This window comes from Trichosurus vulpecula, chromosome 2 (assembly GCF_011100635.1).
Source record: "Trichosurus vulpecula isolate mTriVul1 chromosome 2, mTriVul1.pri, whole genome shotgun sequence".
Lineage (NCBI taxonomy): Eukaryota > Metazoa > Chordata > Mammalia > Diprotodontia > Phalangeridae > Trichosurus > Trichosurus vulpecula.
Window position 1 is genome coordinate 22,972,388 of NC_050574.1, and position 144,179 is coordinate 23,116,566.

General features: G+C 39.9%; 1 protein-coding gene across 3 annotated transcripts; it reads right to left on the reverse strand.

Annotated features, from left to right (window-relative positions):
- Window positions 1-6,810: 6,810 nt before the first annotated feature.
- Window positions 6,811-120,355, reverse strand: LOC118838122 (calmodulin-binding transcription activator 1-like). Of its 3 annotated transcripts, XM_036745335.1 has the most exons (7): window positions 120,212-120,316; window positions 118,628-118,652; window positions 111,019-111,057; window positions 73,090-73,116; window positions 72,367-72,512; window positions 24,054-24,137; window positions 7,625-8,228 (listed from the first exon to the last, which is right to left on the reverse strand). In XM_036745335.1, exons 1-6 carry the CDS (start codon window positions 120,254-120,256, stop codon window positions 24,129-24,131), a joined length of 291 nt encoding a protein of 96 aa, XP_036601230.1. In that variant the 5' UTR covers window positions 120,257-120,316; the 3' UTR covers window positions 7,625-8,228; window positions 24,054-24,128. The 3 variants fall into 3 exon arrangements, 1 of the variants encoding a protein (XP_036601230.1); XR_005009588.1 differs by lacking the exons at window positions 73,090-73,116; window positions 111,019-111,057; window positions 118,628-118,652 and adding an exon at window positions 6,811-6,998 and having other exon boundaries at window positions 8,151-8,228; window positions 72,367-72,485; window positions 120,212-120,355; XR_005009589.1 differs by lacking the exons at window positions 7,625-8,228; window positions 73,090-73,116; window positions 111,019-111,057; window positions 118,628-118,652 and adding an exon at window positions 6,811-6,998 and having other exon boundaries at window positions 72,367-72,485; window positions 120,212-120,333.
- Between the last annotated feature and the right edge of the window lie 23,824 nt (window positions 120,356-144,179).

The following is a 144,179-nucleotide window of genomic DNA, read 5'->3' on the forward strand; positions in this document are numbered from 1 at the left end:
CATTCCTAAGTCATTTATCTGCTCTTTTGCTTAATGAAAGTGTTTAGAGATTAAAAAAAAAGTTTCTCCTATACATTACACTTTTCAGAAGTTTGATGATGAAAAGAAAGATAAAGGCAAATTATAAGAGAGTAAGAAGAAATTTTAAATTTTTTTAAAGACAGATGAAATCTGAATGTGTTTAATATAAGGGGTAAGAAAATAGTGGTGAAGGAGATAATGACAGTGCAAAGAGTGAGAAAATGGATGGAGAAGAGTCCCCACAAGCTCAGGAGAATGAACAAAAGCAAAAGCAGTAGGGTTAGCTTTACAAAGACGGTAGGGGCAAAGAAGAATGAGATAAAGAGAAAATAGGTTGAAAGTGATCATGCTAGATGGCCCACCTACAGCGCGAGGTTATTCTGAGGAAATAACTCTGCCGACTGCTATATAAATGAGTTATTAAGACTGTCTCGATCTAACTAAAGTAGGCAAGAAGATCATGTGCTAAGAATAGGGAGGGCCAGCTCAGGAGCTTGAAGAGAACGAAGGTTTAAAAGAGACACTCTGGGAAATGTTAAGACCAAAGCCAACTACAGTTGATTAGAATACTTACAAACAGTATTAGGGGCCAGGATGGGGCTGAAGCATTGTGGACCAAGTTAGCATGGTTCCATGACTTTCTCAAGCAACAGTTAAAAGTACTATACTGCATCAAAAATGTAAGTAGTAGGAGTTTACCGTGTCAGAAGTTGCTAAGTCAGATATAGTAGAAGGCAAAAGGGGTGAGACTCCAGGTTGATAATGAAACATAACTTGGAATGGCAGACTACGGGGTCAAGGTTGAGTAGTATGACAAGGGAAGACAAAAGTTAAGTGATGGACAGAGAAAATAAAAGGAAAAGAACTAGAGGTCATAAGGATGAAGAACAAATTTAGTACGAGGGAATTTAAAAAGCAAAAGGGAAGGAGGCTGTGGTCAGAGAGGCTTTTGAAAATCTGAGATCTTGTCAGTGCCTTTCCAAGTGATGAAAAGGTTTTAGGTGCGGACGTGCAAGTGGGGAGGGATGAAATAAGCATTTAAACAGCCCTTACTGTGTGCCAAGCACTGTGCTAAGGGCTTCACAAAGAGTATCTCATTTGATTCTCACAGGATCAACTAAAACCAAATGAACTCATCTCCTCCTGACTACAGGACCGGCACTCTCCCCACTGCACTGCCCAGCTGCGCATTCTGAAGTGGGGGTGAAATGATCCCAACTAAAGAGCTCAAACAAAAGTGATTTTGGGGTCTTAGGAGGGCCGTCCCACATCAATGTAAAGTTATATAGCAGGGGCTGGGGCAGAAAAGAGAACTGTGGACCAGTACAGAAAACTTCATTTAAGAATTATCTACAATCAGCGGCAATCAGGGGGCACAGTGGCTACAGTGCCAGGTCTGGAGTCAGGAAGATCTGAGCTCAAATCCAGCCTTGTACTAGCTGTGTGACCTTGGGCAAGTCACAACCTTTGTTTGCTTCAGTTTTCCCATCTGTAAAATGGGGATGATGATAATAGCACCTACCTCCAAAGGTTTTGAGGATCAAATGCACCTGGCACCTAGAAGTGCTAAATGTTACTATTATTGACTTTTCACTCATTTCAACAGCTCTTTCCCCCATTGCCCAATCAAGTTATTGAGATTTTACTTATTTTTAGCTTCACTTTTTCATTGTGGTCGTGTCTCAATCATTATTATTAAAGGATATATTCATGTGTGTATACATATATACACACACAAACACATATAGTATGCATGTATGAATACACACACACACACACACACACACACACACACACACACACACACACACACACCAATTTCAACAATGTGACCTAACAGCCAAAAGGAAGCAAATGCAAGCTTAGGATTCATCAAGAGAGTGATAATGTCCCGGAACAAAAAAGAGATAGCACCACTATATTCTACCCGAGTCAAACCCTACCTGAACCATTGTGTCCTGATATGGGCACCATATTCTAAATACACTAATAAGCTGGAAGGCACTCAGAGGAATATGATCAAGATGATGAAGAGTCTCAAGGATCTGCCGAATAGACTGAGAATGTCTGACTTGGAGTCTTGGAGAAGGGGCATGAGAACTATCTTTAAATATCTTTAGGGCTATTATATAGAAGAGGGATGATAATTACTTGGGGGTGGGGAGGGAAAGGGATACAAAACTGGAACTAATCATTGGAAATCAGAGAGGGATTTTAGGCATGACACAAAGAAAAGTTCCCAATGGAGTAATTCCCAAGTGGAAAGGGCTGCTTTTGGGAAGTGGTACGTATGTTGTGCCTCCCCTTCCATCACTACCACCAAGATGTGGAGCACACATCTGACCTCTTCTGATATCCTTGGCCCAAACATCCATCTGCATTTCCTGTACCGTTAGGAAGAGGTGTGATGCGGGTAAGGGGGTGGGGCACTATACCTGGATTCAACAAACAGGCTTGAAGCCTAGATGACAAGTCACTGAGGTACCTCGGTTCTCTAAACCTGGAAAATGATGGGGTTGGAGTACATAATCTCTAAGGTCTCTTCTAACTCTCAACACTATGAGCCAGATGCAGAAGAAAAATGGAGGTTAGAGCTTAACTCTGCAAAGAAAAGCAGGGTGGGAAGCAAAGGCTTACCTGTGAGAGATCTTTGAAGAAGGTCTTGGCAGCTTCACAATTAAGCCCTCCAAAGTGATCAGAAAGACATCCATATAATAACAACATAACCATTATCACCTTTGAAGCTGGGCAAAGTTGAAGTAGGACACTTAAAAACACACGTCCTCAGTTGTCATCTCTGGCATAGCTTGGCTTCCATTCCATTTGCTAACCCATCAATTCTCTCAACCAAGATTTTCCTCGGTCTCATCAAATATAGTTTCAGGTTTCACTCTAGACCAGTAAGAAAGATTGATATGAGGCCTTTACCTGGTAGGCCTCAAGATGGCTATACCTTAATGAAGAAGCTAAGTGGGTATAAAAAACTTTGAGGGCCTTCAAATTGAGACCACTATGCAAGTAAAAGAATGTAAAATTGTAAGTGGGCATAAACCAACCGCCATATAACTTTACAAAACCAACCTAAAAGAAAAGCTGACTATCAAAAAGAACCAATTATAAAAGAGAAACTCTTTAAAAGAGCTATCTGAAGGGTAATAGGAGAGAGTGCCTTTCTTACTGATGCTATATATGTGCCACCAGAGGGCACTAATTCATGTAATAGCTCTTAAAACCTTATTTCATGCATTTTAAACTGCGGTAACAGGGAATCAAAAATAGATTTGAAAGCATTAAGGTCTTGAATATATAATTTTGACAATCGTTTTGAAGCATTGGCAAAACTTTCCATACAAGTTTCTCACCCAGGAACCTTAAAAGTAAACAAGTGTTTCCAACAAGAATAACCACCGTAATCAAATCTTCCAACATGAAACAGGTACATTTGAAATAAAGTTAAATACACAAAAAAAAAAAACAAAAAAAAACCCAAGTTGGTTTCTGATAATAGTTTATTCACAAAAGTATTTTGCTTTATTTTAGATTTTAAAACATCTGTTTAGATGTCTGTAGGGGCATTTTTACACGTATGGCCATACACACACCTAAGCATGAAAGACATAAGAACTAGACCCAGATAAAAATATCTTATTTCAATTCCTCCTCTGCTTACAAAAGAGCTATCTTTCCATGAATTCCAAGTGATCATTTCTTAATTACTTAGTGTAATTACAGTGGAACCAGTTCCTAATTCTTCTTTACATACTGCACATCGGGGAGGAGGGTGGAGAGGGAGAGAGGACTGACCGAGCTGACTTGTGACATCTCACAATTCTCCTATTAACTATATTCCTTCTAACAGAGTTCTACTTTAATGACATTTTCAACCTCCACTTTCTCCAACAGCATCAGGTATATTACTCTGGATCTGAGGCTGCTATTCATAACTTATTGCCCAAAACCCAATCTGGGAGTTTTCTTCCATTTGGTATTTTCTCGTTAGTGCTGATTTCAGTGTCATGCTTTCTAAACACACAAGGGGAAAAGAACAGCACAAAACAGATTCATGCCATAGAGAATCCTCATTGTGTTCTGCTGTGTGGAAATTCTTTTTGTGATGTGTAAGTTCTGAATAAAAAACAATTTTTAAAGTGGCAGGGCAGGAGGATTGTGTTCCCCAGAGCCTTTATGGCATATGGAAATCACGGGTTTGCTTCTCAGACCTTGTCTGAAACTTCTTGCAGTACATGGTTTGTGATGCCCAGAAATGCAGGTTATTTTTACCCGTTAAAGAAAATGTGAATATATTTGGAAATTTTTTTCCTGGTTTTCATCAACTCATTTAGTACATAGCAAAGAACTGGCCTTTGTGCAAAAATGAGAACTTAGTAAGAAATAGTTATTAAAGAGATAACAATTTGATGGTCTTCAAGCTCCTTTTCTTAATGCTATATACCATCCTGCCCTGAGCTATGAAAAAACAGCTCACATCATTGGTAATGGGCTATCACTGTTCTTTTTTGTTGGGAAAAAAAAAAATAGGCACTTCAAATGTCTTTAAAAATCCCACTGGTAAAAAAAATAAAATAAAAAATAAAAATAAAAAAAAATCCCACTGGTATTCCTAGACATATCAATACACACAGTACAGGACTGAAATAATTATGCAGGTAACTTGAACTCAAAGCAGTTTCACCTGAAACATCGGCAATCTGAACATCAGTGTTTTGCTTATCTAGATAACTGCCCCAAACCTCCTATCTTCACTAGTGTGGTCCTGATCTCTGCAGGAATTTTGTGAACAAATCCCAGTCACTTGATATTAAATTTAAAAACTAAACTATTCCAGAGACACGGCTCACATTTCTCTCACGTCTGCTTTTATCTCCAGTGAAATGGCTGTTTTTTATAGACATGATAAAGCATCAGTCACTTCAAGAGACAGGGATATCATAACACCGAATAAGTTTGCACTTCATAATTCCAAAGTCCTGCTAAACCCTGGCATCCCTGACCACCTCTGGTCCAACCAGGGCATTCCAGGCCACGCCCACCCCCAATCGCCTGCTGACCACTTCAGACACCCTGAGGATTTTAACGCTTACCCAAACTTCTTCACTATTTTATCACGTTTGCTTGAGGTGCCACACATAAAGAACAAAGGAGAAGAGGGGAAATGTGGGAAAGAACAAAACATGGGTGACCTAATTAAGACTTAAATTTGCTACATGAGTGTGGCTCAAGAGATTTTCTGTATATCAATTTGAAAGGAAAGGGGTGGGAGGGTCATTCTGGCCTATTTCTTTCTTGACAAAATTTGGTTTAAGTCCATTTAGCTTTTTGAGTATTAGTAATTCACTAATAGAATTGTCTTGAGCCAGACACAGAGCTGGCAGGACTGTGAAGATCTCCCCACAAGGCCTGCCAACTTCAATCCCAATTTGCCACCCCCTCACTACTTACTCCGGCTCTGGATCTCTCTGTTCATGCTGAAACCGTGAACAATTGTGTGATAATAGCCTAAAATAAATAAATGTAAAATAGGTCAAGACTATCATATCTATTTCTGTTTGTAACTGAAGAAAATTTGCCCCATTTCCAGAGGCAGAAAGAGTCAGGGACATTTGAACCTCAAAGTGAACTATAAGAACAGATAGCAAAAAACTGGCTCTAGTTCCCTCTTTGCCCTCTCTCTCCCACCCAGAATTTTAAGTTAAAATTGAGTTTTGTCATTCACTCTTTTTCCTACTTACAAAAAGTGCTTTCACATTGCTTTCAATATAATTTTTAGTTATTGGTTTATGTGAGGCCAAAGATGTGTTAAAAGAAAATAAATGTTAAAGAATTAAACTGGAAAAAGTCTACGTTTGAAGGAAACCAAGGCACAGATTCCATGAGTAATAATTTTGGAAAGATTTTTACTTACTGTGCATATTCAGTAAACGACTTAAGTTTTTGTTTTGTTTTCTCTAACCCAGGGTCCCGGGAGAGTCATTATGGGCAATCATCTCTCTAATTCAGATTAACGTTTCTAAGTACATGTTGATATAATAGAGCACAATGCCTGCAGACGCTCCCCTGCTATGGCCCATTAGCCGAGGCAGGGGACTAGCAAGTGGACTTCCTGGGTCTAATTCCTAGCTCTGCAACTGTTAGCTTCCCAGGGCTTGACTCTCCTGTATTCTAGAAGTAGAAATGTGAAGAAAACTCTGGGAGGTTCAATGAATAGTAACTTAAAGAAGAGAACATACTGTTATCCTACATCTAGTGTGTAACAGACTTCTAATATGCTACGTATTACTTATAGTAAATAGAAATAAAATTTGTATTAATGCTAAGTAACTAAATCAGGTATCTATACCAAACTTAGTGTCAGTCACCTCTCCACAGAGGATGGGTCGGAGCGGGGGAGTCTCAGGAAGCATTCTTAAGCTTGGTTTGGGGGACAGTGGTTTTGAATGACTTTAATTTGATGCCAGGGGGCGGGGGGAGGGGAGGGTGACTGTGTATGAAGTGAACATTTCCAAATGATTTTGAAAAATTTTATCTATTCTGGCTTATGAAAGATCCTCACCACTCTAATAACAGAGAAGGTCATTCACAACTCAAATGGACTCCTGAAAAGACTGCTTTCATTCATATGTCCAGTGCTCATAAGGCTGATACTTCTAACAATACTAGCATCAGATAATGAAACAGGCCTTTAGAACAGAAAACTGGGCTTCGTGTTCAAATGTATAGATGAAAAAACCTACAGGTTCGGTTGAGGAAAAGTCCCCTAAATGCATGCAGTATTATTCGAAAACTGTTTAATCAATTAAGGAATAGGAACAACAAATGGAAGATTTTGAAGCTACTAAATGAAAATCACAACTTTCATTAAAAAAAAGTGAAGGTCTCTGTAGGAATCAGACAGCAGCTTCTGACTTGTAATCCATCCTGCTCTGCACATCTGCTTTCTGCTACCAACATTTTAACACCTGTATAAACAAAAACACGGTTTATGCTCTTTCTCAAAAAGCAAACAACAACAAAAAAAAACCCAGTTACTGAATTTTACGTTTTCTATGTAGAAGCTGATTGAGAACACGGCACCAATTTCCCTTTTCCTAACCTAGACACCTGGACCCTACAATAGCAGGCCATTTCACCAACTATTTTATCAGCAGGGGCAGATTTAGACCACCCCAGGGAAAAGACAACAGCCCAAGTCCTTATTTCATTTCACTGAGGGGCCTCTGCTTACTAGGGCACCAAGAAGAGGCAGGGGCTACCAGACTCTTCTAGCAAATCTGTTGAGTCCATGTTCCTCTAGCCATGCTTGTTTAAAGTGGGACAATCAACTTTATCTTTAAAAAAAAAAGAATAAATTAACATCTTTAACGTTAATTTTTATTTTGGCAGGGGAGATTTATAGTAAGAAAAATGAAGCAGGCTAAAACTGCAATATTCTTCTAACTCCTTTTTAAGCTACATTAAATAGAAATTTGAATTCAACACTTTTCATAAACATTTATTAAACACATACTATGTGCCAGGGAATACAAAAGATTTTTTTTATATGTTCTCCCCTCAAGGATCTTACATTTTACTGGTGATTTAAGATTAACCACAAGTTCCAAAGAAAGATTACAAATCATTTTTATTATCAATACTAAGAAGGTAAAACATTCTATTTTTGATATACACTATACATGCAGAGTTAAGAGTCACACGTACAACTCGATTATAAAATTGCTCTTCTGCTAGGATGCTTTTCAGTCCATTTGTCAAAAAGATTTATGTGTAAAGGGTGACTTTCTAAGCCTAACTTCATTAAGGAGGAAAAAACTCTCAAAACAAATTGCAATAAAGCTATTAATGTCATTTTAATTTCTTGCTTAATTTCCAGTTTGTGTTACTCATACGCTTCCCATCAGATGAAAACATTTTAATTAGAATGAAGTGAGCTTAAAAAAACTTCTCTAATGAGTAAGCTTTCTTTATTATTAAATTTTGTTTATTGGGTTTCATATGAATACAATGGTGCAAAAAAGCAAAGCATTATATTTAAGCAGAATACTACAGTTAAAACACAGGCTCTCAGTGGTGAACCCTGAAGAGGCGATTAAAATTTTGGTGCTCACACATACAGCTGATTTATTTCTCCAGTCAGATCAGGCATTCCTCATAACACCAGCTAATCCAAAATGAACAGCTAATTGCTCCATCTACATGGGAATAATACAGAAAATGATCACAAACCTGTTTAAATGGGCTCTTGCTAGACGACAGTACACACTTTGTGGGGAGGAGGGAGGCTAAAATGAATTTAAAGCTAATGTGAATTTTACTGGGGTAAAAAGTTAGAAGCTTAAAACAACTTTTTTTAAAAATTCATGAATATACTCACATTTAAGAAAAATTGTCTTAGAAGGGTAAAAAACCTGGTCACTTGGAGCTCAACTTAGCAGCCCTTATTATCACTATAAAAAATAATATTTGTGCTGACTGAAGTTTCCATGTTCACCTTTAAAAATATTTTACCTTTTTCCTGGAATGGTGGCTAAAAAAGCTTTTCCCAGTTCATTAGTTTTATGATTCTTTAAATACATGGTGTGAATAAAAGCCCAAAGAAACACCAATTTAAACACAACATATGACCTAATGCAGACCTCAGCTCCCCAGTTTAAAGGTGTGCATCCTTCTTAAGCTACTAATATATGCCACAGTTTCATACCACTAAACTTGGGATTCCAGGCTGGATTCAAACCAAAGAAACAATAGACACTTCAGTTATGGGATTGGATGGACCTTGGAAACAGTCTGGTAGATAGCAAAAAGGTTAAGTATGATAGAGAGATATACCTTACTCACACAGGAACACCAATATCTTTGCTGTTTCTACATTAGTGAAACCAGCAGACAGAATCCACTGTCCCTCAAATACAAACCTTAATTAGGCTGAAGGCCCACCCTTGTCAAACTAAAAACATTCAGGGGAGAATGGCTGGCATGCCTGAAAGGTCCCTTTTAAGACTGCCTCCTTGCTTGAACATATAGCACACATATAGTGGCTGGTCAAACTGACTGACCAAGAGGGCTTGTCAAGGACACCCTGGGGTTCCTGTAATAAAGAAGTGGGTTCTCCTGAGCCAAGTGATCCTCAATGAATGGCAACAAAATGTATTTAAGCAGCTAAGACATACGTACGTGGCAGTTTTGTTAGATGCTATGGATACAAAGGGAAAATGAAAACTAGTCTTTGCCCTCAAGGAGCTTACATTCACATGGGGACCCAGCACTTAGAGATAAATATAACATACAATGTATGGAAGGAGAGAACAGTAAATAACTAGAGGGACCAGAAAAAGATTCCTCCTAGGTAGTCATTACCCAGAATCACTAAACTTCCAAAGTTCATTTTAAAATTACCTAAAAACCTTTTTGAAGTGGCTATGGGACAGCAAGGCACCCTTGCCTGGATGATTTCGAAAGGCTGAGCCCTTACCAGGTGAGGGGCAAGTCTATGTTCCAAAAGGAACTGCAGGGAACAAAGATCAGTATGTGAACCTAGAGAGAACGAGGAAAAAAGAGGCTTTTCCCTGAAACTGATACAAATGTAGAACACCAGCTGCCCTTGAAGATCTTTTACCCACTCATGGAGAAATTACTTTAGTACTCTTAGTCATAAATATACAAACTTCTATAAGGACTGCAAACACTTTGGGTTCCATGTGCATTTTCATTTCTCTTATAAATAAACCTGGTTTTCACGTAAGTCTTGTAACATTGTGATTGACTGTTGACAAAACACACTATTCTTTATTATTTTTTATCAGTTATGTTGCCTACAATGTAAGGGGGAAATCTCTTGGAATTCCAGAACAACATTCATATTCAAACCTAACACCATCAGACTGCTAACAGAAATTAAACAATGATTGTGTATACAAAGTCCCACTCAAATGTAACAATATGGGGGGTAGAGCCAAGATGGTGTAGTAAAGGCAGGGACTAGCCTGAGCTCTTCCCCAAACCCTTTCACACACCTTCGAATAATGACCCTAAACAAATTCTAGAGCAGCTAAACCCACAAAAAGACAACGTGAAACAATTTGGAAGGTAGGGCAAGAAAGGTCTGTTGCACCAGAAAGGGGCATAGTCTAGTGCAGGCCATGCTAGCACAAACCCAGCCCCGGCAAACCATGAGTAGGCCTTGGGGCGACTGAATCAGTAGTAGTTTCTAGACCTCTCAACCCACCAATGGTAAGAGGATCAGACAATGGATCAGAAGGAGATTTACATGGGTCCCTTGGCTGGCACCAGGGCATGGACTCTGTTGCATTGTCTATACTATGATCTGGGTTGTAGTCCTGGGTCTTAGTCCCAGGGTGAAAGGCACTAGTACAGCAGAACTTGTAGCCACAGGGGAGCAGGAACCCTGGTCACAGTTCCAGGGTGGAAAAGGATGCTTTTGGTCACTCACAAACCAGTGCACAGTACAAAAGAGTAGTAAACACACCTCTCCCTAGATCATACTACCTTGGAACAGCCAAAAACTTACATGTTCCCAGAATTACCTCTAAAAATAGCTGCACAAAAAAAAACCTAAAGCTTGGAGCAGTGTCCCCTCTATTTGAGAAGCAGAGCCCCACTTTAGCATGGAGTTATAAGTCAAGAAATAGGCTGGAAAAATGAGCAAACAAAAGAAAAAATTCTGACCACAGAAAGTTACTATGGTGACAAGATCAAAACACACACTCAGAAGAAAACAACGAAGTCAAAATTCCTGCTTCCAAAGCCTCAAAGAAAAATATATAAACTTTATATATAAAATATATAAACTCGTTAAGGCCATGGAAGAGCTCGAAAATGATTTTTAAAATCAAGTAAGAGAGGTGGAAGGAAAAATGGGAAGAGAAATGAGAATGATGCAAAGAAATGACAAAAAAAAATCAACAGCTTGATAAAGAAAGCACAAAAAAAATACTGAAGAAAATAACACCTTAAAAAACAGAACAAGCCAAACAGTTTAAAAAAAAAAAAGGCAGAAAAATCCAATGAAGAGAAGAATGCCTTTAAAAGCAGAATTGGCTAAATGGAAAAAGATATAAAAAATTCACTGAAGAAAAGAACTTCTTAAAAAGTAGCATCAGCCAAATGGAAGAGGAGGTAACAAAAGTTCACTGAAGAAAATAATTCCTTAAAAGTTAGAGTTGGGCGAGTGGAAGCTAACAAATCAAGAAACAGTCAAACAAAATCCAAAGAATGAAAAAATAGAAGGAAATGTGAAATATCTCATTGGAAAAACAATTGACCTGGATTAGCCTGGAAAATTGATCCAGGAGAGATAATTTTAAAATGATTAGACTGCCTGAAAACCATGATTTAAAAAAAAAAAAAAAGCATAGACATCATCCTCCAAGAAATTATCAAGGAAAACTTCCCTGATATTCTAGAACCAGAGAGTAAAACAGAAATTGAAAGAATCCACCAATCGCCTCCTGAAAGAGATCTCAAAATGAAAACTCCCAGGAACTTATAGACAAATTCCCAGATCAAGGAGAAAATACTGCAAGCAGCCAAAAGAAGAAACAATTCAAGTATCATGGAGCCACAGTCAGGATGACACATGATTTAGCAACTTCTATATTAAAGGATAAGAGAGCTTAGAATATGATGCTCCAGAGGGCAAAAGAGCTAGGATTACAACCAAGAATCATCTACCCAGAAAACTGGGTATAATCCTTCAGGGAAAAAAAAATGGGCATTCAATGAAATACAGGAGTTTCAAGCATTCCTGAAGAAAAGACCTGAGCTAAATAGAAAATGTTACTTTCAAATACTAGATGCAAAAGATGCATAAAAAAGAAACCAAGAAAGAGAAATCATAAAGGATTTTATAATTAAGTTGTTTATATTCCTACATGGAAAAATGATATTTATAACTCTTAAAAACTTTCTCATTACTAAGACAGAAGTATACATAGAAAGCAGAGGTATGAGTTAAATGTGATGGAATGATTATCTAAAAAAATAAAATACAGGCATGAGAAAGAAGAACGCACTGGGAGAAAGGGAAAGTGGGAGGTTGAATGGAATAAATTAACTGACATAAAAGAGATCTGAAAGAGATTGGAGGGGGGAACAGAGATAGGAGCATATGAATCTTACTCATGGGAATTGGCTCAAAGAGAAATAATATACACATTCAGTTGGGTGTAGAAATCCATTTTGCCATACAGGAATGTAGGAAGGGAAAGAGATAAGTGGAGGAGGGAGCTGATAGAGGGTAGGGCAGTTTGGGGGAGGTAAAAATCAGAAGCAAAATATTTTTGAGAATGGACAGGATAAAAGGAGAGAGAGAGTAGGATAAAGAGGGGAAATAGGATATAGGGAAATACATAGTAATCACTACTGTAGAAAAAAATTTACAGTGAGTTTCTCTGATAAAGCCTTCATTTCTCAAACATACAGAAACATACAGAAAATTGAGTCAAATTTATAGAAATAAGAGTTATTCCTCAACTGATAAATGAACAGGCAGTTTTCAGACAAAGTAATCAAAGCTATCTATACTCATCTTAAAAAATGCTCTAATTGATCAGAGAAATACAAATTAAAACAGCTCTGAGCTACTACCTCACTCCTGTCAGATGGGCTAATATGACAGAAAAGGAAAATGAACAAAAATGTTGGAGGGTGTGTGGGAAAATTAAAATACTAACGTACTATTGGCCAAATTGTATACTGATTCAACCATCCTGGAGAGCAATTTGGATCTAAGGGCTATAAAACCATGAGATACCACTACTAGGTCTGTATCCCAAAGAGATCATTAAAAAAAAGGAAAAGGACTCACATGTATAAAAATATTTATAGCAACTCTTTTAGTGGTGGCAAACAACTGGAAAATGAGGGGATGCCTGTCAAATGGGGAATGGCTGAACAGGTTGTTGTGTGTGATTATGATGGAATACTATTGCGCCTTAAAAAATGATGAGCAGGATGCTCTCAGAAAGACATGGAAAGACTTACCTGAACTGATGCAGAGTGAAATGAGCAGAACCAGGAGAACACTGTACACAGTAACAGCAATATTGTATGATGATCTACCATGAATAACTTAACTATTCTCAACAATACAATGATGCAAGACAATTTTAAAAGACCTGTGATGAGAAATGCTGAGTCCAGAGAGAGAACTGGTGAAGCCTGAATGCAGACAAAGATACTTTTTCATTACTTTATCTTTCTTGGGGTTATTTTGTCTGTTTTCTTTCATAGAACTTACATGGAAATGTGTTTTACATGACTACATATGTATAACCTATGCCAAATTGCTTGCCTTCTCAATGGGGGAAAGGGGAGGAGAGGAGAAAATTTGGAACTCGAAATGTGAAGAAAAAAAGAATATTAAAATTGTTTTTACATATAATTGGGAAAAATAAAATATTAAATAAGTTTTTTTAAATTTAACAATATCAGATATCCAACAGCCTTTGACCAAAGAGACTTTTGAAATCTTTATCCTACAAATTTACTATTTTCTGGAGACATCTTAAAAGACTGTTTACTGAACTCAGCTTAACTTAGAACTTACCTGTTCTAATGGTCAGAGCCCAGCACCAAGGGTTCTAAGTCTTCCCTAAGCCAGAAGATAAAATGTTTTCATCTATTTAGCTACTGTACAAGTTGCACTCCTAATTCCCTTCCATTTGGCACTTCCCCCTTTGCAGACTTCTCTTGGTTTTTCTTCCATCCTGACCCCCAAATTTTGATTTAACATTATCATCAGTGTAAACAGAAGTGTGTTTATCCTCTGTCATCAGATGATGACACCGTCCTTAAGATGAAAATAATTATGCTTCCCAACATGAAAACAAAATAAAATGTAATTTCTTCTTAGTGCAATTTTAAAACCCTGGCCTCTTTTAACATAAATGCATTGAGTTAGGCTGCATTTACTGAGCTGCTACATAAAAGCAGACACTGTTCTCCTGGTACCCTGAGTTAAAACATTTCACTTTGTAATAAGAAATGACCTAACTCCAAGAGGGCTGTATCCAAATGAAGATAAGATGAAAGCATCCAAATAGCCAAAACATACTATTTTAAACCATTGTGTGGGCCTCACTTTTGAAAACGATTCAACGGAAAACCTAAAAACAGCCCACAGGCAGACAAATGCATGGTTGGGTGGAAGGATAAGAAATTGGGAGGAAAATCCCAAGAGGTCAAGGTGAACAGCACTGGACACCACAGAGAAGATCCATAGTTATTACTCCCGCTAACACCCAAGGTTGCTATTGTTTTCTGCTCATGGTGGTAGAACTGGAATGAAAGGCTCTTACTCATGGTGAGGTCACCTGATTATTCCTAAGAAAGGACATTATAAGATTTAAGATGGGAATCCTTTTTTTCTTTATGTTTTTTTCTATCCCATGCCTGTAATACTTAAAGCTAAGGTGTCAAGAAACACCAAGTCCTCAGCCACAGTTAAGGGATGCATAAGTCACATCTTAATTTTGAATGCTAGAGTGGCGAGATCTGGAAATCCAGGCTGTTACAGTGTAGTCCAATATTGTACTCAGCTGATGTTCCTAAATAGTACTTTGTGGGCTCTTGTGATCTAACACAAAATGACATGTTTTAGCTTTCATTAGTTCACAGGACTTCTATGCCCAATAAACTATACTGATTCACCCAAAGAACTGTATCAGAATTTGATTATGGGAAGTCACATGCCTCACGTGGTACCCTCACCAAAAACCATGTCCACTAGGGAAAGCTAACAGAATCAAGGCCATGTATGAGGAAAAGCCCATCTACTATAGTCATGTCATTTTAAACTAAATGTTATGAATGTATATATGCATAAACATATGAACATACTTTCCCATTCTTAGTTATCCATGCTGATGGAAACAAGTAAAAGATAAACCAGATAAAAGAAATGCACAAACAAAAAATTACATTTGCAAAAATAGTTTCAACCTCCTGTTCCACCAACCTTTTGAACAATACTGCTAATAAATGGCTGGGGCAAGGGGCATGGGAGTAGCCTTGGCTTCCAGTTTGTCCTCAAAAGGAAACCAAGAGGGATTGGGGGGATGGGGAGGAGAGTGAGGAAAGGGATAACCAGCTCAGGCAATGGTTGTACATAATACGTATGCTTTTATTAAAAGAATTACTGCATAGTACATTTCTGAACATATTCAGAGATTTCCATGAAAGGTTGGTGGTCAGGTCTACATCCTAAGATTCTCAGATGTGCCATATAGATGCAGTGTAACCTCCCAGAGAAACAACAGTAATCACAAGCAAGAACACGTAACGCTGGCTGTTCATCCTGATCGCGCAACAACTCTGCTCTTATCGCCTCTATGTCATCTCCTCAGGAGTGTCTGTTCACTTGGCCGGGACGGATACTTGCATTCATAAAATCATTTTGGACATTTTAAGCGGTCTTCTGTACCTATCTCCTTTGTATCTTAAGGGCCTCAGAAAGCGTCCGTTACACTCAGAAATGATGTGTGGAGCAGGCTCTACTCAATACCTGGACCTGAAAAACATGTCAAAGGCTTTGTGAAAAGCCTTCCCAACTGCATAGGGTGATATTAAAATAGGGTCTTTTGCAAATTTCAGTGATCTTTTCTCCTTCAATTTTTTTTTATGTTTTTCCTCCTTTGTTTAAATATTGTAGCTTCCGCTTTGAGATGGGAGGTGTGATCTAACATCTATAATTCAGGACTTAATATGAGAGTCCTGTCTCCAAAACCACAATATAACTGTGTGCCACTATATTTATTAAACCCTATGCCTTCCCAACCTTTCTTGTTTCCTTGGTATTTTTAGGTGACCCTGGTTCACCAAGGAACAAAACTTGGTTGCTAGTTTCCATGTTGGTATGAAGTGTTTTCGAAGAGAAAGTTTTTCCTAAAATAACAAAGAGAGGGACAAGATTAAAGGAAGACCTAAAAGGTAGAAACATAAAGGCTATGAGCAGAGAAAAAGAGCAGATAAGAGGAAGAGAAGAAAGGAGAAGAGTGCCAAGAGAAGTAAGCAGGCATGAGCCTCTCTCCCCTCTGACTTTGTGTAACTAGGGCACACCTGGCTTCAGTGTACTACTGACAGTCACTAACAGACACCTTGATGTTTATTAAGCATCTACTGGGTGCCAGGCACTGTGTTAAGTGCTGGGAATACAAAGAAAAAGCCCCTACTCTCAAGGAGCTCACACAGTCAGTTTCAGAGGAAGGGGCTTGGGGGGGCGGGGAATACAATATGCAAATAACCATATGAAAACAAGCTACAGATGGGACAAAATGGAGACAACCTAAGAAAGCAGGCAGTGGGAAGGGCTTCCTGCAGAAGGTGAGATGGGAGCCAACCCCTGAAAGCAGCTGGAAGGCAGAGATGCAGGGAGAGAGCATTCCAGGCATGGGGAATAGCCATGGAAAAGGCCTAGAGCTGGAGGGCAGCCAGGAGGCCACGGTCACTGGATGGTGGAGACCAGAAAGACAGGCAGAGGGTCAGGCTACACGAAGGGATTTCAAAGACAACCTAGAAAAAGAATTCGTTCCAGAAGTTCACTTCTAAGTCAATTGTTTGACAATTAAATCCCCTTCACCCCCAAACAAGCAATGCTGTAAGCCAGGAGTTCTCTGGGTACTGCACAGGGACATGCCAAGACTCTTTCAGGGGATTCCAATGTGAAAACTATTTTCACCATAATACTAAGATGTTTTAATTTCTGGCATGATAAATATTGATAGACATAACACATATAAAACATCAACTCTTGGGGGTCCTCAGTAATTTTTCAGAGTGTGAAGGAGTCAGCACTGACAAGTGCCGCTATAAATGATGGTTAGATGTCTAGGCTAATCCACAAACATCTACTTAACCTGTGATCTAGCGGAATTCCAGAGCTAGCATGAGTTCTGGGTCCTGGAGGCTCCGGACCTGGCAGTAGAAGTGGGTGGGACGATTCCTGGATACAAGACTAGCCAGAGGCTGCTTCTGAAAGTGGTATCAACATCACTAGGCTGCTCTGTTCTCTTCCTATATGTCAGTGACCAAAAAGCTCCACAATCCTCCCCCAACCCAAACTTCCCCCATTCCAACAAAGTCTGGCCCACTTTAAATCTAACTCATTACTGGTTCTTTCTTTATAAAATAATGCTTAGGTTTCTCCACTCCTTTAAACAAAAGGGTTCCCTTGACCTTGCTAATCTCTAGCATTATCTCACATTTCTTCTGTTTCCTGCTAAATTTTTGGAAAAAGTATTCTATACTCTCTGCCTCGACTCCATCATACTCAATCCCTCTGAATGAGAGTTTAAATGTTTCCTAAGTGCTCAGGATGGTGCTTAGGGCTAGGAATAAAATATAAAAGCAAAGACAGTCCCTTGCCCTGAAGGATTTGCCAGGGAGGGGCATTTTGGTCAGGAAAGTTAAAGGAACAAACTAGGAACTACAACACTGTTAATCTGATCACAGTTCATGATTCAAGAGCTGGAAGGCGGGAACCAACAGAAGAAGGGGACACAGAGACAGGAAGAGTAAGTGGTGATGACGGAGAGAGGTAAAGCATGGCTGCCAGGGCTTTCCCGGCAGTGTTCTGGGAACACTGATTGATGCAATGACCAGAGGATGCAGGATGATAGAGAACCTGATGGAGAAGACCAGCCCTCTTGCCTCTGACCTCAGACACCAACAACCTCTTCAAGCCCAAACTCTCGCTCAGGACTTTCGCATCTGACAGTATTGAACGCTGTCTGCTACACACTCTCTTCTCTTGGTCTCTGTGATTCTGCCCTTTCCCGGCCCCTCCTTGTATCTGCATGACCAACCACACCTCCATCTTTCTTAGCTCCTTTATCTTCCAGACAAACAGCGAGGTAGAGCAGTGGATAGTGTTGGGCTTAAGAGTCAGGACAACCTGAGTTCAGATCCTGCCTCAGACACTCACTAGCTGTGTGACCCTGGGCCAACCATTAACCATTCCCTACCTATTGTGAAGATTAAAAAAAAAACACACATACCAAAGACTGCAAACCTCAAAGCCTCTTCTCTTCCCTTTGTCTTACTTTTTAGTCTCTACTTTTATGCTTTTTATACCCTCCTCCTTTTAGGTCTTTCCCTCAATCTTACCCCTGTTATTTTTATGAAACATTTAGCTTAGCAGGGACTCCATACTAACTGGCAAACCAGCAACTAAGTTTTGATCCTTAGGTTACTAAGGTAACCAAGAACTAGATGGCTGATTTCAAATCCTACCTCAAAAGAGTTGCCACAAGCTGAGAAAGCCATTTAACTACTTAGCCTACTGAAAGAATAAAACAAAATAACAGAAGTGAAGTGCTTTGCAAATCTCAAAGCACTACGTAATTGCTACCTGTCTCCAGTCCACTAAATGTGGGTGCACTCCAACCCAGTTTCCTCAGCCTTCTCTCCTCTACAACGACCTTCCCCTACAAGTCATCAACTTTCATAGTTCAATTATTATCTCTAAACAAGTGGCTACCAAATCTATCCATTCACCAAACTCCCCTTAAATATTTGAATATTTCCAACTGTATGTTGGACATCTTTACCTGGATAAAGATCCAGCAACCCAACATAACTAAAATGGGGCTCAGCATCTTCGATCCAAAAGCTATCCCTCCCCTCCCAACTCTTCATTTCAATTCAACTAACATCCAGGCTTAAAACTATAGACTTACTTCGTCTCTTCCCTCTCCTTCACCACACACTTAACCAGGGACCATGACCTAAAGAATCGACCTTAAAAAGATCTCCCAGATCAATTCCCCAACCACCACCTTGACTCATGCTTATCTCTTTCTAGTTCAGTCTCCATTATGTCACCTGGACTTACCCTATCCTCCTAATTGATCTCCTCTCTCCAAGCCACTCTTCATATAATCAACAGTTTTCCTGATGTAAATATCTATACATCTTTTGGCTCCCCAAAAACCTTCTCTAGATTTCCATGGTCGCTAAGGCAAAATATAAATACCACCAATGCCCACAGACTCCTAGGCCTTGCACCAGAACAGAAGTTCAATCTAATTTACTCTCCTTCAATCTCAATCTCAGCCAAGTCATTCTCCCCTCTCACTTTTCCCTTCTCTCATTCAGCAAGCAATTAAGGTACTGGGCTAGGTTTTGAGGTTACCAGAAAAAAATGAAAAATGGTGCCTGCCATCACAGAGCTTCCATTTTCCCAAAAGAATACAACATTTAAAGAGATAAATACAGTCTAATATGTGAAGCAAGAGAATACTAATAACTACAGGGATCAAGAAAGGCTTCCCACAGGAAGTGACATCTAAGTTCAGTCTTTAAGGAAGCTAAGAATTGTAAGAAGGTGAGGTAAGGTGAGTGGTCATTTTAATTTTAGTCACAGGAAGTAGCCCTTGAAAAGACAGAAGGCAGAGATGGACTGCTGAATTTGGGGAACATCAAGGAGGCCAGTCAAGCTGGTATCAAGAACATGTGAAAGGGAAATAAACGTGAAATAAGTTGGGAGAGGGCAGCTGGACCCAGGCTGAGAAGGACTTTAGGAATTGAGGGATCTGTATTTTATCCAAGAAGCAACAAGGAACCAATGTATTCTTGGGCAGCTGAGACCATGGACTGACCTATGCTTTATGAAAACTATTTTGAAAGCTGTATAGGGAATGGAACGCAGGAAGAAGAAGCAAAGAGCAGGGAAAAGAGTTAGAAGATCATTCAAACAGGCCAAGCAAAAGGAGGTAAGGGCCTGAACCAGGTTGGTGGCCATGTAAGTGGAGAAAAGATGGATTTGAGAGATGTTGTAGAGGAAGAATGGCCAAGATAAGGTTAACTGATGAGATGAGGGGTAGGGGAAGAGGGGGGCTGCAGAGTGAAGAGTCAGACAGGAGTCAGAGGTGGCAATCCTGGCTGCCTGAAAGGATAACAGCACCCTAGGACACACTCCTTGCTCACCTCCATCTGTTATAATCCTCTTTTTCCAAGTCACAGAACTCTTGGGCCATTTCCTCTATAGTGCCTTCCCTGATCCCAATAAGTCAAAACCCTTACAACATTGAAGCGTTTGTCATACATGTTTGTATTCTCCTCTAATATTCCCTACTAGATTGAAATCTCATTGAGGACCTAGGTTCCATTAGTTTTCATCCTTGTACTTCTCTCCCAGTATGCGGCAAAGAATAAATGCTTAATAAATGTTTGCTGAATTGAATTCACGTAAGAGTGACATAACAGGGGGCTGGACTAGAGAGGGAGGTTTCAGTGGACAAGACAGAGGCAGCTGTGACTTTACCAATGGGTTATCTGCAAATGAAGAACCGCCTGTACCAGAAGTGGATTTGACAACTGTAAGCTAGAGGTGATTAAAAATGTTCAAAAGAGCTTTCTTTCAGCTCAGATATAAAACTAATATTGTACTGTTTCTTCACAGTCGCCCAGCCAGAGCTGCATGAGGGAGCCTACTCACTTAGGAATAAAAACTGTAAAGTGAGTAGGTTGGACTGTGTCATCACAATCCCTGTGGAAGTCTAATGAACCATTTTTCAGAATAATGTTATTTTTTTTTCATTCACAAATGGAAGGAAATGCTAAATGTCAGTTAAAGGTTAGAGAAGATAGAGATGTAATTTTTCCCCCCTCTAAAAATACCCTGAAATATACCCAGCAACCCCTTTGGGGTTCATGGACCCCAGGTCAAGTAGCCCTGAACTAGATGATCTTTAAGGTTCCTTCTGGCCCAAAAATTCCATGGTTATAACCACTTTTCCTCTAAACATTATTATGGAGGAAAAGGGGAGGTGGGAGAAGAATGAAACTAAATGTAACCCAAAATTTAACCCAATTCAATTCAACAAGCATTTATTGAGTGTCTACTCTACGTCTCTGATCCTGTGCTACGCCCTCAGGATGTGAAGACAAAAATAAAAGAATCTCTGTTCTCAAGAAGCTTACTTTCTCCTGGAACAAAACAATATTTCTACAGATAAGTATATAGAATGCGCTAATAAGTATAGGGATCAGGAAAGGCCTCATGTAGCTACATTTTGAAGGAAGATGGGGATTCTACTCTGAAGTGGAGGTGAGGAAAGTGATCTGAAGACTATCTGGAGTTGTTTAAAATAAAACTTTCTAGGACGCTAAAATCCTTCTATCAAAAGCTAAACAAACTCAATGAAGATCAATTTGTTAAAAGATTAGAGAGACCAAGTGAGTGCAAGAAGACAGAGAGATGACACCTTTTTCTCCCCACACAGAGAGAAAGTGGGGAGGAACTATCAATAAAGGATTATGGAGCCTGACCTGAATTTTTTGAAGACATATAATTTAACTTTAAACAGCTGGACTAGCAGGCTTACTCAGTTCTAAAATCACTCCTTACACAAGGTCTTTGAGGCATATTTTTTCCTTTAAATTACAGCTAATTAATCCCAGTTCAGAGGCAACTTTTGGACTTCTTTTTGCAGTAATTCAGGGTATGGGGAAACCCAAGGAAAAATGCTACTAATAATAAAAGTTAAAGAAACAATCAGCACACATTGACTAGCTAAAACAGTGTTCCTTAAAGGTATTTTCAGGGCTTCATTTATTCTCATAATGCCCCCAAGAAAGAAGGGAAAAGCACATATAACTAAGCACATTTTGAACAAGGAGAAACTAAGACTTCATCAATGAATTATTTAATCAGTTCCTTGTTTAGTCTACATTATGCCAAACAACTTCGTGGACTGGTTTTGGGGTGGGAGGGTGTTTTACACTTAACAGTAAGGTTTTTTAACTAAACTAAGTGACTCAGCTAGTTGTTTTGGATCTGTGCGGACAGTTTAAGATATTTAAAGTATTTGATCAAAGTAACCCAGATAATCAGTGGCATGGCCAGAAGAGAACTTAAACCTCAGGACTCTGAGGTGAGTGCTTAAAATAAATGATGTCTGTGTAAGCTGTAGCCCACTCTAATTCTTCAAATATACTAAGCAGGGAGAGGAAGTGTGCCTTGAAATTAAATAGAAATGTTTCCACGCACTGGCTCCCTGGAACACCTAGCTATTATCTTAGAACCAATTTACAAAGCAGAAAATTTGGCTTTCAAAAATCAAATTCTCAAAATAAAATACTGCCATGCAAATTACTTTCTTTAATAGCCTATTAACGTTTCCAGCATTTGCTTAAAAACACAAAAAGGGAAAGGGGCATTTGAAGACATCATCTCAGAAATACTCTGATCTAACGGGCAAGGAGAAGCTCAATCCCCTATCCCACAGGCAGAGTTTGAGGACTGCCTCATTTCAATCAACAGTTCTGAGAGAAACTGTCAGATCTCCTTTCCTTTGGCTTTTTAGACAGTCCATCTCTCTGGGATGGAATGAGTACAGGACACACCTGGCACAGAGGAATTCACCAGAAGACCACTGAGGGTCCCTTCTATAAACAAAGTGCATCCCTCTTCTGCTGCTGCTGAAAAGATGACATCTCTGCTGTAGAATCAGAGGAGGACATAAGGGGAGGAGAAAAAGGTGAGGGGTGTGGAGGCAGAAATGTCCTTTGGGACCTGGACAGTTATTTCTGCTTTACCTCTGATCCCTAGGCTGAGATTCAGAAAAACCACTTTAAACAAAGGAAAAAAAGTTACATTAGGTAAGACTGAATGTCAACACCATTGTCACTTGACTATTACCCCATGCATCTCAAACTTTTCCTGGCTCTAAGAGCCATCTGTACTCTGGGCTATGATCTCTGCAGCTGTGTGAGCAGAACGCTAGCTAAGGCTCAAAGGCAGCCACTCAGGTCTTCACGCTTCATGGACAAACACAACAAGCCAGTGAGCTCTGAGGAGCTTCTTCGCCAGAGTTCAAATCTCGGATGAACAGCTCACTCCAACTCTAATTTTAATTTGTGGTTCTAATGAATGATATAAACTTTTATAGGTATCAACAAAGCTCAGAGAGGACCTAAATCCATTTCAGCGCTCATTTAGCAGCTTCAGCTGTGTGCAATTAAAACATCAGCATTAAATGTTAGAGAATAAAATAATGAGACACTTAAAAAATAATCTGTGCTTCACTGGGCCAAGCTCAACAGAGGTTTCATATGATCATTTATAAGAACACAGATTCCTACCAATATCTACAGCTTATTCCCAGAATTAATACCATCAATTCTCACACTCATTCTAAAAATAAGAATTTTTTAAAAGAGTATACAATAGACAATTTTATATCTATAATGTTCATGAAATATCAGAGAGCACAAATCAATTCCTGAATTAATTGACTCATGGTATCTGGGCAGCCTAACTGATTAAAAAGACAGCCCGGACTGATCAGGGGCCCCTACATGAAGAAGCTGCCTCCATACCAGTGAAAAAAGGAAGGGAAATTTCAGTCATCTCACAGAGTTACCTAGGCTTGTTCTACAACTTAAATAAAATAGAAATAAAGGGGGAGGGCACAAAAGGGGAGGGGGCACAAAAGGGGAAAGGAAGAAAGGAAAACAAACTTTAAAAATGGTATGAGCATTTTATTATCACATATCCCTTAAAATGGAACACAGTGCCCAAGTGTTTGCTCCCAATGATATCTGAAACTCAAAAAATGTAACATAAGAATGCAACAAGTGGCAGCTAAAGGGATAAATTATTACTGCTACCATTACAAAGAAAGTAAGCTAAACCTCATTGAGAAGTCCACCTGGAGGAGGCAGGTGAGGCTGGGGGGTTTGCTTGCTTGTTTTTTGAATGCCAAGTTAGTTTAGCTTACTAAAACATGGAGAGAAAAGGAAGTGTGCTTATAGGGAACATGCACTCTGTTAAACTTAAATTTGAAAAGGATGAAAACACAGATTATACTTTATTTTTAAAATTGAAATGAATTTTAATACAGAAAATGAAGACAGCATTCTATAAATTTATAGCTCAAAAGGGACATTTCTATTTGGGGGAAGTCAAATAGTGTTACATTTTAAGAGAGATGAAATGTTACAGCTTGTACACCAAAATTAAAAAATGAAATTAAATTAAAAAATGAAATGGTTACCAAGGTAATGCAGGTCAAGGGATCAAAGGTGAAGGGTCACACATTATTAAAAAGAAATCCAAAAGGACGTCTGCATCATGATCTCTGCAAAACAAAGGAGCTACAGTAAGTAAAACTAACATCTTTATGAATTTAAAATCAAGTCTCTTGAAAAGAATCCATTCTGATTGAATACAGTACATTTTGCCTATTTTTGTGTAGAGCCATTTTAGGTATAAAATTTAATTTCAATCACTTGACGTTGGTGAAATTCTTGCTATTATTTACCTGCTTTATCACGTTTTTATCCAAAACATCTTTACTTTGAAATGACTGAAAAGGGCTAACCTTTCAGAGGAACCCTTCTCTCCCCACTTCCACCATACCCTTCTGTGTAAATGGCAGTGTCTGATCTTTCAGACACTGCCAATATGTCAGAAATCAAATTTGGCCAAAGCATGGTAGGTCTTTTCTTCTCCTCATGGAATGGGTTCCAAAACAGAGGATTTTATTTTCTAATCTGTTTTGTTTGAAGGAGCTGCATAAAGTCCCCATTATTGAAACATTTAGCACAACAATGTTCCAGAAGTCAACAATAAAGTGATAAATGATAAAATAAATTTTAACTATATCAATTAAGATCAGTGATCTCATACTCAACTTTCAATGCATGAAGGAAAAAGATGTTTCTCAAGTAAAATGATTTTTCAATTCCCTTGGAATTATACAGCATTAATAAAACTTTAAAAATTATCTACAAAGAAAAATTTCTAATAGGTTATACTTCATCAAAAAATTTATAAATTTATTAATGTCACATTAATAAACTTTCATTTCTTAACAATACTAACTAGAAAGATCAAAAATTTCAGAATGTGCCAAATCAACAGCAAATATATAACTAACTTGACAACAGCAATAATAATAGAAAATGAAATATTTATTATTAAAAATTTCAACTACTTATTTCATTAGAAAATCAACCATAAAGTAACATTGTTAATGAAAAATAATCTTTAATTGTCATTTGAAGATTAAACGTAAGTCAACTAATTTTTTTTATTTCAGAGTTCAGTTTTATTAGACACATATAAAGAACATGATAACTTTTAAAAAGACAGTCTAAATTCATACTTGAAATAAAATCCACTTTCTTCCTCCTTCTAACTTTCCAAGTTTAGGTTCTATCTCACATAGATTCTTTGTTCAGAAATATTTCACATTTGAGTTTATTCAGTTAGAATGTGCGTCCAAAAGAACTTATACATTAAAATATAGACAAATGTCAAAATACATTTTACTGAATGGTCTAAAAGGAGATCTAGTAGCTTAGAGCAATCAATAAAGGAACAAACTCTATAAAAGTCAAACAGATTTTTTCTGAGATTAGATTTTGTTAAAATAACTTGAAGAATTTCATGCATTGGATACAAGTATGTTAGTGCCTTGAAGCTACATTTCTAAAAACATGACTTTTTGTTTTGCATAGCTACTGAAAAGTAAACTAGCATTTCATTGCTCTGGAGTGCTCATCTCACAGTGAAGCTGTCACACATGTATTCATTGCTGGGAGGCATGCAAGCAATTTTGAACACCATAGAAGGAATCAATACCCCATCAAAAGCAACATAGACACTATTTTAGAAGGAACATTATTTAGTCTATTTCAGTGTATTTGTAACAAGAGGCAAGAAATCAGTGATGTAAGCCTAGTGAAGTTTCTGATTTCAGTAAAATATTTGTTACTGAAGGGAAAAAACTATAATTCATTTCAGATGAAGCATCTGAACTGTACATTCCCCCACCAAAAATGAAATTATTTTGCATTTATACTATCTGTGTAATTTATGCTTCCCCAGGCAAAGACTATTTCCTTTGGTCTTTCCATCCCCAGCACTTAGTACCCAGCTTGGTCCATGGTAGGTAAGTAAGAAGCATTTGCTGATAATTGACTTTTAGATTGATTATAACCTTAGGCATCAAATACAAAGCTATTTTACTGATTGATATATAAATTAGAAAAAAAAAGCATCAATTTCCTCTAGACAATAAGATTATAGATAGTAGGTGCCTTAAAAGTCTCGAAAATGATTTTTAAAAATACTCACACCAGCCCATAAAAATGTGTACTAGCCCACATTTTCCACCAGCTTAGCTCTGCTTTGTTCCAAAGATAGATGATGCTTACTATATATACCTTTCAACCCATCTGCAGCCTACGAATAAGGAGTTGTTCTACAAACAGCTAAAGACATTATTAAAAAAAAAAAAATCCCCACAAAATAGTCTGTAGAAAAGTGATTTGTTTATTTTATTTTTTAAAAACAGAAATCACCTTTTTAGCTAAGCAAACTTTGTAGGTGCCCTGCAGCATGCTGCAGCATGCTTGATAAGACTGCACTAAAATGCCTACTGAGTCAAAGTTAAAGAGTGATTTTAGTTGATAAATGCCAACTAAGAGCTACTTTCCAGGCGAACTTTATGTTTACAATGCCCCAATTTCTTTGAGGCCCCTGAGCCTACCTCCCCCAGAAGACTCTACACTGCTTTAGGTCAAGGGCTGTCTTTGATTTCACTTTGTGCATCTGATGTCTCCCATAGTACCTATTATATAGCTATTGTCTAAAGAAAGTTTTATTTAATTTTGTTTAAAATGAGAGACCTAGAAGAACCCAGGCCCTAATTTAAATTAGGAAGAAGTTAGTAAAAGGATCCGGATCACCATTTACTGTTTTATCTGGAAAAAACAGCAGTGGCACGAGTAGAGCCAGGAGACCACTAGTAGTTCAAGTTTGATGTTGCTTTGAGAATGAACAAAGGTCTTCATGGCTCATTCAGCAGTTAACAAAAGGAGGTCTACTTAGCCACACAAGAAAAGGTATTCTTAAGAGCACTCTGGCATTTAGCTTGAGCAGATGTGGTCCCCCCTGGTCTCCATATGGAAACAGCCTGTTCAACAGGACAGGATAGAATATCTTTCCTGGTCTGGGACCCTACCCAACAAAAATAAGACTTCTATGCCCACAGATGACCAAGAAGCCACATCAACTAAGCCAGAAGTTGTGAGAAAGCTGCTTCAAGAGAGTTACAACTTATTCTTTCCCCATTAATCATGCCCTGAGATAGCTTTGTACTTTGTAGGCTATCAGATAAAACCTAGCCTAACCCATGGTGGGGAGATGGGAGAAGCAAGTGAGGGGAGGGAGGAGCCCTGGGAGACACTTGGTGCTTCCTATCACAACCTACTTCACAGGACTATTGTGAGAATCAAACGAGATAATCATACATGGAAAGCCCTTCATAAACCTCAAAGTATGATTACTTCACTATATATACATACATACACACACGAACAATGTGACATACAATACATACACATATATATGGGCAAACGATTTTTTAAAAGCACTATATAAATGGGAATTATAATAATATTCCTCCACTGAAGTCCCACTTCAGTGCCACATCATGAAGGTGATCTGGGTTTTTGCAGACTAGGCCCTACCAAGCCAGAAGGGACTGGCACGCAGGCCAGGTGGTAACGAACTGTATGCCAACTGTCAGAGGAGCACAAAAGGCAAAAATGAAGAGGCTCCTACCAGGGTGAGGAGTCTATCCAGCCACAGCAGCTCTTGAGACTGTTTACCAAGTCATAATAATGGCAGTAGGCTCTGTGACTTGGATAAGGGGGAAGGGGCTAAGGGAGAGGGATTTGTTGTTGCTTGGCTGTTCAGTCATTTAGTCGTGTCTGACTCTCCATGACCTCCTATGGGGCTTTCTTGGCAAATATTCTGGAGTAGGTTTGCCATCTCTTTCTCCAGCTCATTTTACAGATGGGGAAACTGAGGCAAGCAGGGCTAAATGACTTGCGCAGGATCACACAGCCAGTAAGTGTTTGAGGCTGGATTTGAATTCAGGAAGAGGAGTCTTCTACATTCCAGACTCAGCACTCTATCCACTGCACCACCTAGCTGCTTCAGGGAGAGGAACGGGGACCCACAAAAACCAACCATTGCTGAAGTACTGAAATAACACTTACTCATATCTAAGTTATATACGTGTACATATATATGTATATATATATACACGTGTGTATATCTATGTATACACACACACACACACACACACACACGTACACATACCCACAGAGCCGCTAAATAGCACAGTAGATAGTGTACCAGACCTGGTGTCAGGAAGACTCAACTTCCCAAATTCAAATCAGGCCTTCAACACTTACAGCTGTGTGACCCTGGGCAAGTCACTTATTCCTGTTTGCCTCAGTTTCCTCAATCATCAAATGAGCTGGAGAAAGAAATGGCAAACCACTCTAGTATCTTTGCTAAGAAAACCCCAAAACGGGGTGACAAATGGGACAACTGAAAACAACTGAACAACAGCATATAAACTATGTATCATATTTATTGATAAGTCAGTCACTTAGAATAAAAATACAATCTTTTACGGCTATTCTCTGGATGAGAAAATTCAAACCCCACAAGCAGTGGTTGCCTAACTTTACTTCAAAACTAGTAACTAGTTCAACTAAGAGGAAATGTTCAAGCAGGTCTCAGGTTCAAACTCATCATAAAACATTCTCCTTAACTGCACGAAGAATGAAAACTACAAGACTAGGTGAGTTTACTCATGAATTATCCAACCTAAACATAGGTTTTACTTACATCCCAATTAGCCCCAAGAGATGAAAAAAATAACTGTTTCATGGAAATTCTTTTATGCATAGATGCTTGGAAAGCTTCCCTAAGCTCTATCATCCTCCTCTAAGGTTCTGCTCCGATGTCTCATTGCAGCGCAGATAAGCCAGGGCTCTGTGTGCCAGGAGGACACAGATTTTGGCAGATCCAGTCATGCTGGAAAGGCTTCAAGTACAGATCTGGAAACGGGTTGTATATCTGATATCAGACAACCAACTGAGCTAAGCTCAGAAAGGTTCATCAACAGATGGCCACCAGACGATGAATTATTTTGCCCACAAAACTAAGGAAAATCACCTACTAAGGAATAAAGGGGCAAGAGATCTGCATCAGAAGATATGCCCATGCAAATAAAATTAGAAATCATTTTCTGATACCAAAGAATATTTTACAAATATATTTCTGATTAACTCAATTTGCTAAGAATCAGTATATCACTTGGTTCACTTTGTCCAATCAATAGACAACAAACCAAACACAAGGCAATTTCGGAGAAGTGTGAATCATGATAGAAATCCTGTCGTTTTAATTTCAAGTGAAGTACTTCCAAAACTAGTATTTCCTATGTCTCGGATAGGCCAGGGAGAAGGACCAGACTTGTGATTTTATTGGCATAGGAAATTCCCAAGAGAGGGAACTTCCTCTACCAATGCAGGACAAAACCTTCTCCACACCTTAGAGTCTTGTGAGTGTTGTCCAGAGAGCCCCAAGAGGTCAAGTGCTGCCCAGGGTTATAGGACCAGTTTGTGTCAGAGGCAGGGCTCGAATCCAAGTCCTCCTGGCTCCAAGGCTGGCTCACTCTCCATTATACTGTAACTGATTTGAATAAGAAAAATCTAAAATTAAAGTTTCAAGAGAAATAAAAGAGGAGATAGAAGGAGAGAGTTAAAGAAACCAAAGCAGGCAGCTTCTTTCATATTTTTCTAATGCATTACAAAATGACCATCAGGTAAAAGCTTTGATCTTGACTTTTGAAAAACTAACTGTTATGAGTAAACTCAGAACCTAAAAGCAAAAATGTCAAGTCAAAGGGCATTGCGATGGCAAGTATAAACAGATTTCCATTTGAATCACTAAAAGCATTTTACATTTATACAGCAGCGAAAACTGCATTTCACTAAACAAAAAGTACACGTTGATTGTACTTTATTAGTGTTTCTGTTTTCAAGCACATCAAAAGATCTGTGTATGTTGTTAATGTACTGTTTGTGAATTATCAAGTTAAAGTAAGGTTAGTAGAAATGGAAACACATTTATTAACCACTTTGTGTCAAACATCATGCTAAGCCCCAGGGATACAAACAGAAAATAAAGGCCTTTCCTGCTCTCATGGAGCTCTTGTTCTAACTAGAGGAGACAACACACATAGGAAGGTTCGTGGTTACGTTCTGTTCAGCACAAATGAAAAGACCCCAGCCCGAAAAGATCTTGGTGTGAATACGGCAGCAGAAATGAGAAGGTGTGGGGCAGCATCCACAGACAGCCAGGGGAACCAGGCAGTGTAACGAGGGGTCGGCTGAGAAGCTCCGCTCAGCGGCAGGCAGTGCATGTGGGGCTGGTCTGTCTGTCTCTGTCTCTGTCTCTGTCTCTCTCTCTCTCTCTCTCTATCTATCTCTCTCTCTACCAGACTTTGCCTACAATTTCTTTATACATAGCTGTTTGCATACTGTCTCCCCCATGAGATTCTGAGCTCCTAAAAGACAGGGACTATTTTCGCCTTGATTCACATGCTCAGCACGTCCCAGTGCCTGGCATACAGTAGACACTTAATAAATGCTTGCTGACTGGCTGTATGATTATGGGGTTTTTCCCCCAAAATAAAAACTTTCCACAAGTACACCTCTCCACCCACCTCTCATTCCTTCAAAAACAAACTCTGAAATGCATACATACTCATCCATGGTAAAGAACTGAAAGTACGACAAATTCAGTTTACCCTCCTCATTTCATGATTCCTGGTTTTTTACCAAACAAGGGCTCAAAGACCTCAGTTTCCAAACTATATGTGAAGCAGGTTGAAAGCACAGTGGATAGATACAGCATTGGACAGTCAGGAAGAACTGAGTTAAAATCCCACTTGTAACACTTGTTAGCTATGTAACCCCGAGCAAGTCACTTAATCAGTCTGCCTCGGTTTCCTGATCTGTAAAATGAGGATGATAATAATAGCACCTAACTCCCAGGATTGTTGTGAGGGTGAAATGAGATATTTGTAAAGCTCTTTGCAAATCTTAAAGCACTATATAAATGCTGGGTATTACTGTTATAGTGTCCTATATTTTATTTGTTGTTTACTATGACTTTAAACTTTGTTTGGGTCTATATTTGTGATTTCTTCAGCATGGGGAGGTCCCAGGCAGATGAGCAACCATCTGCATCTAATCAGTGCCTCAGGCATTTGCAGTCTTAGAGAACTGCCTGGGGCACTAAGATGGTAAGTGATTTGTCCAAGGTCACCCAGCCATCGAAGTATCAGAAAGAACCTAAGTCTCCCTGACTGCAAAGTTGGTTCTCTATCCATTACACCACACTACCTCTCATGGTGATTACTATGATTAATTATAGTAGCAAGCAAAAAGATAAATATAATTCAGAAACCATAAATATGAAAATGAAGATAATATAGCTATCATAAAAATATTAACTTTTCAAAAAGGAATGCACCTTAGAAATTCATCTAGTCCAACCCCGTCCTTTTACAGAAAAGGAGATTTGAAGCCCAAAGAGAAGTGATTTGTCCAAGGTCTCCCACGGAGAATTCATAGTGAACTATAACCAAAACCCTGTCTCCCCACCATCTTCCACTCAACACCCAGAAGTGATCTTCTTAAAGCAGTTTTGAACCCGTCACTTGGCCCACCCCTATTCAACAAAACCCAAAGGCTCCATGATCAACTATGAAATCCTCTTGTGGGCTTTTCAAGTCCTTCATATCCATCCTCTTACTAACTTTGCAGTCTTCTTCCACTTTATCCTCTCCAGGTACTCTATGATCCAGCAACACTGGCCTCCCTACTGTTCCTCCCACACAACACTCCAACACCCAATTTTCATTTTCAACTCTATTTTCAACTGACTGTCTCCCCAGGTCTAGAATTCTCTTCCCTCCTGGCTATTCAACTCCTGGCTTCCTTCCAATCTCAGCTAAAATTCCACTTTCTGCGAGATGCTTTTCCTCAGTTCCCCTTTAATGCCAGTCAAATCAAGTTAACAAGCTGAGCATTTAGGAGACAGGCACTACGATGTGTCAGGCACTGTGCTAAGTAATGAGGTTACAGAGACAGGCAAAAACAGTCCCAACCTTCCAAAAGCTCAGAATGTGGTGCCTTCCCCCTGAGATTACCAGGAGGTATATTGCGTGCACACAGGTATTTGCATGTGCCTCCTCCGTTAGACTGAGAGATCTTTGTGATCGTGGGCTTTGCCTGGCTTTGTATGCCCAGTAACTGGCACACTCCCAGACTGGCACTCTTCCTCCCAGCCACACTGCTTCCTATTACCCTAAGTGTTTCTTTAAGTGTCCCTAGATTAAGTTTCTAAAATTCCTGATCCTAATAATGGCTTCCCCATTGATAAGATTTTAATCCTAGATCTCCTACAATCTTTAACTCCACAATACTTTTGTTAGTTTTTTTAAATGTTAAGAACCTATTAAAAATGTTAAGTGAACTGTCATCACCTTTAGAAACATACTTTATTACTGCAATATGATGGGAAACTTCCTATCTAAAAGCTGCTACGGAGCTACCTTCAAAATACAATTAGCCTTCGTATACCAACATCATGTATTTTCCTAACATTAAGAACATTTTCCAGATGACCAAGAAAAGCAACTTTAGATTACCATACCATATAAAACAATGAACAGAGAAGCATGGGAAGAGACTCAAAAGTGAAAATAAGGAAAATGCACACAATAACTACAACAATGTACACGGGAAAGAAAAAACAACAAAAATGGTGTGCTGTGTCATCATAACCAAATATGGCCCCAAATAAGAGATGAGAAAAGATGCCCAGAGGAGGGAGATTGGGCATAGCCCACAAACTGTCAGACTTGATGGGGTATTGCGTAGTTCTGCTGAAACTCCTTTTGATTTCCTCTTTTTTGTTTTTTATTACAAGAGATGATTCTCTGAGGAAGTGATAGAGTATTTATATATTTGGAAATGAAGGTGATATAAAAATGAAAGATATCAATATTTTTAAAGCATATTCACATTCAGAAAACGACCTCATGACAAGTGTTTTACAAAAACTGACTTACTTTCAAAGCTATACTTTGATATATCCTTTCAAAGCTTGTTCAAATTTAAGAAATTAAAATACTGTGTACCCCAGTAATTGGATTACTAATTGTGAATATTTATTGTGTGTTTCCTATCAAACATATAAAAGAAATCTCCTATCAGAAAGCAAATGCTATTAAGTCAGAGGGCCTTCTATTAAGTCACTGAGAATCAATTCTCACTTGAACATGAGACTTCCCTTTTAAGGAGAATTTGTATTCAAGTTTGAAATTGATGACTGCATTATAAAACTGATCTAACTTTATTTCACTGTAATGATACCAATATCACTCAAGATAAAAATCAATCCACAAGTATTTACTAAACCCCTACTAGATTTCCAACCATATACTAGGCAAAATAGAAAAACACCCCTCACCAAAAGGTAGCTTGCCCTCTAGTAAAAGAGTAAATGCTAGACTGTATGTGAGAGATTAAAAGGGCAACCCAAGGTCATAGATGAATAAGACCTAAAGAGGACAGAACTTGCACTCCTGGTGAAGCAGAATGCACTATAAAATATACAAATCATGCCCAGGATTTGGGAAACCTCTACCCTGTGCCAGGCAGACCTTGCGCGAAGTCCTAAGGTTATAATGACAAAATAAACAATCTTCTGCTGCCAGGGCCTGACATTCTATAGGGGAAGATAAATGCATACATCTGGCAGTATGTACAGAGTATGTACAAAACTAGTACAAGAAGTGTGGGGCAGGAGGTCACTGGCAGCTAGAAGAACAGAGGAAATCAGCAACGGTTTCCTGGAGAAGATGGCACCTGAGCTGAGTCTTGGAGATGAGTCAATGGGGATCCCAAAAGGTGCAGGTGAGAAGGGACTGCATCTCATGTATGAGAGAGCTGATGCAAAGGCAAAGAATAGAGGGGCAAGGTATGGGTTCAGCAGGTGACAAAGAATTCTAAGTGTCAAACAGGGTTTATGATTGATCTTGGAGGGAACAGAGAACCACTGGAATGTGCAGAGCAGTGGGATAGATCAGACTTGTCCCTTATGAAGATCACTTTGGCAATGGTGTGGATTAGAGTATGGAGATCTGAGGTAGAGAACACACAGGAGGCTAATTCAAGAGTCTAGGTGAGAGAGAATTAAGGCCAGAAAGAGGGTGGGTGGCCCTTTAATTGACAAGAGAAAAATGAGTGAGGGGAGATAAATGAGATAAATGTTGTGGAGAGAAACAAGTATATACGGGTAAGTGAGTGGATATGTGGGATGGCAGAGAGTGAGGAGTGAAGAGTACAAACTAGAATAACTAGAAGGATGGTGGTACCCTTGACAGAAACAGCCATACAAAAGCACTTTAAGGAAGGAGAGACAAGTTCTGCTTTGAACACAATGACTTTGAGATGCCTACAGGACATTTGGCTCAAAATGTCTAGTAGGTGGTTCAGAACGTGAAACTGGAGCTCAACAGAGAAAGGAAAGCTAGTTATATAGATGTGCATATCCTCTGCCTGCAGATGATAAATGGACTCATGGAAGCTGAGAGGTCACCAACTAAAAGAGCAAAAAGCTCCAAAGAAGACCCAGGAAGAATAAAACCCTGGGCTACACCATCCCCACTCCACCCTCAGAGTTAGCGGGCAGGACACAATGAGAGAAAGAAAAAACAAAGTCTGGGACAAGAGAAAAGCCCTGAACTGGCCATTTTTAGGGCAAGGGTTTGAACATCACATCTTCCACATACTACTGACCTTGCAGAAGTAATTTAACCCTTTTGGGGCTTTGTATCTGCATCTATAAAATGAAAAAGTTTTAAGCAGGGAGGTACAGAAGGTTGAGCAGTAGACCTGGAGTCAATAAGACTGGAGTTTAAATCCAGCTGTGTGACAAGTCATTTAACTCTGTCTCAGTTTTCTCATCTGTAATAAACTTAGTGCCTACCTTCCAGGGTTACTATAAGGGTAAAAGGAGATATCTGTCCAGCCCTTTGCAAACCTTAAAGTGCTATGTAAATGTTAGCTATCATAGGCTCTGGAATCTCTGCTGGTTCTATATCTATGATCCTATCACTATAATCTGTCAATAAGGGAATGTGCTTAAGGTTGGAGCACAGAATGACCCATCAGTCTCCTCCCCAGCCCTGATCTCCCCAAGGAGGCTTACATTCTAGTACAGGAGATAAGACATAAGACTAATATTTGAAAAGATAACATGAAAATTCAGAGGGTTTTTTTTTTTAACTCAGAAGAGGGAGTACTATATATTAGCTCAGAGGGAAAGAAATCCTTGGCTTCATGGATATAACGGAACTTAACGGGGTCTTGGAACATTCCAAGTTCAAAATAGTGGTGCAAACAAAATGAAAACAATGCAAAAGCATGAATAAAGGAACTACATTAGGAATGAAGGAGGAGTAACCCAGAAACAATGAGAAGACAAAGCAGTCTGGAGCGAGAGCATTTTTGTTGGCTAAGCAAGACAGGATAATTATTGATCTGAGCTCTGCCATAGGTAGATGGAGAACCCCAAGTTGTTTGATTTCTCTAGGCCTCATCTGTGAAATTAAAAGAGTTGGACTCTAAAGTCTATTCCTTTCTAATATTTTATGAATCCTGAGGGGATATGATACAGGAGGCAGCTAGGTGGAACAATGACGATAAAGCTCTGGCCTGGACTCAGGGAGACCCAAGTTCAAGTTTGACCTCAAACACATATCAGCTATCTGATCCTGGCCAAGCAATTTCAGCCCTGTCTGCCTCAGTTTCCTCAAACATAAAATAAGAATAATAATAGGACCCACCACACAGGATTGTTGTGAAGACAGAATGAGGTAATATTTGTAAAGTCTTTATAGCAAAGTGCCTAGCACACAGTAGGTGCTTAATAAACGTTTTATTTTTCGTTTTTAAAGGAAGATGAAAAGAGCACCAATTATGGACTTCCTTGAATACTGAACCAGTAGAGTATCTGAGTAAGGAAGTAACATGAAGGAAGGGGAATGTTTCTATAAAATTAATCTGCCAACCATTACTGTACAAGAGGGACAGACTAGAGGCATGTACTTCTACAAATAAGTCTTGAATATATGCATGTAATTTTTTAACATATAAAACAAACTTTTAAATGAAAGTGTATCTCCTGGCTACATACACTTCAGTGAAATAGAGCTATGTGCCAACAAATTGAGAAAAAAATGCATTCAACATCTCAGCTTCTGAGTGTTAAAGACTGCATAAAAATGCATAATTCCCTGCAAATTATTTCTTCTATTTTCTAGCTTTCATACATTTGCCTGGAGAACACAGCTATAAACAGGGAAAACCTTATAAAATGTATTTATAAATCTTTCAACACATAAAAATACTTCAGTCAAAAAAAAAAAACCCATTACCCTCATTTTATATAAAAGTTGCAAAATTTGTTTATAAAGGTTTGACTATGGACTATATTTTGTCAAGATTATATATGTATTTTCTAAAATACCAAGAATGACTCAAGAAAATTGATGAAAGACACTCAGATATTATAGTTCTGTAAACTTGACAAACAGAATTCAAGAGATAACATGAAAAGCTGATCTAAGAAAAGAGCACTGGTTTTTACATTTTTCAACTATAGGAGTAGTTTGCAAACTTATTTAGAATCAAGCACTTATTCCTATAATGGTTAGACTTCTTAGAACATGCCATTCTCAAAACTTCAAAATGGGAAATCAAAAGGGACCAGCCAAAAGATGAAGAACCAACTGGTTACCCATTTGATTGTGAGCTCCTTGAGGGAAGGGGCTGTCTTCTGCCGCTTTCTGCATCCTCAGCACTTTGTACAGTGCCTGGCACATAGCAGGTGTTGAATAACTGTTCAGTGAATGACAATCTAATCCCACGAATACACACCAAAGTGGAATGACTGAAGGAAGAAATAGCCAAGACACCAGAGGTTATGAGATCTAACCCTTCAAGATCAATCAAGAAAATTTATCTAACACCTATAAGGTGTGTAGAGCGCTATGCTAGGGACAGGAAGAGGAGCAGAGTTTAAATAAGACACAATCCTAGTCCTTGTCGCATAAAAGGTAGATAAAATAACAACAGAGAAAGCTGTATTTCACAGAAGTGCATGACAGTGTACTGGAGAGGTGTAAAAGTGCTAATGTGTAGTCTCGGGGGAAATGACGAGGCATAACTGAACTCCATGAGGTAGTGGTGGTGATTATTTGAAACTAGGAGAAAGAATGGAAGAACTGAAAGCTTTGAAGAAATAATCCTGGGACATATGCATAGTTACTTTTTAGGGGGTGAGGAACTACTAAAAGTGAGACCATACAAGGTATCCCAAAAGTTTTAGCACCGTTTAAGCTATAATTGCTTTGGGATACCCTGGGTATAAAATTTTAGAAACAATGGAAGGCGAGTTATCAAATGTGTATTTTTACAAGTTATGATCCTAAAAAGTTTTTATAAATCAGCTATATCCCCGTTTTAACATACTATTTCCCCAAGTATTTTATCTTCAATTCTGATTCATTTCCAACTGGCCATGGCTCCTATCTCTTTACCTTAAGCCTCTTTTGTAGTTCAGAAACACATAACTATTTAATCAATGAATCCTCTGTACTGTGAATAATCTCCAAATTTTCTATTTTTTAAGAGCCAGATATCATAAAAGTAGATATAATTGTATATTTTCTTATATTTCCAATTTTGTCCAAACTGATACAGATAAACTAAGATAATTTTCACGATTTACTACAAAATTATTTTACTAAAATTGATGAACATGGTGTGACGTCCATTCACATACGAATAAGACATTTTTTTAGAAATGAAATTTCAAACTAAACTTACATTTCTGACTTTTAAAGTACAATTAGTAATAAATTCAAAGGAAAAAAGAAATTATAGTCGGCCTTTTTTCTTAACCTGTATCCCTTTAAAAGAGATCGTTTACATATTAATTTAGTTCTGATTATCAATTGTCATAAAGATGAATCAAGCTAAGGACTTATTTATATACTTGCTAAATCAAGAAGAGTGATTTGTTCCTCTTCTGCAGCTCAGCATTCATATTAAATTCAAATTTTAAAAAAGACTAAATGACTTTCCTTCTTAGAAAATTAAGCATAAAAAAGTCAGATTATGAGGGCCTATCACAAAGGTTAAAGTAGTCGAAGCTCTTTAGCTTGGTGAAATGAAGGTTAAGGGTTTACTTCATAATTGTCTTCAATTATAATAAGAACTACTTTGATTAGTTTTCTCCATCTCCATTCAAAGTCTGAAAAGATTAAACATGAACTCAGCTTATAGCAACAGAGCTTGGTCAGACATAAAGAAGAATTTTTCTATTAAAAAGCTTCGGTATTCTCCGTTCCTGGAGATTTCTTTTAAAACTGTAGAAACAGGTTTTGCTTTTAGCTAGGTTGGGTGAATACCAGGGCGAGACTGAACAAGATGACCTCTCGTGGTCCTTTACTGCTTTAACATGTTCAGATCTTCAAATAGGAAGACAACTCCCAGCTCTATGAGTCTATGAACTAACATGTAATCCAGCTCTTCTGGTTGGCAGTCAGAAATCAGGACTGAGATGGCTCTTCCTTACTTAAGGATGGCAGCAGGAGAAATTAAAGAGGTACAATGACAGCACCAGAACTTGTAAGAGTTGTAGACACGAGCTGAAGAACTGTCTTTCTCTATGCTAGTAAGAAGGGAATCACTCATCATTTTAGCTGTTGCTTTTTCACACGGAGATCACCATCAGCATTACCATTTTCACAGTTACAAAAGACAATGCTATAGTACCTGTCAAACATCCATATACAAAATGATCTTTAACTATATGAAGATGTCAGAGTTCATAGTACAGAATTTATCTTTATCACATAACTATTTACTAGAACTTTGCTAAATTGGGGCTTTTTAATTTATGTATCATTAAACACTCAATATTCAAGTAGATATGTAATTTCATCTATTTGGATGTTTCGTCTAGCAGTGAAGCCCATCGGTCATTACCTACCCTGTGCAACTCTTGCCTCTCCGGAGTTTACCACAAGGAGTCCACTGAACATGACAGAAACCTTCCTCTTCTGCTCCTGACATTGCAAGGATATTCATGAAACACTGGATCTGTCCACATGTTATCCCTCACCACATTTTTCTTTGTATGCCCAGCATTTAACACAGTGCCTAACTTAATAAATACCTGACCAATTGACCAGTTCCTCTTCTTTTTCTATCCTACATTTAAAAAAAAAAAAGACATCTTTAACTCCCATCCTTCTTCAAAGTGCTTTATTTGTTATATATTAGGACCTGCTCCTACTGTATGGAAATCATTTCCGATCTTTTGGAGAATGTGGTATTCCAGATCTTGCAGCTTTCTACCACCAGAAGAATATAAGCATTACAAAGAAGGGCCTTCCAAGAGGGACAATGGCAGAGGCAGTAGTGCAGCTGTGCCACAGGGGAGAAGAATCCAGCCATGGGGTCATGCTGACTTGAGGTCTAGTCTAGCCTCTGACACATGGTAGCATGTGACCCTTGGCAAGTCATCTCAGCACCACAGGCCACCCTGATAATGCTCTCAATTGCACAGCTGCCATCTGATTTGGAAAAGAGTTTTCTCATCCAGGAACTTCCTAAACAAAATAAATAAAAATATTGGAACTTTTTTTCCCAGAAGTTTGGAGTCAGTCAATAAGTTGACAAGTATTTACTGCCAATCAATCAATAAACATTAATTAAGCACCTATTATGTATCAGGCATTGTGCTAAGTTCTGGGGATACAAAAAGGCAAAAGGCAGTTCCTGCCCTCAAGGAGCTTATAGTCTAATGGGGGAAAACAACATGCAAATACATACAAAGCAAGGAAATAATTAACAGAGGGAAGGCGCTAGAATTACGAGGGGTTGGGGAAGATTTCCTGTGGAAGGTGAGATTTTAGTTGGGGCTTTAAGGAAGCCCAGGAGGTTAATAGTCTGAGAGGAGGAGGGAAAGCGTTTCAGGCATGAGAGGCAAAGAAAATGCCCAGAGTTAAGAGATGGAGAGCCTTGTCCATGGAACACCCAAGAAACCAATGTCACTAGACTGAAGAGTTCATGGTGGGGAGTAAGGTGTAATAAGACTAGAAAGGTGGGGGGGGGGGGGGGGGACACTAGGGAATGAAGGGTTTTGAATGCCCAACACAGTATTTTGTATTTGATCCTGGCGGTTAGAGGGAGCCTCTTCCAATTCCTCACCTCCACTTAGATCCCATTCTCCCAACAGCAAGGGCAGCTTTTCTGAACCCCAGACATTAATGCATTCTCCTGCCTTCTGAAACCACCTACTGTCCGCATGTATCCCTCAGTAAAGTGTAAGCTCCTTGAGGGCAGGGGCTGTTTTGTTTTCTATCTTTATATTCCCTACCACTTGGCACAGGGCTCTGAACATTTAATAAATGCTGGATTTTAATTAAAGGCTGTCATTTCAGATTTTTCACTTCTCTATTCCTTCACAACCACTCACCATCAGCAATGACCCATATCTCTAGAAACATATATCACTGTGGTAGAACATGCAATCAAGAAAGAGGGAGAAAGGGAAAAAAGCAACTCAATTGCTAACTTACCTTTCTCCCTTAACTTTCCCACCCCCACCCAAAAAAAGAAAAAAAACTAACAAAAAGTAGGGAAAAACAAGATAAATCCAAAGATCCTCCATGTCCCAATATATGTGTTTCATTCTGCCTCCTGCTCTGCATTATCACTGGACCTCTGGAGGCATATTTGTTCAATATGTGGATCAACTGAGTCTTTCAAAATTTTTTGTCTCTACAATGTTATTGTTAGTATATAAATTGTTCTCCTGGTTCTGCCCACTTCATTATGAATCAGTTCATACAATACTTCCAAAGTTTCTCTGAAACAATCTTTCGTCCTTTTTTATAGTGTAATATTCTATTAAATTCAAATACCACAATTTGTTCTGATATCTCTCAACCTGTATTACCTCTGTTATGACAATGTAAACCTTGCTGCACCAACACCAACACCAGGACCCGGGGTTGAAGCCAGGGTTTAGGGTCAGAGCAGGGTCCTGGTCACAGGCAGTAAATGCCAAACCATGTATATTCTTATACAGCATCAAAAGCACTTTTTTATACAAAAAAACATTTCAATGAAGTTTCTGACACAAAGAATAAACTGTTATATGTAAATATATAATGTTTCTAGTTTTGTCAAGATTTTAAGAACCACATTCAATAAACATTTCAGAAGCTAAGTAACATTTATGAGGATACTTCCCCCTCAGGAGTTACAAGAACTCAAAATTCTAAAAACGTACAAACAGAAGGCTTAGGTTAGGCTACTGTGGCAACAAAGTTTAATTACATGCAAATGGTGGAAACTACCATTTGTTTTTGAAATTTGGTATAAACTTCCATTTTCAAGTTATTTCCAAACTATGGTACAACTACAGCTGTAGGCAGAAAAGCCTTCATTTCCCACCGTATTTGGACAACTGCTTCTGCCATACTATTATGTTCCTTTTTGTCATTATGAAGAGCAAAAAAAAAAAAAAAAAAAGCCAGAAGAAACATTCAAATGTAAAGTGGCTAGCTACTTGCACATGGAAAGCTGACAATGACATCTTTTCCAGGAAGTTTTAGATGATGAAACTGTTTCGAGGATCTACAAGCATTATGATGGATTTGCTACCAAAGTCTGAACAGAAGACTTAGTCTATAATATGGGAATGTTTTGCATGATTGCACATGTATAACCTACATCACACTGCTTAACTGCCTCAGGGAGGGTGGAAGAGAATGAAGGAGGAAGAGAATTTGGAACTCAAAAATTTTTTTAAAACGAATGTTAAAAATTTTTTTTTACATGAAATTGGGGGAGGGGGAATCAAGTATTATTCAAAAAAAAGCCTAATAAAGCTACCTGGAAAAATTACATGTATACTTTATTGCATGAATATCAACTTTCACTGACCTGATTAAAACTCCCTTCTTTCATTGTCAGTATTCCACAATCAACAGACTTCTGTCAGTAAACAGTTCATGTGAAAGAAGATAACAATTCTTATTAAAATCATAAGAACTGATACAAAACGATTAGTTAACATTCTCCTAATCAAGCACAGTGCTTTTTACTTCTAGTGGGTGCCGGAGCAATGTTGAACTGAATCATTGCTGAGGTCAGAAAGGATCACCAAAGGAAGGGTTCTATTAGTTGTGAAGTCCTCGATGTGTATTAGGAATCAAAGCCTGAAGCAATTACCAATACCACTTGATCTTGATAATATTTCGAATATGTAAAGAAAGGGAAAGCAGAGAGTACAATGGGGAAAGAGCAAGAGAAGGCAAGAACAATCAGTAAACAGCCTCAGAACTATTTAACATCCTGTCCCCCATTACCTTTCTCCAGTCTTACAATAACCAATTCAGTAAAGCACAGCATAGACCATTTCTAGGCTAAAGTTACAAAGATTAAAAGACAATAATCTGAATAAAGATCATCAAACCTTGTTTCAGAATGCTTTAACGATTCTCTCTATCTGGTCTCAAAAGACCAAAGTAATATCCAAAGTCACAGAAGATAAAATAACTTTGGACGGCCACATATCTATAAAGAAAGTTGCAATCCTACCAGGCCTCAACTTTTACATGACTAATATCAGCTTGACAGATAATGAAAAGTGATAGTCAATGGAAGGGAGAAATACACAAAGAATAACGTTGCACGAGATCAAAGGTGAGAAGAGTAAATCTGTAACTGAGTTTATAGTAAACTGTTGCTGCTGCTGCTGTTCAGTCAGTCCTGTCCAACTCTTCTTGACCTCATTTGGGGTTTTCTTGGCAAAGATAATCAAGTGGTTTGCCATTTCCTTTTCTGGCTCATTTGACAGATGAGGAAATTGAAACAGAGTTAAATGACTTACCCAGGGTCACACAGCTAGAAAGCGTCAGAGGATTTGAACTCAGAAAAATGAGTCTTCCTGACTCCACGCCTGAAGTTGCCCTATAGCAAATATTATTTTAGCATAAATTCAAAAAGGTTAGATCAAATCAACTACCATTTATTAAGTACTTAATATGTGACGAGAAAACCCTAGCTGAACAACAACAATGTGCCAGACAGTGTACTTAGTGCTAGAGATACAAAAAAAAAAGGTAAAAGACAAATCTCCTGCCCTCAAAGAATTCCCAGTATAATGGGGGAGACAATATGCAAATAACTATACACAAACAAGGCACAGAGAGGATAAATTTGGGATAATCTCAGAGAAAGGCAATGTTGAACTGAATCACTGCTGAGAGATAGAATTAAGAGAAAATAAAGGAGGACTGAGAAAGACTTCTTGTAGAAGGTGGGAATTTAGCTGAGAGCAGAAGGAAACCAGAAGACAAGAGATGAGAAGACAAGAGAGAGTTCCAGGCACAGAGGACAGCCAGTGAAAATGTCCCAAGTAGGGAGATGGAATATCTTATTCCAGGAACAACAGTAAGGAGGCCTCTGTCACTGGATAAGGGCTGTAAAAGACAGAAATTTTATATTTGATCCTGGAAGCAAGAGAGAGCCACTGGAGTTTACTGAATAGAGGAGCAACATGGTCGGATTTGCCCTTTAGGCAGATCACTTTGACAGCTGAGGAGGCCAAACTGGAGAGCCATGACATCGGAGGCAGGGAGACCAACAGAAGTCTAGGCCTGAGATCCTGCCACCTAGGCAGTGGCAGTGTCAGAGAAGGGGGTTGTTATGAAAGTAGAAACAATAACACTTGGCAACTGACTGGAAGAACGACCGACACCTAGATTGCAAGCTTGGGTGACTGGGAGCACGGTGATGCTCCTTGACAGTAATAGAGAAATTAGCATGAGATAAGCATTTGGGGGAAATATGATGAGTTCAGTTTTAGATAAGTTTAAAATGCCTATGGGATATCCAGATCAATTATGCCTAAAAGCAGCAAAAAGAGGACTGAATCTGGAAGTCAGGAAGTCAAGGACAGTAGGGAAAACCTGAGTTCAAATTTCACCTCCAACTTCACACTAGCTGTGTCACTTTAACCTCTGGCTGCTTCAGTTTCCTCAACCGTAAAATGGACATAACAACCCCCCCCACCCCCCACTGTTGCTGGGATGATCGACTGAGATCATATTTGAGAAAAGCACCTTAGCACATAGCAGGGAACTATAGGAATGCTTATTCCCTTCCTTTCTCTTCTCTTCCCGGTTACAAATGTGAGGTCAAACACTTCGAGAGAGGTTAGCCCTGGAAGTAGATGAGTCATCTGTCTGCATAAGGATGATAACTGAAACCATGGGAGCTAATAAGATCATCAAGTGAACAAGTTTAAAGGGAGAAGAGGGCCCAGGAACATGCTCTAGATCTGTGACTGTGTGAGCCTATGACTCTCTCTTGTCACCATTTAAGATAATTAAATATTCCTTAACAAAAAGTCTTCATTTGTTTTACTCTTTACTACCAGAAGAATGGCACTTTCCCCCCTTATCCTAAAAATAATTTGTTTTCTCTTATGCACTTGAGTTACACTTAATATTATAGTTGCTTATGTAAATGCTATATCCTCTACCAGACTAGAAGCTTCATGAGGGCAGGGACCCGATCTTATTTCATCTTTCTATACTCTCTAGTTCCTAACAAAGAGCTGTACTTAATAAATTTGTTGAATTAAATAAAGTCTATTCCAACAACTTTCTATACCCACATGAAAAATAAAATCTGCAGGATTGGTTTTTTTTTTCAATTGCACACATAAAAAGTTATTTGTACATAAAAGGCCCTTAAGAAATGTTAAACTGAATAAAATGTGACCCATCACCCGAAAACTACATTACCCAAATAAACAGGTCTGTTTGTTTAATGTGAGTTCCATCTACATCAGAAACAAATAGATATTGTTTTCTTTTTAAAGATAAGTAACAAGATTCATTTAAAGACCAAAAGATAGCAGTTTGATCCACTGGATAAAATGTTCTATTAGTTCTGTATCCTTTGAGGGGTACCTTCTCAAAAGAGCAGCTACCGCTCCTGGGTCCTATGAATAACCTCGTGGAGCTGTACTCCTATGTTGTTCATCGTTCATTCTCAAAGAAGACCATGACATCGGGAAGGTGAGGTCATGACTTGTAAGTGAATTTGATTTGAGTGAAGCATTCCTAACACTATCTATAGATAACCTTGAGAAGCTGGTAAAGGTTCATGAGCCTCCACTAGTGTGTTTCCGATTAATAATAAACCAGCGCATCCCTATTAGCTCTTAGAAAAATGGTTTATTCAGATAACATAATAAAGAACAGTATTTACAAAATATTGCCCTCATACACCTAGGGCATACTCTCCCCCAAAATATGCAGCATCCATGGGCAGAGTAGGCTCCACACGTGGACGATATACATGCGTTAAAAGGCAACTCAAAATTGAAGTACTAGGGGGCTGAAAGTCCCTTCTCTCTTTGTAGAGTTCCCACACAGCTCTCCTTGGGTGTATAATCTCCGCTGGCCAAGCTGCTCAGTTGGGTTTCCAGGGTCTGCTCCTAAATATAGCGGGCTCTTTTCTGTGCTGCCAAGGGTCCTCTTCTTCAAAGATGCTTCATTCTTCAAGTAACTATTTCTCTCTATTTGCCTAAAATGTATTTTTGCTCCCCAGTGTATACAATGGTATACTGGCAGAGCAGTTCCCTTTCATAGCTACATAGCTAATGGATAGCAGACACAGAAATTCCCTTCCCCACCAGCCCTTTACAGCGATCTCCACCAAAAGCAGCTTCTGATTGGCACCTCTTATTCTCAAACTGCTAATATTCCACTAGGGATTCACCATTTAAACCAATCTCGGTCCCCCAATCCCAACAATGGCTAACTTGTTTGCTCAGCCAATCAACTGTTCCCTCCTTAACTCCAACAGAGAAGTATCAGTATTTTATAAACGGCGTGGGGCATAGCTAAACCTTTATAATTAAACACCTCGTTAACACCTTGTCACTCTGGACCTCCTGTGACTACATCAGCTGCAGAGGGGAAGGGGGGGGGCAACAAATAATATTTTGTTACCTATCAAAGTAACACAAAATACTCTGCCTAGTCTAACCTGTTAAGAAGGGGGGAAGGGATGATGAATCAACTTCTAATGTAACAATAAGAAATTTTTACATAACCCTAACAATATATCAAGTGATTCTAGATATATCAAAGCATAATAAATTATCTTAAGTCTTTCTTTAAAATAGTCAGATGAATTTGTGACCACATCAGTTAGGCAGTTCCCTATAGAAAGACTCCCACTCCCCCCGCCCATCCTGTGCAACTTTTGTCCAGTCCCACCATAAATTCATCAGCGGGGAACTGCCCAAATGTGCTGAAGGCTTTCTTCCATCTCTCCTAACTCTGTACTCTAGCTGACCACCTGGCACCCATTGTTCTTGCCCCAAGACCAGCTAGCCTTCTCTTCCTATTCTACAGTTCTTGGGTGCCATCTCTTACTCCCATCTAGAGTTCCTTATTGGTTATATGGTGCAGCCTGTTCATATCCACCATGTACATCTTTCTCTCCACTACCTTCTGTGTGATACAAAATTTTAATTCTTGGAAAGCAGTTGTATTCCATGTATCTCAGCTAGAGTCACCTGATATTAATTTTAAAATTATGAATGATTTACATGAATTTATATGTTCACAAGAACTTGGATATTTCTGACAAAAATGCAGCTAAGCACATGGCTATGAGGGCTGTAACTGTACCTCTACTCTCGAATCACTGTAATTCCAAGTCATTTAACCTCTTTATGTCTCAGCATCTTCATTTATAAAACTGGAAATAGATAGCTAGTCTACCACACAGCTGGGTTTCTGTAGATTACTCTAGGAATGACTATCAAAAATTATTGGAAACCACTTAAAATATAACAAGTTATGTGATTACTAATAATGTCCAAAGCATTAACCAAAAATGACTACGACTTTAAAATAATTAAGGTAAGAATTACATATTTGCTAAATTAGTACAAAAATAAAATTAACTTTAAAAATTGGGGGCACCTACCAGTCTATTACCAAATAGTAAAAAGTTATGTAAGTAAAATCAGGAAATGGCTATATTCTGACCCTGATTTACTGGCCTTGCTGCTGATTTTCACACTTAGTGATACCTTTTTCTCAGAAAGAAAGAAAGAAAGCACTCTCCATTTTCTTTTTTTACTGATTATGCTTAAATTGTAAATATTTTTAGAGCTTTTTCTTCTATGTGTTAAGAAATAGTGGTCTTTTTCTTTTGTTGTTGTTGTTGTTTTGTTTTTGGAGGGGGGAAGGCAGGGCAATTGAGGTTAAGTGACTTGCCCAGGGTCATACAGCTAGGAAGTGTGTCAAATGTCTGAGGCCGGATTTGAACTCAGGTCCTCCTGACTCCAGGGCCGATGCTCTATTCACTGCACCACCTCACTGCCCCAACAGTGGTCTTTTTCACCTTGACTCTTGTCTTACCACTGGACTTCGATGACTCTGGAAAACTGAAGCTGACAACTTTGTGCAACGTTACCTCACTTAAATCCAATTCTGGCATAAGTTTAGACATCATCCCGTGATGTCACTGGTCCTCTTCAAAAATGGAAGGATGAACATAAAACTCTGATCAATTAAGTCCCCAACAGGCAATCCGTAATGGTCCCCTGGGCTTCTCTACTATCCTCTTCCACTAACTACAGATAATAAAGGGACGCATAATTACAATATTAACAACAACTGCTAACATTTATACTGGTATCTATTTACGTGTTTAATATATTTATATAATATATATTTGAGCTTCATCACGAAGTACTTTAGAATTACCTCAGTCTATCCTCACAACAACTCTGAAAGACAAGTGCTATTTTAGAGGTGACAATACTGAGACTGAGAGAGGTTAACTGACTTGTCCAGAGTCATAAAGCTAGCAAATATGTGACACTAGATTTGAACTCCAGTCTTCCTGAATTCAGGTCCTTCACTCTATCTACTATTGATACCTAACTGCCAACTTCTTCAAAGATCACCCCTAGGTGTTCCTTTTACCTCCCCCTCACCATGTAAATACACAACATACACAGCCAGCTAATGTTTAAAGACACACTCAATTTACTCCAATACAAAGGAATCTCAAAACACAGACAACCTGCAGAATGAACAGGTACTCCGTCTTGAATTAACGAACGAGTAGTATATGAGTTTAAAGCATCAAAACAACACATTTTGGGTCCCCTTCATTCACCACTCTCTTTTCCAGTCAGTTGGCAACTCTTACATCCCAATTCTCTTAGAGTCATAATCCCTTCTTGCTAATTCCTCCTAACCCATTCTAATCACTGTGCCCTTACAATGGCCATCCCTCAGTATTTTCCTAAATCATACCTAAATCAATCTCACTTCCAATCACTACTCTTATGTTCTGCCTTCAGAGACCAATCATAATTCCTATTCCATACAATAACCCTTCAAATACTGGAAGACAGTTATCATTCTCCCTTCCCCCAACTAATTGGCAGTTTTCTAAGGACTTGCATTAAGACACAGAAAGAATGTTTTTCAAATATGCAAATGACACAAAAGCTAGGATAGATAGCATAATAAACTGGGTAACCAAATTCAAAAGCATCTAACAGACTATATATAACATGTAACTAAACATAGGTTCAAAATAAACAACCTTAAAAGTACAAGATATAGGGAGCATGGGCCACAGGCTTCATAGGAATAAATAACAGGATATGGAAGCCCAAAAAGTTCATTCAATCTTTTTCATCACTGGAAGGGGCAGTGCTCTCAGGAATATGGAGATGACAGTCCCACTGGATTCATCATACCACAGCTGGAGTCCCATGTTCAGGTCTCAGAACCATATTTTTTAAATGCTATTGGTAAGTTGGAAGGCATCAAGAAAACAACCAGAATCATGAACAACCAGACAACCATATGACATTCAACTGAGGGAACAGGGAGTGTTTACTTAGCCTGAAAAGAAAATTTAGGGTGAACGTGATAGCTACTTTCAAAGGCCCCAGAAGGTAAAATCAGGAGCAATGGAAGGTGACAAGTTGACATTTAATAGCAAGAAAAACCTCCTAATTGAGAGCTGCCCAAAAGTGGCAAAGGCCTTCCCAGGACACAGTAGGCTCCTCTCACTGGAGGCTTCCAAGCAGAGGCCAGGTGGTAGCCACTTATCATGAGTATGGTACAAAGGGCTCTTTTTTCAGGTGTGGTCTGGGTTGGATTCCCATTGAGTTCCCTTCCATGCTGAATGATGTGGTTCTGCAATCAAGATTTCCAGACAGAGGTCAAAAGAATCTTGCTGATACTAATCTAAAACTGGTTACACACTACAGAGATACTGAATAATAAAGAAATAATAAAATCATTGATGACTCTGTAGCAGCAATGGACCACTAATCCTACATGAACCACAAGCTACTTCAAGCTTCAAACTCTTATTTTTTTCCCATATACACATTCAACCCTATATGCCTGGCAGAAAAAGGAGGGTAGGTATGCAGGATGATCCAGATACCTTAATCTATGAGGAGAGAAAAGGAAAGCTATTTTACTATTATTAATAATAATGATAGCTAACACTTATATGATACTTTAAGGATTGCAGAGAATTTTACATATATTATTATCACATTTTATTAATATTCCAGCTAAGTCAACAACATAATTAAACAAACATTTACTAAGTGCCTACTGTGTATATGACATAGTGTTAGGATCTAAGGTTAAACCCATTCTTCTCCCACTCCCAAATCACAGTACTTGGATGAAATTTGGAGAATATGAACAGCAAGCCACTCCTTCAAAAAAGCTATATCCACTCCACATACTTGGCCTCCTCTTCCATTCCAACAAATCTTTTAGTTTATCTACAACAAGCATCTTCATTTTGTTTTTTTTGCTCTCACTCTCTACTTAAAACTCTACGGTGTGCACATCTCTCCTGTCAGATTGGCTAAAATAACAAAACAGGAAAATGATAAATGCTGGAGAGGATGTGGGAAAATTGGAACATTATTACCTTGCTGGTGGAGTTGTGAACTGATCCGGCCATTTTGGAGAGCAATTTGGAACTATGCCCAAAGGGCTATAAAAATGTTCATACCCTTTGACCCAGCAATACCACTTCTAGGGTTGTATCCCAAAGAGATCACACAAGTGGGAAAAGGACCCATGGGTACAAAAATATTTCTAGCGGCTCTTTCTGTGGTAGCAAAGAATTGGAAATCAAAGCGATGCCCATCAATTGGGGAATGGCTGAACAAGCTGTGGTATATGAAGGTAATGGAATACTATTGCGCTATAAGAAATGGGGATGATACGGACTTCCTAATAACCTGGAAAAACCTACACGACATAATGCTGAGTGAGCGGAGCAGAGCCAGGAGAACATTATACGCAACCACAGATATATGGATTCTGTGAGGTCTAAACTTGGTAGACTTTGTTCTTCTCAGCAACACAAGGTGCAAAGACAACTCCAAAGGACTCATGATGGAGAATACTATCTACATCCAGAGAAGGAACTATGAAGTATGAATGCAAATTGAGGCACATTTCATGCTCGCCTTTTTCTCCCCCTTTTTTTTTTCTCTCTTTTGTATTTGTTTTTGGGTTGTGGGGTTTTTTTTTTTTTGGTTCTGTTTCTTCTTTCTCATGATTCATTCCATTGGTCATAATTCTTCTCCACAACTTGACTAGTGTGTAAATTAATTCAATGCAAAGTTATATGTGGAAGTTATATGGGATTTCATGCTGTCTTGGGGCAGGGTGGGGGGAGAAAATCTGGAACTCAAAATCATGTAGAACCGTGTGTTGCGAACTAAAAAGAAAAAGAAAAAATAAAAAGGAAAAAAAATAAAAATAGATAAATAAATAAATAGATGAATAAGTAAATAAATAAATAAATAAGTGGATGAATGAATGAATGAATGAATGAATGAATGAATGAATGAATGGAAATTAAAGAACTCTATGGTGTGGCTTCTGACTTCATCATTTAACCAAAACTGTTCTCCCTAGAGTTACCAATGAATTCTTAAATGCCAGGTTCAACGGGTCTTTTCTCAATCTTCATTCTTTCTGCAGCTTCTGACACCACCAATCTCCCTCTTGCTCCTTAATACACTCTTTTCTGTCGATCCTGGCTCTCCTCCTACCTAATCTGGCTGTCTACTGTCTATTATCAATCTCCTTTGCTAGATCTTCATACTGGTCATGCCCACTAATCCTGGGGTGCCCCCAAGGCTCTGTCCTGTGTCCTCTTCTCTTCTCCATCTACATTACTTCTCACCTGGTAACCCCGTTAGGTCCCATGGATTCAATTACCATCTTTATGCCGATGATTCTCAAATCTACTTATCCAGTCTCAATCTCTCTGCCGACCTCCACTCTTCTATCTCCAACTGCCTATTATTAAACATCTCAAATTGGATGTCCGTAAACATCTTAAACTTAATAAGGCCAAAATTGAGTTCATTATCTTTTCCTAAAAAGCTTTCCTATTACTGTCAAGGGTATCACCATCCTTCCAGTCATCCAGGCTCCCAACCTAAGTGTCATTCTCAATGACTCACTTTCTCATCTCCACTTTCAATGTGCTGCTAAAATCTATTGATTTACCTTTCGCAACATCTCTCCCATACATCTTCTTCTCTCTCCTAACACTGGCACCAAACCTGGTTCAAGCTCGAATCACTCCATGACTGGACTACTGCAACAGCCTATCGGTGAGTCTGACTGCCACAAGTCTCTCCCCACAACAATCTATCCTCCCTCTGGTTGCCAAAGTAATTTTCCTAAAGTACAGGTCCAATCATGTCCTACCCCTACTCAATAAGGTCCAACGGGAGTTTCCTTTTACCTCCAGGACCAAATATAAAATTTTCTGTTTGGCATTCCAAGCTTTTCATCCACACACACACACACACACACACACACACACACACACACACACACCATCTTTCCAGTCTCTTTACACCTTATACCACTGTCACCTCCCATGTACTCTTTGATCCAGTGACACTGGTCTTGATATTCCTCAAACAAGACATTCCATTTCTCCTGACATGGCATTTTTTTAAATTTAATTTTTTTTTAATTTTTAGTTTACAGCACTCAGTTCTACATAATTTTGAGTTCCAGATTTTCTTCCCTCCCTCCCTCCCTCCCCCCCTCCCCTCCTCCCCTCCCTAAAATGGCATGGAATCCCATATATCTTCCATGTATAACTTTGAGTGGAATTAATTTACACACTAGTCAAGTTGTGGAGAAGAATCATGACCAGTGGAATGAATCATGAGAAAGAAGAAACAGAAACAAACAAAAATAAAAACAAACAAAAACAAAAGAGAGAAAAAAAAGGGGAAAAAAGGCAACCATGAAGTGTGCCTCAATCTGCATTCATAATTCATAGTTCCTTCTCTGGATGTAGATAGTATTCTCCATCATGAGTCCTTTGGAGTTGTCTTTGCACCTTGTGTTGCTGAGAAGAGCAAAGTCTACCAAGTTTAGACCTCACAGAGTCCATATATCTGTGGTTGTGTATAATGTTCTCCTGGCTCTGCTCCGCTCACTCAGCATTATGTCGTGTAGGTTTTTCCAGGTAGTTAGGAAGTCCATATCATCCCCATTTCTTATAGCACAATAGTATTCCATTACCTTCATATACCACAGCTTGTTCAGCCATTCCCCAATTGATGGGCATCGCTTTGATTTCCAATTCTTTGCTACCACAGAAAGAGCCGCTAGAAATATTTTTGTACCCATGGGTCCTTTTCCCACTTGTGTGATCTCTTTGGGATACAACCCTAGAAGTGGTATTGCTGGGTCAAAGGGTATGAACATTTTTATAGCCCTTTGGGCATAGTTCCAAATTGCTTTCCAGAATGGCCGGATCAGTTCACAACTCCACCAGCAAGGTAATAATGTTCCAATTTTCTCACATCCTCTCCAGCATTTATCATTTTCCTGTTTTGTCATTTTAGCCAATCTGACAGCAGAGATGTGGTACCTAAGAGTTGTTTTGATTTGCATTTCTCTAATCAGTAGTGATTTCAAGCATTTTTTCATATGCCTATAGATACCTTTAATTTCTTCCTCTGAAAACTGCCTGTTCATATCTTTTGATATGAACATTTCTCAATTGGGGAATGACTTGTATTCCTATATATTTGGCTCAGTTCCCTGTATATTTTAGAAATGAGGCCTTTATCAGAGACACTAGTTGTAAAGATTTTCTCCCAATTTTCTGTTTCCCTCCTAATCTTTGTTGCATTAGCTTTTTTTGTACAAAAACATTTCAATTTAACATAATCAAAATTACCCATTTCACACTTTGTAATGCTCTCTACCTCTTGTTGGGTCATGAATTCTTTTCTTTTCCATAAATCTGATAGGTAAACTATTCCTTGCTCTCCCAAACTGCTTACAGTTTCAGCCTTTATTCCTAAATCATGAACCCATTTTGACTTTATTTTGGTATATGGTGTAAGATACTGGTCTATGCCCAGTTTCTGCCCTACCGTTTTCCAATTTTCCCAGCAGTTTTTGTGAACTAGTGAATTCTTAGACCAGAAGTTGGCCTCTTTGGGTTTATCAAAGAGTAGATTGCTATAGTCGTTGACTTCTCCATCTTGTATACCTATCCTATTCCACTGATCCACAATTCTGTTTCTTAGCCAGTACCAGGTAGTTTTGATGACTGCTGCTCTACAGTACAGTTTAATATCTGGTATGGCTAGGCCTGACTTGGCATTTTCAATGGCTGTACCTCATACCTGGAATGTTCTCGCTCCTCATCTACACATCCTAATTTCTCTTTCTTCATTTAAGTCCCAGTTAACAATCAATTGTTGCAGGAAGCTTTTCACAATCCCTCTTAACTCTGATGCGTTCCCTCTACTAATTATGTCCTATTCATCCTAAACATATAGAGTTGGTTTTTTTGTTTTTTTTGCTTACAGTCTCCCCATTAGATCATGAGATCCGTGAGAACAAGGACTGTCTCTTGACTTTCTTTGTATTCCCAGGGCTTAGTATAGTGCCTGGTACCTAACAGGCACCTAAATGATTAGTGACTAACTTGAGCTCAGCTTCCCCTACAAGTTAAGTCATAGACTCAGCAATGACTAGTTTTCAAACTCTTAACAAAAGGAATATGTAATCAACAGGCTTCTGTTCTCCATGAGCTCCACATATGTTAAGCAGTCAATAAATATTTACTAAGTGCCTATTACATACCCGGTACTGTACTAAGTACTGGGGATGCAAATACAAAAAGCCCCTTCTCTCGAGAGGCTTACAATCTAACGGGGGAATATAATATACAAAAAGAATTGGAAAGGAGAAGGAAAAAGGAGCAACAGGGGAAGTGTGGATGAGAAGTTCAAAGGAGGGCAGCCAGGGGGGAAATGAAGAGAAGGCTGGTCTAGGCACTCTCCTTAAATAGGGGTTCTAGGAGGAGCTCTCCACTCTGCCCTCCAATCAGAGAGGTCCTAAGTACAGCCTGCTGGGAAATTTACTGTCCTCCACTAAAGCATAATCAGATTTACCCCATAATAAAGAAAATGCTAAAGTTTGGCCTCATGATTACGTGGGTCCGATGTGGATATCATTTTCTTCCTAAAGAATAATGGCTTTTAAAAACTGTCTACAATTAATCTATAGTCATATGAAAAAATGCTCTAAATCTCTATTGATTAGAAAAATGCAAATCAAAGCAACTCTTAGGTACCACTCTCTCCTGTCAGATTGGCTAACATGACAAAACAGGAAAATGATAAACGCTGGAGAAGATGTGGGAAAACTGGAACACTGTTACATTGTTGGTAGAGCTGTGAACTGATCCAGCCATTCTAGAGAGCAATTTGGAACTATGCCCAAAAGGATATAAAAATGTGCATACCCTTTGACCCAGTAATACCACTTCTAGTGCTATACCCCAAAGAGATCATACAAGTGGGAAAGGGACCTATATGTACAAAAATATTTCTAGCATTCTTTTTGTGGTGACAAAGAACTGAAAAACAAGGGGATGCCCATCAACTGGGCAGTGGCTAAACAAATTATGGTATATGAATGTAATGGAATACTACTGTGCTATAAGAAATGAGTGGCATATGGACTTCATAAGAACCTGGAGAAACTCATATGACCTGATGATGAGTGAAGGGAGCAGAACCAGGAGAACATTGTACACAACCACAAACATATTGCTTCTGTGATGACTAACTTTGATAGACGTGGCTCTTCTCAACAATGTAAGGTTCTACGACAGCTCCAAAAGACTCAGGATGGAAAAGGCTATCCACATCCAGAAAAAGAATTATGGAGTCTGAATGCAGATTGAAATAAACTATTTGCTCTCTTTTTAAAAAAATTTTATTTGATTTGATTTTGGGTTTTGTTTCATCTTTCTCATGGTTTATTTCATGGCTTATAATTCTTCTTTACAACTTGATAATTGGGAAAATAAGTTTAATGTAAAGGTATATGTAGAACCTATATCAGATCACATGCCGTCTTGGGTGGGGAAGGGAGAGAAAATATTTGGAACTCAAAAACCTGTGGAACTGAGTGTTGTAAACTAAAAAGAATATCAAATAATTAACTTAAAACAAACGTCTACAGTATTGTCTTGCCTTTAATGAGGAACAGAAGCATGGATTCTAAGGACACATTTAGCCAATTTAATTCAATAACTACTTACTGAATACCTACTATGCATCTGACACTATTTTGGCCCTTTGAAGATACAAAGAAATGCATTTTGGGAAACAAATTTTACAGAAGTAACATAGGATTTTGAGCTGAAATGACTTTAAAGGTTGTCTAGTGAAGGCTTGCCCAAGGTCAGGATTAAAACTCAGAACTTCCAACTCAAAGTCTAGCCACTGCTCTTTTCACAATGCAATTCCTTTACCTAAAAAGTGGCTGTGGTCGAACAAAGTTTGAGCAGAGGCTGTTCAAAGAATACAGCAGCACCTCACACACCTAAACAGGTCCCTTCCAGCACTAAATATATATGTTCCTACAACAATCCTAGCACTTAAGCTGAATCACTTATGGTTTTTGTAACACTCTATGTATTATTCCTACTACACCAGGATTCTTTTTTTTTAATTCACAGACCATTTTAGCAAGTTTCCAGTGCACTCAGATTTTAACTCATAGGACCAGTATTATAACTGTTAATGTGATGTGTTCCTATCTTTTTCCTTTTAGCAAGAAAAAGAATTAAAACAACACAAATTACAAGTCCCTAAAGACAAGGTATTAATTGCTAAAACACTTTGACAATCCTTCATCTTCTATCCTCAGACTGTGCCATCTATTCCAACCAGGAAAACATTCTTGCTTCTGACTTTTACATACTCATTTCACTTAAATCCTTAAGACTCCATTCATAATTTATCATTTTAACATGTCCAGCCTATTCCTACTATCTGACTGACATGTAAATTTGTATTCTAATTTTTCAAATCACTTTACCACTCCCAATGCTGTAAAAAGCTGGAATAGAGGAAGAATATCTAACCCACACCTCATAAATCCTCATAGCACCTAACTCTATACCATGTACCTAATGGTCTCTCCAGATATCATAGCTCAAGATGATACAAACAAGAGTAAAAACTGTCTCTTGTAGACAAACTATACCAAGCAAGTACACAGAAGTACTACAAAATAATCACAAAATTAAAAAGTCCAAAATCACCCTGGCCCTAAAGGTCCTCCACTACCTGACTTCATTTTGTCTTTCCAATCTTACCTCAAATTAATAATCCCTTTCACATTCTCTTAAACTCTGTCCAAGATCATCTACTAGGTTCCCCAAACACAATCCTTTCCCCTGGCATTGCACATTTGCTCACACTGTTCCCACCACCTGAAATTCAATTCAACAAGCATCTGTTGATCCTGTTTGATAGGCAATAACCTAAGCTCTAGACAAAAAGAAAAAAAAAAAACAGTTCTTGCCCTCAAGGACCTTACATTCTTTACATGAAATGAATCCTAAGATCATACAAAGACTTAGATTATTAAAGGAAATAAATGTCAACTATTATTATCTAGTTCAATCTCCTTACATGTGAAGAAACTAAAGCCAAGAAAGGTTAGGTGACTTTTCAAAGAACGGCCACAAAGGTAGTAAGCACAAGAGACAAAAATAAAGTCCAGGTCCTCTGCCTCTAAGTCCACTGATCTCTCTACTCCAGCAAGATCCCTTTACTCCCCCCACCTTTACCTGCTGAAATCTTTCAAGGCTCAAAGGCAAGTCTTCTATGATTTCTCTCCTCTGAATTCTCACAGCATTTCTCAAATAAGATAACATGTGTAAAGCATTTGGCAAAATTTAAAGCACTGTATAAATGCTAGCTACTGCTATTACTATTTCTATTATTACTAGTATTACTACTTATCACTTTATAAGTTGTATTCTATCTGGTTAGGTTTTAAGTCCCTTATTAGACTGGAAGATCCTGGAGAACAAAGAGAATGACTTATTTATCTCTTTACGTTTCCCATAATTCCTTGCACATAGCAACTACTCAAATGCTCAAAGGAAATGAAAATCACCAAGAGCCACCATGGCTTCATCAAGAATAGGTCATGCAGATTAACCTCGTTTCTTTTGTTTGACAGGTTCACTAGAACAGTCAATCAGGAATGCTGAAGCTATAGTTCATCCAGATTTTAATAAATCATCAATAAAAACCTTTCATGCTAGCCTTGGAGAAAATCTGGAGACGTAGGCTATAGATGGTAACACAATTCTACTGATTCTGCAGCGGTTAAATGAGAAGATCCAGAGTGGAGTAATAATTAATTGTTCAACATCAACTGAGAAGGCATTCTCTAGAGGAGTGACCCTGGACTCTGTGTCTGACCTTACGCTGTTTAACATTTTCATCAATTACTTGGATCAATGCAAAGAGAGCATGCCTATGTAAAGACATAGAGCAGAGGGGGACAGCTAACACACTGGACATGCTAAGTTTAAGATGTTCTCAATAGGGTCAAAGGGCTTTTGAATCAGCCATTAGATTTAGTAATTAAGAGATCATTGGTAACTCTGGAGAAAGTCTGACAAAGTGAAGATCCAAAATGATACTGACAGATTAGAACGCTGAACTGAATCCAATGACATGGAATGTAACGTAGATGAAAGTAAGTCATATACTTAGATTCAAAAAATCAACTGCCCAAATACAAGATTAGTGAGTCATAGTTAGATATCAGTTTATCTTGGTTGGTTCTTTTTCTTCATTCTCAAAGAGGACCAAAACGACATCACTATGCTACAGTCAAGTTTCAGTGTGTCCAGCTGTGGCTGATCAGACCAATACATGTTGGAATTCTCTACCACAGACTGGGCACAAATAGGCAATGTGAACGTTTGGGGCCAATACTCTAAATTTGTGCATCCTGCATTTCCTTTGAGCTGTTCCAATTCTGCTCTGCTCTGCTCACAGAGCCCGGCACCTTCTCTGATGTGGGCACACCATGCTGAGTCCTGTCCAGTGTCTCCCATGTCACGAAATCAATTTATCTTAAGAAGATCTGGAGACTTAAGTGGATTACAAGCTCAGTGGGTCAAAAGTGTGGTGTGGAAGCCAGGAGAGCCAGCACAACCTTGAGTAATATGAAGAGAGACACAACATCCTGAAACAAGGAGACAAAGTCATATGATTCTGTATCCAGATGTCATTATCACATCTCAAGTATCTGCGCTCTGTTTGGGGCTCCACAATTCAGTTGTAACAAAAACATTCTCCAAAATTACCAATGATCTCTTAGTTGCTAAATCTAATGGATGATTCAAAAGCTTCTCTGCAGCCTCTGACTCAACGTGTCTAAAATGGAACTCATTATCTCTCCCCAAAACCCTGACTTCCTAACTTCCCTGTTACTGTCAAGGACAACACCATCCTTCCAGTCACTCAGGTTTGAAAACCTTGGTGACATCCTCACCTCCTCACTCTCTCATTCCCCCCATATCCAATTTACTTCCAAGCCTTGTTGAATCTATCTTCATAACATCGCCTGAATGTGGCTCCCTCTCTCCTGCGATATGGCCACCACTCTGGTACAGGCCCTCATCACCTCACACTTGGACTATTCCAATAGGCTGCTGGTGGGCCTGCCTGCCTCAAATACCTCCCCACTCAGGCCATCCTCCACACCCCTGTCAAACTGATCTTCCTAAAGGGCAAGTGTGACTAGGTCATCCTTCTATTTAAAATTTAAATTCCAGCAGCTCCCTATTACTTCCAGGTTCAAATACCAATTCCTCTGTTTGACATTCAGAGCCCTTCAGAATCTGGCCCACCCTCCTCTTCCAGTCTTCTCACCTTCTCCTCCTCCATACACTCTACAATCCAGTGACACTCCATCTCTTGACTAGACATTTTCACTGGCAGTTCCCCATACATGAAATTCCCTTCCTCCTCACCTCTGCTTTCTGGTTCTTCTAGTTTCTTTCAAAGTCCCAGAGAAATTCTACCTTCAAGAAGACTTTTCCAATCTCCCTTAATGATAGGGCCTTCCTTCAAATAACTATCTCCACTTATCCTGTAAACGTCTTGTTTGTTCATAGATGTCTGCGTGTTGTCTCCCCAGTTAGACTGTGAATTCCTTGCATGAAGGAACTGTCTTTTTCTTTATATTTGCAGCACTCAGCACAATATCTGGCACACAGTAGGTACTTAATAAATGCTGTTGATTTCACTTGATCTGACTTTACATTGGAGCTTATTAAGCAAGCCACAGAGGGGTGTAAACAAGGCAGATGAGAGTTTCAGGAATATCCATATGGCAGCAGAATGGAGGATGGATTAGACTGGGAAGATTTGAGACAAAAAGGCCCAACAGTAGGCTCCTGAAATAGCCCAGGAAACATCTGATGAGGCCCTGAATTAGGGTGTGAGTACAGAGAAGAGAAAATAAACAAGGGATGTGACAGTAAGAAAATGAATGAAACTTGGCAATTAACTGGAAAGGGTCTGAGAGAAGAGTCAAGAATGACTAAAGCTGCAAACCTGAGTGACTAAAAGGCTCCGGCTCCGGCTCAAGGCTGCCCACGTGTCTGGTCCCTTGTACTCCAGCCTTCAAGGCATCCACCAGCAGCCAGGTCCTTCCCATCCCTCCTCTTCCACTCTGAAGTCTTGAAGCCTCCATCATTTTCTTATTCTTGTAGGCTAGGTAACAGCCATGGGTGGCCAGTGCATTTGACTAGGGTCTAGCTAAACAACTGACCGACTCATCATCCATCAGAAGGAATTTTTGTAGCGGCTGGTACTCTCTTCTACATGCAACTATAGCTGATAGAGCTTTGTGGCCCAAGTCTTCAGAGCATCTGGAGGCCCGAAATATGTTCCAACCATCTTATCCTTCAAGTCCACCTCTCAACCTTTCTCTCATGACAGAAAGTCTGCCCCAAGAGCACTGCAGAACTGAGCCATTCTTGTGGCACTCCATGACCCTGGGGCCAAAAATTCTGTAGTCTATACAAAATGGCCCATCTCCCCTCAACTCAATGGAGGATATTGTCAGTGGCCAGGCCAGATGCAGCCCTCTATAAAAAAATCCCTATCTCCTCCTCCATTAAGACTATGGCAAAACTATGACCCTGACGACACTACCATACCTAGAAAAGTTATTATTCTGATTAAGAATCTCTACTCCCAGGGACTCATGGCAAAACATTGTATGAGACACTCCTATCTTCCCTTCCAAGGCCCTCCCCTCCTGAGGGTAAAACATGGCTAAAACATGCTAGAGGGTAAAACATGCTAGAGCAACTTGTTCTGGCTGAGAATCCCTGTTTGTTCTGAAGATTCATTACCATACATTATATGAAACATCTCCTTCATCCTTCTCCAGCCCCTCCCCTCCAGAGGAGAAACCTGCCACAGGAGCCAACTAGGGTAAGGCTGGATTTCGATTGTCCAAAACCTGGAAGAAGCCACTGGGATTCAATCTGACTGAGAATCCCTACTTGCTCTGGGGTCTCATGGCCACACCTTCTTTGCAACATCCACATCGCCCTTTGTCCATCCTTTTGCTCCTGTGGAGAATCCTGCCATAAGAACAGACTATGAGAAGGCTGGCCTTCTACTGACAGCATTACTAGAAGTAGAAGCAACTAGAGCAAATCATTCTGATTGTGAATCCCTACTTATTATGGTGACTCACGGCTACACATTAGAGATATGCTGATCTTCCTTTCCTGGGCCCTTCCTTCCTGAGGAGAAACTTTCCACAGGGGAAGACTACATAAGACCAGTCCCTTGATGCTACTACTTGAGAGTAAGCTAGCAACTTGTCCTGGTTGGGAATCACTACTTTTCTGGACTCACACACATACATTACATGCAACATCCACATCACCCCTTCCTCAAGTTTTTCCCCTACCCTTCTGATGAAAAATCTGCCACAGGAGCAGAATATGGCTAGGCTGCCCCCCTAAGGATGCTACTAGACCCAGAAGAAGCTTTCCTTAACCCTATTTAGTTGAAGGACCTATCTTCCATTGGGCAGGGGCTATGGAAGAGGGAATTTTTCGGGATTAATTTTCAGGTTTTGATGACCACCTATTTCTTTAGACTGAGATTCTTTGATGCTCTGACAATCCAGTAAAACCTCTTAAAAGGAAACTTTTACCAATTATGCAGAGCTCACTTCTAAGAGAAGATACGGATACAATTGTTTGAAAAACATAGCCTTATGGCTAAAATATTTTCAGTTATTGTTGAGTTCTCAAGGTATGTGAATGTGAGAAGGCAACCATATTTCCAAACTAAAAAATGTGCTACTAAAAGCTTCTTAAAATTTGTTTTTAAATTTATTTTTATATGTATTTATAATCAGCCCCTTCCATTATATAATGTAACCCCCAACTGACCAAAAATAAAAATAAAACCCTCATCAAATACGCACAGTCCCACAAATTACCACGTTGTCCATTCCCAAAAACTTTTTTCTCTGCACTTTAAGTTCCCCACCCTCCAGCAGGAAGGAAGTAGTGTTTTATCTTCAGTCTTCTGGTCTTATAATTTATTATGGAACTGATTTAAGTTCTAAAGTTTTTCAAAAACTTTGTTACTGCATAATGCCTTTGTATAAAGTGTTCTCCTAGCTTTGTCCACTTCGCTCTGCATCAGTACAATAAAGATCTTCCTTGTTTCCTCTGAAACTATCCATTTCCTTGTTTCTTTTATGGCACAATAATAATTCACTAAATTTACCATAATTTGTTTAGCCACTCCCCAACAGAAGGAAAACTAAAAAAACTGCTAGCAATATGTTTGTACATACAGATCCTTTTACTTATCCTGGTTTCTTTGGGGTATAGCCTGGAAGCAGAACTGTTGGGTCAAAGAATATGCAGTTTAGTGACTTTTTAGGTATACCTTCCAAATTGCTTTCCAGAATAGTTGGGACAATTCATGATTCCATCAATGGTGTATTAGTGCACTGTTTTCCCAAAGCCCATTCAACATTTGTCATATTTTGTCATCTTTACCAATCTGGGTTTGAGGCAGAACTTTAAAGTTACTTTAATTTATTTTTCCCTAACTATCAGTGATTTAGAGAATTTTTCCCATATATATGGTTGTTCATAGTTTGAATTTCTTCCTTTGCAAACTGCCTATTCATAATCCTTCAACCATTTATCTATTGCAGAACGGCTCTTAGCTTTATAAATCTTAATCAGTTCCTTATATATCTTGAATATAAGACCTTTACCAGAAAAACTTGCTCTAAAGACTTTTCCCAATTGCATTTCCCTTCTAATTTTAACTATATTAGATTTGTTTATGCAAAAATTTTCTAAATTTTATATAACTGAAATTGTCTGTTTTGTTTTGTGTGATACTTTCTATTGCTTATTTAGTCACAAACTCAACAGAAGTTAATTTGTTTGTTTAGGAAAAAAAAAGGAATCTTAAGGAGATGAGAAAGATAATGAGCTCTGTTCTGGAAACATTACATTTAAGACACCACCAGGACATCTTGCTGGGATTGTCCAAAGGAAACCATCACAACACCTTGTTGAGGATGTCCAATAAGCAGTTGGCCATGTTTAACTGAGCCCTGGAAAGAAACCAGAACTAGCTATACAGATGAAGAAATCATTTGCATAAGAAAAATAGCTGAACACATGGAGGTTAATGACATCACTAAGAAAGAGTACAGAGGAAAAAAAGCAAAGGAGATCCAAGTTAAAGCCCTGTGGTATATCCTTACATAGTGGATGAGATATGGATAGTGACTCAGCAAAAGAAACTGACTAGGAGTAGTCACATGCAGGAGAATCACAGGAAGAGAGGGATACTGGGGAAGAGAATATGTATGAGGAAGGGGTAAAGCCACAAATGTCACATGCAGCAGAAAGGGAAAAAAGGAAAGAAGAAAAAGACCATCCAGTTTGGGGATTAAGGAATAATTGCTAAACATTGAAGAAAGAAGTTTTAGATAAGTGATGAGTTCGAAAAGCCAAAATGCTGAGGTTTGAAAAGTGACCGAGATGAATGAGAGGAAGTAAAGGTAACAGGCTGCTCGTTCAAGGTTCCTGCCTCCTTGGAGACGCCCAAGCAAAAGCTGGGTAAAAACTCATTCGGTCTGTTATAAACAAGATTCCTTTTCAGGTATCCATTTAATTATGGAGCCACTGAGGTTCCTTCTGTCTCTGAAATTGTTTGAGTCTCAACTGCGTAAATTCAAAAATGAAATAGAGCATTTCTTTAAGATCTTCATCACGGCATAGCATAGCAGAAAGAACACCGGACCAGAAGTCAAAGCGAGACCTGGATTCAATCCTACTCGTTGCATGACCACAGGCTTGTCACTTAACTTTGTGGCACTTTGGTTTCCTCATCTGTCGAGCAGGGATAATAATACTTGTACCTAACTCAGACAGCTGTTGTGAGGCTAAAAAGAAAATTATCACTCACAAGAAACTGTTTGTAAAGTTCTTCACTAACCTTTAAGCACTATGTAAATGTCAACTATTTTAACTGAAGAACCCTGGATTTGGGATCCAATGACCTGGGATCTCCTGACTGCCCTCGACATTCTCAAGTTCCTTTTTTGTAAACTGACGGCGTCAGACTGAATGGCTTCTAAGGCCCCTTCCAGTTCTTAGTCCTGTGAGCCTATACTGCATTAGAGCTTATGTGCACACTCTTGACCACTTGTACTGTGGCTAAACACCCCCAGTCTGCATCCAGAGGGCCATTTTCAGAATGACAAAAGAGTGGAAGGGGAGGTCAGAGGCCACCTAGACTGGTCCATACCTGAAGAAGATCCTCTCTCTGCTCCCCAACAAGTGGGCAGCTCCCCCTTATGTGAAGGAAAACACCTCCCTATCTCCCCAGAAGCTCCTCTACTTCTACAAAACTCTGGCAAGAAGCTGGGGGGCAGGGGTGGGCAGGTGTGCTTGTATCCAGCCTAAATATGGTTCTCGGCAACTTCCACCACTTGTCCTCCATCACCATCATCACGATCTTATCGTAATAATATTGCCCACAAGATTAGTATTTTTAATACATGATGCCATACAAAAGAGTTCTATCTCTAACCTACATGCAATGAAAAGATTTTAAAACATAGAAACTGAGCAGTAAATATCAAAACAACATGGGAACAGAGGGAGGTCACGATCTTCCTCACTGAACTGCATGTTACTGAAGTTGTGGTGAAGATATTTCCATTCAGTGAAGATACAACAGTGAGCCTGTATCTCAATACTTTTATTAAGTAATAAAAAGCTACTACTTTATCCATGTGTCTGCAGAGCATTAACTATAAAAGAAGATGAACTTAGATCATTTCTACCTGAACTCTATCAAAAAAGAAGAGAACAAGAACACTTTCAAGTCTGCAAAACACCATACATGGCACACATCAATCTCACAATAATCCTGGTAGATACTACAGAGATAATTACCCCCATTTTATTTATGAAAAAACTAAAAGTCCAAAAGATGAAGTGATTAGCCCATAGTCACAGAGCTGGTGCGAATCAAGGGCTCTATCTAAAGCCAGGTCTATGGCTCACAGGCCAGGACCTACCCTTTCCACTGCTGCAGGGCTGATGGGCATTCACATCGTTAGGCATTGGCTCTAAGGGGTACAAAGTGCAACAAAACACCTGCCCGGGTGGGAACCCGCTCATCTGCCTTGCAAAGTCATTCAAGCCAACTTCCCTGAGTCTTACTTTGGAAACCCAAGAAGCATTTACTTCGCAGAGCTCAAGTCAGAGAAAACTTGACATACGCATTTTTTTTCAGAGTATTGAGAGTATGTTTTGTTTTGTCTAACCTGGGCTTGTTTTCCATGAGGAAGGTTTCACACAATGCTCTAATGTACATAATACTTTGTAAAAACTCAGCTAGCTATCAAGGAAAAGTTACGTGAGTGGTCTGCATCAACCTATATTCTATATAAGCTGGGGGGAAAAATTCACATATACAAAAAACCTCTTTCCTCACTCTCAGTAACATATAAACACAATAAAAAACATTTTCAGATGATCTTTCTTATTTTTAAAGCTACGTAATTCATTCTTTCCATCTCTGAACAAATATTAACTGAGTGCCTACTTTTGAAGCCAATACTTCAATAAAAAAAGTTAACAGGTTTTAAAGTCTCATTTCTTACACTGAACATAATGAGTTACAAAAAATCAAATCTATCGTTCCAGCAGTCTGAATCCACAATGGCAATTTTCCCTCCTGTAGAATGGATATTTCTCAAAGTTTTCTTTCAGATCCTTAGCACAATCCAGAAAACTCAACACACTCAATAGCTATACTGTTATCATAATCATGGATCATTTTTTCACATGACTTTTTAAAATTAAACTAATAAGGAAAAGAGCTGGAATTATTCCTATGAGAAGCCTTTGACACCATTTTTCTACTGGTCAGCAGAAGCAAAAGGGAAAAATGCCACTGATGTCTACTTCCTCAAGAGAAACTTTCCAGCAGAAAAAATAAGCACAAAATAAGAAATATTAAACACTTCAAAAACAGTAGCACCAAAAAGCGATTTGAAGATATCTGGGGAGAACAATTTCATTATGAAAGGTCTATGCTTCTGCATTAGTCTGGCTTTGGAAGAATGCTGTGTGTGTGTATGGGCAGGGGAGGGGGAAGGGGTTATATTGATAGGGAGACTGAGAAATGTAGTTACGTTTTAAGTAAAGTAGCCAAAGTTAATTAATGTCTAAACAAAAAGAATTTTAGTCTGGACACCATATATGAACTACTAATATGTATAATTATGAACTAGTCATTTGTGCAATCAAAAAGTTGCATTAGCATAATTATTTCTGGCTTTGGGCCTCAAAAATATTAACTTAAAATGCAGAAACCTTATAATAGTTCAACTAATGAAGATGTGAACACCAAGCTGATTATGAAATAGAGTTGGCTTTTTAACTAATGCACTCTATAGAGACAACCCAGTACATTTGTTCTCCCTCGCCCTAGAAATAAAAATTAAGCCTCATACTTCAGTAATGCATAAGATGCTAACATAGTTATGATTTTATAAAACTTCCACTTGTAGTACTTTTAGGTAACACTTTTTTAAAATACACCAAATCTTGTGTAGTGCTTATGTTCTTTCATTTATACTACACATCAAAAACACTTATCTAAAAAAACAAGCCTTTGCTCTCTGAGAGTTACATTCACTGCCAAGTCACTGTGCACAAAGTACATAAATTTAGGCCTGAAACTCAAAAGAATGCAAAGGTAGAAGTTAACCCAACAAAAATGACTACCCCCATGTGTGCCTGGGAGTCAGGAAGCAGGGTTTAGGCCTCTTTTAACCAGCTATGTCTTTGGGCAAATAACATCTCAGATCCTCATCTTCGAAAAGTTGGGGCGCAGGGGGAGGGAGAAAAGATACCCTAGACAAGATAATCTCTAAAGCCTCTTTGAGCTCTTAAATGATATATTTTTCCCATTTCCAGATTCTACCAAGCTCTTCAAAGGCAGCTTGGCATAACAGATGGAAAGCTGGTTTTAGAAACAGATGTGGATTCAAATTCTACTTCTGGAACCTACTGGATATGTGACCACATGTAAGTCCATTCTTCATGATCCCTGACAACTCCCTCTGTCTATAAATTACAGAGGAGCTTATGATCTGCCTTAGTTGATAGAAATTCCACACTGGGAGTTCCCAACACTAATGAAATAACACACGTGGAACCAATACCAAGCACAGAGATAAATCCACAGCACGTTCATCAAATAGCAACATGTGAATACTAATAAAAATCTAAACCCAAAAACTAACTAACGTCATTCAGTTAACTTATGATGGTTCTTACGATACTCCTTAATACAAGAACCAAAAGAGAATAAAAGTTACGAAAACATCACATCTTTTCCACTGGAAGTAGAAGGTTTTCTAAAAAGCCCACTTGATGTGTGACCTGAACAGAGGCTTTCCTCAGAGTACACTTTCTTTAGTTTAGTATCAACACAAAGAATGACTGCATTAAATGCTTGAGGCTGCCAAGATTCACTAAAATCATTAAAAGCTACACCGCATGTGAAATAACAAAATACTATGTAGGAAATCAGTGGTAGATGATAACCACCGCCATCAAATCATACAAAACAGACAAGTGTCCGTCCATCAAAGGACATCTTTTAAAATCACCTCCATAAACGTTTCCTATATAAAGAAGTTCCAGGGTCCTTACACAAAAATATTCCAACCTTAGAATTCAACCCTCTCATTAGAGCTGCCCCAGCGAGGCTGATGAGTGAACAGTTCAATGTAGCAGAAAGAGGAACACCTAGACCCTCTTGGACAAGCGACACTTCCTGATGCTTCACCACGCCTTAGTGGCACCTATACTTTGGGTTGTTAACTTTTTTTTACTATCAATGATGGTTTGTAAAAAGCCATTCACATTCTCCTTCCTGGGAGGGTTCACAGATTATGATATATCTGATCAGGGAGAGACAAGTCACGTGGAGAAGGATCTTCCTTATTGGGAACCTAGACAGATACACAACTCCAATCCTAACCTCATTAGCATTATGAACTATACAAATGGCAAGAACAAATAGCTATTTAAAATGTCCTCCCAAATCCCTAGTACAACTTAGTATCACTTTAAAATACCAATTCTTTAAAATCATTATTTTCATAATCTGCCGAGTGACACCTGGAACAGAATATAAAAATCATACTGCCTAGTAAAAGATGAAACTGCATTTTACAATACACAAATGGTGTATTTATATATTTAAAGAATTATTCTAATGCCTTGTCACAGTGTGGAGGTGACCCTAATTTCTCAAACAAGGCAGAGGGTGCTGAGAATAACAGATTTTAGACTATTTATAAACATTAACCTAACTATAAAAATCTAAATGTGAGACTTTTGCCCAATGACTAATGAACTGACAGACTATTGCAAGAACTAAAGCACATCAATATTGAAATTTTCAGGATAAACAAAACCTGAAGACAAAACAGAAGGACAGTGCTCAGGTTCTCTTTATGGCACTGGCCCTATCAAAACAAGAAACGATGCACGGAACACATGAGTCATCTCCCGATGAACATAAGCCAAGAGCCTGCCACAAAGGTAAGGAGACTCAGAACTATCACAGGGGTTAAGAGGCATAAAAGAACCTGACAAAATTCTCCAAACAAGAGGTAACACAATGCAGTGTAAAGAGAACTAGATTTCAAGTCAGAGGCCTGTGGTTCACATCCTGATTCAGGTGACTGCCTGTGTAGCCCTGGAGAAGCTGCCTAACATCTTTGGGCCTTGCTGTCCTCATTTATAAAATGAGGGAGTTGGACTAGATGATCCCAACATCACTCCCAGCTCTCAATCCATAATCCTATGATCCAAACTTAACATATATTCTCAATGCCTGATAAATGTTTACTGTAGTAACTAAGAGAGGCATTAATAGCATTGAGTTGGTACATCAGTACATGTATTTGGGGGACAGGTATTGCAAATGAACTACCAACTAGACCCAAAAATTAAATGAGAGGAAAGAGGCAGGCTGGATTGTATCTGGGAAATCACACGTTGCTTATAAGCATTACAAAAGGGCTTAATGCCTCCCTCTTAATTCACACACACACACACACACCCATCTGCAGCCTACTTCCAATGACGGCCTATGCCAAAGAAGTTACACAGGACAGATTACTGAGTAGACATACGATTGGAAAAGATGGGCCAGTTGTGTGATGAGGCAGGCCAAGATATACCTACAAAATGAAAAAAAGACCCAGAGAAAGGCCTCCAACATACTACATAGATCCTCTGTGGAGAACTACATGAAACATGGTGGAAACTGTCTAAACAGGATGAGAAATCACGGATGGGCTGTACCAGTCAAGGAGAGTTCCACAACGATAAGATCACTAATCCATTCACATAACGAAATAAAGAAATGAAACATTTGACCATAGCAGCAAATAAGCTAGAAATGATTTATATTTCTGTAGCAAATTAAAATGTTAGTAAAAACAGAAAAAGGAACGTGGTCCCGGGGATAGAACACTATTACGGAGTTAAAGGACTTCAATTCTCACAATGGCTCCACTTCTGACTCCCTAGAGGGCCCCAACATCATAAATTTAGAATTAAAAGGGACCCTATTTATCATCTAGAGCAACTTTCTCATTTTACAAATGAAGAATTTGAGGCCTAGAGATGTTAAGTGATTTGTCTGAGGTCACACTGCACTTCTGCGATCCCCCCATTTGGGGTCGCAACCCACAGTTTAAGAAGCATTGAAGGGGTTGCAAGAAAAAAAGTTTAATTTTTCTATTGATATTTATGTTATTATTAAGAAGTCTTAATATCTGATATTGTCACAGTCGGCATTTGAACTCAAGTACTCTGACTTCTGGGGAAGCTAGGTGGCACCACAATGGCTGCAGTCAAGAAGACCTGAGTTCTAATTTTGCCTCAGAAGCATCCCAGCTATGTGACCCTGGGCAAATCACTTCACACTGTTAGCCTCAGTTTCCTCATGTGTAAAATGAGCTGGAGAAGGAAATGGCAAACCACTCCAGTGTCTTGCCAAGAAAACTCCAAACAGCATCACAAAGAATCAGACACAACTGAAATGACTACAACAACAGCGCTCTGACTCCATTCCCACTTAACTTCTCTGCTCCCAGTTTATTCATCTGTGAAATGGCCACTGAATAACACGATCTCGCTAAGGTTCCTTCTGATTCAAAATGAATTTTTAAACGGCTTACAATCTGGTCATGTGAACTAAGTTAGATCAGTAATTGCCAAAGAGTATTTATTTGGGGGAAGGAATTCAGGCACTGGCTATTCAGAATAACTTTTACTGCATGTTAATTTCATTTTCACATTTAGAACTGAGAAGATGAAACTGATTCTCTATCATCTTTTATTGATCCTATTTACAATTAATTGTTTCTGTCCTATAATTGTCATGGCACTTTGTCTCTGAACTTAGTGCAGAAATTCAGCTGGCCTGCAACAAGTTAAGTTAGAAATCCAGCTCTAGTGCAGTGAGTAGAGCACCAGCCCTGGGGTAAGGAGGACCTGAGATCAAATCCGGCCTCAGACACTTGACACATATACTAGCTGGGTGACCTTAGGCAAGTCACTTAACCCCAATTGCCCTGCCCAAAAAAATAAAGAAAAGAAAAAGAAATACAGCTCTACTGTTAGGCACTGCTTTATTTCTGCCTCAAGAATTCTGCTGTCCTTAGGGGACGCAGGTAGATACCAGGGAGTGCGGTCAAGGAGCTTTCCATCACCAAGCTATTCTGCAACCATGTCTGGTTTGCTACCCAAAGAAGTCTGAGCCACTATCTTTTAACCCTGCAGCTAGATTCAAACAATCCACACTTCTTAGTCACAGGAGGAAAGGAGAGGGTTGCTGCTAGCCCCTCGATTCCCAATTTCCAACCAATCACATGATTCCTCTCGCCTCAGCCATGTAACCAATCATGCCGTCTTCAACTGCAAAGTGAGTTCAATCTTCCACTCAAGGTCTTTGGCTTAAAACTGAGGCAGAGCCATTGACCCATTCTTATTGGCAGGTTTGCACCGGTTAATAAAATGTTATCTTGCTCAAAGAGAATGTGCTTTGAGTTTGAATCATAAGTGATTCAAAATTATAAAATCTTTTATAATTGACTGTAATTGATATGGCTTTAAACAACCTAATGTTTCTGTAAGAGGAAAACTAATTCCATTTGGAGGGAAGAGGCATAATTTCCACAAAGAACTAAAAAGCTTCCTTCTCCCTTCAAAGATACTGAAAATGAAATGGTTATAATGGATACTGAAATCATCATGGACAATTTTTCATCTATATAACCACATCTGGCAACGTAAGACAAAATCTATCTGAGGAAAGTAAGAGCAAGGGGACCTTAGAAAAGCAGCACTATTGTCCCTATACAATTATTACACATAACACGGCACCCCACAAGATGCCAAGTCTTAAACACAGAATTAAATGGAGAAGCACTTTGGCAGAATTCTATCTTTAAGTCAAGTGAATATTAAAGAAAGATTCTCGTGTTGACATACTTGTCTCCCACTACTTCATACCCACTAAAGCAGGGTTACTCTTAAGAGCCTAATACCCAGATTTCTAAAATGAAAACGATGACCCAGGTTCTGGCACATTCACAGCACTAAGACCCATAATCCAATCTTTCCCTGAGGAAAAGGCTGTCATCTCAAAGCTTTTATTAATCAACTTTAGAATTATATATCAAATGTTAAAGACCTCATCCAGTGAGCATCCACTATTCTTAATAAAAATACCTTTTAATTAAGCTAAACTTATTAATTCTCCAAGAGAAACTTTTTTTCATCTAAAAGGCCTAAGTACTGTTTTCACTATTAAGTACTCTATTATTATTGTTTTTAATAGTAACTTTATCCTGGCAAGACCCTGCACTGTTTCATATTACACAGAAGCTGTGTCTTCATTAATTTGTAACAACAGTAAGAACTAATGTTTAACTCAGATACATGCAGAGTTTAACCACACCTCTGAGACACCAAAATACAAGAAAATACAAATAAAGGCTCATGCTACGTTAGTCAGTCAGTATGCATATTTTGTCTTTCCCCAAACAAACCAAGCATGTGAGAGAGAACAATTTTGATTTAAGTAACAAACTCCAGAAACATTTTGGCTTCCATGGAATCCAAGTATAATGTTCTTTTCCAATCCCATTTTCAATTTCAACATTTTGATTTCCAAGCCCTCACAAAATAGGAATCTAAATCGAAACCTAAAAATTACAACCTAAAAAATGGTACTGTATCTACCTCATTAGTGTTCCAGCGGTGCCTCTCTTTGGGTAAACTTGAACATTTCGGTAGACATTCAAGCAGCTTTTTCGGTAAAAAGATTTTTACATGACTGCCATTGCTGTTCCCATGATCATCTGGAGAGAAGACAGAAGAACATTCAGCTGCAGAGAACATGGAGGCTTGATTGTGAAGCACTCTGGCTGAAGCCAGAGCATTTATAATGGTTTCCTCCCTGGGTTTGGCTGTCTGCCACCCACTACACCAAGCCCTCCACCCCCACAGGAGATCCTGCCTACCTCACAGGGCTCTGGGGTGTTCAGGGGGGAAGCACCCTCTTTCCCTAGGGCAGGCTTCCACCCAGACTGCAAGAATCTCTATTCGTGGGGTGAAAACTGTACCACTCAGTAGCAGCCCCAGTAACGGGCTTCTCTTAATTTATTTCATCTACTCTTTGGGCAACAGACTCACACCAAATCAGTGGGACCACACTCAAAGGTTTCCCAGCTTGGGAACATTTGCCAGCACTGGTATTCTATGTGCCCAGCCTTGGAGAACAAATGATACTACATGCAGGGGCAACCAAAGCTGGGATTCCAATCACATCATCTTTGAACTTATGAAGAACAAGGATGATGGTCTGGACAGCAGGGTAAGAATGAAGACCTTAAAAAAAGAAAAGACACCCTTTAGTCATTTCTCTGCGCTCATGATACTCATTTTCACTCCTACCAGATATACTGGCAGCACTGATCTCATCAGGAGGCCCTAGAACAGAAAAAGGAAGCATCTCCCTATGTTAAGAAATTGAAGATGACAGTTTATGGATACAGAGCAGGGCAAGGAATCAGGAAGCCCTCAATTCAGTCTGTCCTTAGGAGAAGGAGTTCTAATACCATGTATTTGCTTTAAAAAGCCTATGATTCTAAGATTAAAAGTCAAATTGGGCCTCATTCCCCACTCTACCCCCTAAAAAACCCATAAATGCGGAAATATCTTATCATTTGAAAAAAACATTTCAAGTCACAACACGGTTTTGCTTCTAGACCATAGAAGCTTAAGATACCAGAATGATGAGCTCTCAGCTAAGGATGAAATATATCTCAAAAAAACTGAAAAGATCCTATCAGCCACAGGCTTGTGGATTTGATCAAGAGGGCTTTTAAACCAAAAATGGAGTGGGAAAGAGAAAAAAAAACCCAGATAAAACCATAAATTCTGATAATATGGAAGACATCGAGTACAATACAGAAGGAACAAAACTAGGGGAAATGTCCAGTAATTCACAAGAGAAAATAACTGAGAAGAGCAGGAACAATACTTTTGTACGCAGATGTCCATATACCAATGTACAGTGAACAGTAAACAAAGTGAACTTAAGATTTTAATGCTAAAAGATAAAACTCATTGGTTACTACCAAGGTCTGGTGGGATGAGACTCACAACTAGAATAAAGCAGTAGAAGGGTATATCTTGTTCAAAAGAAAAAGAATTAAGAGAAAACACAGCAGAGTAAGTACTATAAGCCAAAATAACCACAGTATATATTACATACCAAAGGAAAACTCACAAATCTGGGAGGGTAGTGGACTGAGAAGCACAGCTCAACATGAGCAAGGTTAAAAGAAGAGGAAAAAACCGAGGTGATGTTGTGGGAGGATGCAGAATGCTCAGGGAGACTTTTTTTTTTAATAGGAGATTAACTCCTTACATACCTCAGAAGCTGGTACAAAGGAGAAACACAGCCGTAGTTAAGGAAGACTTCAACCACCTGTGCATGTGTTGGAAGACTCACTGTGCTAACAGATTCTTCTAGTGAAAACAGGAACTGCTACTCTTAACCTAATTCTGACCAACATGGAAGACATGGCTGGCAAAGTGGAAACAACAGGCCCTGGGAGAGAAAATGATCCTGTCATCTCAGGAGTTTATGATAGCCAGTGACGGAAATAAGCCTATCTGGTAGTACACACAGTCCAACATGTATCAGAGACTTTTAAGAAATGAGACCTGAGAAGACTCAGAGAACAATCTCATTCCTGTCAATGATTCTACAAAGGAAGGCAGCTCAAGGGTGAGAGGCTCTCAAAAAAGGCATTCAGGCCACTCAACTACAAATGGTAGCACTGAGGAAATCCAAGGGAAGTATCTAGAGGGGCTGATGTGTTACACCAGCTCTGATGAGCTCAGGCTGTAAAAGGGCATGTAACCAAGGAAGGCTACAAGAGATGAGGACCTGCCCAAATTATCTTAGTAAAGGTAAAAGCCAAAAAGAAATAAAAGTCACCAAAAATCCTAAGGACAACAGAAAGAGCTCTTATAGCTAAGTCCAGAAAGACATCACGAAAAGCCTGTCATGAAAGAGGCTGTGGGCATGGTTACTGAACAACTGCTGAATGATCCCTGAGCACTTAGAAAGGTAAGCGGGGACTATTAGGAGCAAACACTAGGTCACTAAAAAATATACATATTTCTGAACAGATTAACTCTTTTTTTTAAACAAAATTACTAGACAGGTAGACAGGAAGAATGACATAGTGACAGTCTATCTGAATTTCAGAAGAGCATCTAGCTTTCTATTATGATGTGTCCTCGTGACAGTACAATCAACCAATCAATTAACATTTATTAAGCACCTACTATATGCCAAGCACTGTGCTAAGCACAGACAGGTAAGATTTTACAGATGATTAAATGACCAAAATAACTCACATTAATATAGATGGTCCCAAAAGTCTTAGTGCAGTTTTAAGTTATGAAAACTTAAACCCATGCTAAGACTACTGGAACACCCTATATGATGCTTTAAAGTTTGTGAAGCACTTTACATGCATTATCTTGCTGCAGTCTCACAATAACCCACTGAAGTAGGTGCAGACATTATCATCCCCATTTTAGAGATGAGGAAACTGAAGTTTGGAGAAGTTAAGTGGCTTTCCCATGGTCAGTGTCAGATGAATTAAATTCTATCAGAGATAGAATGTAATCCCAGGTCTTCCTGACTCTAAACACCAAACTCCCAAAGATTGTCGATTATCATAGATTGACACCAACCTGAAGGTGGGTCTCTAGTGGCCAGCTCAGGGCTCTCTGTCTTTGACACTGTTCTCTTCAACAGTTTGATCAATAACTCGGATGAAGGCATCCTTGGCATATCTGAGAACATGAGAATAAGAGAGCTAAACCCAAAAAGACAGTCTGGAACAATGAGCGGTTTCTAACAAGGTGGAATTCCGTAATGGTGAATGTAAAGCACTGCATTAAAGAGTTCAGAAATCAAAAGCACACAGACAAGATTTAGTCTAACAAATAAGGATTGGGTATCCACCAGGTATAAGGCACTATGCTAGCATTGGGGATGCAAAAAAGGGAAATGGCACAATCTTTGCCTTCACGGACCTTAAAATCTAATAAGGATTACAAGAAATATGCACAAATTACTATTAGACAAGTTACAAGATAATGAGGCAATATCCCAGTAGCTTAAGAAATTCAAGGAGGGAAGAATCACCTCTAGCAGAAGGATCAGGAAAAAACCTCATGGCAGAACAGGAGTAACCAAGTGAGGCCTTCAAGAAAAATTTGAACACCTCGAGCTAGAAGGGGCACCACTACAGACAAGTGCACGGCACACGGCACACAGCGCACAGCACACGGACTCCAGGTAGACAAGGGCAAGATGAAATTGAAGAACAGGCAATCAGTCCACCCCATTTGGCTGACCCACTGAGTAGCAGAACATAAGGCTATAAGGAAAGCAGGTACCTGATTATGGAGAGCCCTTCCTACAAGGGAAGGATGTTACCCTTTGGCAGCAATGGGGAACCACTGAAGCTTTCTGAGTAGAGGAATACTATAATCGAATAAATGCATTTGAAATACTTCTTTGGCAGTAATCTAAATGACAGACTGTGGAAGAGAATGACTAAAGAAACTAGTTAGCCAGGCTATTATAATAATTCGAAAGGAGAGAAGTACTCAATCAACAAGCATTTACTAAATGCCTACTATGTTCCAGGCAGCATGATGACTAGAATGGTGTCAACGTGAATGTCAAGGAGAGGACAGATGTGAGAGAACCAACAGGTCGGCCCTTGGCAACTGACTGGACGTGGAAAGAGGAGGCTGGGTCTGAAAAAGATGGCTACTGTACAACAACCAACTGAGAAAGATTTGGCAGTATTCATTAACTACAATTACAATATGAGTCAACACTATGATGTGGTTGCCAAAAAAAAGTTAATGCAATATTAGGTTGCATTATTAATATACATATAGTATCCAGAACCAGGGACCTCATTTAAGTTCCATTATTGCTCTTTATTAGGTAAACCCACTTTGCATACTGCGTTTAATTCTGGGCATCCCACTTTAAGATAAACCGTGACAAACTGAGTGCATTCAGAGTAAAGCAGGCAAGGCAGTGAAGAAATTCAACTGTGTTACGTATGGAGAATATATGAAAGAACTGTGGACATTTATTCTAGAGAAGATTGAGGGAATCTCTCTTCAAATAGCAGTGACACAGAAGAACTGATAGAATAAGATATAGATCTAGTGAAGAAAATAAGAATTAACACCTGGAAATTACAAAAAGGCAAACTTGGGCTTAAAAACTGCCAAATAAGAGCTGCTCATCAATGAAAAGAGGTCTCTCAAGGTTCAAGGAAAGGGAAAGGATGTCCACTTTTCTGAGACACTGACAAAGAGATACCAATACTGGGGCTAAGACTGAGCTAAACAACCTCTGCGGCATTGTCCAATGCTAAGATTCTATGATTCTATAAATGTTTTTCAAATTATAAAGATCTAAGAACAATATCTAAAATTAAACTAAAAAATATATTAACCAATCCTCTCTGTACCAATATACAAAAAAAAAAATACGCCTTTTCAAAATAAATCACATAGGGGAAGAGAACACATAAAGGAGAACTGTAATGGAGAGGTGGGAGAAAATGGGTGACGTGACTGGAGAGGCCTAGGAAGCATTGTGGAGGCCTCAGAGCAAGAGATAGGGCCAATTTTGGGTGCCAAAGCCCAGGGTAGTTTCAGATAAGTACCTCTCTCTGGGGCTGAGCTTCCTCATTAGTAAAATCAGTTGGACTAAACTAAGTGTAAGGTCCTTTCTAGCTCCAATATTTTTTTTAAAAAATCAAGTTTGCTTTTTAAAAAACTTTATATTTTTGAAACTTTAAAATTGTGTTCTACAAATCATATACTCAAATTATCTTGTGATTAAGTAATTATAGTTAGGTATTCATTGTTTACTTCCAAAGGCCTCAAATAAAATTTCCCTTTTATTTTTATAGTACAAAGCTAAAAGATGGCAGTCATTAAACATTTAACTTTTTTATAGTTACTGATCATAAAAATATGAGAAGTCAAATCAATAAGCATTTATTAAGCACCTACCGTGCCAAGCACTGAGCAAAGTGCTCCCTAGGGATACAAAGAAAGACAAAAACAGTGCCTGCCCTCCAAGAGCTCCCAATCCAACAGAGGGAGAAAACATGTAAGAGCGTAGAAACAAGATCAGGCTCAGATAAAGTGGGAGCTAACCTCACAGTGAAGTCACTGACATTAAAGAGGATGGGAAAGGGCGTCTTGGAGAAGGCAGATTTTAATCGAGACTTGAAGGAAACCAGCAAGGATTGGAGGCTGAGAATTGCAAGAACAGGGGACAGCCAGTGAAAATGGAACAGCAAGGATGTGAGTCACGGGATAGTAAGAATACTCGGGAAGGAAAGAGGATATAAGATTAGAAAGGCAGGAAGGGGCCGGGTTATGAAGGGCTTTAAAAGTCAAAGAGGAATCTATATTTAATTTTGCAGGCAAAAGGGAACAATGTGAGTTTATCCAATTGGGGGGAGGAAGAAGGGAGGGGAGAATGACGAGGCCAGACCTCCACTACAGGAAGATCACTTTGGCAGCTAAGTGAAAAAATAAAAACTTCCCCCCAATATTTCCTAAAGTGGCTAAGATAACCAAGACATTTTCAAAGGATCAGCTCTACAGAAGTTTTCCTTATTAAGAAATGATTAATAGAAAATGGTTAAGTTCTAAAATTCTAAATGCATCAAATGAAACATTTTATAGAGGTGAACTTTAAAGGGTTATAAAGTAAATTTTTTTTTTTTTGCTCTATGACCAACAAAACCATCCCAGGCCTTAGTCACTTTTGTCCCTACACACACACTCAGTGATCTCTTCGGGTCCTACCCATACAACTATTACCTTTTTTGCAGTTGGCTCCTAGATTTATATACCCAGGTCTAGTCTCTCTCCTGAGGGCTGGTCCTATTTCATCACTTGACTACTGGACGTTTTCAAATGAATGTCCTATTGGCATCTTAAAATCAGTATGTCCAAAACAAAACTCATTCTCCATCCCCTCTGCTCAACTCCCGTGTTTCTACTGAGAGCACTGCCATCCTTCTGCAACCCCTGATTTGCAAGCCTTGGAGTTAACTCTTGACTCGACTCTCTCCTTCCTCACCTCCCCACAGCCAGCCAGCTGCCAAGCCTCATCAATTCTACCTCCACCACATCTCTTGCTTCCTTTTCTTTTCATGTGACCACCACTCTACATCAGGCCCTCAATACCCATCTAGACTATTAAAAGAGCCTCTGATTTGGGCTCCTTGCCCCTAGATTCCTCCCTCTCCAAGCCATATTCCACAGCTGATTCCAAAGTGATATTCCTAAAGCAAAAGTCTAACCACATCCTGCCCCTGTTCAATAAGCTCCAGTGCCTTCCAATTACCCCAGAATCAAATTTTGATTAATTGGTTTTCAGTCATGTCTGACTCTTCATGATTCCATCTGGGATTTTCTTGGCAGATACTGGAGTGGTTTGCCATTTCCTTCTCCAGCTCATTTTAGTGATGAGGAAACTGAGGCAAACAAGGTTAAGTGACTGGCTAGAAAGTGTCTGAGGCCACATTTGAACTCAGGAAGATAAGTCTCCCTGACTCCAGGCCCAGCACTCTATCCACAGAGCCAACTAGCTGCCCCTGGAATCAAGTACAAATTCCTTTATTTATCATTTAATGCCCTTCACAATCTGGATCCTTTCTAAAGTCTGTGCCTTTCTAGGATAATGACACATCACTCTCCTTTACATAAACCAGACATTATAACTAAACCAGTCAACTTGCTTTTCCCCACTCAGTCAACAATGAATAAACATGCATTAAGTGCCTACTGCATGCCAGGCACCATGCTAAGCACTGGGGATACAAAGAGAAGCAAAAGAAACTCTTGGCCCACAAAGGGCTCATAATCAAATAATAAGCACACACCACATCACCTCTCTAGTCTTTGCCTCTACAAAGACTGTCTTCCATGCCTTCAACGCAGTCCTCAAATCCCCCTTGTCTTTAGAATTCCTATCTCCCTTGAAGTTATAGGGCAAGCCACCTCCTGCACAAGGCCTCTCTGAATCCCCCCACTCATCAGTTGTCAGTGCCCTTTACAACAAAATTACTTTCTATCTTTACTTATCCCCCAACAGAATATTAGTTCCTTGTAGGTAAGAAATATTTCATTTTTGCCTTTGTATTCCAGAGCAGAGTTGGGCACACACTAGGTACTTACTACGTGTTGTTGAATGAATGAATGGACAAACAACCCTACTGTTTCCTAAGGTAGCCAGCCATTTCACAACTGAATAAGGTGACAGGCTCAAGCATGTGGGAGTTGAGTTAGGCTTAAAAAAGAACTGTCCTATTAGGAAAGGAATTAAGAATGCCAGGATGTGTCAGGATGTGTTAAAGAGTTTATCACTCACTGATCCAACCATTCTGAAGAGCAATTTGGAACTATGACCAAAGGGCTGTAATACATAGTGCATAACCTTTGACCAGCAATGCTGCTACTAGCTCTGTATCCCAAAGTGATCAAAGAGAACAGAAAAGGATTTTTGTGTACAAAAAATATTTATAGCAGCTCTTTTTGTGGTGGCAAAGAACTGGAAACTGAGGGGATGCCCATCAACTGGGGAATGGCTGAACAAGCCGTGGTATGTGATTGTGATGGAATACTATTGTGCTATGAGAAATGATGAGCAGGATGCTCTCAGAAAAACCTGGGAAGTTTTATATGAACTGATGCAAAATGAAGTGAGGAAAACATTGTACACAATAACTTCAATACTGCATGATGATCAACTGCGAACGACTTAGCTATTCTGATCAACACGATGATCCAAGACAACTCTGAAGGACTTAGGATGAAAAGTGATCCACCTTCACAGAAAGAATTGATGCAGTCTACATGCAAATTGAAGCATAATTTTTTCACTTTATTTTCTTGCTTTTTTTCTGCAACATGGCTAATATGCAAATGTGTTTTGCATGATGTCACATGCATAATCAATATCACATATCTTACCTTTACAATGAGTGGGGGAGTGGTGGGAGGGAGAGAACTCAGAACTCAAAAAAATTTTGAAATCAGTATTAAAACTAAATTTAGGGGAAAAAAAAGACTTTCTCACTCTTTGGGAAAAGGCAAGGTCTGGTTCGTGACAAGGGTCTAGCTGAGCTAGCCTCTGAGGGGACTTTCTGACCTGAATATTCTGTGAGAGTCTGAGCACTGCTCTAGCAGCAGTCTCAGCTGATCTCTGACCCTGGGATAAAAGCAGAGAGAAGTGGAAGATCAGGACTGGGAACACGGAGGAATGAGAAGAGGGCCTATAACACTAAAGAACAGGCACAGCCCCAAGGGTTTTAGTGAACCACAAGCTCAATACGCATCAATGACAGAACATGGCAGGCATGAAATGGACATGCTAGACTGCAGAAATAGCCACTCACTAACATCCAAGGCAAGGGTGATGTGAAATCCACTGCATGCAACCTAGTGACCACATGAGGAACACGTGGTTAATAATAGCAACAGTATTTATACTGTGCTTTAAGGTTTGCAAAGCCTCACAATCCAGGAAGATAAGAAACCTCAGACAGAGGTTAAGTGACTTGCCCAGATCACACAGCCAGTAAGTGTCTGAGGTCATATTTGAACTCAGGTCCTTCCTGACTCCAGGTCAAGTACTCTATCCACTGTGCCACATGGTTCAGCTCTAGATATGAGGTAGTATTTTAGGAAGGACTCTGACAAAATAAGGGCTCTTAGAGGAGGCTGGATTTCTCAGGGATGCCATGAAAGAATTCTTACTCCAGCAGGGGATGGTTGGTCTGGTCCCTTCTCCCATTCTAATCTTTTGGAAGTTTTCCCCAACATCCATCCCAAATCTGCCTCTTTGACATATACGTCCATTGCTCCCACTTGTTCCCCCAGGGACCAAAGAGAACAAGTTTAACATGTGACAGCCTTGTGTCCCATAACCCTTCTCCAGGTTAAACATCTCAATTCTTTCAATGAGTCTTTCCATGGCCTGGATCCCAGGTCCTCACCACCTTAAAGGCCCTCCTCTATGCCTCTCTAGTTAATATTTTTTATTTGCTTTTCTGGGTACATGTTGTTTCCTGTTTCTTCTGGGCAAAGGTTTTGTCCTAGTATCCCCAGAGCCTCACACAGTGCCTGAACTACTCAGCAAATGATTGCTGAATGAATGAACAGACCCACGAAATTTTAGAATTGAAAGAAACCTCAGAGATAAGCTGTCCAATCTCCCACAAAAAACACCAGTATCAGGATAAGTGATCATCTTGCCTTCCCCTAAAGACCTCCAGTGACAGGGAACTCAAAGACACTAACATCTTCCTCCTTGTCCTTCCCCTCAGGCAGTCCTCTCAATTTTGGGACATCCCTAATTGTTATTAAGTTTTTCTTATACTGAGCAAAAAATACGCCTTTGTAATTTTCACCCATTTGCCCTAGTTCTGCCCGCAGGACTAAGTAGAACAAATCGAATCCTCTTCCAACAGGACAATCCTTTGGTTGTCATGCCTCACCTTCCATTCACCAAATTTTCTTTTATCTAAGCTAAACATCCCTAGGTTCATTCAATATATTCTGGTATAGGATGGTTTTCACTCACTTCATCCCAGTGATCCCTCTCTGAAATTAACTCCAGTTTGTCAAAGCTGCTAATAAAATGTGGCAGAAGAAGCTTAAGACACAATAATCCAGATGTGATCTGACCATGGGATAGTACAATGGGATTTCCATCTTCACTCTAAACATGACATTAAATTAAAATCCAAAGTTAAACTTAAGTTTCATAGGATTTAAAGCAGGAAGGAAACTCAGAGATTACATAGTATACCCCACTCCCCAATTTTACCTACCCATGAGAAAAGTGAGGCCCAGAGAAACTCCCGTCTTATGTCTCCAAATTCACTTCTCTTTTTCTGACACCACATAGTAGTATCAAAATAAGTTTTATGTTAAACCCTGCCTGGGCTAAATAACACACCTCAGAACAGCCTTCTCGTTATTTGTTTAAGTGGATCTGTCAAGCCCGAAAACATACTAGCATAATTCAAAAATCAAAATTGTAATTTTAACTTTAACAGATTACTTACATAGGATTTTCAAGCCACTCCTCCATCTCTCCCTTCCCCACCCCCCAAAATAAAACTCAATGGGGCTATAGCAAAAGTTAAAGGAAAAAGTTTAACTAATAGAAAGTTCATACAAAGTTCTGTATTAATTATATACTATAAACCCTTTGTAATTTTATGTGCTTGTTCATGCTCCCTGCACTTCATCCTCCCAAGAGAGGCAACACAGGCCATAAAACTTTAAAGCCCAGAATACCAAATCACATGAGCCTTTACCTCCTTTCTCCCTTATCCTAAAGGATTTTTCTATTTTTTTTTAATTTAAAAAAACTTGCTTATGAGATCAAGATAGAGGTGAAACATTAAATTCCCTATATGACAGTAATCATGATTTTTACTGAGCTATATGTCAACAACGGTTCTCTCTCTGAGTAAGCTATTTGTCTATAGGTATAACTCTAAAAAATGAGAACATGACAGTAAGAGTTTAACAGATGATTTATTTCTATTTTTGCTATCACAACCAAAACTTTAATTTCCTGACCTTTTAAATTCCTTGTGGAAGCCAGCAGCTGTATGGCACCATACAGAACCTGTACACACTGCTTTTTCAATAGCACAACAATGTAGTGCTACTGAAAATGCTTCAATCTTCCACATTGATACCAAAGCAAGGAGTGGTGAATCTGCCTGAAAGGCTTTTAAAAAAGGAAAAGTGGAATGGCTGTGTAAGCACTGCCTCAATAAAGTTTCTAAATATAGAGTTTTATTGGAGATGTGCAGCCATGGGCTGAAAGGGAATGAGAGTATGACAGGCCAATGGGTTCCCCTTAATCAGTTTTTAACTGTGCCATTTCTAGAGTTTTATGTTTATGCAGAAAATAAATTAAACATTTTTTAAAACATAACAATGACTTATGTTCCATCCTGTGCATTATGAAGATTGCATACTCAAAAATAAATACATGGAAAGGAATATTAAGAATTCAGGTCAGCAAAAGCCTAACCGCCCCTCACTTTCAATGTTAAGTTTCCCTAGTTTAAGACTGGCAAATAGTCACTTCTCTTCTAGAAGAAAAAAATTCTTCATTCTATTAAGCCTTAGGAAAATCCCATTTTTTTCTAAACGTCACACACGAGAATTATTTTCAAAACCAGTGATTGAAAGAGATCTTTTAAAATTATTAATCACTTAAGTAATAACACTATTCATAATTTAATGATGTTCACCATAACAAATAAAAATTTAAGTCAGTAAATGCACTTGCCAGTTTTAAAATCTTTATGTAGCAACTGCAACTAAAAAACATAAGGCATATATTAGTTTCTAAATTGTACCTTAGCATTTAATTCTAGTAGTTACACTCTGACACTGTAAAAAGGGCAATTTCAACCAAATTACAGTTGTACCTTTAATTATCATTATCTGGAAAAATGTGAATATGATGTATGTCTTTACAAAAAAATTATCTACAATACCTTGCAATAAAAATAACTGGTAAAGCTTCTGAAATAGACACATGATTTGCATAGTTGACAGCTATAATTCCAAGGAATGAGTTATCCTTTCTAGTCAACCTTCAAATATTTTCCAAAAGATTTTTAAACATGAGTATAAATGAGGTAAAAAAAAAAGTTCTAAAATGTTGATAAATTTTTATTCATTTAAAGTTAAGAATTATGCAAAATCATATTTCTCATACTAATGTTTTCTTTAAACTGCAATTCATGTGTCAATTCACTTATTTAAAGCCCAATAATTTATCAGACCTTCCTTAAAAGAGTCTACTACTTTCTGACATCTCTAAAGTAAGCTTTAACACTAAATTTACTACTAAACTCTAACCTGGAAATTACTAATATATTTTATTTTGACTCATAATTAATCAAAAATTAAAATAACTTTAGTCCTCTGAATAAATTATGAACACTGTTATTCAATCAAGTTGATTATGATTAATTTCTCAACCTCCAGACTGAACTCTTCAAAATAAGCCGGTATAATGGTGCATCAGATTGCAAAATCTTATTGGTAACATATTTGATCAACAACTGGCAGCAGTAAAATTAAAAGGACACTCTACAACTTTCTGCTTAGCTACTCTAATTGTGTGCTTAAATTTAATTAGGAACATACAAAATGAGTTAGGAAAACTTAAGCTCAAATCGTTGCATACAAGTAGTAGTCACAGCAGCAAGTCTGACAATTACTAACCTATGGACAAAGAACTGATTTAATTTTTGCACTTTTTTTCTTTAGAAAGTCCCTTAAAGGAATTAAACCCCAATTATAATTTTGAAAAGCAAAATTTTCAGAAACAAAAACAAAGACCCCCCCCAAAAGAAACCTAGTTTTGCTAATCAGCAATCCCTAAAATTACTTTTCTTGTTTTACATAACTTGATAAAAAATTCCAAACCTTTTTTTCCCCTACATTTTAATTCACATTTAGTCAGTTAACCAATAAACATTTATTAAACACCTACTATGTGTCAGGAAACTATGCTAAGTGCTAGGGACACAAAGAAAGGAAGAAGATAATCTCTGCCTTCAAGGAGCTTAGACAACTATGTACAAACAAGTTTATATGAGGATAAGTTGGAAATAATCAACAAAGGGAAGGCACTAAAACAAAGCAGGGTCATGAAAGGCCTCCTATAGAAGAAGGGACTTACAGGAAGCCAGGAGGGACAGCCAGTGAAAATGTCTGTACCTTCCACAGTAATGGGGAAGTCTGGAAGGGGGGAGCATTTAGAGGAAAAGATAATGAGTTCAGTTTTGGACATGCTGAGTTTAGGGTATCTATAGGACATCCAGTTTAAGATGTGAAATAGGCAGCTGGAGATACGAGAAAGGTCAGCAAAGAGGTTGTAAGCTCTGAGAATCATTAGCAGAAAAATGATAATTGAATCCATGGGAACTGATGAGATCACAAGTGAGAAATAGTATAGAGGGAGAAGATAAGAGGGCCCAAGATAAAATCCTGAGGGACACTTATGGTTAACAATGTGATTAGGATGAAGATCCATCAAAAGAAAACTGAGAAGGAGCAGTCAGGTAGGTACGAAATCCTGGAGAGAGCTGGCATGAAAACCAAGAGTGTCAAGAAGAGAATAAATGAGTGTCCAAGACTGCAGAGGTCAAGGGACTATTGATAACTTTAGGGAGGGTAAGTTCAGCTGAATGATGAGGCTGGAACCCAGATAATAAAGTCAAGAAAAGAGAAAGGAAAGGGAATGGGAGTGGAGGCACCAACTGAAGACAGCCTCCTCCAGGTGTTTGTTTAGGTCACCTCATACCTTTTTCCTTATTCCTTACAGACCTTTTTTCCCATCAATACTCCAAAGGATCTATGATCCTTCAACATGGGTGTTCTCTCCAACGATGTACATCACAATCTATCCATGCCTATCTATCCTCTATCACTCTTATCCACATTCTCTTCTAAGTTCATCAGAAGACTCATTCAACTTATTGAGGGTCCCTCTTTAAGTTCACTTGACACCTAGAAAGTGTCCAAAATTCAATGCGAAGTTATACATGGTAGTTATATGAGATTCCATGCCGTCTTGGGGAGGGAGGGGGGAGGGAGGGGAGAAAATCTGGATCTCAAAATTATGTAGAACCGTGTGTTGTAAACTAAAAATAAAAAAAAATAAAAAAAAGAAAGTGTCCAAAATGCATGCAAAGGTTCCACTGGTTATCCTTCAGTCTTGCCGTGTGCCTAGTCCAACCTATTTTTCAATCATACACTTCTTTGATGACATCTTTTGGAGGCCCTCCCCTCCTCCTGCATGATGCCCTTGCTTATATAATGTATTGAGTCCTGCTCAAACACAACATGTCCCCTTCCGCTGCTCTTTGGGTCCCCATTTGAATCTTTGGACACTATGGCATTCCGTATTTCACAGTCAAACAGCATTAAACAACTATTGGCATTAAGTAAAGCTGGACTTTGTTTCAGGGAGAAGCTTGAACGAATCTTACAATTTTCTAAAAAGCAATCCAACCAATCCAAAATTTTCACATAAAAAAAGGTCTTTGGAGGGGTGAAGCCAAAATAGCAGAGAAAAGGCAAATGCTCACCTAAGCTCTCCCAAATTCCTTTCCAAACAACTAAATAATGCCTCAAAATGAATTGTGGAGTGGCAGAATCCACAAGACAGGGTGAAACAATTTTGCAGCCAAAGACAACTTGAAAGGTCTGCAGAAAAGTCCTGCCTCGCTAGGATGAGAGTGGAACACAGCCCAGTGCAAGTAAGATCCCCATCTAGGCTGGCAAGCAGCAGGCATTGGGGGCAACTGAATCAGCAACTGGTCCAAAGGTGATTACAGGGGTTCCTCTGCTAGCACTGGGCATTGCCGATGACAATCCAGGCTGCAGTCCTGGGCAGTTCCAAAGCAAAGAGGAGTACTAGCACACCACAGCTTGCAGCTGCAGGGGAGCAAAAACCCTGGTCATAGTTGCAAGGTGGAGAAGAGTACTTATGGTAACTCACAGACCAGAGCACAGGCCAGAACAGTAGCAAATACACCTCTCCTTAGATCATACCACCTTAGAAGAATTGAAAACTTAAAGACTTCCAGAACTAGTTCTGAAAACAGCTTCACAAAAAACCTGGAGCTTAGGATAGGGCCCCCTCCACCAGAGGAGCAAAGCCCAACTTTAACATAAAGTTTAAAGTTAAGAAATATCCTGGAAAACAAGAAAACAGGAAAAATAACCTGACCATTGAAAGTTACTATTATGACAGGGAAGATCAAAACACAAACTCAGAAAAAGACAACAAAGTCAAAATTGCTACAAAAAAGCCTCAAAGAAAAATGTAAATTGGTCTCAGGCCCAAAAAGAATTCCTGGGGGAGGTCAACCTCCCAAAAAAAAGAAGACTTTTAAAAACCAAATAAGAGACATAAAGGGAAAACTGGGAAAAGAAATGGGAGTGATACAAGAAAATCATGAAAAAAGAGTCAACAGCTTGGTAAAGGAATCATAAAAACATACTGGAGAACATAACACCTTAAAAAACAGAATAGGGGGTCAGCAAGGTGGCACAGTGAGTAGAGCACTGGCCCTGGACTTGACACATGTACTAGCTGGGTGACCTTGGGCAAGTCACTTAACCCCAATTACCCTGCCAAAAAGAAAATGGTTTAAAAAAAAAAAAAAGAACAAAAATCCAAGAGAAGAACTTCTTAAAAAGTTGAATTGGCCAAATGGCAAAGGAGGTACAAAAGCTCACTGAAGAAAATAATTCTTTAAAAATTAGAATTAGGTAAATGGAAGCTAATGACTCTATCAGACATCAAGAAACAACAAAACAAAGTCAAAAGAATGAAAAAAATGGAAATATCAAATACTTCATCAGGTAAAAAAGGTCAAGGAGAGATAATTTTAAGAATTATCAGACTACCTGAAAGTCATCATCAAAAAGAGCTGAGACATCATCTTTCAAGAAATTAACAAGGAACACTGCCCTGATACTCTAGAACCAGAGGGCAAAACAGAAATTGAAAGAATTCACCAATCACCTACTGAAGGAGATCCCAAAATGAAAACTCTCAGGAATATGAAATGCAAATTCCAGAGCTCCCAGGTGAAGGAGAAATACTGCAAGCAGCCCGAAAGAAACAATTCAAATATCATGGAGCCACAGTCAGGATAACACAAGACTTAGCAGCTTCTACACTAAAAGACTATAGGGCTTGGAACATTATATTCTAGAGGGCAAAGGGGCAAGGATTCTAACCAAGAATCACCTACCCAGGAAAACTAAGTATAATCCTTCAGGGGGAAAAAATAGACATTCAATGAAATACAGGACTTTCAAGAATTCCTGATGAAAACACAAGAGCTGAATAGAAAATGTGACTTTCAAATACAAGACCCAAGAAAAACATAAAACAGTAAACAGAGAAGACAAATAAAGGATTCAATAAGGTAAAACAGTTTACATTCCTACATAGTAAGATGATACCTATAACTCCTAAGAACTTTCTCATTATCAGAGCAATTACAAGGAATATACATAGACAGAGGGCTTGGGTATGGCCTGAATATGATGGGATGACATCTAATAAAATTAAGGAGTGAGAAAGAGGAATGCATTTGGAAAAGGGGAAAGAGAGGTAGAAAGGGATAAATTATCTCACATCAAAGAGGTGTAACAGAGTTTTACATCAGAGGGGAACACAGGGGAAGGGGAGTGCACTTGAACCTTACTCTCAACAGAATTGGCCCAAAGAGAGCATAATATACACACTCGGTTATAAAACTCTATCTTAGCATACAGAAAGGTAGGCAGGAAAGGAATGGCAGTAGAGGCTGATAGAAGGGAGAGCGGATTGGGGGAGGCAGTAGTAGTCAGAAGCAAAACACTTTTAGAGGATGGACAGAGGATGAACGGAGGCAATAGGATAAACAGGGTGAAAATAAAATAGAGGCAAATACATAGTAATCATTAACCGAAAAAAATTTGGACCAAGTTTCTCTGATAAAAGCCTCATTTCTCAAATATATAGAGAACTGAATCAAATATATAAAAATAAGACCCATTTTCCAAATGAAAAAATGGTCAAAAGATAGGAACAAGCAGTTTTCAAAGTAATAAAAGCTATCTATAGTCTCACGAAAAAAATTCTCTAAATCACTATTGATTTAAAAAATGCAAATTAAACCAATTCTAAGGTACCACTCCACACTCATCAGATAAGCTAATATGACAGAAAATGACAAATGTAGGAGGGGATGTGGGAAAATTGAGACACTAATGAAATGTTGGTAGAGTTGTGAACTAATTCAACCATTCTGGAGAGAAATTTGGAACTATGCCCAAAGGGCTATAAATTCATGCACACTCTTTGACCCAGAAATACCACTACTGGGTCTGTATCCCAAAGAGATCAAAAAACAAAAAGGAAAAGGACCTACACGAACAAAAATATTTGGAGCAGCTCTTTTTGTGGTGACAAAAAAATTAGAAATTGAGGGGATATTTATCAAATGGGTAACGGTTGAACAAGTTATAGTATATGAGAGTATGATGGAGTACTACTGTATTATAAGAAATGACGAGCAGGATATTCTCAGAAAAACCTGTAAAGACTTACATATACTGATGCAAAGTGAAATGAGCAGAACTAAAACATTGTACACAGTAACAGCAACACTATAGTGTGATCAACTGTGACTAACTTAGCTATTCGCAGCAATACAATGATCCAAGACAATTCCTGAGGACTTATGATGAAATATCCAACTCCTGAGAAAGAACAGATGGAGTATGAATGCAGATTGAAGCACACTTTTTTTTTACTTTATTTTTCTTGGGGGGGGGGGGATTGTCTGTGTTTTCTTTCACAACATGACTAATATGGAAATGTTTTGCATGACTATACATGAAATTGCTTGCCTTCTTAATGAGGGACAAAGAGAAGGAAGTAGAGAATTTGAAACTCAAAATTTTTTTAAATGAAATGCTAAAAATTGTTTTTAAATGTAACTAAGAAAAAATAAAAGGGTCTTTGATCATGTCAGCTCTAACCTTAAAGCTTTTCAATAGTTCTCTATAACCCTTCATATCAGTCATTTTACTTCAGATGTCAAGAAGCTGTCAAGATAACCCTCTATCTATAATACTATTTCATGTTAATATCTATATTACTACCCTCATTTGTCCTTAACCTCCAGCTTGATCTATTTTGAGTCAAATACATCTTCAAGAATGTATTTATTAGAGAAATGCAAATTAAAACTGAGGTACCACCTATCAGATTGGCTGATATGACAGAAAAGGAAAATGAGAAATGTTGGACGAGATGTGGGAAAATTGGGACACTAATGCACTGTTAGTAGAGTTGTGAAGTGATCTAACCCTTCTGGAGAGCAGTATGGAACTATGCGCAAAGAGTTATAAAACTATGCGTAGCCTTTGACCCTACTACTAGGTCTGCATCCCAAAGAAATACAAAAATTGAAAAAGGAAAAGGACCTATGTGCACAAAAATATTTAGAGCAGATCTTTTTTGTGGTGGCAAAAAATTGGAAACTGAGGAGTTGCCCATCAATTGAGGAAAATCTGAACAAGTTGTGGCATATGATTATGATGGAATACTACTGTGATGACAAGCAGGATGCTTTCAGAAATACCTGGGAAGACTTACATGAACTGATGCAAAGTTAAATGAGCAGAACCAGAACACTGGACATAGTAACAACAATAATGTACAATGATCAACTGTGAATAATGACTTAGCTATTTTCAGCAATATAGTAATTTAAGACAATTTCAAAGAACTCATGATGAAAAATGCTATCCACTTCCAGAGAAATAACCGATGGCATTTGAATGCAGATCGAAGCATACTTTTTAATTTTATTTTTCTTCAGTTTTTTAATCTCTGCTTTCTTTCACAACATGATAATATAGAAATATGTTTTGCATGACTGCACATGTATAATCTATAGAAAATTGCCTTCTCAATAAGGGTGGAGAGGAAAGATGGAGGGAGAGAATTTGGAAATCAAAATTTTAAAAAATGAATGTTAAAAACTTTTTACATGTAATTAGAAAAGAAAATTTAGAAAAAAAAAAAAGACATAGTTACCAAACAGTCAGTCAATCGATAAACCATTTTTTAAGTGCCCACTATTAAGTTCAAGTCACTGCACTCGGTGCCAGGAATACAAAGCCAAAAATAAAACCATTCCCGTCTTCAATATTAACATAACACTACCTTTATTTGAATAACTAATTGTAGTTTCCAGTGACTTCACATCCATTAATGCTTTTGATACTCACAACAATCTAGTGAGTTAGAGCAGACAGGCATTATTATCCCCATTTTATAGATGAGGAAGAACTGTGGCTCGACAATGCTCAAGGAACTCGAATACAATCACACAGTGGGAAAGCAGAAGAATCACAACTATAGTCAAATCTAGTGCTGTTGTCACTATACTGTGCTCTCTGAAATTAATCTGTCTGCCAAGCCCACACTTTAATCATAACTCAGGAGCTCCTTCAAATCCTGTCTCATACAAGTGACACAACACTAAGGATTTAGGGCACTTGATAAATACTCTTGCCTGATTAATGCAAGTAGTTTTCCTAGATGAGAAAAGGAGGTCTAACAATAGTTTTCTTAAAAATTTGTCAAATAAATTCCCCAAGATTCACTCTGAAGTATAGGGAAATTTTTTAAACACAGATACACTAACAAAAGTACAAATTAAAATATTAAAATAAACTTTGAAAACAGTCTGGCAGAAATTAGGTTCAGATCAAAATCTTACACCACACTCCATATGTGACCTTAATATTAATGATTATACTATTAAAAAACTGGAAGACAAATAGATCATATGCCTCTCACAGCTATGGAAAGGAGATGTATTCTCAACCAAGCAAGAGATAGAGGCAATTACAAAAGATAAAATAGATAACTTTGATTACTTGAAACTGAAAAGCTTCTGCACAGTCATTAATGCATCTAAGAAGAAAGGAAGCAGTCAAATGGGGAAAAAAAATCTCTATATCAAATTTCTCTGATAAGGGTTTGGTATCCAACATATATAAATAATTAACAAATATATAAAAAAATCTATTAACTATTCCCCAAAAGATAAATGGTCAAACAGTTCTGAAAAGAACTGCAAAGTATTCACAACTACATAAAAGAATTCTCCAAGTCACTAGTGAGATGCAAATCAAAACAAACCCAGAGGTTTCTCTTCACACCCTACAAGTGTGTGTGTGGGGGGAGGGGGAACCAAAAATGGTAAGTCAATGCTGAAGAGTTTGCAGGTTGCTAGGGCTAAGAAATTGTGCAACCATTTTGGAAGCAATTTGAAATTTGCAAATAAAGTGACTAAAATGCCCACATCTTTTGAATCAAAGATTCCATCAATCATAGGCTTAAACTCCTACGAGGTCAGCAATAAGAAAAAAGTTCCTATAGGCTCCAAAATATTTATAGCAGCACTTTTTTGTGATGAATAAGAATTGGAAACAAAGTACATGCCCATCAGTTAGGGAATGGCTGAACAAACTGTGGCACATGAATGCAAAGATACATTACCATACTGTAAGAAATTATGTGTGATGATTACAAAGAAACATAGAAAGATCTCAATGAACTGACAGAGTGAAGTAAGCAAAGTCAAGAAAACAATATATATAATAACTACAACAAAGTAAATGGAAAGGACAATATATCATAAAATCAAGTTAACTTTATAAAATTATAAGGATCAAGCAGAACTCAAAATAAAAGATACGAGAAGGCATCCCCAACATACACCTTCATAGAGAGAGGTGAAAGGTCCACAAGTGTTATACATTGCACACGTTTTTAGCCTTTCTCAACATATCAATTAGTTTTGCTAATTTTTTTTTCCACTCTCTAAAAAAACATTATTTGTGATATGGAATGGCTCTCTGGGAGGGGAAGGATGCATGGGGTACTGTGGTTATGTAAGAAACAGAAAAATAGGATAAAAACTTAATTTTTAAAAATTATATGTTGAAGTTATTACATACTTAAAAGGAAAAGAAAGTAGTACTTAAGAGAGAGATGAAATTTCATGTAAAAACCCCTTTTTTACTTGCTACTTCAGTAAATGGTCATTTATATGTTACTATATTTATGGTCTATATCACACAATTTTAAATGCAAATTTCTTTTAATGCCTGGGACTTAAGTATTATGTTTTTTCTGTGCAAAAACTCATGAGCATATTAATGTAAAATGCAATATTAAAAACAATATCCCTAGAAAAACCAAGAACTAATTCAAATTTATGAGTCATTTCCCAATTGATAAATGGATAAAGGATATATAAAAAGGCAGTTTCCAGAGAAATAAGCCCAAGCTATCAATAACCATATGAAAAAATGTTCCAAATCACTAATAATTAGAGAAATGAAAATTAAAGCAACTCCACTCCATATCCATCAGATTGAGAAAAAAGGAAAATGACAAATGTTGGTGAGCCAGGAGAAAACAGGCACATTAATACATTGTTGGTGGAGCTATAAATTGCTCCACCCATTCTGGAAAGTACTTTGGAACTATGCCCCAAAAGTTAATGAATGTGTGCCCATATGCCAAAGAGATCCAAGAAAGAGGAAAAGGACCCATATGTACAAAAATATTTATAGCGGTTCTTTTTGTAGCGAATGAGTTGGAAACCAAAAGAATGCTGATAAACTAGCTATGTAAATACAATGGCTATTTTGCCAAAATAACAAAAGGGACAGCTTCAGAGAAACCTAGAAAGACTAGCACGAACTGATGCAGAGTCAAGTAAGGAGAATCAGAAGAAAAACATATCACAATCTATCCTGTCTGTCCTCCACTCAGTTGTAAAAATAATCTTCCACAGTTAACTATGTCACAACTCTAAATCAATAAACTCCCGTGACTTCTATTGCCTGCAGGACCAGGCCTTCAAAGCCCTTCATTACCTGGCCCCTACCCCACTCCCCCACCCTACTCCCCCATACACACACCTTTCCACACCCTTCCTGGGACAAGAAAACTCCACCTTCCAACTCCAGACATTTCTAGACTGTCCCCCATGCCTGGAATGCTCTCCCTCCTCATCTCTGCTTCTTGGCTTAGCAGGCTTCCTTCAAGTCCCACATAAAATCCCACCTTTTACAATAAATTTGTCTGATTTCCCTTTATTCTACTGCCTTCCCTCTGTTATTTCCAATTTATCTTATATAGAGCTTGTCTGTGTATAGTTGTTTGCATGTTGTCTCCCCCATTAGACTGAGTTCCTTGAGAACAGAGATTGTCTTTTGCCTTTCATTGTATCCCAAACACTTAGAACAGTGCCCAGCACACAGTACGCACTTACATGTTTATTGACTGACTGGCTGATAATAATATAAACACTGTAAAGACCATTTTGAAAGAATTCTAATTAACACAATGATTCCAGAGGACTGATTATGAATCACACTACTTACATGTGCTGAGAGAGAAATAATGGACCCCAGGTACAGAATGAGAAATATATCTTTTGGACATGGCCAATTCAGGAATTTGTTTTGCTTGACTATGCATATTTATTACAAGGTTTTAGTTTTCTTTTTTCGGTGGAGAAGAGGTAAGATGTTCTCACTAACAGATTTTTGTTCATTGAAGAAAATAAAATTAAATTTCAAAAATCTCCTTTAAATTAAAAAAAATTAGAATATTCCTGATACTAGGATAGAAATGAGATTTTAAAGCTTTTTCATCCAAATAACTATATGTCCACTACCTACATCAAAAACATTTCATGAGTATTCCAAGACTGTAGTAGGCCCTTTGGAAGCTGAAGAAGTAAAAAATCTCTGCTCTCAAGTTGCCTAGTGCTGTTTCTGAAATTCAGCTACCATTAAACATCATTTAAATGAAATTAAACATTTACAAATTCCCATGGAAACCTGAAAAAATAACAGAAAAAAATACAGAAATTATTACATTCCTTTGAATCTTGCTGCCTGATTACCTTTAAGTCCTAAGAACATGCTAATTAGCTTGGTTAACTTACTCTAATACATGAATAAAGATTTTCGGTTTTTTTCTCTTTATCACATAGTCTTTATAAACCACACATTTAGAATCATTTGCAGATATTTCATATGTTCAAATTAATTATAACCCACTAACTTATGATCTTATTAATGTTTACAAATCTAATATTTCCTTAACTGTACCTAATAGTTTTTATAAACTAATCGAATGGCTACTAAATGTGACTAAGTTCCATAGACCTGTCCTTGCTATTTTTAATTCCTTTCCTTAAGTCTACCAACCAAAATCCTCACAAGCTTTAAAATAGTACCTGGGCACCACTAATAATAACTCCCCCATCTTAATGATATACCTGCTACTCCTTTACTGTCAGCTTATCCCCTTCTGTTCCAAACCCCTGTACCCTTCCTCCACTCCATTTTTGTCTTATAATCTAAAAGCATTTTCTGGGCCTGAGGAAATATTATCATACTACGGAATAAACCTAGGTTCTAAGACCATCCTTTAGGAAATGCTGTTTTACAGGAAATAATCATTTATTAAACACCTACTATGTGTCAGGCACTGTGCTAAGTGCTTTACAAGGTAATATTTAATCCTTACAACAATCCTGAAAGGTAAGTGCTATCCTCAGTTTACACTTGAGGAAGCTGAGGCAGATCTACGGTAGGTGATTTGCTTGGGATCATACAGCTAGTAAGATCAGAGGCCAGAACTCAACTCAGATCTTCTTGACTAGAGGCCCAACACTCTATCCACTGTGCCACCTAGGTGTGAGGGGCATTACACCTAGAATGTGTAAGGAGCTTTAAGTACCAGACAGGAGTTTATATTTGATCTTAGAGACAACTGGGAACCACTGGATTTTACTGTATATGGGGCTGATGTGCTCAGGCACAAACTTTAGAAAAATCACTCTGTAGGCTAGAAGATGAACTGCAGTGGAGAGAGACTAAAGGTTTTGTTCAGTCTTTTTTACAGTTGTATCCAACTCTTCATGACCCCACTTGGGGTCATGGGCAAAGATTTAGGAGTGATTTGCCATTTCCTTCTCCAGCTCATCTTACAGATAAAGAAACTGAGGCAAACAAGGTTAAGTGACTTGCCCAGGGTCACACAGCTCCTAAGTGTGAGGCTGGATTCAAACTCACAAAGAAGAGTCTTCCTGACTGCAGGCCCAGCATTCTATCCACCATCTAGCTACTGGAGACTAAAGGTAAGGAGACCAATTAGAAAGCTCTCCAACAGGGTAAGTGGGAGGTGATGAGAGCCTGAAGTAGGTAGTCATCTGAGTAATCAGTGAGTAATGTGCTTTTTCTTATAGATGCTGCCAAGGGAAGCTTCTCTGAAAGGAAAGGGTTATTCCTAGATGGAGAGAAATGAATAAGTTTTATTTGGTGTTCTAACATCAAGGACTTCTATCATTATCTTTTTAATAAAGTTTTTCAATGATCAAACCAAAAAGAAAGAAAAAGAAACACAGTTTTAGCTTCTTCAAGGGATTATGGGAGTTGCAAAGACAGGGTCTCCCCAGTCTTAGGACTTTATACAGAGGTCCTAGAACTAGGACCTGCATACAAAAAGTGGCTGAAATCAAGTCAGCAGTATTCTGACTTCTTATAAATTAGTGATAGTTGCCAGCACAACAGTACACTTACCACATTAATGCAACATCTTAATGTAATGTGGTTTCTGAATTGAAACCTGAAATTTTATGATGTAAAAGAGTTGCACGTATTCAAAGCTTAACATTTTCTCACTATCACCCTGAACCCACAAGACCAACATTTCCAACAGGAGTGCCTCCTGTCACTCTCTCCATCTTTATCCCTACATCATGTAATGAGGTAGCCTTCTTCCTTGGCCAAGGCCATCTACACGCACAAGTGATCCCATTCCATCCTGTCTCCTCTAGTAGACTACCCCCTCTATCTTCCCCAATCTCCATCTTCTGTCTCACCCTGTCTACTGGCTCCTTCTCTCCTACCTACACACATGCCCGTGTCTCCTCCATCCTCAAAAAACTCTCACTCGATCCTTCTATCTCTGCCTCCCCCCCAAGTATTGTCCAGCAACTCTCCTCCCTTCCATGGCTGAACTCCTTGGGAAAGTACCTCCACTTCCCGTCCTCTCACTCTCTTCTTAACAATTTACAGTCTAGCTTCTCACCTCCTCCTTCAGCCCAAACTGCACTCTCTAGTAACCAATGATCTTTACAATCCCAAGTCCAACAGCCTTTTCTCAGTCTTCACCCTTCTTGACCTGTCTGCAGCCTTCAGTCTCCTTGGCTGGGTCTTCATGCTGTTATACTCAATAACCATGAGAGTTTTACAAAGGCCCTGTACTGGGGCCTCTTTTCTTCTCCCTCTATACTATTTCACTTGGTGATCTCATCAGCTCCCATAGATTCAATTATCATCTCCATGCTGATGATTCTCAAATCCATTTATCCAGCCCTAACCTCTCCACTGACCTCATGTCTCTTTATCTCTAACCATCCATTAGACATCTCAAACTGGATGTCCTGTAGATACCTTAAAATTCACTATATCCCAAAGTGAACTCATCCTCTTCTCTCCCCTCCCCCAAGCATCCTCCCATCCAAACCTCCTTGTTACTGTCAAGGGCACTGCCATTCCCCCAGGCTAGGAACCTAGCTATCACCCTCAGTTTCTCACTCTCTCTCATCTCCTCCCCGGTACAGAATGTGCTGCCAAGGCCTATGGATTTTACCTCTGAAACACTCCTGGTCTATGCCTCCTTCTCCTCTGGTACTGCCACCTCCCTGGTGCAGGCTCTTATTTCCTCATGTGTGGACTATTACAAGAGCCTGATGGTTGGTCTCCCTGTCACAAGTCTCTCCCATCAGCTGCTAGTAATTTCTCTCCAGGATCAAATAGGAAAATCCTCTGTCTGGCATTCAAAGCCTTTTATAACCTAGCCCGCCTCATACTTTTCCACTCTTCTTACACCTTGAAACCAAACATCCTCTTTGATCCAGGGCCACCAGTCTCCTGGTTGTTCCTCAAATAAGACACTCCCTCTCCTGACCCCAGGAATCTTCACTGCCTATCATTCACATAATGCTCTCCCTCTTCATCTCTGACTCCCAACTTCCCTGACTTCTTCAAGTCCCACCTAAGATCTCCCTGCTCCCCCGTAATTCCAGTGCCTTCTCTCTGTTGATTATGTCCTATGTATCCTTTACATAGCTTGTTTGTACCTTGCTGTTTGTCTGCTGTCTCCCCCATTAGACTGTAAGCTCCTTGAGGACAGGACTGTCTTGTTCCTTTCTTTGTAAGCCCAGAGCTTAGCACAAGGCCTGGCACATAGTAGGTGCTTAATTAACATGTTTACAAACTGACTTTTCTCACAGTGGTCCAATATCAGAAGCTTTACTAATCACAACTGTGCAATGGAGCACTTTAGTATATGGCTTACGAAAAAGAAATTTTTATAATTCCTCCCTTGAAGTCTGATTAACTTGCTAAAACAATGGTGAAAGATTCCAGGTAGCAAAACTGAAAATTTAAAAGCTGACACAGTTCATTGGCAATACTCATCCAACATTTTTCCTTCTGCTAATGAACCTGAGAACTGAATGGCATAAAAAATTATACAAGGGAAAATATGTTTAGTGTGAAGGTATATGGAGAACCTATATCTGATCGCATGCTGGCTTGTGTGGGGAGGAGGGAGGAGAGGGAGGGAGAGAAAATTTGAAACTCAAAAACTTGAGGAACTGAATATTGTAAACTAAAAATAAATAAATTTAAAAGAAAAAAAAAGAAATTATACAAGGGTTTTAGCCCATGGAAATAAAACACTACAATCACTATGTGATACCTAAAATTCTTCACAGATTAGGCTAGTAAAGAGCCCACTTTTGAAATACCCAGAAGAGATCCCTCAGCATCAGAAAAGTCACCACTTTCCCTCCCCACCCCCCCAAAAAAATCCACATACCACTCAACAGCAATACAATAACATTTACCACATCATACTTTAAAAATACATCCATAACGATCAATCTAATATTGAAGTTAAATTCTAAAAATCAACTAGGTAGATATAATGCATTCGTGCACAGGCAGTGGTGGATAAAAGAAGTCTGGGCCAAAAAGAATTCCTTGAGTTTCAGTGTTAGCACGGGGGTGGAGGCTATTCACTTCTCTCTCCCAAACTCAAGATTTTTCATGCATTAAATGAATAAACTGGATGAGATGACCTCTAATATCTGTTCTTGCTCTGATTTTGTGATTCTATGAATCAACCTCAACATCTAAATAAGTCTTTCAATCAATAATATACATTTTGGCTTTTAAAATTACCCAGGAAAAACAGTTAGGAAAGAAACACAATCAAGACAATTTATTAAGCACCTATTATAAGGAAGTGGTTGTTCTAGATTCAGAGAAAGTGCTCCAAGACTATCCGAAGAAGAAAAGAACACTCTTCTTCTTTTCCTTCTTTTTTGGAGGGGGGGGGCGGAGGGGGGGTGCTGCAAGACTCACAAAAATCAACTGACCAGTCATTTAGCAAACACTTGCATGTACCCAACACAATGCTGGATATATCAAAATAAATGAAAAGGTAACAAAGAGCTGGGAAGAGAGAAAAAACACACGTAAAGCAATCAGTGAACAGCAGAGAATAAGGGCTCAAATTGTATACCACAAACTCCAGTGCTAAGTGCATAAGACAACAGCTACTACATACCCATCAAGAAGTTCAGAAGGAGTTCAGAAGCAGAAGTCACTGTAAACCAGAATAGTCTAAGAAGACTTCATGGAACAGACAAACTGGCTGGCCCTTGGAGGATGTACCAACAAACCACTTAACAAAAAGAAGTAATAAATTTAATTCCCTTTTGTGTAGTCACCTAACCTTTACAAAATACGGTTACATAAAAGATTCTCTGGTTTCCCTCCATATTAACTTAACTTTTAAAAGTATCATATCACAAGCTAAGAGGGAGCCAGCCCACCAGGTGGAGAGCATGGTGCCAAAAACATGGGCCTGACCCTGAGGCAATAACCAAAGTCATCTGGCAGACAAATAAGGAACATTTTCAGGAGCACTAAGAAAGTGGCAAAAGAAGGCTGGGTCAGACAGGGAAAGAGCCTTGAAAGCCAATTCCACTCATACCCATGCTCTAAGTATGGGCCCACTGCAAGCATGAGGATTTTTAGACTTCTTTTTCATTTCATCACCACCTATTCCATGAAGCCTTCCCTAAAACTTCCAGTCTAAAGCATTCCCTCCTCTGAATTCCCATAGCTCTTTTCTCTCTTACATTACTAATTAGATTCTATCTCATTGAGGCAGCTAGGTGGCACAGTGAATAAAGCACCAGCCCTGGAGTCAGGAGGACCTGAGTTCAAATGCAGCCTCAGACACCTGACACACTAGCTGTGTGATCTTAGCCAAGTCACTTAACCCCAACTGCCCTGCCTTCCCCCCCTCCAAAAAAAATGATTCTACCTCATATTTGAGTTATCTATGAACTTGTTTCATTTCCCCAACCAAAATGTAAATTTAGTGAGGGCAGAGGCCATTTTCACTTACTTCATATCCATCAAAACTTCAATTAATTGACATTTATCAAGCAGCAGCTATGTTATAGACACAATGACCTGCCCCTAAGAAGGTATTCAACAAATATATAAAAGAGGGAATTATGTGGTAGGTGATAAGAAGACACTATAGATTATTCTTCAGAGCAGAAACATGACAAAAGAGACCTGGACCTGTAGGGTTCCTTTGAACAATGATGAAGACCTAACTTTCTTTATAGTACCTTTTAAAGTCAATTGGGGATCCACACATTTGGTTAAATAAAGGTCAGAAGAGGCCACAATGAATTGCAGAGGACTCATTTTACCAATTAGAAGTAAAACATTTGAAGAATTTCTATGACATGATATTCTGTGTCATCAGTTAAATTACTTCCTTGAAATCCATTAGTCATCCATTACACATAATATAACTAATCAAAACTTAGAACATAACCCAGAATTCATAGTACTTTTACTGTACCAGTTTTGCCTAGAACACATCATTATCCCTTCTTCAAATTTTAAAAAACAGATTATAGAACTAAATCTTCCTTTCTAAAGTAATCTGCCTTGCTTACCTATAATTCTATTAATAGCTGCCCACAAGGCTATCTTTAGGCAAATACAAGATTCAAACCATGTGGGGAGGGAGGGGCCTACATGGGTGAGAAGACATGGGTGAAAATAACATGTTTCTGTAACTTCAAAGTTTACAACATCTTTTCTTCTCAGTAACCTTAGGAGTCCAGTGGTACAAGCATATCATCACTATTTTAAAGATGTGGAAATGAAGGGTGAGTAACCAATGGGGTCATCATCTGTAAGGGCAAGCAAAGTGGGACTTTTTACTGTTTTTTCTTTTGAAGTGCTTCTTGGCACTAAGGCAACCAAATGCCTTTGATTGAGCCCGTGTCTTTGTTTGTAGGAAGGCCCACACCCTTTTGCTAATTAGGTCACCAGAGGTCACTGGAAAGGTGTGAAGCCCTCAGGCCCTAAAAAAAGGTATATATACTCTGAGGTTAGCATTTTGTTTGGGGCTCACTCATTGGAAGAGTGTTGGTGTGAAGACTCTGGGTAGCCGTTAAGGAGACCCCCGGCTTTGAAAACCCAGATTTTGGTGCTTTTCTCTCTGGTAACTATGTATGTATAGCTTTGGTCAGAGAACTAGAAGCCTGAGTGTTGATTTGTGTTATTTGTTGTTTATATAATTTCTGCTTGTAATTTGTTTGTGTTTTCTGAAGTTCAGAGTGCTGGCTTTTTCCCCTGAACTAAGTGAATGATATATGTATGTTTAATTAAAGTGACATTGTTAACCCCTTAAAGTTGCTTTCTTTAGAAAAGCAGATCAAAGAACCCGTGCTAGCAGCCCTCCCGTGTGCTGGTGTTATTAGCCTTACACCTCCACAGCAGCTGCAAGCAACACTGTTGTTACATCTTCTGAATTCAGATCTTTCCTGGCTCCCAAGCTAGGCTTCCTTCCTAGCATCACACCCTATTGCCTTCCCATATACCCATTCCAACAGACAGAGGGACAAGGGTAAGAGCTGACTCTGTAATTTCAGGAACATAGGGAACTCCTTGGTGAGGGAACTCTACCAACACCAACCAGCACTTTATTTAAATCTAAGGGTTCTAAGGAGAAGCTAGGTGGTGCTGTAGATAGTGCTGGGCCGAATATCAGGAAGACTCATCTTCAGAGTCCAAATCTAGCCTCAGACACTTAGTAGCTGTGTGACCCTGGGCAAGTCACTGAACCCTGTTTGCCTTGGATCCTCATCTGTAAAATGAGCTTGAGAGGAAATGGCAAACCACTCCAGTATCTTTGCCAAGAAAATCCCAAATGGGGTTTCAGTTGGATCCAAACGAAACAAGGTAATGAAGCACTCTGAGGTTAAGTGACTAGCCTGGCTAAGGTCATGAAGCCTGTAAGTCAGAGACCGGGCTTGAATCTAGTTCTCTCTAGCCAGAGCTGCTTGCCCCTCCTCCAGATAAAGCAAAATTTAAATTGTTATTCCCTTCGAGGTGTAAAGAAGTCCAAAAAAGCAATATAAAGAAGGAGGAAGAATTGTCCAACACCATTTGCCTTGGTCTAAATAGCAGGACTGACAAGATGAGTTTCAGATCTTTTTTTTTTTTTTAAATCCCAGTTAACAGCATCTTCTCCCCCATCTCTGACTCCTGCTGCTTCTGAGTCACTGCCCAGCCAAATCATCCCAGTCCAAATCATGGAGCAAGGGCAGTACTTGTCCTCTAGGGATGTTTGGGCCACATCAGACATAGGGAACTAATGTCTAAATAGGAGGACAAACTAGAAAAGCAGGTAACAGCAACTTTTAGTACAGTTTTGTAAGGAGAGAAAATTCTGCATTCAGATATTCAGACATAAGACAACAGCTACTACATACCCATCAAGAAGTGCTGAGATGAGAATGCAGTGACTATTTTTCCAATGGCAACAGCAGATCTAACACTCCAGTCTTCTGCTAGAACCCGCGCCCGTGGGGCAGGAAGACAGCACGGGGCTTGTCCTAGGCTGTGCTGCAGGAACACACCTGGCAAAGGAGGAGTATTAGGAGCACTCCAAAAAGAATTACCCTAAACATAGCTCTCTATTCTTTTTTAAGTACACAAACTGTCAACCAAAACAACGTGAAAAAGGTGCACTAGAAATAAAAACAGTGTTTTCACAAAGTGCCTCTTTAATCTAAGAAACTTAAATGTTACTCCAATAACCCTGAGAAACATATAAAAATTAAAGAATCTACACCAAGTCAAAGAATATGAGGTATACACCTGAACCCTTCACATCAGGATAGCTACACCAAAGAGGGCAATGGTAACCTTTAGGATAATTGGAGCACAAATAAGACTGCCAGCCAGATGGTGTTTGACCTGCTTGGCAGGTATTTTATCTTAAAAGCCAGGTGCTTTTTACTGATGTCATGCTATGACCAATTGGTTGTTTTGGTTTCAGTAACCCTAGGCACAAACTATTTGAGGCTTACAGATTGAGTTCAACACCTGGAACTGAACTCAGAGTCAAAGAGTAGCCAGTGCAGAGCACAAAACAGCTTATAACATGTTCTAAAATGCCTACGCAGAAAGTAATTGTATATTAAATCACTTATCACCTAGGAAGTAATGTTTAATTAATTCACTAAGGGAGTATCCTAAAGTGAATTTAAAATGATTTGTTTTAATGATGAAAAATACTACCCTTTCTAGATATTAATCACAATATCATCAATGGTCTGGGACTTTTGCACATTTATAACAAAGATTCATAATTCAATAACTATTTACAAAGTGTCTATATTCGCAAGGAAGATGCAGCAAGGCTAGGCAAGAACTAGCTGGGCCTTAGTCTGTTAGAGAATATAAACATTCCATATTTGCCTTCTTAGTTCAATACTTCAGGACCTAGTCTTTTTATAACTGTTTACCAACACAGATCTCAACTCCTCTATGGCATAATATACCATATTCAAGAGCTGTTAAGGCTGAAAGCATCATCACCCCAAGATAATCTGGTGGTAAGTTAAAAGCCTGGAGAAAAGAAGACTTCTCTTCCCCAGGAAGGCACCTGCTAATGAGTATCTTCAAGTATTTGAAGGGACATCGCATAGTAGAGACTTAGCTTGGCCTCAAAGGACAGAACTAGAAACACTGGGTATTGCTTGCAAAAAGTGAAACTTAGGTTCAAATTAAGGAACAATGTAATCAGAGCTATTCTAAGTAGGGTGGCCTGCCACAAACGATAGCAGGCCTCCTGCCACTGCTGGCCTTCCAGAGGAGGCTGCAAAAGATTCCTGGCTCAGACAGCAGTTAGTTCATAGGGCCTCGGCATTACCTTCTAATTCTGAGAGTCTGTGACTATTACTGCTCAATATGACTACACACACACACTCCCATCCAATACTAAATAACCCGGGAATGCCAAGCTTGAATAGTTCTTGTGACTATGTTTTATAAGTGTCTCCTCCATCCACCAACAGCCATCACTTTCAGATTCTAACTACTGCTACCAGTCCTGACCTTCAGCCCCTAGAGCAATGTTGGTCTCTCGTTTGCTGAATGAATAAACCTCTCGAGAGGAATTATTGTTAAAATAAAAATGAAGTCAAAATGATATCCTGTTCTCTATAACTCAAATTTTTTCAGTCTGAAATTCAACATAAAAAAAAATCATGCCTAGGTCAAACCTATGGTCCATCTAGCAGGTTTTTTTTTCCCCATTGTTCACTATTTTATCTAGTAAATATGATATATATTTTAAAATATACTTGAATTCCATGTTACAGTTAAATTCTACAATAAGACTGTACTCCAATGCTTCATCCTGGCTCTGGCAGGTCCAGCCCAACTAGAAAGGTTTGGAGCAGGGGTGGGGAACCTGGGCCTTGAGGCCACATGTGGCCCTGTAGGTCCTCAACTTCATTGTTTGGATTCAAAGGGCCGCACTTGAGGACCTACAGGACCACATGTGGCCTCCAGGCCAAAAGTTCCCCAGTCCTCATTTGAAGCTTAGACACAGTAAGAGATACTGTATGCCTACTGTTCAAGAACCAGCAAATTTAAGTTAAGAAACATTCATCATAAGGTTATCTACAGCAAAAGGTGATAAAGTTTTTGGCCAGGGCATTTCAAAGGTCATCTATTCATTCATAAAGCACTTAGGGTCAACATTGGCAGAAGTAATCCATGCCAATGAAAAGAACTATTGAAATATTATGGTCAAATGATAGTTCTTTTTTAAAACTGATTATGTTGATAATAATCACCACTCTTTAGCTGCCCATTTCTCATCATTTAACAGTTTACCAAGGGCTTTCCTTACCAACTACCAGTATTCTCTCTCAATGGGACCAGACATTCATTTCTATAAAAAGGTATAGTTGTCCTCCACCTGCAAAGTATCCTCATTTCCCTTAGTAACCCATTAAGAAGCCAAGCTCTGTTGAATGAATGTGTCGAGGTACCTAAAAAATCATACCAAAATATTTGCAGTACTTCAAAAAAAAACACTTTTTACAAGTCACAAGTATAAACTATGACTACCAAAATATATTACACTAATTCAAAAGGTATTTTGTAAAAGTTTTTTTTTTTTCCCTTTAAGAAAAAGAAAAATTCTCCAATCTTTCATCACTTGCTGAAAGCAAAGATCCCAACTCCAGCTAATGTAGTAGTATCACAAAAAGAAAGGCAAAAAATCTATCTAAACCATATGGGAGATGCAACACAACTACCTACTTAGTATCTCCAGAAATGTCAACAAAGGCCAAAGATAAGGCATCAAGAAATATGTTAAAAGTTTATAAATTATAAAATTCACTTTAGACAAGGCGATATTCAGATTTATATGAAAAGCCAAAAAGTTCATTCAAAATAATCAGATCCAGTTTGGGAGGTCTTCGAAGAAAGTCTCCACAGGTCAGCTAACTGTTCCCCTACATGGCATTTCCTTCTTCCATCTGCATGCCTCTGCACAAATCTGAAATGCTTTCTCTCCTCAGATCTTCCCTGTATAATACCTAGCTCAGGTGTTCACTCCTGCCAGAGGTCTTCTGATTCCTCTCCCCAAAGTTGTTACTTCTCTCCTGCTTGAAACTGCTTTAAATTACTTTACCTTTACTTATTTGTATCTGTGCTATATTCCTTCCCAAAGAGAATGGAAGTTCCCTATAGATAAAAATACAGTTTTTGTCTTTGTATCTAATGCACCCAGCACAGTGCACCTTGCACACAGTAAGCATTTAACAAATATTTTCAGAATTTAACTGAATTATTAATTTGGTTCTCTACTTGTACTATTAGGTCTTCCAAAAGAGGGATATAGTACTTGATAAAATTAAGTACTCACTTCTGGCCTTTAGTGTATGTACAACCCCTGGTCCCAGAAAAATGTCATTTCCTAGAGGGCAAGAAATGTTTCAATTTTTGTCTTTCTATTCCCAGGGCTTTATATATTGTAGGCCTTTAGTAAATACTGGGTGAATTTTAAACACAGTCACTTCCGTCAACATAAATAAAGGAAGGAAAGACCTCTATCACCAGCTTTGTGGAACTCTGCCGAGCTCATTTAGCACTGGCAGTGACCACAAAGCCATACCAGAGACAATGAATTGGAGGAGGACCTACTGCACCAACTTACTCTTCAGTACCACACAGAACCTAACTTTGAGGTGTACAAAGGCCTCCCCTGGCCACAGCAAAGAAATGCTGGTGCCACAGGGAGCCCAAAGGGTGAGTTCTGACACAGCGCACTATAGGAAAAGCTAGAACACCAGGAGGTCAAAGGAAGCATATCACAGAAGACCAGGAAGAGAAGGAGGAATTAATATCTGATATTTACTTAGCACTATAAAGTTTGCAAAGCTTTTTAACATACTATCTCATCTGCAATTCACAATGATCCTATGAGGTGGGTCACCACAAACTCTTATGCCCATTTTACAGTTAAGGAAAAGTCAGAAAGGTTAAGAGACTTGCCTGTGATCACAATTCAAGAAAGCATCAGAAGCAGGATTCGAATCCAAGTCTTACCTCTGAGTTCAGGATTCTATCCATTACACTGCTACGTTTGAATCTAAAAGTTTAGCTCACTGGATCCAGATAAATTCTCCAACATTTCCAAATAAGAAAAGGGTATCTTATGAACTATTTATGATCAATATATTTTAATAATTACTATGCTAATCAATAAAAATAGTTTAACAAACTTAAAAAGAACCTTCACTTTGGAAATGAGGATGCTTGATGTGCCCCCCCACTTCATTTTTTTTCTCTACGTTTACCTAGTATTTTTCTGTCTTTTCTAGTTTACCTAAGTTTACCAAATGTTAAGAACTTTTCTTGTTCAAATGAGTCAAAGCAAACAATCAAGCAAACAGAATGCTTGCTTGCTTCTGAGTTTCCTTTAACAATATTTAACAAGTTGAGGTTTAAAAAAAAACTAAATTAATTTAGCCATAGAGAATAATGATAAACCAACAGATCAGGAAAATTAAGCCTTCTGTTTATCACTCAGAATAAGGACACAATTGCATCAACAATTCAAGTTCGTCTTCCGGAATCCTGACCTGAAGCAAAGTCTCTAAAAGGAAACAATAAAGTTACTGGAATAGCTGCATTTTAGCTAAGCTGACTATGAAGTAGAAATACATATATTAAGTCCCATTTTCCCACCAACTTTTAAGATGAAAGAGAGATTCCAGAAAGAATAAGGTCAGAGGGTTAGAGGAGTACTTATGAAAGGAATGACAAAAGAGAGGGAAAGCAATAGGAGAGAGCAGCCCGCTACAGGCAGGCATTCAGCAAAATGCACTGAGCACCTACTATGTGCAATGCAATATACTGAGTCACAAAGCCCAGGGGCAGCAAGAGAAAAAAGCAGGGCCTACCATCCACTGTGCACTTTACTATCACATCAACCAATTCTGAAACAAAAACAACCCTTGATACAAAGGCCTTGCATTCTCTGTCTAGTTCTTGAGGGCTTCTTATGTACTCCACACTGCTAGATGTCTTCAGTCAAGTCAGTGAACTGCCCTGTCACCATTACAACACAGCACCAAGTCACAAGGTCGGAGGGATGCTGCTCCTGCTCTGCCAGTCGTCCTGATCTATATCTGGCCACTGGGCCCAGATGGCTCCGGAGGAGAAAGTGAGGCTGGTGATTTTGCATAGTCCTCCCTCACTTCAATCCAATTCACTTCCAAGTGAGGACATCATCTTCCTGACGTCATGGTTTTCTTCAAGAACAAGGCCAAATGACAACAACAACCACGCAGATCTGGCATTAAGCCCACTTTGTTCTTCTAAGTCCTAGCTTAGTATACATTTTTAAAATTTGTACAGCTTTTCCAACGGGAAGGCCTCTCCTCTGATCAGCATTATTACTAACACCACTTCCCTAGTTACTGAGAAAATGGCTTACTTCTGGAAATAAATTATTTTTAAATTTAAATTTTAAAATGCAGTTTTTCAAATGCTCTAGTGAAATTTTTATGCCATGACTCCTTTTAAAATTCTGTAAATAAAAAAAACGGATTGCCTAAATGAACTTCATTAAGTTTAAGTGTTTTAAAAGACAAAGATGAACAGACTACCAGTCTCATTTTCCTCAGCTTTCTGAACTAATCAGTTGAACATAAAATAAATCAAGAGACATTAATGTGGTCTTAATTGTAAAAAAAAAAAAATTAAAATTAGTCGTATAATATGTGAGAAGTCCTACAGAATTCTGATGGATAATATTTGAGTTGTAAAAACTTTATCAAGGCAAAACACAAAAAAGTCATCACAAGAACAAAAGTGGGCATGACTCAAGATGGCTACACCATGAATCATCATCTAATCAGAAATAATGATGTCACTAAATGATGAAACTTCTGATTGCTAAATACAACATATTTCGTTAGAAGGTAAATAAATGTCTAGAAAGCCAACATACCCCCAAAAAGCCAGAGAAAATGAAGTTTGAGAAAGCTCATCACCATCCATCAACCACGGGCGGTTCACAAGACGCTGTACACCAGAGGTTCATCCTCAAACTTGACCCAGCAGAGGCAAACTCTGAAGGCAAATTCTTCCAGGGGGCTGCTTTCAGAGACTAAACTACAAGAAGCAACGACCTCACTGGAAGCGAGATTTGAGGTAGCAGCTGCTTGGGTGAACAATCAGAGAGATATGAAACCAGAAGCAAACACAAGAGACCAACCTAGATAACTCCCAAATTTTGAAAAAAAAGTTATGAAATATTGTTACTGAAATTATCCTAAAACCTGGCAGAATACCATAAAAAATTCAGATTTATTCCAAAAGCATATTAACTACCCAAGCCTGACCTCGCTTAAATAAAGTTGCACCATCCAGTCTAATGGAATGTAAGAATCCAGCTTCTATGGAAGCACAGTGATGCACTGCAGAGAATTTTGTAGTAAAATAGTCACAACATAGCTCAATCTATGGAATAAGGAGAGGAGCAGCAGCAACAATTTCCATTTATTGAATGCTTTGTGTGTCCTTCACAACCCTAGCAGGCAGGTATTACAGCTAGGATGTCCATTTTCCAGACAGAGAAAACAGACAGAGAAACCATGACTCCCATCTAGCACCTTTGTCCTGGCCAGAATTGCAACCCAGGCTTCCTGATTCCTGCTCTTCTACTATGTAAGTCCAGCTCTTCTACTAGATAAGAATTTCTGAGATAATTAAACTGACTTTTTTAAAATCCTAAGCTCTTTGGACAGGAATCATATCCAAATTACACCTGTGCAAACCATCATGTACAATGACAGTCCTAAATAAAAATGTCAAAATCTTATCTTTTGTTTTACCTTTTATCATTAACGTATGTATGGGCTTCCTGATGTTCAAATGAGGTGTTCCTATGCCAAAGCTTAGCTCAAGAACACAGGATTAAAAAGAGATTTAGGAATATCAAACAAGAATTCATGAATGAAAGAGCTGACGTCATAGTCCTGCTCCCAACAGAGCTCAGAGGAGTCTATAAGAAAAACAGTCTATCTTCTGGGATATTAAATCACTGAAGTCATTTACTAAAGGAGATGGAAGAGAAGAGCATTGCCCAAGAATAAGGAGAGGGGGGAAGGAGAAGGTCTCTGGGCAAAAGCTGCATTTGCTACTTTTCCCCCCATCAAAGGAATGACCAGAACACACAATATAATTTTCTGTCTAAACCTTCCTCACAAAGCAACTGAACTTGCAACCCATATTGTTTAACAATTGACACAATTTCCTAATAATATAAAATATATCTAAGGTTAGTTCCTATAAATAAGCAAGATAATTGTTCCCTATGAAATGTTATTCCTATTCCCCCACCCCAAAAAACAACCAGGGGCGAGACCTCTCAGGTACTTCTGCTGACTCACTCACTCCCACAACGGCAGCCCAACTGCCTGCATGCTCTCCACCCTCTCCCCTCAAAAAAACCAGGCTTTCTGGTTACATACAAACATTCAACAATTTTGAAGTCGTGTATTATAAATAGGTGGGACTAAGGCACCAAGGGAATCAGTAGGGAAACAATACCTTTAATGAATCATGCAAATAAAAAAAAAAGATTGTAAAAATATGATTTACTAATTAAAGTCTTTCTGGGGAACAGATCAATCTGTATCTCTCAGTCAAACTGAATAACTTCTGCAAAATCCAGATGAAAATTTCCCAAAATGATTTTTCCTAGGACCCAAGAAGCTTACACTAAATCTGAGTCCAAGGTTTTTTTTTTCCCTGAAAACTTACAAGTATTTCATTTCCAGATAGAAAAAAAACAACATCCCCTGAGGTGGCCTCCCCTTAAGTCACTAACATCTCAAATGCGCAAAACTATGAGGATGTTTTCTCTTCTTAACCACTCTAAGAAGAATAATGGCTATTTACCAAAAATTGGGGGAAAGGAGTGGGAGGAGGGTGAGAACCTAGGAGAAGAGTTAAGAAATAAACAATTTTGTCAATGAACATTTTTAAAAGAAGATCTTATTAAGTTAAAATGCAAATATGCCAGTTTAATCTGAAAATCTGAAGTGTTTAAAAGAGATCATCTAACACACACTTCCACCACAAATATCTTTGATAGTACATCACTACCCCCTTGTGGATTCGCAATAAAAATTCCTATCTTGAATCTTCAGTTTTTTAAACAATGGTTTGGACTGTGGAACTTTCAAAGTTCGCACTTAAGTCCTTGCTTAAAAAGTTATTTTATAAAAATTACTTTTAAAATAACTAAACATATTAAAATAATAATCCTGTTCATTTTAAATTATCTTCCCAAACCCACCACCACCACAACCTTTTCAGTGTTCTTTACGTAAAAAAATCTATAGTTTAAAAATGGAACAAAAGTCTCAAAACACCTTAGACAATTCTATTTTTCTTCAGGATGATTTTATTTTATATTCCCTATCACTATGCTAAGATATTTCTGTAATAAATCAATTTTTCCCACTCTACCTAACATTTTTCTTTTCAAAAAAATAATTTCACAGTGGTCTGAGATCACAAGAAGTTCCAAAATACCAATACGGCATGTTCTTACTAGATCTGCAGAGGGTACATGTCAAGTCAGGATCTGTGGTTTCCTTGATGTGGAAATTCCCTCCACCACGGCAGATGCAACCCATCTCTAACTTAATAGATGAGCCTAAAAAAGTCGATAGATTCTCAGAGCAACTAAGCCACTAACTTGCCTATGGTCACACAACTAAATCATCCTCAGAGCGGGGTGGGGGTAGGCATTTGGATTCAAGGCCCATGCCCCACCCACCATAACATACTACCTCACACAATACATATATAATCAGGGGTCTATTTCAAAAGTAGCTTTCAGAGCTTTAAAAAATGTTAAAAGCCTGAATAAGGCTATTATTAAAAATAATTGATGATATTGATATCACTTTAACCCTGTTCACAGTAATCTTAATTTGCACTGGAACAGGAATGGAGATAGCAACTTTTATAAAACAGGAAGGAACTTACCTTTTTGAGCTGAAAATTACCCTAGTCATGTCTGTTGATTTTTTTGGAGTATGTGTTTGTATCTTGTTACACATGAACTTTAGAAGGTGAAACGAATTTGCATACCTGGCTTCTAATTTCTATACAAACTAGATTTGGTTAAGGATATGAATTCACTCTCAGTAACTCATATGCTATACCGGTGAATGCTACTTTCATGACTCATAATGGAATCATCATAGGGATATGATATCTGATTCTCCAATCTCACATATCCTCCCTAGGAATGTTGTAGGGATTGAAATAAATGACCTCCAAGGGCCCTTCCCAGCAATAGAGGTACCAAGTTTGTGAGTGGGAATATATCTATTCACTGTTACTACTACAAGGAGACATGAGGATAGATAATGCTATGGTGAGGTAGGAAGAAAGGAGGAGAAAAGATACACAGCAGGTGGTTTTATCGATAGATTTTTAAGTAACTGAATACTGTATTACCTTATAGCAGTACATAGAGAAATATGGGAAAGGTACATCCATCTATCAACATTGGCCTTTTGCCCATATCAACTAAAATGAGAGAATATGTGCCCAACAAGTAACAGGTGCCCAAGGGGACTGTCTGACTACCTCCCGTGTACCCTGAACTGACAGGCAAGAAGGAGTAGAACTAACCCTTATCCATGTGTTTTCTAGAAAGGTTTCAGAGTTTTTTGTTTTGTTTTGTTTTTTAGTTTATGGTTTTAGAGGGGAGATGGGTAAGATTAATGGCACTTAGCAACCCCTCTCTCACTGGACAACTGATAAACTGGAGAAATGTGTCTTTGCAAATTTTCCTGCAAGGCAAGAAAGGATATCTATACATGCATATGTACACATATGTGTACACACACTGTATTGTATATGCATATCCATATATGTACACATGTGTACATGCTTGTGCATGCTCATACAAACACATATATAGCTTTACCTATAACTAGAAATCATGGTACAGTGGAAAGAGGGTTAAGTTTGGAGACAGAGGAGCTGAGAGCATATGCTGGCTCTGGCCCTCACTACTGTGACCTTGGGAAAACAGCCTAACCTCTGTGGGCCTCTAGTCCCTCCTCTGTAAAAACAAAAGGGTAGAATGTGAAGACTACTTGGGTCCCCTTCTACCTCTCCATTTATGATCCTACAAACTGTATCTCAGAAACCAAGGAGATGAAGAGGCAAATCGACCTCCCAAATTCCCATTTCTAAGTAGAACAAAGTTGTACGGCAGTTCATTGTTGCAGGAAAGCAAAGGCCAAGTCTTTCCAAACCACATAGTGAACTTCAAAAAGGTACATTTTCATCCTTTGCCTACTGAACAACAGATTAGAGATTATGAGAACATGCAAATACATCTCCTCATTGGCATGAGCACATGGGTTTGAAATGGATGTGAAAGCTACAGTAGAATGATAGATCTTTCACGGTAAGGCATATATGATTGGTCAAAAGTGGACAGTCCTTAAAATGGACAGTGAAACAGGATAGAATTTGGACATCCTTTGATCTCTCACTGCATAATCTATTTTAGCTCAGGGAAATTAACTAAAAAAAAAAGATCCAGCATGTACAATAGTTCAGGAGTAGGGGGGAAAATATATTGACAACCTTTCCCCAAGAAGAACTACAGCATCTCTCTACAAACAATGGCGTCTGAGGCAGGAAACGTAGGGAAGAATCCCTTTGGCTGGCACACAAACAGCAGAGACAACTCTCCACTTGGCTCATCATGTACAAGAATTCGGTGGTTGTCTGTCCCTTGTCAATACTCAGAAGAAACACTTAGCCTGCCTTTCCTCGGCAAATGTCACAACAGGGGAGACAGCACCTATATTTCACCCCCTCTTCCAGTAACAGATATGGAGAGAGAGGAGAAGTTTCTGTCACGTTCCTAATGAGTATTACTTTCTCTCAGTCTCTGCAGTTGGTTAACATGGATTTGGAAAAGTACCCATGGCTATGTTAGACCTGTGCCCTGAGCTCTGATTAGTGAGAAAAGAGATAAGGAAGTGTTGTCTACACAATGAGTAATTTCGGATGGGGAAACAGAAGATCCCATACTTCCTACCCACTTCTTAAGGTGGTCAAACAAGGACGGCAATATTTCTGTCCCTTTCCCCTTCCCTTCATCCCCAAACCTCCAACCCAAGCCACTAGACAAAAGGCCTGAAGAGTACTGAAATCTACAGTTCAAGTCAGAAGAAAGGACCCCATACTCTCACATGAATGACAACAGAAGGTAAATCAAAGGGGGTTCATGGATAGAGCAGGAGAGATAAGATTGGATTTCTAAAATCCTTTCTGATTCTGTGATTCTAAGCAGTTAATCTGTGCCCTATGATTAATAAGCATCATCAGTGGCCACTCTCTACCCTCATCAAGACAGCAAGACAAGAGGCAGGCTACCTAAACTGCAGTAAATAAATTCCCTAGGTCCCAATCAAAGAGATCCAGAGGAGGGTGATCAGGACACAAATTCTACTTTATGCTCCATGCCTGATAAGTCAATGGAATAAGATGTAAACTACCTTTAGGGAACAGAAGAAAAGTAACGTTGTCCTGCACAGCAGTAGCAATGAATGGCAGGAAGGCTATGATACAAGCAGGCTCAACAGTTTCTAACAATAATTATAATGATGAGGGGCAACAACATGAATCCTTTTTGTGCTTTCTGAAACCTTTCATACATCCTTTTAAGACACACAAAAAGTGGAAAGTAGCTTTCTCACTCCCAGTAGGTACAGGAAGAAAGCACAGGAGAAGAGGAAGGCTAAAAAAGAGGAAGGTGAGTTCGCTCAGGAAATGAAGAATGGAGGTGAATGGAAATTTCACTACCAGGTACCACAAAGGCAAGTCACCCTGAAAAGGGCAGGACATCTCACAGAATTATCTATGTGATAGAAAGGCATATCACTATCTACCACTTTAAAAAGAAAAATGGTCAAGTAACACATTACATAGAGAAAGGACACAGTCTCACTTCACCAAGGAAACAGATAAGTGTGAGGAGAATACAACTACTATCCTAAAGCAACCACAGCAAGAGTTACTCTTAAGAGGGAGAAAGAGACGAAGCAAATTGTTTCCTATATTCTGGAGGAAAATATCTGACTTAGCAACAAAGAAAAGGCTAAGAGGTGCTCACCATGTCTAGTTTTGTGTTCTATGTGATACCCTGCACACTGCTGACACTCAAAATGTTAACTACGCCTTCCAGACAGGCACTTGCCTAAATGACCCAAAATGTATGCCCAAGCACTTAGAATGTTAATTTTACTTTTTTCCTTCCTATACATTCCAGACTACAGTAAACAACAACAAAAAAACCAGCATATTTTCTGTATAATTTTACAAGGCTAAATGATATAATATTAGAATAAATTAGGAGAAATCAGTCCTAATAAGAAGTGGAAAAGGACAAGGTCCAGTGATGCCATGCATACCAAAAGAACAGCAAGATCCAATCAGGTCTCTGAGTAAAACCACATGACCCCAGCAATGGGAGCATGAAGGGCAAGTACATTCTACTCTGCATAAAAAGACCTACCCTCAAAGACGGGAGCCAAAGACCATTTGGGAAAAGTCAAAGTAGGGAACGGGATAGACGGACCACCGAAAAAAAAAAAGTGACCGTATTATCTATTTCAATCAACCATCATTTATTAGGTGCCTGATACACACCAGGCTACTGGATCCAGAAAAGAAAACCAGACATGCAGAAGGAAACTTCCAGGGACATATGAAGCATATCTAGATACAAAGGGGCATAAGAAATAGCCTCCCCATCAGTTCTAGGGTAGTGGGGAATAAACTATGGCTATGAAACTAGAATTAGGCCATTCTCTCCTAGTCAATGTCAGCCCCAGTTTGGGCAGCTAAAACTACAACACAAACTCAAAAAAAGGTTTAACCCCACCACAGCAAGTAATATTATATACACCACTAAAAAACTAGCAAACAAAATGCCACTTGGCCCGAAAGTTTAGAATTTTAGAAGTGTGAGCTAGAAGAGACCTAAGGAATCAACTAATCCAAATGCTTCATTTTACTAATGAAAAATAAAAGTCTAAAGATTCCACGGTTATCCAAGGTCATAAAGCAAAGTTAGTGGCAGAGAGAGGTCTAGAACTCAGGGTTTCCTGACAGTCCATATTCTTTCAGTATAAGCAGATTGTCATACCAAAAATGGGTGAACAGTTTCAGGGATAGAGAACATTCATAACCTAAAAGTTAAAGGAGTGAAAAACTATGAAGAGATTGTCTCCTTGGCCATGGACAAGAAGTACAGAGTTGACAAATATGTCTCAAAAATGGCATACAGAAGAGTGCCACTACACTCATTCTCTAAAGTAAAACTTGATGCCATCTGACCTTGAGAAGAGGTTTCGATATGTAAATGAACCATCTCATCTACTGAGCAGTGGGGTGGGGAGATTCATTATCTCCCAGAAGTGGGAAAATAGGTTCATCGAGCAGAAGAAAAAAGGCATGTCCTTTAGGTCACAAGCCCACCCCTCAAAGAAATAAGAGTTAGAAAAGGGAGGGAGAGTAGAGAGGAAGGAATCTTCCACCACAAAACAAAACAGAGATTAAAGAACTGAGAACCCTCTACTGTCTTTGTAGAAGAGGATTACCCTGTCTGAGGCGAGAGAAAAAACAAGTTAATGCTCTATTATCTGTGGTAATGGGCAACAGACAAAGTACAACTATATGCCACCCACCAAAACCATAACTTTGGACAATACATTCAACTTCCTGGTCTTATTAACCTTTCACCAGGGCCACAAAGAAGTAGTAAAATTAACTGATTTAGTTTCAGATCTTTTCCCTTTCCCTTCCACCCTCTGGTGGATATGTTAATAAGTAATAAATTATCCAAAAGGAAATCTGTGGAATAGTTAAAGGATCTGAATGGAAATGCATTCATTTTTGGAGCATAAGCTCCATCTAATACAACATATATATTAAGAGTATTTGGTTGTACCAAGAGTTGTAACACCACATCATAGGGGGAAAAAGCGTAATTCCATCCCGCTGATTCTGGATACAAAGTGGACAATATAAACATTGTTGTCCAAAAGGAAAAAGCAATCCAGTTCTAATCTTTCTGGCAGGTAGGTGTGATTGATAAAACATCGATGATAAGATGGACTCCAGAACTCAAGGTCTAATGTTAACTAAACATCCAACTCAAACCTTCCCTCACTGACGTACCAAGGGAGAGGAGCTCACCGTGCCAGAGAAGTGCCAAAAAGGCCCAAACGCTCAGGGCCTGCCCAGCAGGTGCTTGTAGCAAGTGTGGATCTGGTCAACACAACTGGTCAAAATAGAAAGGCCTTCCCGCTAAGTGACAGTTGATGGAATCCACCTCAGTTTTTGTGGCTACAACTGGAGAGGAAGACAAGATCAGGCAAAACACCCAAATAGGACAAAGTTATGGTTCATTCTGCCCAAGAGTAGAGGGCACCTCTCATTTGTCAATGCAAAGAAGAGGGTCCTTGTTGATAATACTGACTCTACAGTTTCATGGAGTTATAGGTATTTCCAGATACCTACCAAAGGGCACTGGTGAAGAGCACCATAATAGAAGCCGCAAGGCCTCTCAATTATCCAAACAGGTGGGATTGTCAACTCTTTCTGAAGTCAGTCAGTACTTGTCCAAAGAGTAAATTAACCTTACTAACCTCCCACTTAGAAGACACAAGAATTCTCCCAACCTTGATCACAGCAGGTAAAGACATCAAGGTAGGACTGTTTTGGTTTCTCCCCATAAGACACCAAGAAGAGAAGGCCAAGCCCCCATATTCAGAATGCACCAAAGGGGGAAGGGACTCAGGAGATTCAGGGACTGTGTGCTTTGTTGAATATTCACCCCTCTGCTGGCTCAACACAACACAAAAGGGGAATTCAAGAGTGGGGAAGATTATGGACAAGTTAAGTATCGTTTTGGCTAAGAGGTAAAGATGATTCTTTTACTATTGATAAGATACAATGCATACACATGAGCATATGTCCAGATTTATGATTCCATACACACATCTATGTTGTCACTTCACACCTCTAACTTACATTAACTAAGTGCATTTGTATGTATGTAGTACTAACATACAAATGCAAACTTTCCTGGCCTAGATGCCCAATACGACTGCAAAGGATCACAGTACCGTCCTATCCCAAATATGGGATAATGGGATACGGGAAGGGTTCAGTCTTCCCATTGACTGACAGCTACAGAATCAAAAGTGGAAACACAAGGCCCAAGGGGAGAGATGAAGACGAGGACCAGTAAATAGGAACCCCCTTTCCCCAGAGGAAACATGAAAGTGTATGTTCTATTTCCTAGTTGAAGGCAGACACAGGGCCTTCTTTCACCCAAGCCAACATAAAGGCAATTCTGATGTGGAGCAGAAAAGTCTGGGGAATGTGGGGTTCACAAGACACAGCTGAGAAGGGAGCAGACACCACAGGAAGACTGGAGGAGCCACCTTCCAGAAGAAAAAAGTTAGCGGTGTCATCAGCCGGGGCTTCAGGGTTCGAGAAGCTGAGGGTATACGAGGGGCTCCCCGTCTCGAAGAAGGCAAGAGACCCTGTAGCCAAAGGAGAGCGGAGCCAGTTGGTAAATGCTGCCCCTGGCTAGATTCAAGGGTAAACAGGAAGAGCGTATGTCCCTTTTTGCCTCAGACATAAAAGTAATGATGTGGTCCCTTGTTGCTCAAGTAGTCGGCACAATGAGCAGGGCACTGGCCAAGGCAGAGGGGAGGGAGCGGGGGAGGGACCCCGCACCCTGGGGGAGGGAGGAAAGGGGGGCATGGGGAAATTAAAGGATGCGGAGGGCAGACAAGAAAGGAGGCACAGGAATACTTGGAGTTACTGTCATTAAAAAAAAAAACCCAAACCCCGGGTAACCCAAAGGGTTGCCGGCCAAAAGGCTCACCTTCACCCAGGGGGTGGTGGAGGGCAGGAGCGTCTACACGGCCAGCCAACAAAGTGTCTGCTTCCCCTCCGATCAAGGACTTGGGGGGTGCACAGGCCCCTGGGGTCCGCGGCGGGGGGCGGGGGGCCGTTCCACTGCCCCTGTCCTGGCAAGGAGGGCCGGTCACTCGAGAGTTGTGCCCGGGGCCCAGCAGGGGGGAGGCTCGCGATCGGGGTCACGGCGGGGAGAGGAGGCGAAGGAGGGGGCGAGGCTCCGGCTCGTCCCTCGCCATGGAAACCGGAACCCCACCCTGCTGCCCGAGGGGGGCCGGGGCCGCTGCCCGGGGGCGAAGAGGCGGGAGGCGGAGCCCGCCGGGGCCCTGCCGGGGCCGGGGCTGGGGGGCCCCGGGGCGGGCGCGGCGGGGGGCCTCGCGCACATAAACTTTCCGCCCGCGGGGCCCCCCACCGCCGGGTCGGAGCCGGGGCAGAAGCTGGGGCCGGGGCCGGGGGGATGCCCGGGCGGGCGCCGGGGCCCTGGGCCGGCCCCCGCCCCGCGAGCCCAGCTCCGGCTCGGGCTCCGGCCCCGGCTCCGGCCCCTGCCCGCCCCCGGCGGAGGAGGAGAGGGGTGTCGCTGTCGCGGCCGCTATCGCGGTCGCGGTCCGTGTCGCCGGCCCCGGGGTCCCCTCAGGACTCGGCCCCGCTCCGCCTCCCCCCCGCCCCCGGGCCGGGGGCGCCCGCCCGCCGCGCCCCCGCGCCGCCTCCCGTGCCCGCCGCCGCTGCCCGGGATGCCCGGCGGGGCCGGGGGCCGGCCGCCCCACGCGCCGCCTCCCGCTCCCTCCGCCGGCCCCCCTCACGCTCCGGCTCTTACCTTCCGGCTTGTTTTCGGCAGCCATTTCCCCTCCGCGCGCCACATCCTCCTCCTCCTCCTCGCGACCGGGACCCCGAGCGCGCGCCTCGTACCGCCGCCGCCGGCCCAGCCACCCCGCCGCCGCCGCGCACCCGGCCTGGCCCCGCCCCGCGGCCCACGCACCGCTCCCATTGGCGCGCCAGCCCGCCAGTCATCGCCGCCGCCGCCAATCGCCCGGCACCAGGGGCCTCACTACTCTCCGGGAGGAGCGGCCTATCCTCCCGGCCCATTGGCTGCTCTCCGCCCGACCGCATGGAGGGATTGGCCGAGCTTCGACGCCCCCTTCCCACCCACTCCCAGAAAAGCCCGCCTTCCCGAACTAAACAAAGCTTCTCAGTGGATAGAGCCCAAGACAGCTGACCAATAGATGCGGCGCCGACACGGAATATTTCCTCGAGGCCGGGACGTAGCTTTTGGATTGGGCGTTGCTACAGTGTTTCCCAAGCCGCCCAGGCCAATCAAAGGGGGTTCCCGGAGCTCGGGAACGGCGAAGGGAAACCCCGCCCCTTAGCGTGACCGTCACGGGGAAGGCGCGCGCTCATTGGCTGGCCGGGGCTTTTCCCGCGTGCTCCCGGGGCTGAAGGACGTTCCCGGGGAAACCACTCTGGGCGCGTGGGGGTCCCGACGGCGGCGGCAAGCGCCGCGCCGCGCCGCGCCGCGCCGGGGCGGGGTTCTCCGGGATCCCACAGCGTGTCGGAGCCGGGCCGCTGAGGGCGCAGGCGCGGGCGGAGCCGAGGCCCGAGCTCCGGCCTCAGCCCAGCGGGACGTCGTGGGCCCGTGGGCCTGTGGGCTGGTGGGCTCGGCTGGCCGCCAGGAGGCGCTGTGTCGCCACGCTCCTCCGTCGCCTCCTTCCTTTCCCCGGGGCGCTCGTGCCCTGGGCTTGCTAGAGTGTAAGCTTCTGGAGGGCAGGCACTGCCCTATCCCCAGGGCCTGGCACGCGGTAGGAGGTGCGGGGCAATGGCTCTGGGGTCAGGAAGAGCCGGGTATCGATATCCACGCCGGTCACAGCTAGCGTTGATTCTGTGGCGCTTTAATAAAGGTTTGCAAAAAGAATTTTTAAAATATTTTATAATTTTATAAAAAAAAATTTTTAAATTCCATCCCGAGAGGCTTGTTATACCCATTGTACAGATGAGGAAGTGGGCTAAGGTGAAGAGACTTGCCCAGCTGGTAAGGGACCGAGGCTGGATTTGAACTGGGGTCTTCCCGACTCCAGGGCCAGGGCTCTCTCCCAACGGCCTCTGAGGACCCTTTCAGCCGCTTGCCCCCTTCCCAGTTCTCCACCTTTTCTAAGGGTCTCTCCTGTGCCCTCTGCACCCTCAGCGCCCGTAATTTTCACTGGTCAGCCTGTGGCCTCTGTCCTCCACCAGCCTTCTTCCTGCTGGTCATCCCGGACCCGCTGCATCCTCCTCTGCCCCCCCAGCCTCCAGTGTCCCTCTGTACCCAGCGCCACCCTGTGCCCTCCACTCTCCCCGAGCATCCTCTCTTGGTGGTCACTACAGGCGCCTTCACCTCCCCTCAGTCCCTCCTCGCCTCGGACCACATTCCATCGCCTGGCTTCATCCTGGCCCTGCCAGGGGTCCCCGATCTGTCTGTGGTACCCTCCCCCACCCCGCCCTTTCCTCCAGGGTGCATCTTTTCCACCTTACCCGCAAAGGTCTGCAGGTCTTTTCCAAGGCAATAAGCATACTCCGAACTTCGTATTGTTCAGCCTTTCCGTGGGACCCAACAAACAGGTGACTCCTAAGCTCCCAACTTAAGATGAGGCACGAGGGTAAAGTAATAAATGAAAAAATTAAATACCTTACACTTAATTCTGAGTGTAGACCAAGCAAAACGTGGGCATTTACTTTTAAAAAGGAAAAACCTCAAAATTTTCAAAGCCCATAGCATCCACTTGATCCCTTGCAAATGTTTCGATGAAGAACGAGTTGCCGAACTATAACGGGAGCTTTAATGGTCGTTCTTTATTGCAAGGGAGGGTTCAGTCAGAGAAATGAGGTAAGTCTTTCCAGAAGTGATTGTAAGATAAAGACAAAAGGCATCGATAAAACATTTTTTTAAACAAAGTAGCGAGCTAGAAAGATTAACTTCAATTGCACAGAAGATCCTAAGAAATAAAGCTTAGGATGCCAAGTGCACCTTGCCATGAGGGGAAGAAATGAAAAGTCGCAAACCCGATCTGAAAATTCTTGCCACCTCAAGTAAAACAGTAAACACAGCAAATGTAGAGAATCCTAACAGCAAAGGGAGATACCAACATGGTACTTAAAATCAAAACACCTACCACCTTCAGAGCCACTCAAACATAATGCAGGTGGGCAGGTAATAGCAGAAAGAGAAATGAGGCTGCTGACTCTGATAGTTAGAAAAGGAGGGGAAATTGAATTGAAGCAGTTTTCCATCCCCAACTATGTGGATGTATTTCTTCTCTTGTAACAATGAGAGCAACTCCTTGTACTGCATATATTTGTTCTCTCCCTGCCGTTAGTGGGAGTTAGCTGAATCAGTGAAAGAAAAGTCCCCTTCTAGACTTTTTGGTGCTAGGGCTATACTGTCAATGTGTATTTAACTTGAAGCGATAAAAACAGCCTCCTTCCTAACAGCAGATCATCTTTGTTTTTTTCCCCCCTAGTCTCCGCAAGTAGAAATTTCTCAAGTTTTCCAGAAATAAAGATGTTCCCCAAAATACTACATAAACTGCCACCCACAAAGCTCTTGTTTTTAGCCTTAATGTTCTTTGAAGAATGAAAGAGATCGTCCAGAAACATGGAGGTGAATAGTAGTAATGGCTGGTGAAATAATATTACATTTATCTTCTAAAAAGATTTTTTAGTTCTCTTCCAGTGATCTCTGCAGGAACATTATTATAATTATCATTATCGATGAGGATCGTAACACAGTTATCACTGAATTTATTGCCATAAATTGCAAGTTGTCTAAACCAGTCTAACCGGATTGGGAAAAAAAGGAAAACATGAACTGAACTGATTTCAAACACTAGGATTCCCAAAAAAGAGGACTGTGATGAAATTTAAGTATTCATGACCAATTGTTCCTATGCTATCACCCACGACATCGTGGCTGAAGACAAATAATAGCGTTTTCTTTTGGTTTGGTTTTTTTGTTGGGTTTTTTCTGGGTGCCACATTATAAAAAGATAATGGCCCTCAACTATGTTCCAGGCACTATGCTAGGTGCTTAAGGAACTAACAAAAAAAAAAGACAAACTCCTTTCCCCGACAGGAGGAATGATCTAAGAGAAGAGATGATAACTTTTATGTGATGTAATAATATATAATAATAAATAACATCCATATACTGTTTTAAGGTTTGCAAAGAGCTTTACAAATATTTGTAAATATTGTAATATTATTTCATTTGATCCTTACAACAACCCTGGAAGGTAGGTGCTATCACTGTCCCCATTTTAGAGAGGAGGAAACTGAGAGAGGTTCACTCAATTACCCAGAGACACACAGCTACTTTGTAGTTGAAATGGATTTAAATTGAGGTGACTTAAATTCAACTGATTCCTAGTCCATCGCTCTGTGCACTATGGCGCCCCCTAGCCGCTTGTAATGTGTAACAACAAGTACAGTATATTTCTCTTCCTAAGTTAATAATACCTCTAGGCCTGGTGAGTAATCTATGGGACCTGCTACTGTCAAAATAGAATCACCACTCCCGATCATAGATTTCAAGCTGGAAGGAAGCTTGGAGACAGAACTGCCTCATTTTGATGGAGCAGGAAACGAGGCCAGAGAGAATAAGTGACTTCAGTCCAAAGTCACCTAGGTAGTAGAGAACAGGACTGGAAACTGACCGCAGGATGGAGTACAGAGACTGAAGTCAGGAAGACTCATCTTCCCGAGTGTGAATCTGGCTTCGGACACTAGCTGTGTGACCCTGGGCAAGTCACCTCACGCTGTTTGCCTCCGTTTTTTCATTTGTCAAGTGAGCTGGAGAAGGAAATGGGAAACGACACCAGTATCTCTGCCAAGAAAACCCCAAATGGGGTCCCAAAGACTGAACAGCAACAACCTCTGACTCCCAAATCCAAATCATTTTCCACTCTCTCGCTTGACAGCCAAACTTTAGGTGATGATCCTCTCTGAATTTGGAGATTCTGGACTTCAGAGGACAGGTACTGTGCGTTGCTTATTAGAACCCTTTACACCTAATTTGGTTTCTGGATGAAACAGTTTAGGAAAGATAGGGGGCAGCTAGGTGGCTCAGTGAGTAGAGCACCGGCCCTGGAGTCAGGAGGACCTGAGTTCAAATTCGGCCTTAAGACACTTGACACACTTACTAGCTGTGTGACCTTGAGCAAGTCACTTAACCCCAATTGACCTGCCTTCTCCCCTCTGGAAAAAAAAATTATAATAGCTATTGAAAAGGTTTTAAGGGGGGTTTGGAAGAAAGAGAGCAAGTGTCCTTAGAGGTATCAAAGAAGATTTAGTGAATTTTCTTTGTCTTCCCTTAATTCTTTTCCTTTGTTACAAGAGAGGGTTCAATTAGGAGGAAGATAGGCAGGAGCTGGGAAGGTGAAAATGAGGAAGAGGGACCTGGTAGATCAGAGGAAGAGGATGAGTAAAGCGCTTGGAGGTAAAAGTATGCTTAGGGAATGGGCCGGTTCGAGGGAACACTTAACAAAAATAACTTCTGTAACAGGAAATAAGGGTTTTTTTTTTTAAATCTGGTATCAGACCATGGAAGAGAACTTGGGATTCCTCTCCAGCCTGCACCCCTGACTCATCTCCACAGGACTTTCTCTATCATGCCATAGAAACCTCTTCACCCTGGAAGCTTGCTCCACCCTGGACCCCTTACCATCCACCCCTGGGATAGGTCCCTCTGTTTGGTTGATTCCTCCCTTACACACACACACACACACACACACACACTCCTTTGTGTCTCATCTTTCCCCATTAGAACGTAACCTCCTTGAGGTCAGGAACTATATCTGTGCTTATATTTGTTTTGTCAGTGCCTGGCACATAGTAAGCTTATTGACTTGACTCATTTTTAAAGGGTACATCCTGGGCCTCTACCCACCTCTTCAGTCTTTTGATTTTGTGATGTTAGAGGTTGTGAAGTAAGGGAGCAGAGAGGAAGGATATTTTCAGCTTTCTTAAAACAAACCATCATGAACCCATTCTATTTGCTTTATTAACATTTGCTAGATATTCTTTGTTATTCCTATCACTGCCTCTTACGAACCTTAATTCACTATCTAATCTACCCTCCTCTCGCCTCCCTCCATTTACCACTTCACTTGAGCATAATGTTATAACTACTGTTGGCAAGAGACAGTCTTTAATTTTGTAAAGACCTATCAGGTCAAGGTAAATATAAACTGAAGATATTTGGGTCTAATGTCCTTGCTCAGCTCATCTGGAATAGAATTCAGCCCATCACAGAAGCCTGCATTTTCTGGGCCAGGAAACTGTTGATGATATGAAGTCAGTCAACAGCTCTGTTTGCCCAGCACTCACTCTGCCTGCTCCTCTGGTAAAATAGGTCTAAAGACAATGTCTTTTGCTTGCCTCTCAGTTGTGTCAACACACTCAACACTTTCCCCATAATAGAAGTTGCAGGGGTTGTTGTTTAAATCATAGTTAAAATCTTTTTTTCTCTCTTTTTTTTCTAAATCTTTCAGGGTAATCTAGCAGTTGCCTAAAATGTAATAGAGTGCATTTGTTGTCTAGGGGTTGCGGCCAGATGCTCCATCTATAAACGTACTCCAATCATTTCTTGACTTTCTCTTTAAAATTAGCTTCTTTCTCCTTCAAGATATGATTCCTCTAAACAGGGGCAGCTAGGTAGATAGAGCAGGGCCTGGAGTCAGGAGCACCTGAATTCAAAGCCAGCCTCAGACCCTTGCTAACTGTGTGACCCTGGGTAAGTCACGACCTCCTTCAGCCTTGGTTTTCTCAACTGTAAAATGGAGATCATCATAGTACCTACCTCAGAGGGTTGTTGTGAAGGTCAATGAGATAATATTTATAAAGCACTTAGCGTAATACCTGGTACATAGTAGGCACTTACTAAACGCTTGTTCCCTTATCTGTAACCAGGGGTGTGCTGGAGCCAGATCAAACTGGCTTTTCAGAGTAGCTTGTTAATTTTCGGTATAAACATTTACACTTCAGATATTGGCAAACTACAAATCAGGGCTTGATTTATTATTCTGTTCATTGTCTAGACTTGAGAAAGTGATGGAGAAAATATTATCAATGCAGATTAAATTTTAAAATGTGTCTTGTCAGTCAATAAGCGTTCATTAAGGGCCTACTATGGGCCAGGCACCATGCTAAGCACTAGACAATTGGGTTTTTTGGTTTGTTTTTTGGGGGGTGAGGGTAGAGCTAGATGTTAAATATTTTACCAGCACACCCCTGTCTATAACTCAACGTATTCCTTGCCTACAGCAATGAGATGTTAAATAATTTGCCCAGGGTCAGCATGTGTCTAGGACTTGAACCCACTCTCCCGGATTTCCATGCTAAATTACCTATGAGCAAAATACCTGAATCCAGTGAAAGCTGCCTGCTACATTTTCAACAATTCTGGGTTGTGGGGGAATCGTGGAGGTTGAAGACAAGTAGACCTCTGTGATCTGTAAGGGAAGGGAGAAGGATAACTCCTGAGCCATTCCATTGTGTCTATTCCCAAAGTGGGGTGGGCAATTTCTTTTTCTAATCTAAATTTAAGTGCAATTTGAACTGTGGAAGGGAGCAAAAATCAGTTTGCTTGCATGCCTTCCCATGTTCTCTGCCATCCACATTGTGGGTGCTATATAAATGTTAAGTCACATGAATAATGCTAACAATAATAATTTCCCCCCTTTGGGAACGAAGCTTGACCTTCCCTTCTCATTAGAGAGAAGCCCATCTACCTCCGTGTTTCACCCTGAGGGAGTTAGATTGGGTGCATCGCCACACTTGGAATGAGAACTCATTTTTAGAAGTAAATAGCATAATCAAATATGGAGTCTTTGAAAGGGATTTCCCTCATTTATTAGAGGCCTGGCTATGAAAAGGCCTGGAGTTCTTATTAAAGGTCTTATTACTTACTTTTAAAAATTATTGCTATGGTTTTATTATTTCTGTTTATTACTACTATCATTTTATTATTCCTATTTAATAAATGCTTAAAAATAAGCTTCACCGAGTGCCTTCCCTTTCTGGGATTTCATCCATTTAAGTTCATTCTCTGAAAAGTTGAACCTGAAATAAGACTAGCTCAAAGATTTCTCAAAGGGCAGTCTTCTTCAGTGACAGTGGAATTCTTTCTTTTTCATCTTGTCAAACATAATCACTCCCAGATAAAGTCAATTTACTCTTTTGCCTTACTACTGGGCTATTTCCTTTTGCTGGCTGACTAACGTTTTCTAGGGCAGGTTGAAATTAATCATTCAGCACCCAGAGATTTTTCAGGCAAGCAAAAAACTGAAGCTTGGAAACAACAAAATCCACAGTTGAAGCTGTAGCTCTGAAGACCTCACATTTGAAAAGAATCATGGAACTAACTTAGAAAGAACAATTTTGGGAATTTCTCCGAATAGCCCAAGACCTCAAGTGTTTCCATTCCAGAAATTTGTAGGTTTGTTCATTTGTTACCTAAGTAGAAGCTTTGAGTATTAATTATTCCTGAACTGGTGGCAGGTTAGAAGCAATGAGTGCCACTCAATGTTAAGGAAATCCACCATTCACCATCTTATCTCTGGATTCTCCCTAATCCCTTTGGGGGCCCGCTTTTTGAATTTTCTGACTAGGTAGTTCTAAGGACCCTATAGCTCTTCCCTTATTTTGGTGTTTGAGTTTTTATCCTCCTGGACAAGATTTTACTGCTCGTCGTTTAAGCCTAAAAACCCACATACTCTTCCCTCCAGAGCCTAGCATCATAAATTCTTAATTGGCCAGACGCTTCCCCTTCTCCAAAGAGAATCCCACTTCTGGATCCTCAAGACCAGAGGGCAGGATTGGCTTTTCCCATGCACAGCTCAGCATGCCCGGCAATGTAAACTGGGCTCCTTCACAGGAGCAAAGCGGGCCAAGGCCCAGTGCTTGGGCCAGCCAGCCAGTGTACAAGAACAGATGTCAAGGGATATTGGCTGCAAAGAGTATCCAGAAATAAAGTAAAATTGCCCTGTCCTTTTAAAAATGGAAAATGCCTTGGCAGGGTGATATATTATTTGCCTGGCTGCATTTTCTCTCTGTCTCCGTCAAGGCTTGAAAAGTACTGGCACTTCTGCCTTCTCAAGCGGAGCTCGGTGTAACTGGACCACATCTAATGCCTGCACGATGCAAATGAAGATTGAGACTGTTGTTTCCTTTGATGGGTGTGACTAAATGCTCAGAGGGGATATTTTCCTTTGGAGCCTCAGGAGGATGAAGCTTCTTTAAAAATACCTGTTGGCTTCCTGTTTTCATTGACAACTGAAGTCATTCCTGAGCTAGAGACTAAAGCTGGGACAGTCATGATGGATGTCTTCCTCTAAGAAAGAGAACAGAGAAGAATACTTGAGCTGTGTTTGCAATGATTGTTAGAGTTCTTCAGGGAATCAGGAAACATAGAGGGTACGTTAACAGGGGGCATTTTGCAATGGCCATCTTAGGCTTGCCTTCCAAAAGTCCGAGAGCCACATCTGAGATTTTTATGTGGGTTTTTTTTTTTCCTTTAGCGAAATGGATAAGGCAGGAGGCAGGTTGGGAATTACTTTCTTTGGAACCAAGAGTTTTGAGCTTAGGAAACTGGTGGAGTTCACCTATTATTGAAGGATAGATTTTATCGATTGGCGCAAGGAAGAAGCCTACTTAGCTGTTGACTGTTCGGTTCCTACCCCTTTCCTGCCAAGAACTCATGAGATTTTAACATTGGCAGAGAATTGCCCATCTACACTGGTGCTGCTAGAATCTGAGATCCTCTCTGTATTAAGAATGCCTCTGAACAGAAGGAACTATGGAGTCGGAATGCAGAGTTTAGCAGATTCTTTTCTCTTGTTTTGTTTTCTTTCCTTTGTCATGGTTTCTCCCAGTCATTATAATTCTTTTATGCGACATGACTAATGTGAAAATGTGTTTAATAGGATGTATTTGTATATCGGATTGCATGCTGTCTTGGGGAGGGAAGGGGAGAAAATTTAAAACTTATGGAAATGAATGTTGAAAACTGAAAATAAATAAATATTGAAAAAAATAAAAAGAATGCCTGTCAAGCTGGGATCATATATGTACCAAATCAGCCCAGCTTAGAGCTGCCGAAAGTACTTAGCGCCTCCAGATAATGGTTATTTATGGTGGGTATTTTATAATGATGATCAAGATAATTATAATCATCCTGAGTTAATATTTCTTGAATGCCCAGTTTAAGTTAGGTACTATCCAAAATGAGAAGGAAAAGCAAGACAAAAATAGCACTTTTATAGTATTTAGGGTCAACTTCATTTATTTTTAGTTACTTTAAGTAGATCTGTGATTGAATGCATACATGTGGATGGTGCATATTGTAACTCACCCACATCTTTTCATCCCCTTTTGACTTTTATTTATGTCCTCTAGGAGAGCCTCCACAATGGGTCCACCCCAAATGCAGGTGACTTTCGTTTAAATCGCATGATCCAGGCCTGGGATCATCCATCAATTACCCTTCCCTCACCACGACCAATACAAATCCTTTTTTATCTTTGATGATGTCCTTTATGACATTTCTCCTGCACAATTCTTCCTCCATAATATGCTCTCTCTCCATAGCCTTTTGGGTGACCTGAAACTTTAAGTCTTTGGAGACTGTAGATTTTTTTCTTCTTCTTTGAAGAGAATATCTGGGCATGGGAGATCATTCTGTCTCTAGGGATATGGATCATTACAAAGAGTCAACATGGTGTAAATGAAAGAGGACTAGATTAGGAATCAGGAGTTCAGGATAATTAATAATTAACTAATTTTATAACTAACAGCTAACTAATAATAACCTTAGAAATATTATCTCATTTGATCCTCACAGCACTAGAAGGTGGGTGCTATTATTGTCCCCAGTATACAGATGAGAAAACTGAAGCAGAGGTTAAGTGACATGTCCAAGGTCACATAGCGAATACATGTCTAAGGCTGAATTTGAACTCAGGTCTTCCTGACTCCGGATCCAGCTGTATAATTCATTCTGTCCTACCTTTCCATAGTTAGCTTCTAGTAATACTTTATACAGGGCAGCTAGAAGGCACCATGGCCATGGCAGAGATACTGGAGTGGTATGCCATTTCCTTTTCGAGCTCATTTTACAGATGAGGAAACTGAGGCAAATAGGGTGAAGTGACTTGCCCAGGGTCACACAGCTAGCCAGTGTCTGAGGCTCTGAACTCAGGAAGATGAGTCTTCCTGACTCCAGGCCCAGCCCTCTATCCACTGTGCCACCTAGCTGCCCATAATCCCTCTGTGATTATCTCCACTTTTTCCTGTACATATCTTCTTACTACATAGTTGTCTCCATACTGTCTCCCCGATTCGATTTTGAGTTCCTTGAGGGCAGATACTGTTTTTGCCTTTCTTTGAATCCCCAATACTTGTCACAGTGCCTGGCGTATAATAGGCCCTTAAAAATGCTTCTTGACTTGACTTGATAATCCTGCAAATACGGTAAGGAACCATGATTTTATAAGTTTCCTCCAGGAGCAGTTAGATATTGCAATGGATAGAGCATTGGGCTCTCTCAAGAGAAACTGAGTTCAAATGCAATCTCAGACTCTTACTAGCTGTGTGACCCTGGACAAGTCATTTAACCCTGTCTGCCTCAGTTAGTTGTCTCACCTATAAAATGAACTGGAGAAGGAAATGTCAAACCACTCCAGTGTCTTTGCCAAGAAAACCCCAAATAGGATCACAAAGAGTCAGACGTGACTAAACAACGATGACAAATTTCCTTCACCAATGAAGATCAAAACCCCTCCGGCTCTTAGTCATTGTATCCATGAGTTATTGTGGCTTAAATCTGTGGCCAACCTGGTGACCTCAGCTCTGAGTCAACCTCTCTGAACCTCTTTTTCTTTATCTATAAATGAGTAGGTTGGAATAGATGACCCTTTCAACTCTAAATCTTTGATACCATGAGTCTTTCCGAACTTAACTAGCCTGATTCTTGAATGAGACACCTACCATCAATCCCTAACTCTGTACTTGAAACCTCTCAGATTGATACAAGCTACTCGATCCTGTGCCCCTCTGGGATAGCCCGAAATAGCCTAGAGCCACCTCCATATCACCAGATAGCATCAGAACAGGATTTTGGTGGGGTGTTGAAGGTTAATCATTAGACATGCATTGAATCCTGGGTCTACATTTCTCTGGCCTGGCTATCCATAACCCAACCAAAACCAGAATCTAATTTCTGGGAAAGTTCCTTGTGAAATTATAGTCATGCCTGTTCCCTGGATGGAGAAGTCATCGTCACCTGAGTAAAACCTAATTTTATACATGATATAAACTATATACTAATATGATGTCATGGCAAATCAGCATAATAGGATATAGCCTCTTTTCAGAACAGATACTTTGCTTTATTTTTCCAAATTAAGTCCTGTAGATCTAATTACAAATGGAGAAATGATATGCATTAACTTTCAATTCAAATCAACAAGCATTTGAAGCAACAAGCATTAATCACTTATTATGTGCTGGGTACAAAGGCAATAAATAGAAATAATCTCTCCCCGCTGGGATCCTTTATTCCTCTGGAAAGATTCTAGAGATATAGATATATACACATACACACATATATATACATATACACACATATACATATATACACATACAGAGACATACATATAGAAATATATACACACACACATATATATACATATACACACATATACAAACATACATATATACACATAGAGACATACATATAGAAACACATACACACACATATATATGCATATCTGTAAATGAAAAATAATTTGAGTACAAAGAACTAAAAATGAGAAGATTCTTTAGGAAATAGGATCTGAGATGGCCTTGAAAGAAAGTTAGGGGTGACTTAATTTACCACTTCCAGTGTCACTTAATCTGGGATCCAGGATCCCTAAAGGGTCCATGAGTAGATGTTGCAACAATTCGGCTAGCAGCTGTTGTGTGGGGGTGAAAGACCAACACAAGACAACAAGAATGCTGCCAGCACAGATTCTTTTGATCTGCTTTACTAAGGAAAGCAATGTTAAGGGGTTAACAATCTTATTTCAATCCAACATACAAATATCATTCACTTAGTTGGGGTGGGGGGAAGCCAGCACCCTGAACTTCAGAGCAAATACAAACAAATTACAAACATCAACAGTCAGACCTTGTCTGATTCAAATCTCAATGCATAGTCACCAGGGTTTAACAAAGTCCCAACATCTGGGTTTACAAGCTGGGGTGCTCTTAACAGCTGCCCAGAGTCTCTTCCAGTCACCTACCACTCTAACAGTGAGAGCCCCAAGCAAACAGCTCTGTTCTCTCTTTTTATACACCCTTCAGTTGTCATCAAATGTCATCTGAGTGATCAGAACTTAGGCTCCTACTATTGGCTCTGGTCTTAGCCACTCCGCTTAGGACCCCGAGGGCTTCACACCCACATAGGCTTAGCACCTAGTAGATAGAGATTTGGGCATGGGGTTTTGCACCTAGTAAGGTTCAATCAAAGACACTTAATTTATCATTCCAAAACAACAAGGAAGTCCCACCTTAGTTACCAGTGCAGTAGATTTTAGAGTATCTTTGAATTTGGTTTTTAAAAAATGTTTATAATTATATTTCAGCATAATTGGTTTCCTTTATAATCCTATATATTTTATTCTGTGCCTTTAGAAACTCTAGTCTACAAAGGGTTGGGTAGGTTTCCTCAGACTGCCAAAGGGGTCCATGACACAAAGAAGGCTTAAAAAACCCCTGCCTTAGAGAACAAGAGAAAGGATGCTAAAAGGGTCACAAATCCAGAGCTAAATTTAGACTTTAATTCAGTTGCTTCAGAGAGGTTTGTCCAGAGCCACATGGCTACTGAGCATCTAAGGCAGGATTTGAATTCGGCTCTTTCTGAGTCCCAGTTTAGGACTTTCTCCACCACACCGGAGTGCCCTCATTTCATAGCTTTCTGCAAGGCCTATGAATCCTGCCCCCATAGTGTTTCTTACAATCATCTTCTCCTTTTTGTCCACCTCTCAATCACTGAATGAGCATTGCTTCAGCCAACCTAAGTCCTGTTAAACACTTTAGCTTGAAAAGGCCAAAAAAAAAAATTGTTAATTAAAAAAAAAAGGCCAGAGCCCCCCACTGCATCCTGGGCCATCTCCTGTTGTCCTGATCAATATCTGGCCACTGAATCCAGCTGGCTCTGAAGGACAGAGTGTGACTGGTGACTTTGCACAGCTCTCCCTCACTTAAATCCAATTCACTTGTACGTCATGGCATCCTCCCCATGATGTCATGGTCCTCTTCGAGAACGAAGCAGCAGCAGCAGCAGCACTACCCTAGCTCATTGCTTCTCATCTTTTCTAACAGTGTCCCTAACTCCAGGTACTCACCACCACCACCACCAGTCTCTATACAATCAAGTCAGTCTTCCCATACCACAGCACCACCCATGTGAAACAGCTCAAAAACTCTCAGTGGTTCCCTATTGCCTGCTGAATTCAGTCTAGATTCTTTAACTTGGGTTCAAGGCCCTCTATGATTTCATCCCAACCAAATTCTTTGTTTTTATCTTCTAATAATCTTTTACATGGGCAGCTAGAGGCACAGCAGCCTGAAATCAGGAAGACCTCAGTTCAAATACAGCCTCAGGCACTTGATATTTGAGTTACCCTGGGCAAGTCACTTCACCCTGTTTGCCTCAGTTTCCTCATCTGTAAAATGATCTGGAGAAGGAAATGGCAAACCACTCCAGTATCTTTGCCAAGAAAACCCAAAAAGGGGACACAGAGAGATGGACACACCTGAACAACAATACTTTATACAGACCTTAAGCTGTAACTAAACTGAATAAGATGTGCCTTTGAAAATACTTTTTCTTTAGTCTGGAATACTTCCTCTTCCATCTCCACCTGTCCAATTCCCACCCATCTATCAGGGCTGAGCAAAGATGCTCTCTGCTTCATGAATCTTTCTCTGAGCCCTTCAATCACTTGTTTTTACCTCTCGTGGCAGTTATATTCAACCTTACATTCCCTACGTGTATGCCCATCTTGCTTCTTTTACTACTAATAATGACTGACATTTACATAGCACTTTTAGTTTTGCAAAGCACTTTACAGGCTCTCGTCTGATCCTCACAACAACCCTGTGAAGTGGGTACTACAAATGTTATAATCTCCATTTTACAGATCATAGCTCTACAGCCAAAAGGGACCTCAGAGGCCATCAATCCAGCTCTCTCACTTTACAGATGAGGAAACTCAGGCGCTGAGAAGTTCAACAACTCGATCATTCCCCAATAAAGAAGTAATCCGAAGACACGAACAAACAGTTCTCTAAAGAACTGCAAAATTTGGATAACCACGTGAAAAATGCTCCAAAGCACCAATAATAAGAAAAATGCCAATCAAAGTAATACTGAGGTTTCACTTCACACTTAACAAATTGGCGACGATAGCAAAAGATGATAATATTCAATATTGGAGGGGTTTCTAAAATATAAGCCCTTGAGTCTAAAATAAATTAAATTTAGAAAGAAAAAAAGAAAATATAGGCCCACTCATACATTGTTGGTGAACCTGTGACTCCTGCATGACTTTTCTGGAAAGCAATTTGGAATTGTACAAATGAAGTGATTGAAATGTCCAAGGGATTCCATTGCTACCCATATACCCTAAGGAAGTTATTGACAAAAAGAGAGGTTCCATGTATACCCAAATATTTTTGTGGTAGCAAAGAATTGGCAACAAAGTAGTTACCTCTTGTTTGAGGAATAGCTAAACTAATTGTGGTGCAGGAATGGATAGAATGCTACTGAAGCTACTAGAAATAATGAATGTGATGAATAAAGAGAATCATGGGAAAACTTGCATGAACTGATGCAAAGTAAAATAAAAAGAGTCAAGAAAGCAATATGCCAAGTGAGTACAACAATGTATATAAAAAGAACAACAACCACAAAACAATAAAAAATGAATGTTGTAAAATCATAACGAACAAGAGCGGCTCCAAAGGAGAGAGAGAAGACACCTCTTTGTTATTGTTGTTGGTTAGTCATTTTCAGTCGTGTCCAACTCTTCATGGCCCTTTTGAGGTTTTCTTAGCAAAGATACTAGAGTGGTTTGCCTTTTCCTTCTCCAGCTCATTTTACAGATGAGGGACCTGAGGCAAACCGGGTTAAATGGCTTACCCAAGGTCACATAGCTAGTAAGTGTCTGAGGGTGGATTTGGACTCAGGTCTTCCTGACTCCGGGGCCAACACTCTATCCACTGCATCACCTACTTGCCCCTAAAGACACTCCTACCCCATTCTTTTGCAGAGTTGGGATGTCCACAAGTGTTGTAGGCTGCATATATTTTCAGACTTTTTTGATGTATTGATCAGTTATGCCATTTTTTTCTCTTTTTTACTTTTTTTCTTTAAAAATGCTATTTGTTCTTGGGGATAGCTCTCTGGAAGGGGAAGGAAAGGGATACTAAAATAAGCTATTTAGATGATATAAGAAAAAAATACAATAACCATGTATTTTTCAAAAATAAATGTGATAAAATTACAAGGAACAAGCTTATATATATGTGTGTGTATGTGTTTCTATATGTATGTCTCTATGTGTGTATATGTATGTTTGTATATGTGTGTGTATATGTATATATATATGTGTGTATATATTTCTATATGTATGTCTCTGTATGTGTATATATGTATATGTATATGTGTGTATATGTATATATATGTGTATGTGTACATCCTCTTCCAGTTTATTTTTGGGTGCGGCATAGCTGATGAAGGAGTCACTCCCGTGCTTGACACCCCCTTGTAGGACACAGCTTCTCAGTTGGTACTCTGGGTCAAATAGGTTGCTCCTCAGGGTTGGCTCCTCGCAAGACTTACCAGTTTTTTGCTGCTGAAGGGACCCCTGAAGGCGCTCACAACCGTTTTGGAGCTCACATGGTCATAAATTGGTCCATTGCATCTCTGGTACTCATTCACTTAATATCAGGAAAGAATAAACATGACAGAGAGGGGTGTCATGTGTTCATGGACATATGGCAGCTGAGTTGGGGGAAGGTTCCACCACCAAAGGGCTCATGGCAGTTCTTCCTCCTTGAAAGCCGTCAGGGAGAAGACAGGGAGTGTTCCTCCCATTTAAGGCCTTTGTATGCATCCTTACTTCCAGCTCAGCAGCCAATTAAAAGGCTTTTCATCACCATATGGTGAACTGATGAAAAATAGTACGTTCTCTGAAGTGAGCAGGGAAAGGGACTCGTATTTCACAATTGTGAAGAAAGTTTACCAAACCTCCATGTAGATTAGTAGGAGACAGGGTATAGTATGCATACTCTAAAGCCTGGCTACTCATTGGCCAGTCCCCCATCACATTTGTAAAATGAATGAGTTATTAAATTTAAGTCATTATTTGGGATTTTTTTTCTTTTAATCAGGAGAGCTAAATAGAAATTTGGTAGAGAAAAAACTTCCTTAATTTCTATTACATTGTAGACATTTTGTCATCTGAAGTTTTTTTAGTGTGTTAATTTTCTATCCTTATTTAATATTTTTACTGGTTATATAATTAACCTAAGCAATATCTAACATTTATGTAGCACTTTAAGATTTACAAAACTCTTTCTTCATAAGAACCCAACGATTCAGACAATATAATATGATGATTCCCATTTTGCAGGTAAAGTAACTCAGGCTCAGAAAATTAAATAATTTACTTAAGGTCATGCTGCTAGAAATACAAGAACCATAGCTAGAACTAGGTCTTCTGCTTACTAAACCATATTTCTCTCAAATATACAACATTCTTAGGTCCTATGACCTAGTGTCTTCACCTAGATTCATTCCAATTTATAATTGTTATATTTCTCGCCCCAGATTATGACAAGCTTTCTACCACTTCACTGTCCTTACCAAAGCCTGACTTCCATTGTCTTGAATGACCTTTGATATGAGTCTCCATATTCTTTGTCCCTTCTCTGCCCCACCCCCATGGGACCTCTCATCCTTAGGTAGCCAATATTCTTATATTCCCTTTTGTCCCCTTGAGAAACCTCCTTTAGGGAAAAGAGCTGACAAACTCATACTTTGCCTTTTTCCCCATCAAGATATACTTCCTAAGAAATATATGTGGTCACCTGGAACCAAGTTTCTCTCTAGGGCAGCTGATTCCCTCTCTAAAGCCGGCTCTCCCTTCCATTGGTGCTGTCTAACTGGAACCTTTCCATCATGGCACCAGCGAACTGTCACCACGCTATCTAGTGTTTACTTTTAATTTGCTCTGAAACTAGTAGAGATGAGAACAGCTACCAGATGAATTTTAATAATTTGGTAGCCAGTGACTTTTATCAGAGAACTGGAAACCAGCCAAATGACTGTCCTATTATTTCTTGATTATCACATTCTTAATTCAAATTCAATGCATATGCTGGAAGGAGAAAGGGGAGGGTTGACTTAGGTTTTTCTTTACTGTACGTGGGCAGCCCTACCTACAGCTGCTGAGTATTCAGAACGCAGATGTGTCAGAAGCTGGAACTGTCACTAAGTGAGTAATACAAATCCTTTTGCGGTAGAAGATATTGCTGGATAATCCGTTTGCCTTCTAATTTCCAGTCAAAGTTGGGGTGGAGGAATGGGGTGGGAGAGGAAGTTAAATACTCGAAAGTTTGCGGGGAAAACTTTCTTCATTCTTGTTCCCTTGTAGACATCCTAAAGAGCTTCCCAAATGTGATGATTTGCCCTGCTTGGTTAATATGCACAAATGTAAACTGTGTTGCATGTATCCGGTTATTGGGTAGCCAACACATTACATATATACAGTTGCCATGGTAAACATCAAAAAGTCAGATGACTTACATAATTCCAAATGTCTATAATGACAATGTTGAATCGCCTTCATTTTTATGTCAGTCGCAAAGTTTCATGGCAGACAAAACAGGAGTGAAGATGCCAAGTGGTTGTTGAGGGGAGGGGTGGTTTAATGTGTAGTCAGAGGAGAAATAAAAGGGTTGAGCGTATTATGTACTTGAAACGAAAAGCAAGAGCTGCAGATAATAAAGAATCCTCTCTGATCTATCATGTATATGAGAATGCCCATTCTATTCTGTATTTATTAAATTCACAATGAAGAGAAAAATTTTTTAATGGTAAGGGGGTCTTTCGGGATATTTCTGTGGCTAGCACCATTTCCGGCATTTCTGATGCATAATAAATGCTTGCTGGTTAATTGACTGTACAACGACAAACAACAACACAGTTGCCTTGGTGCAGTGGAGAGAGCTTTGGATTTGAAGTCAAAGATCTGAGTTGAATCTCAGTTCTGAACTGTTTCCTGGCTGCACAACTCTGCGCTTCAGTTTCTTAATCTATAAAATGGGGGGAATTTACCTACCTCACAAGTCAGTGTACAAGCATTTATTAAGCAACCACTTCTGTAGAAGCTGAGACTTGAAGGAAGCCAGGAGGCGGAGATGAGGAGGGAAAGCACCCCAGGAATGCAGGACGGCCAGGAAAAATACCCCAGGATCTGGATGCAAGGAACAGAAAAGGAGATTGCTAAGTATCTGGTGGGGAGTAAGATATGGCACTGGAAAGGTAGGAAGGGCCAAGTTATGAAGGACTTTGAAGGACCAACGAACTATTTTATGTTTGATCCCAAAGTGATAGGGAGCCATTGCAATTTATTGAGTGGGGATGGTGGAGGGAGAGCCATGATCAGACCCATGCTGTGGGAAGATTAATCTGACAGCTGAGTAGAAAACGGGCTGGACTAGAGAGAGTCAGGAAGCAGGAAGAGCAAACCGAAGGCTGTTGCAGTGGTCTAGATATGAGGTGATGAGGACCTGCACCAATGTGATGGCTCTGTCGAGTTAGGAGGATTGGATGAGACCATTTACCTTTACAAAGATCTCTGTAAACTTTAACGTACTATGTAGATATTAGCTATTATTACCATGTTAACTGCCCTTTTGGCTTTAGTGACCCTCAGTGTCTCAGTAAGGGAAGCCCCAAGCAATTAGCCCAATTTACACTTTCACATGCATAATTACATGGTCACTTTTTTATTCAATGAAAGTTAGCAATAAAATCTGCAACGCCTAAAGTCATACAGTGTCCCTTCAAAGCCAATCAAATGTATCAGTTATAATCATTTGCTCAGACAGATACAGAGGTTCTTTTGGGGGTCACAATCTACTTCTCCCTGCCCCTCCCACCCCATCCAAATAGCTTGAATATACCACAGCTTGGAAGATACGTTCTTAGAATTTAAAGAAAAGCAGAGATGGTCTGGAATTTTAACTAGGCTGTGAGTGCTGAGTCAGCATTTATGTAACAGATCATACTTTCTTCATATCAGCCCTCAGAGGCAAGCTACAGTGTGGTTCTCCTCCAGGTACAGAGAGGGAAATGATTTCCCCAGGATACCCCAGTGAGTCGGTGGCAGAGACACTAATAGAATTCCTTCCATTTCCACTCCAGTGCTCAGGCCCTACTTTCTGCAGGTAAAAATCACTTCCGGTTACAATGAAGAGGCTAGGCAAGGGAATGCCTTTCTTTCTGAGAGAGCTCTGCTCCACCAGGATATAAACGAAGCAGTGATAAGGCCCCATTCTGCATTCTGGTGGGGACTGCCTGAATTCCAATAAATGTCAAACAAGGGACTCTGAGAAACAGCACATTGTCTATAAGACCAATATTCTTCCTCTAGCCACACCATCTCCTAGGCTCCTGTCACAATCTAGTTTCCAGTTGACAGTTAAATTGTACTGAGAAGTATGTAATAAGAATCTATCAGAAGAAGAGAGGGATGAGATTTTGATCAGGGTAGATCCTGATTCTTCCAAGGAGTCCCCCCCAAAAAAGCAGGATGTGATTACAGGGTATAAGCCTTTGTTTGGAGGTATCTAAGGGGCAATTTCCCACAGAGAGTATGGGTGTGTCCATTGGCACCTTGCTGAGCAGACCCAGAATTCCTGGTTGGCTTCCTGGGACTCAGGCTGCCTCCAAGATGATCACCTGACTAGGACTCAGGAAGACAATGTCCTTTCTGGGCGAGGGCTTTTCCATATAAGCTGATGGACCATTTTGTTTTCACCTCTTCTTAATCAAAAGCTAAACCTGCCCAAAACAGAGTACAGAAGATACGTGTGTGTGTGCATGTGTGTGTGTGTGTGTGTGTGTGTGTTTTAAGGGAGTGAGGTAAAGGAAGAAAGAGAAAATCCATTCAATTATGTACTCTTCCCCCCCCACCCCAAGGAACTAGAAAGGGATACGTGGGGTAGAAGTATGTGGTTGTCTCCTTGCAGGTGCTTGCAGGAAAGGAGAAATCCTGAGAATCCACTTTCCCCAGCAAAGAGAGACCAGCCCCTGGGGCCCTGATAGATTTCCCACAGAAATATTCCATGGCAGAGGCAGGCATGTGTGTGCCCACTTAGCCTGAAAGAGAAGTTTTTAGATGATGTGCATGAACCCCAGATTCCTGTGTATAAGAGGGCATACTGTAAATTCCTCAGGTCATGTCATTCTGGAATCTACCCTTCTAGCCAGAGAAAGAAATTTTCCTGGGCAGTGCCAGCTTTAGGGGGTGGCTCAGAAGTAACCCCAAATTTGAGAGCTCCTGAGTTTGTGTTAGGGGGTATGGATTTCTAGAGAAAGCAGCACGTTCGTTGGAGAAAGAAAAGGACCGTCTATACATATTCTGACTTGGAGAGCAAAAACAGTGAGTTATTCAATCAGGGCAGCCCCAAAACATGTGTTTGCCTTCTGAGGGCAATCCAAACCACAGGGGATTGCTACATTTGAGAGTGGGGTATAGGAGCCTATGGGAGGGACTGGGCTCCACAAGAATGCCAAAGGGATGCCCTGAGGGCAAGCCCCAATTCAGTTCCCTCCAGACTGAAAATGATATGGTAGATGATGTGAGTGTTTTATGTGTTTCTTATCTGTTTACCAGCTCCTCTGAGCCCTTTAATTCTTCTGCCCTTTCTTTGGGGGAAAATAAAAATCGTCCTTCTCATTTATTTGCCTTGCTACTTTGAGTGAGTATACAGCAGCTGAGATCCCATTTCCCCCATTTGGGGAAACCTAGACATGATCCAATGCTAGGTGGCAGAGTTGATAGAGTGCTGGCTGAGTCAGGAAGAATCAGCTTTCTGAGTTCAAATCCAGCCTCGGACACCTACTAGCTATGTGACCTTGGGCAAGCCGCTTAACCCTGTTTGGCTCAGTTTCCTCACCTATACAATGAGCTGCAGAGGCAGCTAGGTGGTACAGTGAGTAGAGCACGGGCCCTGGAGTCAGGAGGACGTGAGTTCAAATCTGGCCTCAGACACTCACACACTTACTAGCCGCGTGACCTCGGGCAAGTCACTTAACCCCAATTGCCCCGCCTTCCCCCCTCCCAAAAAAAAAAAAAAAGAACTGCAGAAGGAAATGGTAAACCACGCCAGTATCTTTGCCAAGAAAGCCCCAAATGGTGTCGCAGAGTCGGACACAGTTGAACAGCAACAATAGCAACCGGCACGATCGAAAGATAATCTGTATTTAGAGATTTTTTTCCTGAAGTAACTCCAAGTGGGGGCAGAGCCAAAGAGGAAGAACGGACCTCACTCCTCAAAGGGCCCTGGGAGGAAGGAAAAAGCATTAAGCGCCTGCGCACGAAGCACTTCACAAATACTATTTCATTTGATCTTCACAACAACCCAGAGGTAGGCGGCATTACTATCCCATTTTATAGGAAACTGAGGCAGACCCAGATCAAGTGACTTGCCCAGGGTCACACGGCTAGAACGTGTCTGAGGTCAGATTTGAAATTAGGTCTTCCTGACTCCAGATGAAGTGGTCTGTGTACTATCTGCCCTGGACCACAGGTCACACCGCCATTTGGATGATGCTACTGCCTGCCTTTGAGGGAAAAGGACAATCCTTGGGCACACTTCTCTGAATCAGAGCACAGGCAGCGTGGGCAAGCCCATCCATATCTTGGTTTCAAACAGTTGTGCTAAAGCATGAAGTTACAGAGTCAGAAAACACCGGATGGCTTTGTGTGTTCTTTGTTCTTTTCCTCTTGAGGCATTTGGTTAATTATTTGTATTTCCTTCCTCACTTGTGGGACAATTACCACCTGACTTCCTCCCTCTTGATATTAGCAGCCTCTGAAACCCTAGCTAGCCTAGTGGACGAATGCACGCTCACACCTTGCCATCTTAGTAGGACCTGCCACAGCTGGTGTTTACCTGGTCTAACCTTTGAGAAGCCCGGGTCATCTCATCATCAGACTCCTAGCAAGACTTGGAGCTTTGATATCAGAATCTAACTGAAGCAATTAGAGTGTGGGAGAAGCGCTGCACAATCTCTCATTAGGAATGGCAGGATGCTGAAGCAAAGCACAGGCCAATCTGGACCTGCAAGGAAGCACTTAGAAACCACCACATGTACCAACCTCTCTGGAGGCCCCTCGAACCAGCCCCCCTCCCAACTGGAGCCCCTGCTGCTGCTACCTTGGGAACCATCGCAAAACAAAGAAACAAAAACGTGGGAGTTTTGAGAGAATCTTTGAGTTCCTACTGAAGCTGTGAAAAGCAGGGAAGGAAGGAAGGAGGGAGGGAGGGAGGGAAGGAAGGAAGGAAGGGGGAAAGAAGGAAGGGGGAAGGAAGAAAGGAAGGAAGGGGGGAAGGAGGGAAAGAGGGAAAGGAAGAAGGAGGAAAGGAAGGAGGGAAGGAAGGAAGGAAGGAAGGAAGGGGGAAAGAAGGAAGGGGGAAGGAAGGAAGGAGGGAAGGAAGGAAGGAAGGAAGGAAGGAAGGAAGGAAGGAAGGAGGGAGGGAGGAAGGAAGGAAGGAAGGAGGGAGGGAAGGAAAGAAGGAAGGGGGAAAGAAGGAAAGGGGAAGGAAGAAAGGAGGGAAGGGGGGAAGGAGGGAAAGGAAGAAGGAGGCAAGGAAGGAGGCAAGGAAGGAGGGAAGGAAGGAAGGAAGGAAGGAAGGAAGGAAGGAAGGAAGGGGGAAAGAAGGAAGGGGGAAGGAAGAAAGGAAGGAAGGGGGGAAGGAGGGAAGGGGGAAGGAGGGAAAGGAAGAAGGAGGAAAGGAAGGAGGGAAGGAAGGAAGGAAGGAAGGAAGGAAGGAGGGAAGGAAGGAAGGAAGGAAGGAAGGAAGGAGTGGGGAAAGAAGGAAGGGGGAAGGAAGGGGGGAAGGAGGGAAGGGGGGAAGGAGGGAAAGGAAGAAGGAGGCAAGGAAGGAGGGAAGGAAGGAAGGAAGGAAGGAAGGAAGGAAGGAAGGAAGGAAGGAAGGAGGGAAGGAAGGAAGGAAGGAGGGAGGGAAGGAAGGAAGGAAGGAAGGAAGGAAGGAAGGAGGCAGGAACATGCCAGGCACTGTGCTAAGCACTGGAGATACAAATACAATCAAAAAGGAAGACAGTCCCTGCCTTCAGGAAGTTTCCATTCTAAAGGGGGGAAACAATACACAGAGAAGAGCCGAAAAGCAAGCAGGGAGGAGGAGTGGGATAGACTCCCAGTCCAGGCTGGCCTTCATAGAAATCCTCTTATCATAAAATATCCCAAATTTCCATTTTGCTGCTCCAAATTCTAACTATTCTACGTTCATTTGAGTTAATAATCATTCTCTTTTAAAAATGCAAATGCCTGTGGGAGGGATGTTGGACCATTCATCATTTACATCCTAATATGAAATAGTTTAATCAGCTTGCTCTACCACCTGAGAACCAAGGTCCACTGCCCTGAAATGAGTCTTAGGGCAGCATAACATGG

What these genes read in the sequence shown, in the direction of transcription:
- LOC118838122 (XM_036745335.1), bottom strand. Translation starts at nt 120,256, where the DNA reads ATGTGGCGCGCGGAGGGGAAATGGCTGCCGAAAACAAGCCGGAAG. An exon ending in CCCCAGAAAGACTTTAATTA is followed by an intron (nt 73,117 to 111,018) that starts GTAAATCATATT and finishes TTTCTGTTCTAG; the next exon opens with GGCCTCCTGATGAGATCAGT. An exon ending in TGATGAGATCAGTGCTGCCA is followed by an intron (nt 72,513 to 73,089) that starts GTATATCTGGTA and finishes TGTTCTCTGCAG; the next exon opens with CTGAATGTTCTTCTGTCTTC.